This window comes from Lutjanus erythropterus, chromosome 17, assembly GCF_056507025.1.
Source record: "Lutjanus erythropterus isolate fLutEry1 chromosome 17, fLutEry1.hap2, whole genome shotgun sequence".
Taxonomy (NCBI): Eukaryota; Metazoa; Chordata; class Actinopteri; order Lutjaniformes; family Lutjanidae; genus Lutjanus; species Lutjanus erythropterus.
The window spans coordinates 28209031-28332657 of NC_139333.1; the positions used below are offsets into that span (position 1 = coordinate 28209031).

The window sequence follows — 123627 nt, forward strand, 5'->3', positions numbered from 1 at the left end:
TGACCCGGAGGGGACGGATGATTAGTTCTGATTCAAAAAGTCCCAAACTGATTCACTCTGCAGTTTCTCAGTTACGTCAGATTAATCCCACTGTTGCATAAACTTGAAAGCACCACTCAGACTTTTACTCATTTAACTCGTAACTGTTAGACAACTTATTTTTTTCAGTTCACGCATGGGTAGAGATGAAACGAAAAAATAACCGCAAAGATTATTGGGGTATTAAAGATCGGTATGACATCATTCATCTGAAAATCAAGATTAATCAGAGAATGTTTTTATTCCTAGACTGCACTAATATAAGATCCTGTACACTGAAAAACTGAATACTCAATTAATTGTAATAAGTTGTGAAAACTTAATTTACCGAAAATATTTGAGTTGGCTTAATCAATCATTTGAAATATAACTGTAATCAAAGAGTACTTGTAACGACCCCAAATATTTAAGATCTGATAAACTCCAACTAATGTTTTTTTCAGTATGAACTCAAAAAAATTGTGGCAACTGATTGCCTCAATTTTTTTTGAGAACTGCAAACTCAATAAGTAGAAGTGAAAACTTAAAATTTGCTCAGACGTTCTACCAACCCAAAATGTTGAGTGGGAGTAGAATCTTCCATCTTTTATGTTTATTAAACTCAAATTTCAATTAATATGAAATTATGTTTTTTTATACACTGTAAAAACAAAGTTTTACCAACTGCTGATTTTTTGTTGAGATGAGTTACTTTTCTTCTTTAGATAAATTTAAAGCTTTGAAACAAACTTAAAACACTGTATTTAAGAAAATATTGAATAAATGCATTGAAGTGAGAGTAAATGTTAAAATTTTAATATTTTCAATTAAAATTATTAAAATTTTCAGGCAATAAAAAAAGACATCAGGATCGCAGCTCACTGTGACCAATTCTTGAAAAATAAAGTTGTTTTAGTTTCTAAAACTCAAAGATTATCTAAAGAAGAAAAGTAAATGATCTCAACTAAAGATTATAGATCAGCAAAACTTTTTAAAGTTTATTTAAAAAATTTGATCTGGGCTCAAAACTGTATTGCATTGTGTTGCCTTGAAATTTTAAGTCAACTCAGCTATTTATTTATTTATTTTTGTTTACAGTGCACATAATATTCATTAATTTTAACTTATTGGAATGAGAAGGACGAATAAAAATTCTTGCTTTTGCAAGTTGCATTTACTAAAAATACTTGAGATGGCTTAATAGATCATTTTTATTTAAATATAATCAAATTGGACATTTAAATAACTCCACATATTTAAGCTCTCAAAACATTTAAGTCTATAACCTTAAAAACATTTGTGGCAATGATTGTCTCTTTTTTTTTTTTTTTTTTTTTTTGAGTACTGCAAATTTATTCAGGTTTACAGTGCAACAGATCTTGTAGGTAACTCAAATGAACTCCAAAGAGTTCAATAACTTGATGGTTATTCTGGGCACAGGCTCCATACGCTCTGTACAGTATGGATGGATGTAGAATGAAAGGAAGGCAGCTCTTCAGAGCCTCCACCTTGACGAAGTCTCCAAGGTCCCCCTCCTCCCTCTCCTCCTCCTCCTCACCTCCTCCTCTCCCTCCCCATGTGTTGTCACCACTCACTTACATCAAAGAGCAGCTGCAGGATCTCCATGACACTGGTTAGCATGGAGATGGCTGGTTCCCCTGGTGACGGCTCTGTGATGCTCAAGTGAAAGTCACCCTGTGGTACTGCGTTCACAGCGGTAGATTACCTCTGTTAAAGCAGCAGCGCATGCCTGCGGCGGTTTGGGTGGACTGTCCTTTAAACGTGCACTTGAACTGTTTCCATTCAAAGCCTCATTTCTGAATGTGACATGTAAATAAAGCATGAGATATTACGGCCTGCGTTCATTTATATTATGGTTAGAGTATTAAATGAAGGGTTAATATATAAGGTAGGTCAACTTTTTTTTCTTGTCCTTGAGCTCATGGTCATTTTTTTTTTCTATCAATGTGAATGAAGGAAATGGCTATATTTAATGCTGTTGTATGCTGTTGTGTTTTAGAGACTCGAGCCAGCTCATCAGAATCTTTTTACATGTTAGAGGTCTGATCTGATCCATCTCAGTGTTTTTTAGACTGGTGCAGGTATAAAGGCAATGTTCATTTAATGCTTCACACACACAGTGAGCTACATGTGTCACTGCCTTGTTAAAACTCACCAAGGAAATGTTGTTTGTGAGCTTCTCACTTTGGGAGGCAGAGAAGATGAAAATAAAAGTGTTTTGGAAGCTTAACTGTGTCTGAACATCATTTTGTGTAGAACGTAAAGAAGAACATTTACTTAGGCAACTGTAAAGATTAGGATTTTTAAAATGATGAGCATATAAAATACAGTGTTTTATTTCACAGTCAGTCTGTTTAAGATTGACTGCTTATATGTCTGTCTACAAGTTAGGACTCTGGGAGAGCACATATGTAGAACTGGGGAACATAGGACCCTTGGAACATATTAACTTTAGAACTTAGGATCCTACGAACACAGGACCTGGAGAACTTAAGACCATAAACATAGGACCTTGAGAAGTTAGGACCCTATGAACATAGGATGTTGGGAACTTAGGACCCTACAAACAGAGGACCTGGAGAACTTAAGACGCTATTAACATAGGACTTTGAGAAGTTAGGGCCCTACGAACATAGGACTTTGAGAAGTTAGGGCCCTATGAACACAGGACCTGGAGAACTTAGGACCCTACAAACACAGGATATTGAGAAGTTAGGACCATATGAACATAGAATGTTGGGAACTTAGGACCCTACAAACAGAGGACCTGGAAAACTTAAAACCCTACAAACATAGGACCTTTAGAAGTTAGGACCCTATAAACATAAGACCTTGAGAACTTAGGACCCTATGAACAGAGGACCTGGAGAACATCAGATCTTATGAACATAGGACTTTGAGAACTTAGGACCCTGGGAACTTAGGACCCTACAAACATCAGACCGTGGGAATTTAGGACCTTATGAACATAAAACCTTGAGAGCTTAGGACCTGGAGAACTTAGGACCCTATGTACATAGGACCTTGGGAAGTTAGAATCCTGGGAGAGCACATATGTAGAACTGAGGAACATAGGACCTTGGGAACTTGTCTCTAATTATACTCTGTCTAGTATTTTGATCATATATATTTAAATTAATTATTTCAATTTTAAATTTTTAGGAGGTTCTACAGCATCCGAATACTTGGCATGATTCCTAGAAATCCATGTTCAGTTTAAGGTGAAAACTCAATATATATACATATATATATATATAATATGTGTGTGTGTATGCAGAAATACACAAATACATATATCATGCACAAATATATCAAAAAGTATCTTGCTACAAATTACAAATACTTTCTCATTAAATGTATGAAAATAAAATACAAAATACTGGTATAACAAATGGATTTAATTACTGATAAATTACAAGTACTGCTAATCTCAAGTACAAGTACCTCAGCTTTATACTGTACCAGCGTACAGTACTTCAGTACTTGACAACCTCTACCACACCACTACCTGAAAAATTATTAAAACCTGAATGATTGCTGTCATAAACACATAAAATCGTATCGTATATATTGTTTAATTTGATAATTTTGTCGATTGTTAAACAGTTTTAACGTCTTTGAACGCCGCAGCAGGTGTAGCGTCCTTGAACGCGCCCTCGTTTCGTTATCACATCCGGGGAGTCTGGTGACGTCATGCAGGAAAGTACACATTCTCACGGTGCTGCATTGACCTGAAAACAAGCAGACTGAACACACCTGTACCGACAACAGCTCATGACACTGACATAGAATCACCAAGTAAGTGTCATAACGCGTCTTACCGACATCTCATCACCGAAACATTTATTAAAACGTCACCGAACGGCCGTCGAAGCCTTCATTTCCTAATACCAGAGAGCTAGCGACTGGCTCCGGCTATTTCCTGGAATGTATAGTCAGGGCTGCTGTTGATTGGCTACATTGTTGATATAGCGTTAGCTAGCTGTTAGCTATTGTAGGCAACGTAAAAAGAGTCATCTTTATATGTGTATTATTCATTTCTGCTACATTTAGTTAAGTATGTCTTGTGTTAGAATAGACGGGCCACGAAACGTCAGTTTGTCAAATATCGACATAATCTGACATTAGCTTGGCAGCTGATGGCCAGGATGTAGTCTGGTCCCTGTGCCTTATACTTCTGTTTGGGCAGGTAGAATCCAACAGAACGATCTGCTTGTGCCTTGAAAATAAATTCTATGTACATAGCTTTGTTGGTGTTTTGTTGCTGTCATGTTTAACGGTATTTCTACATTATTTTTTTGGTCCAGGTTGCGTTACGACAATGGAGAAACCTCCCTTCAGGCAGAACCAGAACTGCGGAGACTGGGAGCTGAAAGAGAGGCTGGGAATGGGCGGGTTTGCTCATGTTTACCTCTACCAACATCATGTGAGTTAAGAGTCACATAACCCTCATACTGCACACATGATGTGACACTAAACCTTATTTAGAAAGGAAGAAGCAGACAACCCCACTTCTTAGCCACTTCCTATTGGTATTAAAGGGATAGTTCACCCCAAAAATGAAATATTAGTCATTATCTACTCACCTTCATGCCAGTTGAAGGTTCAGTGTAGTTTAGTTCATGAAACACTGCTGGAGTTTCACAGTAAAACAGTATTGCAGAATCTCCCAAACAATGGAAGTGAATGGTGACCAGTTTTCAAATGTAAAAAAAAAAAACATATAAAAACATGAAATGCTCCATACTACTCGTTTGGTGTAATTCAAGTCTCCTAAAGCCCTGACATGTCATTCACTTGTGAGCGCACAACGTCCCACCACACGCACCCAGTTCAAATAGTGTGCACATGCACGTGAACGTGGCTCCAAGCCTAGGATCTACAGTGAAGATTTAGGCGATTAACGTTGTGTAAATGATGTCTTTCAGGTCAACTTGGCATAAATGGCAGCAAACAGACTGTAGCTGAAATTTTACCTTAAAGTGTGCATAGAATATGTCTCATTTTCAGAAAAAATACCAATCATTGGTGCGTAACCCTCTACCTGCACACCACAGTAACGCACATTAATTTTAATATCCTTAAATATTTATCATGGTAATGATCGCAAAAGCTCTATTGTCAGCGTGTGTGGTGGTATAATGCCCCACCTCTCCCTACCTGTTATATTGAGTTTTTCCTTTTCTCCTTCAATAATGGCAATTTTAACATAGAAATAGAATAATCCAGGCACCAATTAGTATTAAAGTATTGGCTCCAAAAGAAGAATAATTAAATTATTAAAACTTAATTTAGTCATTGTCCTCAGTGTTGCAGGACAGCAGAGAATAGCACTGTAACCATTTCCGCACAAATAACCGTCAATTTTAGATTTGTTTTCAAGTCCAGAAAAGTGTATGTGACTCCAGATCATTACTGAACCACAGTGGTGCTTCTGCCGTCTACTGAGTGGACAGACTGAACATGTTTAAACTGTCATATGTCAGTGAATAGTATCTTCAGTTCCCATAGTGCCAACCAGGCCTGGGAAGTAAAATGGTTACAGTTAAAACACCAATAAAATGTAATACAATAATTGTTTCACTTAAATGCATTTAATGCCATGAAAGTACATAAAAAGTATGCCCTGGCTCATCAACATCCTCTCATATAAATTTTGAATGGAGCGTACTGTCAGTGACACACAAACAGCCAATCATTTAACAGATTGTTTCTTCAGCTGCACCATTGAAATGTGACACAAAAGCAGAAACAGTATAGCATGACAAAAGTAATGCAGACAGTGAGGAAATAGTTAAAGGAAGTCCATAATAAAACATAATTAGGAAACGTGTTAGGTTGAAATAGTTGCTTCTCTGACAACAATTCTGCAGCCGGAGTGTCCTTTAAAATTTCAGCTCTGGGCCAGAATAACTGTTTTAGTTTCCCCATTTCACATTCATTAAAGTTCAAATTCAAGCAGAATGTTCGATAAATGAGTTGGTGTCTGTTTAAGAGTCGTAAGAAATCACTTTGTCATCCAGAGTTGCTCTTTGCAATGATTGCTCAGCATCATTCCTGTAAGGAGAAGCCAGATCCCGTTCCTTTAACGCAAAAATTTAATTGTCCATCTTCAGAGCCATCTTCTCGATCATTAGGACGCATTAGTGAAGAGCAAAGAGAAGGAAATACTGTCAGCGGTAGTTTTCTTATTCTGCCCAGTGAATGTGAAAAGCGTTGCCCTATGTCTGCAGCTGCCAGTGGATAATCACGAAACGCTTTTTTTGGAGTTTATTTATAAAGCACATTTAAAAACAACCAAAACTGACCAAAGTGCAGTACAGTAAATTAATGACAGTCAAGAAGTATAATACAACAAACAGTAAGATAGCAGCAGAGATAATACTAAACTATACTAAATACCACCCTGTGCACAAGTAAATAAATAGAGGAACACTTGAGAATATAAAAGATGAGAGAATAAAAGAGAGAATATGTTCTTAAGGACTCTCCAAAGCCTGAGAAAACATGTGGGTCTTATGGTTTGCCTTAAAAATGTCAACAGAAGGAGAACACTTAATTTAAAGTGTACAAAGAATGATATGTTAACTCACTCGATGCTCTGTGCAATGAGATGGAAGAAAATTGGTGCGTATTAGAGCTGCAACGATAAATCAAGTGTTAAGTTGATCGTTAACTATTTTGATTATTGATTAATTGCTTCGATTGTTTTTAAAGAAAAAAGTCAAAATTCTCTTAAATTAAATGTGGATATATTTCTGTTTCTTTACTCCTTTATGACAATAAACTGAATATCTTTGAGTTGTGGGTAAAACAAGACATGTTAGGACGTCATCTTAGGCTTTGGAAAACAGTTATTGACTTTTTTCACCCTTTTCTGCAACTATCAATCAATTAATTGAGAAAATAAACAACAAATTAATTGACTCTGAGAATTAGCTGCAGCCCTAGTGCATATATTGGTATTGACATGTGCAGCTAGCTAAAATGAGTTGGAAAATATCAGCATGTAGAAAATCAGCAGATATTTAATATTGTGCATCCTCAATTTTAAGAATAGCTTTATACTCAAGCAGTGGGCATTATTGATCACTTGACACAGAAACAGGACCCTCTGCTCAGATTTTGATGCTAAGCATCACTTTTCTTTTACCAATTACTGATAACATCTTATTTTCTTATATAACTGTTTCTCAGAGGGATGTTTGTCTCTTTCTGCTCTTTCAGCTGTCAGTCTAGTTGAGCCCTTGTACAGCGGTTTGTTCTCCATGTACAAAACATTATTTTTTTTTTATAAACCCTTCATACAAAATAACATCCATTTCTAAAGAGGACTTTGTACAACCTAGAAGCACAAAAGAGTTTTCAGAAATATAGAGTAGCACTCTCACCCATCTGACTGCACCACAGTGTGATTCCAAAACATGTGGGGGGGGGGCAGCGCCTCCAAACCCTCACACAAACAGCTATTTTTGGGTATGCTTTTATGTACTAATATAATAATGGATTTTCTGTTTGTCTTGTTTTGTAGGAAACAAATGAAAAACTAGCTGTGAAAATGTGCCGTCTGGAGCTCACACCAAGGAATAAGGACAGATGGAGCAGAGAAATCCAGATCATGAAAAAGTGACTATTTTTTTTTTTGCTTTTTCATCCAGTTCACACAGTTCATGTATATGATAAAATGATGCCACTTTTCACAGTTATTGTAAGTAATTAATTACCTAAAGGGAAGTGCAGACATTTAATCTGATGAAATCTGGCATCTGAAGTATTTTGCAGGCCTTGCAGGAGTGGATGACGGTGCAGAATCTGTGTCTGCATCATTAAATAATAATGTAGTTAAGTCTCCTCCTTCGCTCTCACTCAGGTTAAATCACATCAATGTTGTGACAGCCCGAGACGTCCCGGAAGAAATTATGCTCATAGCCTTAAACGATCTTCCACTGTTGGCCATGGAGTACTGCTCCAGGGGAGATCTGAGGAAGGTGAGCCTTGGAATATGTCCACAGTAAACCAGTTAAATGTAAAAATGCATCTGTTTTTTCTGTTTTGGTTTTCTATTCACACTAATGCTTGGTGCACAGTAGAGGATTTTCAAATCTTAGCTGATTTTGGAAACAGTCTAAACGATAGATTACCCAATTTTTAATATTTTAATCCTAAGAACACGTTGCCAGGGACTTGGATCTCACAGAAACTTTCGTGATCGGTTGCGACTTCAGCAAAAAAACAAACGTGCACCATCTGTCATCGTCAGCTGGTTGTACTTGTGTTTGCTATGTTTTGCTCTGGAAAAAAAAAGAAAAACCAGAAAACTGGATGAAGTCATGCCTGAGAGCACAGAATCAGCTTGGCTTATACATTTTGCAACGAGTGAGTTTTACACAAGATTGCAACATCCTGTTGGCGACACTTTCCTGTCAGCTTGCTCTCATTGCTTTTGTGGGTTTTCTTTCATACTACAGGATTACAAGTCACACATATAAAATACATGTTGGATATTTAGGATTTGAAGTTTGGGGACACTCTGATCCAGTCGCTAACATTAAGACTGTGTCTGTAAACATGTCAGGCTTTTTTGGGTAGATAATCCTCCCAGGATTGTTAGGAGAGACCCCAAATCTACACCATAATCTCTGCACTCCAAAAGCACCGTTTTTTCACCTGAAAGCGGTCTCCAGATTGGTTAAATGTTACACCACCCTCCTCACATTTTGGAGTAGATGATAAAAAAACATTTTGGGAAACGATGTGATTTTGTCAGACTTTGTGATTGTAAAATCGAGATTTGATCAAAGTTTTGGTGCAGCAGTGTAGGAAGGTAAAAGCTGCTGCTGGACTGTGTTGCTGGCTTTGATGCAGTTTTGCAGTTTATTAGCCAAAAAAAGAAAGAAGAGCGGATATCCCTTCTTTCTTATTCTTCAGGGTGTTTAAAGGGACAGTTCACCCTAAAATCAAAAGACATATTTCTCCTCTTATTTGTAGTGCTGTTTATCCATATATCTGATCCATCTGATGTGTCATATTTTAGACACTTAACTTCCTGCTTCCATTCCTTGTTAAATTTTTGTGGTGTTTTCATACTCCAACTCCTGTGTTTCTGGTTCTTCTCTAAGGATCGTGTTAGCAGTTTGAGTTGGCTTAGTAAACCCAGGCCTCAGTAGTCCTGACATATCAGTAGGTAGCTGGCATCGAGTGCTGTTCCCTGATTTTCCTTGAGTGCAGCGTATCAAGTGGTGTCACCATTCTGTCATGTGAAGGTAGATTTACTGCAGATCTGATAGAATTGTGTTTGTGTTGGTTACAGATGCTGAGCAAACCTGAAAACTGCTGCGGTTTGAAAGAGAGTGAAGTGCTTTCATTACTCAATGATGTTGGTATGTCCAGTTTTGTGCAGATTATTCATTCACATGTCTTTTAGAGCCTCTTATCATTCAGTTAAACAACTGTTTTCTGCTGTAGGATCTGGTATCCAGTACCTGCACGAGAACAAGATCATACACAGAGACCTTAAACCTGAAAACATAGTGCTGCAAGACATCAACGGAAAGGTGAGCCGCCACTTTGCGCTCTTGTGTGTGTTATGTTTGACTGTAATACTCTGCTTACATTGACTTGTACCTCTACAGCTGGTTCACAAGATCATTGACCTGGGCTACGCTAAAGATCTGGACCAGGGCAGTCTGTGCACCTCCTTCGTCGGCACGCTTCAGTACCTGGTGAGCACTAAAGCAAGCAAGCAAGCAAGGAATTATTCCTTTATCCTCAGATGTACCGAGCTCTATGTAATCTCCTAATAATATATTAAAATCCTGTAATCTTCTATCTGCTGTCATAAAATGATGAAATGTGAAAATGCTAAATAATTGTGTTGTTCTGTAACTGAAAAGAAAGTAAAAACTATATAATTGTTTGCTGTAAATTGAAAAATGGGGAAAAACTTCAGAGTCGATGGTATAATTGTATCAAACGCACCCTGTTCTTCTTCTCTGCAGGCGCCTGAGCTGTTTGAGAATAAGCCATACACTGTTACTGTGGACTACTGGAGCTTTGGCACAATGGTGTTTGAATGCAGTTGTGGCTTCCGTCCGTTCCTGCACAACCTTCAGCCTGTGCAGTGGTAAGTTCATCATGGCACGTTAAATTTTAACCAGGTTGTCGTTGTTTGCAGAATAAAAAAAGATATTGGAGCCTTTAATTAGCTCATAACTCAAAAACTTACCTGCAGTGGAGGTGCAGTGTAGGTCGAGACCTGAGGCAACAACTGGCAGTGAGGTGAAAGGAACAGGTGCACGCAGGTGTCCTGGACAAGTTAGCTTTTGTACTTTTGGCTGCTCACCAACTCAGTCAGCAGTTGTAGCGGCAGCAGAGGGTGTGACACATTTATGGTATTTAAAGCATTTAAGGTGCTTTAAAACCCTCAGCGTGAAATTGTGCGCTCCTTCTCTAGGTCATAACACAATCTGATATGAACACAGATCTAATACGCACATTTTTAGATTGACTGTGACGAACTCTCTGCAGAAACATAATCTAAGAATCTTCTCATTTTTCTTCCATATCAATATAATCTAGTGATAATTGTCTGTACAGCCATTGGCACACCACAAACAGGGACTGCTAAAAGCTAATTCAGCAAGCGTTTGAAGGTGCCAGTTTGGTGAAATCTAAACAAATCTAGGCTAAAAAGTGAACTGTCTCCATGTACATGTGTACACTGTATACTTTATGTTTAGATCCCACAAACCCCCCAAACAATAGAAACTGTAGTTCTAAAACATAGAGCAAGACAAAGAATAAAATTATGATTGACAACATTCATTAATATAAAGTTTTAATATATCATCATCTTGAAAACAGAGAGGCACAGAAGCATTTAGTCTTCAGCAGTGAAGAGCATTAAGAGCATATTCACACCCACACAGCTGTAGGATTTCTTCTGAAGTCAGATGAGTGTTGACAAATGTCACCACCTGATGTGTGCTCAGATCTCGAGAAGTCTTTCTTCATTTACACGAGATAAAACGTTTGGTGTGCAGTCAGACTACTGAAGTTAAATGTACCACAACGAACAGGCAGAATTTAAGACGCTGAAGCTGTATCACTTCTCACGATATTCCACATTGAATGGTCGATTACTTGGCTCAAATATGTATTGTCAGTTGTCAGTTTTCTTTTTTGACAATATGGGTGTAAACACAAGATTAATGCCCAATCAAAAGGCCCCAAATGAATGTCAAGAAGTTTTTTTTTAATAGATATTGCTTTTGTAAACACTATCCAATGGCTAAGTAATGCAGATTAAAATGTGAAAATAGCCAACTTTGCTGTCAGGTTCAGTGTAAAATTATGAATGACTTAAGTGTCAATCATATGCATCAGTGTTGATGGAAAAAAGATTAAGAGTACAGGCACACAATATCAAAGATAAACTGCACACTGCACAGACAGTTTTGCTGCCCTTCGCTTAGAAATGTGCACACAAGATGGAACAGATATAGACTCTGCGTCTCTTCAGTGTCACGTGAACGCTGCTGTCTCTCAAATGTGACGCTGATGTGACACTTGTGGTCTAGACGAGAGGTGAGCTGAGCAGCAAGATAAAGAGGGCAAGCAGGTGGAGCCAAATCTAAAAGTATTTTTGGTTTGATTTTTCAGCAAACTTATCTATGCCTGTGTGATCTGTGTAGAAAATCTTTTAAGTCTTGTAATGAAATGGTTTTAAGATGTAAAGCTATCTGACATTATCGTCTTGTCTCTTATCATCCACAGGGCCAGCAAAGTGAGGAATAAAGGTCCAAAAGACATCATGGCTGTAGAGGACCTGAATGGAGAAGTCAAGTTCTCCACCCACCTCCCGTACCCCAACAATCTGAGCAGGTTAGGACCCTGTGACTGCTGAAAATATATCATTTGAAACATTATTCATACAGGCTGTTGTCACAATTTTTTCTTCTTCCATGGGAGGGAAGTATCATCCTTGTTCATTGTTCTGTTCCCAGTATTTTGACAGCGTTTGGTTTCTCTCATTGAACGCATCTTTTAATTGCTGTTAAATAGGACACTGTTGGAGCCAATGGAGTCTCTGCTGCAGCTAATGCTGAAGTGGGATCCTGTCCAGAGAGGAGGCAAAGTCAACTCTGACACCAAGAAACCTCAGTGCTTTGAAGTGCTGGAGCAAATACTGAGTATGAAGGTGAGTTACTGGCAGACCCTTCAAAGTTTTGTCTTAAGATCCAGCCTTTTGTCACTGCTTTTGAGCCAGTTGTATTTGGATCAACCAGCATTTATATACTTATTTCTAAAATGCTGAGAAAGTGTTGATGGTTATCCTGTCACAGAGTTGTAGGATTTTGTTCTGATCTTCAGTGAACAATGGATAAAAAGTGAATCATTCCCGCTTTGTATTAACAGCTTTTCTCTGGTGTCTCTCTCCAGGTCGTCCACATCCTGAACATGACCACAGCTCAGGTTCATTCGTTCGAGTTGACTCCAGAGGAAAGTCTCCACAGTCTGCAGAAGCGCATTGAGGCCGAGACCAAGATTGAAGTGGTCAACCAGGAGCTGCTGCAGGAGACGGGAGTGTCACTGGATCCAAGGAAGCCCGCTGCACAGTGTGTCCTGGATGGAGTGGTGAGTTGACTCTTGTGCAGAGCTCCTGTGCAACAACATGTGGAAATAAATGAAAAAAAAAACAACTAAAAAGCCAGACTGACATTTACTCATCTTGTGACCTTTTGTTCCATCGCTCTCTCTTTTTCTCTTCTTTGCTTCCTCTGTCAGTGTCTTTTGTCTTCTCTTTCTTCTGCCATAATAATGATGATGCCTTTAAAAACAGGGTTTAGAAAGTGCTTTGATAGTGGCTGGGTATCATTTAAAAATTCATGATACCAGTACCCTTAAAGTGATACTGATACCAATGGTGTGTGACTTAGTGACATAAGGCGTTATGCACTTCTTTCGACCTGGCCACAAAAGGGGCGCAGACAGGGAATGATAAAGGTGCCATGCACCTTATTACGGGTCGGTGTAGCATTAAAATGATTTTAAAGCTATTATTTAAACCTAGAAAAGTTAAGTAATGTTGCTTTAAGATGTTGATCGTGTATTGGCAACGTCCCCAATCGGAGTCTTTGTTTTATTTTGTCATTACAGCCACTCTCTCTCTTGTCTCTCCTGGTTTTATTGCTAACATAACAAACAGCTTTTATGTTCGCATCTCCCACTGGAAAACCTTTGCAAAGACAGGAGTAGGTGTGAACAAGACTTGTCTCAGTGCTGACAAACTAAAATGATGCAAAAAAAAAAAAAAAAAAAAAGCTGTGTCTGCAGGTACTGTGATTCACTCACTGTATGTGCGTTGAGGGACTCTGAATCTCCTGACAGTGAAGTTATCTGCAGGCTGTGTAAGTGCTGGTTTTCTTCTCTCCTGTGTAGAGAGGCTGGGACAGCTACATCGTCTACCTGTTTGACAGGAGCATCACCACGTACTCTGGTCCCTTCAGTGCCAGACAGCTGCCTGATAAAGTCAACGCTATCGGTGAGTTTATTTTACGTTACACCTGCTAATTGTGAGACAGTGAAATGTTTGAATATATTTATCAGATCACAAGTTACACTCACTTTTTGAGAGTTTCCATCACGTTTCTTCCTGTGTCAGTGAGGATCGATGAACACCATCCTTAGTAACAAGTTACTCCACTAAAACTGCAGTATTTCCGATGTTCTCTGCTTCGTTTTAACATCACATTCTGCAGCTGTTATGGGTCTTGTTTTAACTTCACAGTGCAAGAGGCCAAGATACAGCTGCCTCTGGTTGTGTTGAAGAAGGTTTGGGGTGAAGCAGTGAGCTACATCTGCGGCCTGAAGGAGGACTACAGCCGGCTCTTCCAAGGACAGAGGGCTGCTATGTGAGTCACATGACGGGCGTCTGTAATCTGTATTTTTTTTTTTTACTACAAAACCATGGGGTATATTTGTATTCACCTGACAAAAGAATCAAGTATATCAATCAGTATTTTGTGTTTTTTCTCAGCACAAAAATATCTGTTTTAAAGCTGTTTACGAATGTTGATGTTGTAAACAAACCTTTAACAACATCAAAAAATTTAATAATTCAAATTTAGTTGCTGTTTAATGTTAGTTTGTTCATTAAAAGGCCTGTCAATCAATTTAAGACTGTTGGAAAGCCTTAATTTAAGAGTTTTGCTGGAAGGTAAGGCTGCCCTCTTGTTAAAGTTTGATGCTGATTGTGCCTTTAAAATGCCCCTCAACATGTCCTGTTTTTAAGCCCAGTGATGCCTCTAAATTAATATTAATATTATTATTATATTCTTCTTCTTTGTCATTTAAGTTTGGTAACTTGGTAGAGGAGTGATGCATTAAATTGGCGGATGAATTAGAAAAAGCACAGAAGATGCCATGGCTGCAAATTAAGGACATTTTCTGTGCTTGAAATCACTGAGGCAGAATCTTCTGAGGGTTTGTTTTTTGCTGGAGGGAAGGCAGCATATTTATGTGCATCCTATATGGACAGAAATAAGATCACAGATAGATTTGTATACAGGATATGTTAAGTTTACAGAATCGTGTCTCTTATAACACTAGAGTTTACATTTTCTTTCTTTAGGGTTTGAAAACTATTAAAAAGCGCTGAATGTAGTTTAATCAAAAAAGTCTTAAGGAGGTATTTAAAAAGTCTTAAATTTAATTTAAATTTCCTCTTGCCTGCAGAGGGCTGTGATGTGAGTAATAAAACACTTGGGTATCTGATCTGTGCTGCAGGAATCTGTTCAGTCCTGTGTTTTTGTGGCGTTTCAGACCTGCAGTAAACACTGTCACCACTGCAGCTGCAGCAGCTATAAAGCTCTTCGACTCATGATGTGCAAGTGTTGATTAGCAAAAAACTTACATGAACTTAAATTTATCATTTTCAGTTTGCCAATCCATCCATCCACTTTCTGCTGCCTGTCTGGATCCATCTCATGTTAATGTATTTGATTATATCATTAGGAATTCTTGTTACATACTGCTGGGAAGTAAGGCTGTGCAATATGACCAAAGTAACATAATTCAATATAGATTATTTTTATATCTAGATAACATACTGAAAATCAGCCCAGTTTTCCATCAGATACTAAACTTATGCTTAAATTTAATTGGTGGTCTCTGCAGAAACCCTTCTGTATAATTCCTCTGCAACTGTACATCAACATTTCGAGCTTTTGATTGAATATTGGGAGTAATATTTACTTGTCAGCTGTATTTTAATTACAGTAGAACCATTTTTATTGTACATAATGCCCAGCCAATCTCATGCAAGGTACTTTATTTGAATAGGTAATCCTGCAGGAGATAGACTGTTGCCTCTGCGGACCCTCCTGGCTCTAAAAGCTTTGTTTTTTGAATGATAATTTCCTCTCGCACTGTGGGCCTTGTCACTGTTACCTCCCACTGCATGCACAGCCATGTGTTTGATACACACCAGCTGCTACAGGTGCTTCTAACATCGCTTCACACCTGCAGATGCTAGGATTCGCTTGATGGGACACAGCGGAGAGATTAAACCTGTAGTGGTGCGTCCTCTTCCCTCCAAACCTTCGTAACTCTTAATCATCTCTTTCCTCTTCCTCCTCCAGGTTGAGTCTCCTGCGCTACAACACCAACCTTACCAGGTGTAAGAACAGCATGTTTGGCTTCTCTCAGCAGCTGAAGGCAAAGCTGGACTTCTTCAAGAGCAGCATCCAGTACGACCTGGAGAAATACAGCGATCAGATGCACTATGGCATATGTGAGTGTTTACCGGCAGCTGTTTGTTTTGATACTTGACCCTCTGAAGTAGAACGTTTGCATATGGGAACATTACATCTTATATTTATAGCACTGAGCAAGATGTTGTTTGTTTTGATGAGCTGTCCATGTTTGTCCGCAGCCTCTGAGAAGATGCTGAAAGCCTGGCAGGAGAACGAGGAGAGAGCTGCTGCGTTTGCACAGGTAATGAATGTTTCTTTAAAAAAAAGAAAATGATAAATTTCCACGCACTAAATCTATGCAGTATTTTGCTTTATTTTGTGCTTTCAGTCATTGTCAGAGTATAAATGTAGCTAACTGATGAATGATGAAGGTCTGATACACTGAAAGCTCAAAATATAAAGTAACACTGGTCTCATCAATGCTTCCATATATATTTAAAAGATAAAGATTCTTATGGTGGCAGTCATATGATGATTCCTGGTTTGTCCTGCAGGTGGCAGAGGTGAGCCATTTGGATGATGAGATCATGGCTCTGCACTCTGAAATAGTTGAGCTACAGAGGAGCCCGTATGCTCGACGCCAAGGAGACAAGATGGAGCAGCTGTGAGTGTTAATTAATGGAGTCTGACCTGCCAATATGTCTCATGTTTTGATTTGAAGGACAGAGGCGATGATGTGATACTTTCTGCAGTTGTGTTTGCTAAAGCTAAAGCCTGATGATTTGTAAACAAGCTGTGCATAATAATGTGATTTAATAATAATGCACAGCTATAATAATGTGTGACTGTCACCAGGTCCAAATTGCTCTTTGTTTTGAAATAGAAAGAACGAAAGGATTCTGCACAGTATCGATCACTTCTACTCACTTTATTAACAACGTAAACGTCTTCAGACCAAATCAGTGAATCATTCTGAGAAGTTTGCAGCACAGACAGACTGCAAGGATGTTTCAAAAAAAGTTCTCCATCTGGACTTGAACCAAGGATGCTGTGATTACATGGCGAGCGCCAGTTGGACACAGCCGACATGCATCTTCTCAGAAATATAACTAAATCTCAGGGCCTCAGAGATGCCATGTGGGGACTGTGATAACTAGGTTGAGTAAAAAGTGATGTTACCAGTATCCTTAAAGTGATACTGATATCAGAGGAGCACTTGGCTGCCAGCAAAACCATATAAATAGTCATGTTTTTCTAGATCTGGGAATAAAAAGGATCAGTTGCAGGTATTGTTTGATTGGAGAAGTTTCGATACTACTTGGTACTACGTTATTTCGATCGAAGTACTCGATATCGAGTACAGATACCAAGTCCTAGCAAAAACTAGCCTGTTTGTGTTTTCTCCTAAAAGTTTCTGATGCTGGTGGAGATTGTTGATAATGAAGACTTGAAGCAAGTTTTAAAAAATGTCTCAATTATCTTCAAAATACAAAGCCATCTCCACCACAAACCCCACCTTTCATCACATTAAATGACAAAGTAAAATGCATAAAATAGTCCCGTATTCAGTAATGTAGCAAAGCGGTCACTCATATCACAAAGTAAATGAAAGAATGTAAACCGAGTCACTATGGGAAATAAAATTAAAGCATGAAACAGCCTGATCTGTCTGTCCTAAGCAGCCATATTTAGCTGTTGGCCATAAATCTGAAGCCACATTAATTCACATCCATCAGGCTACCATGAAAAGTTTCCTCAGGTCAACTCTGATTTTTCATACTTTTTTTTTCTGTAAATCCTGGGAATTTTTGTTATATCATCCACTGGATTGAGCAGTGACTCTGGTATCACTTCCACAGTGGACGCCCAACAGTGTTTTAAACCTGCTGCGTCAGACACTAATCTGCTGTTTAAAAGACCACTGGTAGAGCCTCACAGCTCAGTCTGTTTAATATTTAAACCTGACTTTATTTATTTTATTGCAGAGAAGAAAAGGCCATTGAGCTCTACAAGCAACTGAAGATGAAATGCAAAAGTAAGAAACATTTTAATCAAGTCAGAGTATTGTATCACAATGGCTCTCAAACTAATTACTTGCTTATTCCTCAAATATCAAAGCAGAAATCAAATGAATATATGTTTTCAGTTAATCTGATGCTAATGTTTCAGCACCTGAGCCTGATGTGAGCAGCGACAGCTCTGAGATGGTGAAGGCCATCATTCAGACTGTCCAGAACCAAGACAAGGTCCTCAAAGACCTGTACACCCACCTCAGGTAAGAGTCCAACACCCCGCAAGGATGTTCTCTGTTTTATCCTGCTGGGAGTATCAGACCTGTGGGCTGAGTTCTATATTTAGTTTAAACTCTATATTTGGATTTCTGTCTTTCTTTAATATGAAAACACCACTGTTAGGTACTTCAAAGAGGCACAGTACTCAGACTGTATGTTAACGTCTGACCTGTTGTGACTCCTCCCAACAGTAAGATCCTGATCAGCAAACAGAAGATCATTGACTTGTTTCCACGAATAGAGAAAACTCTGGAGAGCATTAAGGATGCTGACAACACGGTGATGCAGATGCAGATCAAGAGACAGAGAGAGTTCTGGCATTTACTGAAGATCGCCTGTGTAAGTAGCTCTGCACTGTTTATTTATACTGGCTGTGTCAATACAAAAATCTCTGGCTCCACATTTGATCATTCTGCTGTAAAGGAAAAAAAAGCTCTGGCTTGTTTGTGTTTCTTTAAACCTATCAGAGCTGCCTTGGGCTGTGCTAAGGATGCAGCAAGCGTACCTGCAAAATTATGATGGAGGAAACTTGTTTTGGTGGAACGTTTGCACGTCAGGAGGCGAGCTCTGGCATTAAAATGACTACATCACTGCAAAAGAAAAGCTAACAGCTCTTAGCTTGTTTACATTCATGACAGAAACTTTGAAAACACAGAAAGTGGATGCTGCAATGTGGTCTGAAACAAGTCGTTTCAATCTCTCAAAATCTCCCAAATGATATAGTTCCTCCTTTTGTTGACTTTCGAGACGTGTTCCCAGGAGAATATTGTGTTTTTCTAGATACAGAGTTTTCCCAAACACCTGTTTGTTTCTTTTATTTAAATCTAGTTTAGTTCTTTCTAGTGCGAAGTATGATGTATTAGCGCTCAGGAATCACATTTTTAGAGCTGCAACTAATGATTATTTTCATAGTCGAATTGGTCCTGTATTTTCTCAATTAATCAATAATAGTTGTTTGTTTTACAATGTCAGAAAATTTTGTCAGTTTTTTTGTCAGTGTTTCCCAAAGCCCAGGATGACATCCTCAAACGTCTCAGTTTGCTCACAACCCAAATATATTCAGTTTACTGTCAGAGAGGAGCAAAGAAAGTAAAATTCACATTTAAGAAGCAGAAATCAGAGAATTTGGACATTTTTTCTTTATTCAAAAATGGCTCAGAATGATTGATCGTAGTATTTCCACACAGTTTTTTAGGGTACATATGTTATCAGTGAGGCCTCTGTATGCTTTGTTTTAATTCTCAGTACCAGCAGTAATCTGCTGTAATTTAATAAAACCATGTCACACGCTGTCCTAAGGCTGCAAATAATGATTGTTTTCATTATCTGCCTCTCTGCGGATTATTTTCTTGATGAACTGATTAAGCGTTTGGTTTACAGAATGTCACAAAATAATGAAAAATGTCAGTCACAATTATTTAAAGGCCGAGGCGATGCCTTCAGATTGTTTGTTTTGTCTGACCAGCAGTTTATAAAACATGAAAAGATTAAGTTTGCTGTCACATAAGGCAAAGCAAAGCCTCACAGTTTAGGTGCTAGAAGTTGGTGATATTTGATTATTACAGCTGTGCACTAACTGTCAGTCCTGTGGTACTTTCTGTCCTCTGCTATTCTAAATTACCAAGAGCACAGACAGTTGGAGGAGTGGCTGCCTGCATTCCTTTTGCAGAAGAAAGACAGATTGTTTGTTATTGCTGCACGCAGGAGTATGATCTCTCATTCTCCGTTTCTCCCCTGCAGGCTCAAAACTCATCGAGGAACTCGATAGCAGCCAGTCCCGAGTCCTCCAACCTGCTGCAAGTGTCTCAGTGGTCACAGTCGGCACAACCTGTCAGCTCCCCACATCCTCTAACATCCCTGCCCGGGCCAAATGACAGGTAACTGATTGATTCATTCATTCATTCAGAGCAATCATAAGTCACATGATTCCTCTGTCAGTGCCTTTTTTTTTTTTTTTGAAGGTATTTACCACCTTGGCCCTTTTCATGATTAACTGTGTGAAAACAAATCTCCACAAATTGATCTAATCTCAGTACAAACAGAGAACACAAAATGATTTCTTGCATAAATGTTAAGCCCGTTCAAGTCAATATTTAGTGGAAGCACTGTGACAGTCCAAATTCAATATTCACTCTCCTCCACTTGCTCTTTTTTTAGGGCATAAAATTAGCACCAGGCACCATCCAATTGCTGGTAAAAAAGTAAAATCAGTAAAGTGCCTTATAGTTGTGCTTCACTCACCAGCCAAAAAAAACAAAGGTAATCTATTGAGTGGCTGGTGGACAAAAAGGTAATTTTACATTCTTCCTGAGGGAAATATCTGGGTCTTCATCTGCTCAATGCTCCACTGTGTTCACCGTCCAGATGATAACTGTGTCTGTTCAGTGTTTGGTGCTGAGCAGGTCGTGTACAATGAGTTTTTAGTGATTTTTTTCAGTGGAAACAGTTGCCTGTTGTGCCTGTCAACTAAATTTACTGTAAAACTCAAACAATGCACTAAAAATTCACCATGACGCTCACTGGAGCTGTGGGAGTCTGTCAGTATTTTTTATTTTTGCTTGTTTCCTTGTTCATAAAATATGAAAAAAGTCACAGAGTTCAGCACTTCATCATTACTGTTTGACCTTTTTTATAACCCGAAGAAAGAAGAACATTATTACTTGTTCAGTGCTTTGTTGTATATTCCTTTGGGAAGAGCAGTTGACCCGATTGTGTTCATGTGTAAATACTTCTATACATGCTTTTGTAGGTCAGTGCGTTTCCTCCCCCAGTAAAATACTAAACACACAGTACATATGATAGAAGTCTGATGTGATTAAATTGTGGTTAACAATCTCTGTGTGTGTTTCCCCCCTCAGTGATGCTGCACCGCGGCTGCTGCAGGAGAACCAGAAGTACCTCAGTCAGCTGACCAGCCTGATGCAGGAGGCTGCAGACGAACAGACCAAAAGCATAGTGGTGAGTTCACTTGTTTGCAGTTGTCCTGGACCTTTGAAACCTGACCTTTGGTTATTGAAAAGTAAAAGCAGCCTTCAAAATACCTCTAAAGTCTTAAACCTTAATAGCAAGTTTACTAGTAAAAACACAGGAAAGTGGTCTGAATGTCAGATGTCTGCCAGTGTTAGAAATGTACAGAACTTCTAATGGCAGAGAGGTAAACAACACTTAATATTTATAGTTTTAATGACGAAAAATGTCTACTTCTGGTCAGTCTGCACTTTGACGAACAAAAGAATGAGCCTCAGTTGTTCCTACTTGAATATATGAGATTAATACAGATTTATTGAGTATCTCTCTCACGTCATACAGAATCAGCTAGGCACCAGATAACATGAGCAACTTCCAGTCATGTCGTATCTTAATGAATAAAACCAAAGCTGTTCGGATAAGGCCTGAGATATCTGTTGCTCCAGGCACCCAGAGTCTGCAGTGCCACGACTGAAGGACAGTGATTCCTGTATTATTTGCTGCCTGTTCAGTGCTTAATGCATTAAGATGAGCTAAAAGCCCTTTTTAAACAGAGATCCAGTAGTACTGCTGTTTAAAAAAAAAAAAATGCTGGCTTTGTTTTTTTTACACTGACCCAAACAATGCAGCTCCCTAACATACAGCGAGTGGGCGAACCTGAGCAGCAAGAGCATGGAAAATTGTCCAGATACACTACAAGGTTCACAGAGATGCTGCAGCAGTGCCACTTTTTCTCTTCATATCCTAACAGTGAATTTTAACAGAACAGTCTGTGTAGCTCTATACGTGTTGTTTTAGTCTGGTGTTTGGCTGCACTGTGTACAAGGAGTTCACAGTTTCAGGATTTAACCTGTTTTGCTGCACCCTGAGCACCGATCAGCTGAGCGGACAGAACGAACTAGATGTTATTATGCATTTTTTTAAGTAGTTAGTTGTCAGTTAGTGGCTGTTGGCTACTGAAAGCAGTTTGGTGACAGATCTTGAAGAAACTGACACAAGTGTCTGCAGCACTTGTTGCATCTGATCAGGTAGAGACAGGACGAACAGGAGGTGTCTTGTACAGCGATGATTCAGGGCTCATTACTGTGTCGCACACCTTTTAATGGACTAAATGGACAAAGTACACAGAGTAGGATACAACCACAGCAGTTTTCTCCCCGCTCTGGCGCGGATGCATGAGTCAGAAAGTAGCTACAGAAGTTTGATATCCAGTCCTGTTTGCTTCTGACTTATCCTTCATTACACACAGCAGTATGTCTCATGATTACCTTGATCTCGCTGAAGTTGGGAATGTGTCCTTCACCCGTTGCCTCCGCACTTGCAGAACGTGTAGAACGTGCATGCGTTTGGTATAAAAGCACTGAGGCAGCTGCTGATAAAAGACACAATAGTTTTGACATTAAAAAAGCCTGTACGCCCACGTTTTTGTTGGAATTTTCAACAAATGCGGCAGCCGAAAATACAAAGGCGAAGGGAAAACCCTGTACACATGCCTGGGCATACATGTTAATTACAGGGAGTGTTCGTAAAAGTCATTTTCATTAATTTCCCATCATCTTAAGTCCACCGTTTTTCAAACACATCTACCATATTCCTGACTTTGTGAGTCGCTTTCTCTCTGAGTTGTACTTGTTGAATTGTATTTCTCCGTGTAACTAAATCTGGAGGTGTGTGTTTTTTTTCTCCATCCTTTCATTATTTGCTTCAGTGCTGCGATTCTGAGGATTCTGAATAAATGATTTTCATCTTCACTGAGACCCTTTGGAGCTTTTCCAAGTATAACATGCTCTGCTTTTTTCTTTTTTTTAAAAGCCTAAGCCTTTGCATGAATTAAAAATATGTAAATACTTGGCATTACTTTCTCTGCAGTTCCTTCAGCACTGAGAGCTTGAACTTCTTTTACATTTAATAATAATTCCCATTACATTCTAACTTCTACTACTGTACATTTGTTACAAAAACTGAGCAGAATATCAGTAGTTAGAGTAATCTTACCGACCTGTGATCGGTCATCACAGGCTAGATTTTCTTTAGTCTGAAAACAGCCAAGAGGAGGAGCAGAAATCTGGTTCTCTCTCAGACCACTTGAACTACATTAAGCTTAAAGGTTATTATAGAACTTCTTTAATTCTCTTAATCCCTCGGTTTTCCCTCCCTCAAGGACCAAGACTGGAGCTGGACGAAATACGAGACTTTAACGACAAAATTAAAAAAGAGAAACGCGTGAGCGGTGTGTCGCATCCTCCATCCCTGCCTGTGCTCCGAGTAACACTAAAGACTGTAAGCTGTTGTTGTTCACGCAGCAGAGTGGCGTCACACGTTGTACAGTTGTACATGGACTCGGGATCGTCTCTCCTGATCTTCTTTGGAAAAAAAAAAAGAAAGAAAAAATGACGGAGCTCAGTGGTGTCTGTCCACTCCCATCGTCCCACATGGTGGAAAGTTTGATCAATGAATATTCTTGTTTTTATATGAGAAGACAACGAAGCTGTGTCACTCGACTTTTTTTTTTTCCCTTTTGCTGCACAGTATTTACCATAATCCATAAAAACTCATTTCTACTGTTATTGCAGAACTGTAGCACCAGATTTTTGGGGACGGGGGTTTGAGGTGGATTTATCACATGCGGGAGAGTATTGGACAGAAACATGGGAACCAGTTCAAACTTGTGACATACAAGGAAAACACAGGAAGCGGTCGGGGGTGGGGCGGGCGGGTCGAGGAGGAAATTACAATCAAACAAACAGCACTTTGATACTCCCATGTATCCTCTCTGTAAAGAGCTGCGTCGTTCCAGATGAAACGTTCCAGGCTGCCAAAACTGTCGCAGGATTTACAGTCAAGACAAGACGAGAAACTGTCACTCATGATCAATTTGATATATTTTACTATACACAGTCTGGGGTTTAGATTCTATGTAAATGTCAGTTTGATTTAAGTCTTTCTTTAATAATAAAGTGTTATATATCATAGGCAGGAGTCTTTTGTCATGATATATGTGACAGACGTGGCTGGCCATTATGTTTATACAATGTCTATACTGTACATCTGTCTTTTTAATTGTCTCCGAGATATAACGGTTGTCTCATTTGTGTGCACATAATATTTCACTGAATGGTTTGTGCCGCGTTCATGTCACGCAGAGCTGAAATGTTGAGTTTCCTTCCAAATTTAAGGTTTTCAACAAAATCTACAGCAAAAGAAAACGCAAATGGCCGCACGTTTCCATACACTTTTGTGAAGCAGAGGCGGGAACGAGTCGTTGTTTTGTAAGTGTTTGTCTTTGCAGTCACGTCCCAAGTCAAGACAGGCAAGTCCCAAGTGCTTAACTTTGAGTTTTGAGTCCTAAACGAGTCATTTTAACAGGCTCTTCATTGTGAAGCTTCAAATGTCGGCAAAGTTGGAAGTTGTTGCATCACTGTTTTTCTGTTAGTGTTACTGCTTTACAATAAGACTATTTGTAAATGGTTTATAATTAGTTAATTAGGTTGTTAACGTTTTATAAATCATTAACAGGTTATTACAACACATTAGATAAAAAAAGGCAACAGTGACTTGCTTATTAAATTTATTAAATAGCTTACTTCATCTTCTCCATCAGCAACATTTATATAAAAAAAATAAATCAAATTACAACATTCATGCACTAAGGCTTTGACAGTATGTTTTACCTTAACATTTTCAGCTTGCACTGTTTTACACGTCACAGTTATAGATGGCAGTGAGTCTTCACTCAATCGTGACTGGTTGTATCCTTTACAAGAAGGCTCCTGTTGTAAGTAACTCATTAGTAAGATTAATTAGCTGAAGCAGTAAGTCGATCTTGCCATGTATGAAGTCTGTGAGAACTTGTTTATCAGTGTTTACAACCTAATTAATAACCATTTATAAACCTCTTTTAAGGGTAGTCTAATTGTAAAGTGGTACTGAATTTGTTTGTCGTGTCCACCGAATAGTTTTCGTACACAAAGGAAATAATTAACAAAACGTTGTCACTCTCTCCTGCGTTTTGATTGGACGCTGTCGGATCGGTTCAAACGAAGTGGATCTGGTGAATTAAGTATAATGAACAGAGTCTACATTAGTTGATTCAGTAAATGAAGAGAAACGAATCGATTCATGGACGCTTTTTAAATAACAGACTTATTAATGTTCGGTTTTGGGAGAAGATATCAAGTAATTGTGAGTAAAGTCAGGAGTCTTTGGTGCTAAAAGTTCAAGTTGAGTTGTGAGACCTTTTTGATTTTTGTCAGGTCGAAGCTAAAGTCCAAACCTCTGCTCTGATGTCAATATAAAGAGTTGTGTGGTGCTACTTTTCCAACGAGGTGCCGTTAAACCATTGCAGAAGAAGAGTAGCAAACAAAATGATGTAATTTTAAAAGTTCCCAGTCAAACCTCAAGTGAATGAAAATCGTGTGGAAATCATAGTGGAAATATGACAGTTCAGTTTTTATTTAATCAGTCAATTTTGTGATTAAAATAAATGGGCAAGTCACTGTTTTCAGCCTAAATAGCCAACATTCAATGTGAAAATTTGCTTCATTTCTTTGTCTTTTATGACCATAAATTGAATATCTTTTAGTTTTGGACTGCTGCTTGGACAAAATGAGCTGTTTTTAGATGTTACCATGTGCTCTAAGAAAAGATTTCATAAGAATTCTGATGTTTGAGAAAAAGAATGAATCAGTTAATCAAGAAAATGATCAACAGGTTAATCACTAAAAAAGTTTTTCTGCTGCCCTAAATGTCATTTGGGGAGTTACAGTTAGAACCAGTTCCCATCCTTCATAATGAGCCAAAATCAGTTGTTGAAGGTAATTAAACCCTCGCTAGGGCTGCAAGTGACAAATATTTTCTTTGTCGATTATTTTCTTAATTAATTGATTGGTTGTTTGGTCAATAAATGGTGAAAAATGGCGAACACTGTTTCTGTTTTGTCCGCAACCTGAAGATATTAAGTTAGAAGCTGAAATCACATCCTTGCAGCTGTAACCGTCACACAACCAGTTCTGCAGTTATTTAACTATTTTGAGTGATCTGATGATGCACATTGACCTTGAATATTATTTTTTGTTGCCATTTACATTTTGGTGATTATCTTCTCGTGGTTTGTGTTATAAAATGTCAGAAAATATTGAATATTTCCAGAGCTCAAGGTGACATGTTCCCATTTCATTTTTACAACCAACAGTCTGAAATCTAAACATATACAACTTAAAATCATATAAAACAACAAAAAGCAACAAATCATCTGATTTAAGAAGCTGTGACCAGAGAACATTTTGTCTTTTTTGCTTGAAAAATCACTGAAACAGTCAGTTGCAGATTAGTTAACTGCTCCTTTCAGCTCTAGCTGTAAACATGGGATTGTTTGTCCTATACGACATGAACGTGGCATAAATGTGGAGATGTGACACCGCCTGGTTTCAATAAACCATCGTAGCACAGTTTGCATCTTTGACCATCGATCTGTAGTGAAACAAACGTGAATTATTTGATCTGAGTGCAGAGATGCTCACAAGAAACCAGGATAGTAAATGGTTGAATGTACTGCAGTTACACTGTTAGGTTGTAGCTGAATCGGGCCAGACAGAAATAAACCTTCTGAGTTGTATTTATGAAGTTGAAGTGCAATGGAAAAGATATTTGTTTTTGTATTTAAGTAACTCAGTTCTCTTTCCATTCAAGTATTTGTTTCCATCTGATGGTTTAAATTTGTCTCTGAATGTTTAATTTTTGGAGATTTCATTGTATAAAGATCAAATGTTTGCCTGGTAATGAAATAAAATGACTTTGGCATGATTCTAATGTTGATGACTCTGCTTTCATTATATTATATTTTATAGACTCATTGTGTGTTTTTTGTTAATGTAAAATCTTCATCTGAAAAGTAATCTGTAACTAAATCTGTCAGATAAATGTAGCTTAGAAATAGAACAATACTTCACTCTGAAATGTGGTGAAGTACAAATATAAAATAATATCATGTATCTCTGAGTTGTACTTAAGATCAATCAGCAGCAATACTACTTGTGTGAAGTGCTAATTAACAAATCTTAGCATGCTAGTGTGTTAAACATTAAACATGCTAAACAGAGACTGACCATTGTTCTGAAATAACCATAGTCCGAAAAAGTGTAGTTGGACTGAAAACAAACGGTCATCGCTCCGGAAGCCTGTTGGTCCATGAATACTCACTCCACTCCCTGTTAGTCCAGCGACTGCTGGCCCTGTCCATGGTGCTGAATCGGCGGGGATTTTGCCCCTAATAGGCTGAATCCCAAGTTGTTAAATGTGGGCTGATCAAAAATTCAGTCAGGGCTGAAGAAAGATAAAGATCGCCTATTAAGGGCAGTAGTTTACAGTCTTTCTTTTTTATTAGTTCGTAGCTATTAAGGTTGGGGTTATTTTTTGGAACAGTTTACCTTCAGAGCAATTGGAGTTCGTTTTTGGGGTAACAGACTGTAGGACAAGTGGGCTTTCAGTCCAGTGGAACATTTTTCAAACTATTTTGGGACTGTTTCAGGGTAACAGGCCATTGGAACAATGGCATGGCACCTGCTAAACATCAGCATGTTAGCATTTTCACTTTGGTGATGCCGATCTTAGCATTTACCTCACAGCATCATTGTGGAGGACAAAGGAATACAGTCCATGATTACTGATTAAGATTCAGCAGCATGCTGGCATCACTGGCAACTATTTACGTACACAACTGAACAAAATACACAACATAGGCTAAGTCGTTTTTAGTTGTTTTAATGTCAAAATGTTCCCCAATTTCCCAACAGTCCCTAAAAATATAATCTGAAAAATGTCACATTGGAATCAGACTGTTGTTCAACAGCCATTTATCCTCCAAAAAAGGCCCATTGCTCCAAACATACAAACTTCCCCTTTCAGTTGTTAGGGATAGGGGTTAAGGGTGAATGTGTTACCACAAGGAGAGTATGTAGTTTTGGAGCAATGGGTATTTGTTTTGAGGATAATGGGTTGTGGTAAAAATAGTCTTTCGGTCCAATTGAGGTTTTGGAATAATGGGCTGCAAATGTAATGATTTTCCCAAACTGACTCCTGCAGTCATTGTTCAGGATATAATATTAGAACCCAGAGAAGGAAAGTAGTCCCTGATCAGACAGTTAACTTTTATCATGCATGTCAATAAGTCAACTGTCCGTTTCACAGAATTAAAACACCTAAAATAACAGCTTGCACGTAACTTCAAGGGCTTGAATTGAGTCAAAGAGGAAAGTCCGCAAATGAAATCATGAGTTCCGGTTCCTCCTAAGTGTTTCATTGTTTTATAAAACGTCATAACAAATAAGGTCAGTGCAACTGCTGTGATGACACACCTGCTGTCACTTCTGTACTGGTTTTAGTCAAATTGGGACACAATGGAGGACAGGTTTTGTAAACAACAGATGCAGCTTGTCATTGTAAATTGATAAAAAGGGAAGGAGAAACTAGAAACAATGGCAATAATTTGACTCAACTATTCACCCAGAGTTGCTCAGCCTTCAAACTGAGTGATTAACCGTGAGTCACTGAGCTTTGCAGATTATCTCGGTCCCTTCTTCCGTCCCTCTCATGACCTGTCTTTTAAGTGTTTAATGGTTCACTTGAGGACTCACTTTCAGTCAGCTACATCTACATGTGTCAGGAAATGATCTGTCAGGGGTTTACAAGCATGCAAACCCATGCCAGATCACTTTAGCTTGCTTTTGGAGAGTTTTAGATTACTATCTCACTCTAACAGAAGAAATATTCAAAACTAATCAGTCATCAGTTGTACTCCGTTGTTTTGACGTCTAAAGTTATCACAGAGACTGAGGCTCAGTCATGGCCAGAAACCTTGAAGCGTGAACTGTAAATCATCAAGACAAGATTAAACATTAAAAGACCACACAAAGACCATTCTTTCACTGTAGTCCGTGTGGTTGGAAAGTCTTGTGGATTCTTCTGGAACTGGAATTTAAATCAGAACACAAACACAGATGGCTGCATGTTTGACTAAAACGCCCTGAGCCCTTTGAAGAGGGATGTCCTCATCGCATATCGTCTCCTGCAGAACGAGCCCGGTAACCCACTGATCGGAGCGCTCGACAAGCGGAGACAAAGATTAGCTGTATAACAAGCCACAGTCATTGTAAACTTTGTTGTTTTATGAGTGCCTTGGCTCGTGAATCATAGTGAATCAGTCTGTGTGAAACCAGACCCTCTCTCTGGCCTGCATTCCTCAACACTAAACTCCCCTGACTGAGCGCTGAGTTACACCAGTGCCTCAAATCTGATCTTTTTTTTAACCATTTATAGATTTATGCAGCTGGCCTTAAAGATTTGTATTTGATTAGCGTGAAAAAGGGATTTCTAAGCATAATTTTTCTTCATTAGTCCAAACAAAGAAGTCTTTCTGCTACAGTTTGCTGCAAGTAAAATCTTACTGCTGCAGCTACATTTAAAACAATAGAGCTCTTCCAGTTTGTATGTGTCCCTTTCCTGTTCCAACATGACAGTGTTGGCATGAACAAAGCCTGCTACACAAAGAAATGGCTTTCCAAGTTTGTTGTGAAAGAATGACTGGCCTGCACAGAGCTCTGACCCAGACCTCCAGGGAACACTGACTCTGAGCCAGATCTTAACATCAGTGTTGTACTTGTAACACACTGTTAACACAGGGCTGATATTTATATCACAGCTAAAGGTTGATGTGGCTAACGTGTTAGCAAACAGTTGCTCACACACTTGGTGGTACTGTTCTCCAGTAGATAGGTGGATAATTTATTGTTCGCTGATAAATAAGGAGATCATTTATTGTCCTGTGTTCGATTGTGCTCAGATAGATTTATAGGACGGAGAGTCACTGCTCAGTCAGTATGCCGTTCACCTTTATCCTCTTGGATCCGCTATCCTTTATTCCTACAGTTTTAAGTTCCCACGGTCCCATGTTACTAGGATCCTAATTTTTCCAATGTCCTATCTTTCAAGCATCTTAGGTTCCTAAATGACTATGTTCCTAGGGTCCTAAGTTCCCAAGGCCCTGTGTTCCTCAGCTTTACTTATGTGCTTTCCTAGGATTCTAAGTTCCCAAGATCCTATTTTCCCTTGTTCTACATATGCTCTCCCAGGATCCTAACTTCCCAGGGCCCTATGTACCTAGCGTCCTAAGTTACCAAGATCCTATGTTCATAGCATTCTATGTTCCCAAGGTCCTATGTTCTGAGGGTCCTAAGTTCCCAAGGTCCTTTGTTCCCTAGTTCTACATATGTGCTGTTCAAGATCCTAAGTTCCCAAGGCCCTATGTCCATAGCATCATAAATTCTCAAGGACCTATGTCCTGACAGCCCTAAGTTCCCAAGGTTCTGTTCCCAAGATCCTACATTCCCCAGTGCTAAATATGTGCATCTGTATCTCTCCTGGGATCCCAAGTTCCCAAGGTCCTATATATGTAGAGTCCTACGTTCCCAGGGCCCTATATGTTCCTAGTGTCCTAGGTTCCTAAGTTCCAGTGTCCCTAGGGTCAAGTTCCCAAGGTACTATGTTCCAAGGGTCCTAAGTTCTCAAGGTCCTGCTACAGACAGGGGATAACAGAGGGCACCGTTACTGTAGTGTGCATTTTTACAGATCAGAGATCTATATCTGTGGCCGGATGGAAGTAGAGTGAAGAAGTATTTTGGGGGGTGGCTGAGCGGTGTTACTGTGAGTGCTTTGCGTGTGGAAGCAGGGAGGGTGGAGGTGGAGAGACCGTGGACTTTAGAGGCACTGTGTGTGATTCTGAGAAGTTTTTTTCCTGTTGGTGACAGAGAGCATGATGACGTAACGTGGAAGCTCATTTCATTCTTTGCTTATTGCAGTTATTATAATATTCTCTGTTCAGAACATGTTATTTCATATTTGGTTCTATATTTTAGGCAGCCAGTGATACTAAAGAGGAGCAAAGATAACAGACGCAGATCCTCGCCTGTCTGGGTTGATTATTCGTCGATCTGTTGGTAATACCTCAGGGCTCCTGTAGGGGGATCATGCTCCTCTCCCTCGTGAAAAAAGAGGAATGAAGGCAAGAGCTGCATGTAGTTGTCTTTCTTCATCCGTTTCCCTTATTATTCCCCTGTATTTAAGGCGATTACCGCACAAAAAGCACTTTGAATTTATGAACACGTGTTTGTAAGTTTCTGCTGTTACTGTGGTTTTATATGGAGGAAGTTTAAGCTGTTCTTTTAACTCTATAAAAACTTAGTAGTTCATTCAAGCATAATACTAAGATAAAAAGGTTCAAAATGTTGAAGATTAGGAATGTATTTGGTTTAAAATGGAAAACCTGTGAACATGGGAAATCAAACAACCACCAGTCCAACATTAGCCAAGTAAAACAGATGTGAGATCTCTCTGTAGTCCCAGCTTGTCATGAAACTCTCCATCTCGCCTAATGCCAGATCATAAAGCCCCGTGAGGCAAATTCTCATTTGTGATTCTGAGCTGTACTTGACTTGAGTAATCATGGTCCATCACAAGTGAGGAATAGAAACAAAAAGGGAACCAACAAAGCAGCCAGATAACTAGTTCAGTGACTTAGTCATTTTCTTATGAATCATCTGGTGTTTTCCATGTTTCTCTGGAAGTTATAGAAAATATAGGGAGTAAAGGGAATATGACGCCAGTGAGAGGTGACTAAATATGCATTTCATTTGGTTGCTAATAATTTTGGATAATCTAAGTTAACCTAACATAATGTTATATGTTCACTGTTTTAATTGTTTGTCCAAATGTTCCTTCCTTTGTTTTGTGTGAATGCATGTTTAGATTAATAGGACCAACAGGAAACAGTTAAATGTACTTTGCTAAGTCTGTAATTCATACTTAAGACTTAAAGTAAACTGATAGAAACTTATTCTGGGCGACAGCTGGTGTTTTTACCCACACACCATCCTGGTCACTTGTATCACTTGGTCTGTGTGACTAACATTAGCGATTGTTCTGTGTTGCTAATGTTAATGGTTTGTCTGCGTAGCAAACATTAGCACTTTGTCTGTGTAGCTAACATTAGCAGTTGGTCTGCATAGGTAATGTTAATGGTTGGCTTGTGTAGCTACCATTAGCACTTGGCCTGTGTAGCAAGTGTTAGCAGTTGGTCTGAGTTGCTACTTTTAGCGGTTGATCTGTGTAGCTAATGTTAATGGTTGGTCTCTGTAGCTAACATTTGCAGTTAGCCTGTTTAGCTCATATTAGCAGTTGGTCTTTGTAGCTAACATTAGCAACTGGTGTGTGTAGCTAATGTTAGCTTTTGGTCTTTATAGGTAGTAAAGATTTCCACCTAGTGAACCTCTTTCCACTGCAGGTCATCATAACAAACTGACTAAGATTAGCTGGTATCATTCTTTATTTTAAAATGTATTTTAAAATTGTAATTGTTCTTCTTGCTTTTCTGTAACTGTAATGGAATACAGTTACCTTCTTTTGAATCCTAATTACAAGTAATCCATTACTCCCCAAGCCTGGTAATTACACAGCTCAACAAAATACATAACATTGACCTAGTCATTTTTAGACATTTAAATGTGTAAATGTTACATATTGTACCTTTAACAGCTCAGTTTAATGATCGGCCCTTATTGTGAATTCATTTCACACAGTTCTCAGTTTGTTTCCCACGATAACTCTGAGTCTGTGTTAAACTGGAAACCCATCCAGCTTTGTATCTGATCGTTTAAGAAGCCTTGACAGGAAACACAGATAATGGGAGCTCACGCTGGGAGTCTGAGCCCCACCGCACAGCTCTGACTCACTGCTGCTCCTCAGCCTGTTTCCTTAGGCCTCTCACTGGAGACCAATAAATATGGATTAACTGTTAACTGATGAAGACGCTGTTAGCTGGGAAAAACAATAGAAACACTCCTCAGGAGGTTAATAAAAATGTTATTCAAGACAAAAATGGCACAGAGACAGACGGACAGACTTCATAGACAAAATGGTAACTTTTAATCATTATGCAATTCACATAACAAATCCTTAAAGAGTAACACAGCAGATAAGAACTCCTCTCTCATGTTTTGCTTCACGCTGATTGCGTAACCTGCTGATGCAACGTTATTATCTTGTCATACTTTTGTAATAAAGTGCACTTTAGTTATTGCAACAAAAGGCCCTCTCATGGGAATTCATCTTACAACCGATCAGTCAGATGTGACAGATTTGTATTTTAAGACCAAAGGTGATATGCCACTAATTTATAATCTAAACTACAACGTATAAAACCCTGTTACTGTTGTCCTGGAAACATATCGGTGCAGTAACAAACAAACTTGTTTCTCCTGGAGGCTCTGTCATACATCCTCCCCCTGTAAAGATGTAAAGACTTAAAGCTGAACCACAGTAATAAAAACAAACTAGTCGTATGAAATGTGCAAAGCCTCCCATACTGTGTACCATTCATTGATTTTCAAGTACAGTGCAAAATGATACAACATTAACCTTGTAGAAGGCACAGACTGGCTTTGGACAGGTTAGGGACTGTAGGAAAAAAAAACATTTAGTCTTAGAAACAACTGCTACATCCTCCTCTCTAATATCACAAAATAACAACATCAAGTGTTTAATTGGTACGACTAGTTTAAGGGCCCTTACACACTAAATTTCCAGTTTGATTAAAAAAAAAAATTGGACAAACAAACAGCTGAACCTTGGTCTGAGCGTAAAGAGATAATCTTGGTCCAGGTCAAACTGTGTTTCTTGTGTGAAAACTTTTTTTTTTTTTTTTTTTGTGACAGTTTGGACTTGCGGACAAGTTGTCCTTTCCTAAACCCCGCCTCTTTTTGCTCTGTGCTCCAGTAACAGTTGAGTGAACTTGGTACGTGGCAGAACCTCGGTCAACTTTTCTGTTTACTTAGAAACGCTGTGTAGTTGGCTTGTCTATGCTAAAAAAAAAAAAATTGAGGATGGTTAAAAGATGCTCCCAGGGGATCTGTTAAATATACAGTCACATCAGAAGTTAGCTAATATTAACACAAGCTAACTAGCTTGCTAATGTTTGATGGAGATAGATAGTTAGATAGTTAGCTAGCATTTTGCAAAAAATGCTACAAAACTGAAAAAACTTCAAATTGAGTTTCAGCTTGTTGTTTATCTGTCCAGCTACAACTGTACTGTTTTGTTTCACTCTCATAGTGTTGTATTCATCTGCGGCGGGCTGCTGTTTTCTGAGACAAAGCTGTAAACAGCCACAGTTCACTACCTGCTCAGCACCAAACAACTATTCTTGTAACTATCAGCTGGAGGTCTCACTGTCTGGTTATCGTCTGGGGATTTCTAATAGGTGGAGACCAAAAACAGAGCTAAAAGAGAGTAATTATTGGAATCATCAGGAACACGACTGCTTTCTACATAAGCAGCTGTTTGCTAACACATAACTAATTAACTTAAATCAGTGCTGTCTTCTAAAGTGGCTAAAAAATCTGTTAGAAAAATTAGAATTTCTTAGCCAGCACCTGTGCAGCTCAACTGAATGCTGGACAAAAATATAAATACCCTAACCCTCGCTTTAGCAAAAAGAAAAGAAAAAACTTTTTTACTCTCTTTCCCCTGTAATAAGTTCAGTACAGTCCCTTGTTCAAATATTAAATAAATATTTAAGAAATACATTTTCATGTGAGCACCGTTTTGCTCACGTTTATAACAGTGCAATGAGAAAACTTTAGACCAACTTGTTACAAAAGAAGTTAGAAAGAAGTTTTTACAAACACAACAATGAAAACTGCAGCAGTTCATGGAGAGTTTTCACTTTTCCACATCAGCAGTGAAGCTGTTGGTCATCATAGACATTCTGAGTCGGTCACAAACGGCTTCTTTAAAGGCTTCGAGGAGAAACAGTAAACTTTTCCAAACTCTTTGGCTTCTTTGACTCACGCGTCTGATCCCCCCCCAGAAAAAGTCTTTCTATGTCTACGACTGACCGCAGGACGTCTTCTGCTTTGGTCAAACTTGATCTTTTAATGAGAGGTTCATGCGAGTCTGTGAAGTTGTGGCTTCGCTGGGGGCACAGGAGGAGTGCAGGGTTTGATCCTGGCAGCCGGAGGAGGGCTGGGCTTGACTGGAGGTACAGGAGGAGCACTCAGTTTGGCTGCCTGATACTGAAAAACAAAACAAGATGAATTTAAGACACATTTAAAATTTAAAAAGTGGTTTCTTTTACATCTAAAACTGGCTGTTTGCGTGGACCGTTTAAAATGTAGAGGAGTTTAATCTGCAACAGAAGATTGGCTGCAATTTTAAGATAAGACTTAAATGATCTCCTGAGGGGAAACTCATGTCACAGCAGCAGCAGTTTAAAAAGGCAGGAAACGGATAAGAACTATTTAAAAATGAATAAACAAACGGACCAAGGTGCCCTCAGGGTCCGATTTAAGACCTGCAAAAGGTTTCACCTTGAAAAGCATACAAGAAGAATGAAAAGGAGTTTAATCAAGTCTGGTCTTGATATCTGGTTTAGTCACTGGGAGCATAAAAGAGCAACAGCTCAGAGTCTTTTCAACGCCTTTTGAGGACCTATAATCATGAGATAACAAAAAAAAAAGAAAAAAGATGACGAAAAGACACATTTTCCCCCTGACCTGTGGGGTTGTTTATTCATCTAGATAGTTTTGGTGTGAGTTGCAGAGTTTTGGAGATATCAGCAGGAGATGTTTGTCTTTTCTCCAGTCTAATGGGACTAAATGGCACTCAGCTTGTGGTGTTCTAAGAGCCAAAAAATGCAGTTGAACAATTCTAAACCAGCGTCTCTTTCCACAAATCATGACCCAGTTACACAAAATAATCCACAGACCCTGTTGTGAGCAGCAGGAACTACTTCTCTCTAGTAGAAAGAAACTAGTTCCTACGTGAAACTGCTCACAACAAGGTCTGTGGTTTCAATTTTTAATTTTTTTTTCGGTGCTTGAAGCACCACAAGCCAAGTGCCAATGACATCTCATTATACTGGAGAGAAGTCAGACGTCTAAACAGCAGATATCAGCAAAAATCTAGATGGAGAAATAGAATTACAGGCCAGAGGGGAAAAAATATGTATTTTTGATTTGGGGCCAGGTTGCATTTTTCAACCTGGACTTTATGCTATGAAACAGGCTGCAGAATAATCCTTATGGACAACTGCAAAGCACCAAATACATCCACTGTAAGTGCTTGTTTAGCCACTGACAGAAACAAAGTAAAACTCATAATTATCTTGGTTCTTTTTTCCACTGTTCCAACAATCACCTCAACTCTGGTTTTGTTTAAATTAACTCTTATTTAACTGAGTTGCTCGCTGTTTTTTCTCACTGCTCCTCTAATATCCATGCTCCCTCTCTCTCTCCTCTCCTGATGTTTTCACATCTGTCTCTGAAATTCAAGCGTTTATTTCGACCAAACCAGAGTTGGTGATTGTTGGAACAATGGAAAGACAAACAAAGATGGTTTTGGTGAATTTTATTTTATTTAGTTTTAAATGATGTGTGTTTTACGACAATAACGTTGCTGTTCCTGTAAATGGAGTCTGGTTAGGTTGGCGAGCGCCAGACTGTCTGGTTCTAGTTAAACAAAAAGGTTCTTACTCTTTAAAAAAAAGAGATCCTGTCTGTAACGTTGTCAGACAACCTCAGTCTGTCAGACCCTTTAATTTGGTCAATTTAGTAATTGCCTCGTATAAGATTTAAGAAAACAAACACCTAATTATAGTAAATTTACAGTAGAATAAAAAACTCTTAGAACTTTACTGATAAATTTAACATATCTAAAGATGATTGGAATGATTTATGAAAACGCCGGACTAGGACGAACAAATACCAGAAAAAAATTGGGCTAAGTTGCAAAAAGAATAAATAAAACTTATTAAAAGAAAGAGATTAAGACATCATTCAAAGTACTATCAAATTGTGTCTCTTATGTAAAATAAACCTACATGTTTCTAAATAAGTGGACGTTGTAACTCTGTATGTTTGACCTTATGTAAAGTATGTGTTCATAATATGGAAACTGTGTGTGAAACAGGCGTCTATTTCACACAAGTTAGTCACTTGACCACTGTGGGTAATTAAAATGAACCCAGTTAGTCATACTGAAGTTATGATGTGTTACAGTGTGTGTATATATATAATGTATATATATATATAGTACACATAACATATGGGTATTTGTGGCTGAAACTAATCATTATTGTCATTAAAGATGATCAATCTATGTTTGTTAAACTTGTTGTTTGAACGTTGGTGTTAGCAGTAATGAAGTGTACTGAGATCAGTGAGAGCGGCTGCAGGTGTGACTCACCTGTGGTTTACTCAGAGGAGGTAAAGGTTTAGATGGAGGTTGAGGTTTTGTCTGTGGTGAAGAAGAAGAAAGTCAGTAAGACGTTTGTGTGTTTAAAGTGAAAAAGTCATATTCAGAGTTGAGTTTTTAAAGACCTGTGTGCTTCACAGACATGATGTTAAAGTGTTCAAGTCTGCTGATATATTTTTCTTCTCGTCAACAAATCTGATGAAAAGACCAAAATCAACAATGAACTGACAGAGAAGAGCCTGATATTTCTTCTTCTGCTGTTTCACAAAGCTCCATTGTTCTAAAACGCATCAATGAGCCACACTGTTGCACCGTCAGCACATGTTCCTACATTACCATGAATGAACACACACACTGTAGTTCATTTTAATTCAGTCCCACACACACCGTCCTGCTGCCTCAAACACTCACTAGAGCAACAAATGTGGGTAAATCCACCGCTGAAAACGGGCTGTACTAATGTTATTTTCTTACATTTGAGGCCTCTGTTGAGGTGACGTCTGTCGTCATATTTTATGAAGTTACCCCCCAAGAACAAAATCCTCAAATTAAATAAAGTTAATCATCCAGTTAGTTCTGTGATACGTTGTGGTTTTGGTGTTTTCATGGAATTAGTTGATAGTAAGAGAACTACAGAATGACACCAGCCTGGTCCTTTAAGCAGCTGTCTGTAACTTTCTGCATGTATTATTTAATCTGACTTTTGAACTTTAGCAGCCAACATGAGCAGCCAACTCTGAATGTGATCCTGAGTTTGCATAATGCATCAGATCACATTGCAAGTTTTTTTTTAGGCTTACCAGCTCAGTTTGTGAGGTCGGAGACACTGAAGACACTTTATTTGGTGGCTGGGAAGAAAAAAAAAAAAAAACAGTTAATCACTATAACAGCACTTTGCAGTGACACTGTAAATGCTGCTCATCTGTAACCCGCCTGCACGATGAACTTATACATCCAGACATGAATTTCCATGACTGATTTTCCGTTCAGTGGCTGCTGTGTGTACCTGTGGAGCAGGTCTGCTGGGAGACACACTGAACATCAGAGGGGTGCAGGGTTGTGTTGCTGTTGATTCCATGAAAGTTGGCTGACTGATCTGAGGTCTGTCTTTAACGCTCGACTCCTGGAACATGGGGTTCAGCTTGTCTGGAGCTGAGTGCACTTTCCTGTGAACGCGACATTTATTTAGCTGTGAAGTAAAAGACTGAAACAAAACAAAAAGAAAAAAAAACAGACGAGCTCAGCTGCACATGAGACACAAGAGACGTAAAGTCTACCTTTTAGAGGTGTAGTTGTCCATGTTGTCCCTCCTACAGCACATCAGTCCTGCGACCACCAGAGTGATCACCAGAAGGATGGAGAGGACCGAACACACAACCGGTATTATCACATTCTGATCTGCAGGCACAGACAGGAAGATCACACTCTGTTGTTATAATCCTCTATGCACACTGTTTATGTCATACTGTATGAAAGATACTAAGTATATTAAATATAACTCATAACATAAAAAACACTTAACTCAGCGGCGTGTTGCTGCCACCTTGACAGAAAAATATTTGCTCCGTTCTGAAAACTGCTTTGAGTCTGTGGATCTTCTTCTGTTATTACAACCAACTCATCATGTTATAACAACTAGTTTTAACATGACAGCCTGAATTTGTGTGATTAAAGAAGGTTTTGTGACATAACAGTAAAAATTATCTTATTAAAACGAGAAAATCGTTATGAGGAAGTCAGCATTTCTTGGGTCACGGTGGCAGCAACATGACAAACAATGAGAAGGTCAACATCGTACAACGCCTGAACAAAGGATGACAGCTGCGCAAAATCAAGAAGAAAAAGGGTGGTGTTTGTTTGATGCACCAGTACTGATGAATTTTCACTTTGTTGATCAATTTATGTCATAATTTGGAGGAAAAGGGGAACAGTCAAGCACCTTAGTAGGAAAATCACTGAAAATAAAGGTGTCACAAGTTTTTTGGTTTGTTCTGGTTAAAGACCGGTGCACACCCTGTTCTGAAGTATTTCACAACACCGTCCTGTTCTGAGTTTAAGTGTTTCTTCTTCCTCATTTATGTTTGTTTTTAGCTGTTTACTGTGAAGGCTGAATAGTTGCACAATCACTTGGCAAACTGTTTTCGATTTTATAATGTAGCAATTAGCTTCTTGTACAAAAGGTTCCCATGTGAAAGGCAAAGACTTGTGTGCCATTGTTTTATAAGATAACACACGGTGCAGTTTATATTAAATGTTAATTAAGATAAAAAGTCTAGAATAAAATTGAGTAGCACCAACAAGTATTAGTTTTTTAAGCTGATTAAATTATGATAGAACTTGTTGCACAATGATGTTGCACCAAACTTTAAACTCTAATTTAAAATGTGATCATTAACTTGAAACGTGTTCTTTAGGAGGTTTCTTTTAAAATGGCTGCATCTTCTATGAAACAAAGTTAAAGGAGAGTCAGAACCTCACTGAATTCAATGAAGTGTCTCTTCCTCTTTTTCCTTAATGTTCTGTTGTCTATTTTTAGATCTTCTGTTACCAAACCATTACCATATTGTTCCGTTATTTCAGCCGACAAGTTTTTCTCAAAGGAGGAGAACTTTGAGTTTTTCTGCTTTAATTTAGGTAAGTTATAACCTTCACACTGATTAAACTCTATTTTATTTTGTTTCACATCAATAAACTTGGATTTGCTAAATGAATAAGAATATTTTCAGGTTAAGTTAATCTTAGATTAAATTGATATTTGTTAGTGCAGCCCAGTCTAAATCTAATCAGAGTTTTAGGCTTTAACCTGACTTCAGTTTTCAGCTGTATCAGGAACAGTCGATCAGGTGAAAGCTGGAAACAGGAGCTCACTCATAATGAATCATTCATGTTTCTTTCTTACTGGAAGAATGATTCAGTGAGCAGGTGTGACCTGTTTTTTTCTGCTCTGCTCACTGAGAGATGACCTTCAGTTTAATATAAGACATAAGATTTTATATTCCGTAACCAAACCTGCTCAAAAACTTTGCAAACTTTCATGGATATAAAATCAATTCCAGTGAGGTGTTGTGTACCTTGAGGTAAATCTGCGTACTGGACGTCACAGTAAGGTGGAGCCCAACCAGGGTTACAGTGACACTCTTTCTTGTGATTACACACCTAAAGAAAAAATGAATTTAGACATGAGTCAAGCACTCCAACATGCACTTTGGTCCAGAAGAGTCTGATTAAAAACAGATAGATGAGATTTCAGAACTTAAAATAACTCTCTTACCCCATTGTTGTTGCATTTCTTGGCACAATCCACTCTTCCCCCGTAAACCGATACATCCACACATCTGTTGTCCAGACAAACCTGCGCACAAACGTTTGATTCTGAGCAAAAATGTCCGACAGAATTAACAAAACTTACGTAACGTGTCTCCCCACTGAAAGTTTTACCTTATTTGGTCCACATCTGGTCCCTTTTGGCACCATGTCGATGTTTCTGGTCTTATCGTCATCCACAGCGACTTTACATTCTGTCCCAAACACAGTGTAGGACGCCCGTTTACCTGTGATGGATTCACCGCCTCCTCCGCAGAAAATAGATCCACACCTAAGATTCCTACAAAAAAAACAGAAAGATAAATCAACGAATGCACAGACAGACATTGGGGTCGTGTTTATTTGGTTAATTCTGAGTGTCTTTCGGAGTATTTTGTGGTAACTTTAAAACAGAAACTAAGCTACAGCTTCAGTAGGAGGTTTAATATAAATGCTGATAAAACATACGCTGGTGAACAGGGGGTGTAGCCGAATTTAGTCCTCCCACAGTTGGCGCCTTCTTCGCCCCGTTTGTTCAGGTCAAAACAGATGTTTGATCCAACTCTGGTCCCTGAGGAAAGAAGATATTTATCATTAATATCTTAAACATGTGGAAGCCCTTTTATGCCAAGAGAAGAGAAAAGTGATGAAAAGTTAAACGCACAATATGTAAGTTCTGGTCTCTCACATTAAAATAATGACAAGTTTGATGACATCTGAGGAAACATGATCATGGGAGTTCTTTTCTTCATTGTTAAACAACCAAGACTTGCAGATGAAAATCAGACGTGACTGAATCAATAAAATTATTGATACATATAGACAGTATAACTCAGGAGAATCCAAAATAAGGACATCAGTGTCCTGGTCGATGCATATAAACAGAATTCAATCACATCTGATTCAAAACAAAAGTTTAGTCACATTCATGACTTCCTGTCTCATATCCTCTGTCATATCCGCCGTATCCTGTGATTTCCCAGAAGTTATAGAAACTAGCAGCTTGCAGGAAACGCGCCATTAAATAATGTATTTCTCTGTGTTTGCCTGTTTGGACCAGTTGGAAACATTTGGGATAATCTAAGCACAAAACTCAACAACACATATAGCAAATATCCAGTGTTTTCAGACATTTTAATGTGCAAATGTTATGTGATATAGCTCTAGATCTGTTGAAAGCGAAATAAAAATGGTGGCTTCAGCAGATTTGGATTACACCAGACGAGCTGTATGGAGGCATATTATGTTTTTTTTGTTTGTTTTTTTAACATTTGAAAACTGGTCACCATTCACTTCCATTGTTTGGGAGATTCAGTAACACTGTTTTCCTGTGAAACTCCAGCAGTAGATAATGACTGAATTTTCATTTTTGGGTGAACTATCCCTTCATTGTAGATCTGATCCACCATCCAGCACCTATTTTAGTGAGATATCTTTTGAAACTCTCACTTTCTTCTCCCTCTAGCGGAGCTAACCAATGACAGGCTGTTAACAGGTGAGGCAACAAAATCCAAAATGTAAAGTTTGTGCAGAAATACAGTTAATCTTTATGAATCATATGGATACCGAATTGACAAGAAGACGTCTTAAAGGGAGTTTGGCATAATATTTTTTCCTGTGCACACAGCTTTAGTTAACTCAGACTGGTAATATGCATATATATTAACATTTTGTCACCACTGAAGAAGAAAACTGCCTCACCTCCCCTTTTCTGACACTAATTTACACTCCTGCTTTCAACTACAAGTAGGTGCCCATGGATGTTGGGATATCATTGAAGTTGGGCATGTTAAATTAATCAAGTCTAGTATTTGTATATTATATTTATTATTTGTATTTTATTTATATAGCACCAAATCATCACAGAACCTGTTAGGACACTGAATCTGATTTCTGATACCTTCTTTGTTTAGAGGAACAGATTATATTCATGGTATTCATCTAATTCTCTGCAGTCCTTAATAATAAAAAGACAAACTATTAACAGTGTTATTTTCCGCCATGTGACACTGTAATGTACTGAAGCTGCTTGAAATAGACTGATACTGAAAGCTCTTTGAGTCTCAGCTTGTTTATTCAACAGATAAAGGGGAACACTGATGTAAATAGTGTCCTTGTTTTTATGTAAATGAGCGCAGTAACTGATGGCGGTGCGTTGGGCGTACCTGCTCCGAACAGCCTCCAGCAGTGCTGCTCGTACGTGGGACACTGGCCGTTGTAGCAGTATCCCTCTGTCTGGTCTTTGCAGGGTTTGCCGTTCATCTCGAAGCTGTCCTCGGGACAGTGCTCCGACAGTCCAGTGCAGTACTCGGGCAGGTCACAGCCGCCGGCCGCCGCTCTGCACACGCCTCCAGCCTGTTTGAACTGAGCGATAAAGTTCATTTCAGGTGATTTACTCAAGCACAAGGTAGCTAGACGGTGTATATAATTAGCTTATCTATTTATGTGGCATTTTATCTTCGCACCACCTGTCACTAGAGGAAGTCTGTGGTGTGTCACACAGAAACAGTATGATATCACCCTGTTTCCTGTTATTCCGATCTACGTTCAGATTATTATCAAACTGTTGCTGTGGGCTTGAAGAGGAACCTTTAATGCTCACAGTCATTAGCCAGCAACCACATGTGTCTCTCTGATTGTTATATTTAAACATCTGGACGAGTTCCCATGTGAAAGTGAAATTCATGATTCGTTTCAGTCTGGTTTTAGACAAGGACACAGTACAGAAACAGCAGTGATAAAAAAAATAATAATTAATGATCCCAGAGTGAGCGCAGAAAAATGTATCTGTTCCGACGCTTCTTGAATCAACTGCTACATTCGACACAGTCGGTCATAAGATTCTTTCAGACAGAATTAAAAATTGGATTGTCTTAAAGGTACATTTTTAAACTGGTTCAACACAAATCTCACGAGCAGAAAAGTAGTATAATAGTGTGTTTGGTGTTCCACAGGGTTCAATTCTCGGTCCTTTATTACTCTGTTTATATATATATTACCTAATTGTTGGTAAACTTGTTGGTGACCATGGTGTGAATTATAATTGTTATGCTGATCACACCCTGCTGTACTTATCTGTAATTAATCTGTAATGATGGCAAAACAGAGATTTTCATAATTGGTACAAGTGAACAAAGATAAAAGATTTTGGCACTACAGAACAAGCTGGAAGCAAAAAAAAAAACCTGGGTGTTATTCTATTCTATTAGTTCTTAATTGTGCAACCGAGCTCTGCTGTAATTTAAATCTGGATTTACTCATTTAAACCTAGTTTTGCTAAAGCTAATCCAGGTTTAATACGTCTCTGTTGGTACAACTCAGTCTTAGTCTTCCTAAGAATTCTGGTGGAAACTCACACAACAACTTTGGATTTTTATCTGACAAAGTTTAAGAGTTTAAAAGCGACACTAAATGCAGCTGGGTAAAAAGTACCTTGCAGTTGTCACAGCACTGTCCCTGAGCACACTGGGATCCTTCAGTCAGACGACAAGTTGAAGCATCACAACAAGGATTCTTACATTCCTAGAAAAGAACAACACAAAATCCTTTTCAGATGTGTGGATGAACTGCAGTGATTAAAGTTTTAAAGATTTACATAAGCAGCACCTTTTCCTAGAATCTCATCTCTGATGCAGGAGCACACAGGAAAACTATTTTTATTTCTGCGGCTGCTCTACCTTCCCTTTAAGTAGCTGTAACTTCTCACACAGGAAATCACACCAGTCAGCGAAAACAAAAAAACCTAAACTTCCTTCACCAGATGATGTATTTAAACTTTCAAAGGTCTCTGAAATGACTGATCTGATCCTCTCCTGAGAGTTTTACCTCCACGGTGCCACAGTCACACTCCTCTCCAGCGTCCAGCAGGCCGTTGCCGCAGCGTGGGACCATCGTGATCGTCTTCACTGAGCTCGACGGTCTGGACAGGCAGCTGGGCTGAGCGCGCTCCAGGAATTCAGTGAGCTGCTGCACGCTGCAGTCGCTGAAGAACTCTGGGAACGCTTGACTTGATGTCCTAAATAGGAGAAAAGAGATATCAGCTTTGTAAAAACTCAATAAACACCTGTTCATGTTGTGAGTCCAACTATAAAACTATAGCAACATGTGGCCAAACAGATGTGGACACCCAAACATTACATTTGTCACATTCTCCCACAATTAAGTCCTCTATTTTATTTTCTTACTTTTTTACAGATTTATTCTTTTTTATGTCACTTATATGAGTGGCTTATCCTAAACTGCGGACAGAGGGTGTCCACATACTTTTGGCCACATAATTTTGAATGTACAAGCTCAGCGTTGACGATGTTTAAGTTGTAATATCGAACACAGAACAATAAATATATTTCCAAACACACAAGACAAGAAATCCTCACAGTATTTGCAGGAACGTCCGTACCTGAGCTTATCTGCCATCACACAGTTCCCGCTGCTGTAAAATGGACCACACTCGCATCCTGCAGTATCGTGGGACAAACCAAAGTTATGTCCCATCTCGTGAGCGATGGTGGAGGCGAGGCCTGTCGGGTTGTCATGGTGATCCTGGGGGAGAAATTCAACAGAACGTATCGTAAAACACTCCCTTTATTTATCAGGTCATAATAGACTGATAAAAAACAAATAACTGTCATACCGGTGAGCTGACCTGCCCTTTTACTCACTGTCTGCACTCATTTTCTTGTTCTATGCTGTTTCTATTGTTGTGTCACATGTTGATGGTGCAACTGAACAACACACCTGTTTAATGATTGGCTGTGTGTGTCAGTCATAGCACACCACTCCATTATCAATGGATATTACAGGCTGTTTATGAGCCAGGGTATATTCTTTATGTGATTTAATGGCAGTTTGCAGTTTCTTATTACTGCTGATGAATATCAGTATCATTTCACTGCCCAGGATTAGTGTACGCTATATTTAGAATATTTTCACAGATTTACTGTTAGACAGCCTTCTCCAATGTGAAGCAGCCATTAAATAAGTCGAATATCGCTCTCTCCAAAGCCACCAGACTCCATTGGCAAAACCAGTCATTTTACCTCACAGAATACAGGGGTTGTTGGTCAATCACTGCCTCGATCAGTTAGTTTGTTTGTGTTACTGTGTGAATTTGGCATTTTAAAAAGTTAGTTTGGATTCATCAAAGTCACACAGTAACAAAAACAAATTAACCAATGAAGGCAACTGTAGACCAGAAACTCCATGTTCTGCAAGTTAAAATGATGTTTTTGCCAATGGACTCTGGTTGCTTTGTAGAGAGGAATATTTAGCTTGTGTAACAGCAATGTCTCATCAGAAAAGGCTGTCTGGTAAAGCAGTGAAAATATTCTAAATATAGCGTACACTTAAAATCTCTCCAAAGCAACCGGACTCCTTTGGCAAAACCACTAATTTTACCACGTTGCTGGTCTACCACTGCCTTGATCGGTTCATTATATAGTGTCAGAGAAGGCCGTCTGACATACACTGACTATGGATAAGTTCATCACACAATCCCATGTAAAATAACCCAAACTAACCCTTGAATGTCGTTAGAATTCATACCTGATTGACTCCACCTGAGTTTTCAGTACACATGGCGAACTTATTTGCCAGTCCGACTGTGTCTCCAACAAAATCTTTGCCCCTGTTGAGGGAAAAAGTCGGACATCAGGTCAAACTGGCAGCATCACAGTGTTCAACATCTGCACAGACATCTAAGACCGATCCTCACGTCACAAACTGGGCACAGTCGTGCTTCGTCCTCTGCAGGAGATCGGCCTGACGCCACAGGAGGAAGTTGTCCAGAGCTCTCTCTGAATTCATGTCAACGTCGATGTAGTCTTTGTTAGTCCAAATCTCCAAACCCACCAGCATGACCCGAATGTTCAGAGTTCGATAGAGCTGCAGGCAGAGGAGGAGGAGGAGGAGGAGGAGGAGGAGGAGGAGGAGGAGGAGGAGGAGGAGGAGGAGGAGGAGGAGAGTGAGCTGTCAGCTTTGGCAAACAGCTTCCAAAACATGAGCTTCAACAGGAAAATAAAATTTACCTTGTCAACGTGATTTATAGCTCCAAGAATACGGGATTTAGTCTCTCTTCCATATCGCTTATACTGGAGGAAGACAGGAGACCAACATGATCAGACTGATTTAGTGATGGAGACTAAAGTTTTAAAGGAATTAAAATGAGAGATTTACCTCAGTGTTATCCACCACCACAAACAGCTCGACAAACCTCTCTGGACCTGAGATGGGTTTAGGTTTCTGAAGGAGAAAAGACGCACGAAGCCAACCTTCATACTGATATTCTTATTTAAATCAACATAAAGAACATGTTGGTATGATGCATCTCTTAGCTCATCCTATATTTATAACAATAAAAGACGTATCAGTACAGATTTAAGCATTGTATTTTGCTCTAAATGATGCAATATTAACCTGAAAACTGAAACAAAGAAAAAAGAAAGAAAGGAGAGCGGAACAGAAACAAGAGCAGAAACAATAGTTATGTGTTCACACATATTTTCACACATTCTCATGCACATTCATACAAATACAAGTATAAACCTGCGTATTACATGAGACTCACGTGACCTACCCATGATCTGGACCTGAAGAAGCTGGCGTGCGGAGGGCCCTGGTCCCCGTCCCGGTCATACGGCGTGGTGTCGTTGGACGAGGAGCCGCAGCCGGACCTGCTGCTGACCTTCAGGTGCTCCTGTCTGTAAACTGCATGATCACCGTCATCGGACCGTCCCAGAGGTTCGATCAGGTAAACCTGCTGCCGGGCTCTGACGAAACCACTGCAAACACAGAAAACAAGAGGATCAACACTTCTCTTACAGACCTGTTAAAGTAAATGTGATTCAACTTACAAATGTAAGTAGTTTTGTTCTCTATGATCAGGCTGTAAACACAGGAGTGTTCTGGGTGCATTTCTTGGTTTGAAAAATAGGCCAGCTAAAAAGTTAGTTTGCTGAGTTAGTCTACTCATGATGGCTCAGCAGAGAAGCTCTTTTCTCCTCTTTTGAGAAAAACCTGTCCATCAATTTATCAACTGTAGGGACAGATAGAAAAGGTTTTGCTGAGGTTTAAATTTAATCTGTATCAATAATAGGCCAGTTTGAAAGTTTGGTGCGGCATGATTTAAAGTTAAACCAGATTTAATTTGCAGGAAAAGGAAAGAGAAGTGTAGTAAAAAGACTTATTAATCAAAAGCCCACAGTTTTTAATTTAACTGATTAAAATAATCAGTTGAAGGTATTAAAAGGCGTCAACCACATGTTGAAAATCTAACCGATTACTAAATATCATGAAGCAAGACATTTCACAAGTACAAGAGAAACTTTTACTGCAGGTAATGTAACTGGTAAATTACAAACAGGAAGTTTGAAGCTGCATTTTCTTACCTAATACCTGAACAGATCCCGACACTGACCGAAGAGTCCTTCATGCCTTCAATACGGCCGTGATAGAAACAGTGATCCTGCACACAAACAATACATTCATTACATTATAAAGACATCAGTGTGTTCACTCTGCTGGAGTTCGTTTACATTCTTCTCGTAGCTGTTTCTCACAAAGAGTTTCTTTGTTTTAACCTCCATGAAATTATGAATCACAGTTTAGGAATGTCAGATCTTTATCACTTAAACTCCATATGGTTCAGGTGAAATAAAGAGTTTCACAATATATATCACTTCTGTTTGTATATTAAGACAAAATATACAAAGGTGCAGATACAAAATGTAGCATTCATTTCTGTGTAACCTGCATGTATTTATTAGAATATTTGACATTAAATATTCATTTCTGTGTAGGAAAAACATCAAGCAGTAGAAACAAAACATGCTAATAGTTGGAAATAGTTTTTCAATGGAGAAAAATAAAATAAAATAAGAAAAACATTTTTTAAAAGTCCTCCCTGATACAGCCTCAAAAGATCTATAATAACTTTTAATTAATATAAAAATATGTAATATTTGTTCTTGTTTTTCAATATTACTGGAATGAATTGTATTTCAGGTGTTTTACTGTTACTGTCCACCTTCTGTACACTGTATAATTATCAAGTTAAAGTTTATTTGTCATTACAGCTGTAAAAAATGTCAAATACAACATAAAAGCATTAAGACATAAAACAAGATATTTACAGTAAATGTACCTGTAATAATACTTACACATGTGTACAGTGTGGTCAAGCGGTTAAATATTATGTACATGGTATATATATTTGTGTTTGTGTCAACACTTATTTTTGTATATTAAATGTCATAAAATAAGAGAAAACACCTGATTTCCCATCATTTTCAATCTATTCCCATCTTTTAAAATGTCATCTTTCCACGCTCAGCTTCAGTGTTAAAATATTCAAGTAGAATCTGACCTCATCTGGTGATGATGTCACCCGTTTTCCATCATCTGTATAGTGTGTTTCAGTGTAGCCTCTCCCAAGAAGATTCCTACAAAACAGACACGGAGAAATCTACAACACGAAGTTTCTTTTTCATACATTTCAATATCGAAACACAGTTGGAGTTGATTTGAAAGGCTGATTAAACAATTAAAAACAATATTTACCTGTTTTTTTCCAGGTGAATTGTGTGGTTCCTCCCTTCAACAGCTAGTTCGTACCGAATCGTATCAGGATACAACTGTTGAAAATTATCACAAAAACAATCACACACACAAAAAGAAACTATTGATAACTGTGACAATCAGACACATTTACAAGACTCTACATTTACTGTAATAAATAAATAAATTCATTAAAATAAATACATCTAAAAAGTTGGAACCAGCAAATGTTTGACATTTTTGCTAGAAAAGTGACTAACGATTAATTTATTATCAAAATATTTGGCAACAGCTTTGTTTTAAATCAACTAATCTATTAACTGACAAATTTACAGTTGTAAACGTTTTCAGGGTATAAAACAGGAACTACAGTAAATCCTGCATGAACAATAATTAATCAGTAATAAAACACACTTTTACTTTTGATATCTTACATTTTACAGTTCATTTTAGTGACAATACTTCTGTACTAGAGTGCAGGATTTTTATTTGTAATGGACTTTTTTTCATACACGATATGCGATGTTGCTACTTTTACTAAGAAATGAGATCTTAACAGGGTTTCTGCAGGTTTCAAAAACTTAAATTCAAGTCTTTTTAAGATATTTTTAAATCATTATGATACAATTTAAGAACTACTTCACATCTATACTGGAAAAAAAAAAGTGCATGGTTATAGTTTCCACGTTGGTTTTTGTTTTGTAGATCTCACAGCATGATCAGTTTTTCCCAAAAACAAATTTAAAAGCAAGACTAAAGTTAATGCAGCTTTATGAACATGTTAACTTCATAATTCAATCAACTTTTAGGATCTGTAAACTTATATTTAAGATATTTTAAGGTCTAAAATTCAGATTATTAGATTTGAGAGTTTTTAAAACTTTTTACAGACCTGCAGAAACCCTGTTGTACTTCTTCCAAACTGATCTTATTCCATGTTCTGTGTGCAGAATCATTATATGACTGTCAGGTCTGACAGGTGGGTGAGGTAGGTGCGCTTGGTGTACTCACCTGGTCGTCCTGAAGGCTCCTCTTCTGTCTCCCTGGAAGTCTCTGCGGTCTGACCACCTCATATTTGTCCACATGTGATAACATCCCAGAGCTCTGCACCACACAAACTATGCACACAAAACAAACAACACTTTACTATTATAATTATTATTATTATTAGTTGCATTTAAATTATTACAAATATGTGGAGACTGTGAAGTATCTACATGTGTTTACCACAGTTCAAGGAAGTCATGGACACTCCCTGATTAATTACTCTCTTTGTTTGAAAAGAAAAACGTTGACATAGCAACAAAAAATGCCTTAAGACATATTTAATATCATTATAAGAAGCAGACAGCACATTAAAAGCTTTTTATCCTGTTTTTCCAGTCAAACATCTTTTTTTTAAAAATTTGGTTTGTTAAAGGCAGTTTGTTATATTAAGTCAGGAAAATACTTTGCGCATATTAAAAGTGTTTTAATCCGGATCAGTTATAAGTATAAAGTGCAGTGTAAACGTACCGCATGTGAGCCACAGTGAGACGTTGGTCGCTCCCTTCATGGTGCAGCTCTGCTCGGACTCCGCCGCTCATCTGTTACCGTTAACCTTACTCCACCGTGAATCATCGGGGCCAGCTGTTCCGTTAAAGCTCCGCCTCCGGTTCACTCTTATCGCCGCCTCACATATTTACCGGAAACAAACGGTCAAGCGAACTACGGTTAGAAACACGCTTCCGGTGAAATGAAACCCGTCAAAATAAAATCACTCATTTGTAGTCTAATTTATGAGCCTTCACGTAGCAGTCGCTTATTTACCGGGAAAAAATCGAAACGTTAGTTTCCCTTGTTATCAAGCCGCGAGTTATATCTTTAAAATTATTTTAACGGGTTCACAGCGTCTTCTGTGTGTGTGAGATGATAAAATGTTTGACCGAGGACAAACCAACTTTGGCTACAATCGTGACTAGGTGGGAACCCCAGATCCGCGTAAGATCTCGCAAGAGTGATTATTTTAAACCAAACCTTGATCTTTCCCGTACCCTAATTAATTGGGGTTTTTTCCGCCATAGACCTATGAAGATCTAACTACAGTGAAATCACATTATTAAACACAATTAATGCATACAACACAAACAATAAAGAAACTAATACAAATCTCGCGAGTTTCCCAAACCTGGGGTTCTCGTATAGACTTGACCGTTTGGGACAGGTGTAACTCCCGCCGCGCCTTTCGTACCAGCGAAGAATTAAGTATTGATTGATTATCAGGCTGATTATTATCGCAAGTAACTGATTAATCACTCAGTCTTAACACGTAAAAAAAAAAAGAAAAGAAAAAGAAAGAAAGAAAGAAAGAAAACCGCTCATCATTCACAGCTTAAAGTTCAAATTTCAAAGTTCTTTTGTTAAACAAGTAATCCAAAACCAAAAGACTTTTCATTCGTTAACATGTGACAACAAACGACAAAAAATGACAACGAAAGGCACAAATCCTCATGTTTAAGAAGCTAAAACCAGCAAATGTTTTAGCTGAAAAAAATACAATTATCAAAGTAAATGACAATTATTGCAGGACGTTACTACAATTAATGTTATTACTGTCGAATTAAAGTAAATTAAATATTGATCATTATTTCGATCTTGTACAAATGCAAGGTTACACGCTTTTAATTTGAAGTCAGTCTCGGTAAATTTCCGGTGTGACTTTAGTTTTTCAGCTAACTTTGAACTGTTGCATTAAACTACAAACCAGCAAAAAGAAAAGTCAATTAAGTCACAAACCGACAAAAATGAACTAAAAATTACCACAAGGAATAAGAAAAAAAAAAAAGTCAAATAATAAATTCACTTATGTTTCATTTATCTCAAATAATTTAGTTACCAAACTTACCAGCAGCACAAGGATTGTTACACATCTGTTGTGAATAATATGTACTTATTTTGTAAACAGCAAGAACAAACTAACAGTCACACATGGAGTCAGTTCAGAGTCCAGGTTCATTCAGTAAAGTCTCATTTTAATGAATACAAACATACATTTTCATGGTACAGGTACAATAAGTTACCCATAAAGAGTGCCATTTTCAGTTTCAGAGCAGAATAAACATTGTTAGTTCCACATTTCTTCAAATGTACACTGAAAGGCAGCAAACATCAGACCATAACTCTGCATTTCATACAGTTCTTAATATATAATAATACTAATATACACTGAAGTATCAGTCGATATCTGTATGATAATTATCTGTGAGGTTAGCGTTGGAGCGATGGACAAACATGAGGACCAGATGTTTTTATTGCTGCTTGACGGTAAATACATACAAACACATGCTTACATGCTACGCTGCTGCTTTCTGACTCCGCTCGATGGCCATCCTCTCCAGACGCTCGGTGTAGAACCCGTTGAAATCCAGCCTGAGAAATTAATCATCAAAAAAAAAATCAAGATTATTTTCATCCAGATTAGATCTTTTTTATTTTGAATACAGTGCATTGATTTTTTTTGGCCACTTGAGGGCAGTAGAACAATCTTAACATCTGACATATTATCACTTTATTAACACTGTTATGCTGAATATGTCAGCAAGCAGTAGCCCATCTGCAGTCCTGTCATGGAAACTACTTTCTTCCATTCAGGCATTGAAATGGGAATGTAGAAAAAAATAGTAAAGGAGTATTCTGTAATAACTGTGTGCAAAAATGAGCACAGCAGCATCTTCATCGACAAGTCAATTATTGGGACACGCCTTCATAACTGCACGTCCATCAGACACAGAGCAACATCATCATGGAGTCACGTTTCTGTCCACCTGATGAATATAAGTCTCTACCAGCTCCTGAGAGAATAATCTGACTCTTCAGCTGCTACATGTTGAGTCCATCACATCGAGCAACTCCTTTCACATCACAGTCACTCGATGCATCATTAATATTAAATATTCATGCAGCTTTGCAGGATGATATCAGTGTTCCTGCATGTCGATTACCATGTAAACTACTTCACAATACTGACCAAGACTCTTCCAGGGAGCCACTGCTTTCTTTTGATTACAGTGCAGCATGAAAATTCAACGGAAACTCTTATCTGCAGAGTACACTCTTTCCAAATGCACTATGACATGACTTGTCTTCTGTAATAAATTATCTACAGTAACTCAATCCATCCTGCCTGATGTTCACACTGAGATGAACAGAAACCAGCAGTTGGAAGGTAAGAAAACTGAAAACACTGTTTTACTTTGGAACACAGTGTGAGTAACCAGGGATGTTAAGGATAAATCATCACTGACAGTAAGACAGCATGTGATCTGTCTTACTGTCTCACTGACAGTAAGACAGATCACATGCTTCTAAAACTGACAACTCATCTTCACTACCATGAGCACCAGCTGTGCAACACTACAACCTATTTTCAGGTGTCACATTGTGCAACATGTCACAAGGTAATCTTTTAATTTCAATGTGTAATATTCAATACTTCAGTATCATTCAGTGTGCAATATCAATATTTCACTCAAGTTATTTTTTTCATTCCAGTCTGCAATAATCAGTAATACCATCATTCAATGTGCAACATGAATATTCCCTCCTTGTAATGATGTAAATTCAACTGCAGTCTCCTTGTGTTGTATATACTGTTTCTATTTCTGTATTTTCTGTTTATAGTGTTCCTATTTTTGTTTTTATATTCCCTGTGTTTAAAATGTTCATATTTGTTGTATTTTCTCTTGATTATATATATTTTTTTCCACACTATTTATTGATGCATCTTTATATTTTTGTTGTCAACTTTGCTGCTGTAAAACTGTAAACAATGTCCCTGTTGTGGGACTAATAAAAGACTATCTTGTCTTGTCTTAGCTTAAATTTTAATTGATTAAAAATGTTTTTTTTAATCATATTAATTATTGATTAATCAACTGTTAGTGTTTTCAACTATTGCTTAACATGCACATGTATGCATGGGTCTAGTTTTTATTTTTAATATCTTTGCACAAAATTTCATCATTACGCCTCGCAGTGACCTCACATGTCATGACCCGCTGTTCTAAACAGCTAAACAAATTATTTTATCCAAATTATTTTTATAGTAAATTTTTATTCCATTCCATACATGGGTCATTTTTGATCCATGTGTCTAAACCTGATGTTGTAATACACAAAAAATAGATATTTTTGTCACAAGGTAAGGAAGTAAAATGAAAAAAATACTTTGTGTTAATCAAAAACAAATTATTTAATGAATATTTGGGATTGATTTCAAAAGATATACCAAAGAAACACTCACCAATACATGAAAAAAAACAGGAAATGAATACAGGTAATTTTAGACCCATGTTGTGCATTAGAAGAGGTTTGGAGAGCTCACGCATTGAAGGAAAATACACAAGATTTGCAACCGAGTAGTAACATGAAGTATTTTTGGATGTAAAAACATCTGTGTGGCTCAGGACTGACTGTGTTTTACCTGTAGATGATGCTGATCATGCTGTGCTCACAGTCGTTGGTGCTGTAGATGCTCAGCTTGTCCAGCAGGTCCAGCAGCAACATGCTGAAGTTAGTGTCAAACTTGCTGATGGTGGCTTCAAAGCCTGCGTCTGAGTGGACGGTGTCGGCGTACTCAGCCAAAAACTGATGCGGTGAAACAACAAATCGTACTTGAGACACGTTAAACCCAAACGCTGCAGAATTTTTGTACACCTTGTTGTTAAATAGTTGAAATATTTTCTGGCTTTGACGCAACACTTGATGACCTTTTCACATCTCAAAGTAAGAATGTGAACATGTCCTGCAGAACTCGGTCTACTTGTTCAGTGTTGAGTGTTAAAATACCTTCGTGGTCACCCTCTTCCTCTCCGCCTCCTCAGCGTGTTCATTTTGAGTGGGAGGACCGTCCATCGTCCCCTGCTCCAGAGACAGACGCTCTAACCTCATGCTCTGAGTGAACCGCTGCAACACACAAAGAAAAAACAAGCACATTAGTGCTAGAGCTGCAAAGATTGGTCAATTGATCAGTTAACTGTATCTGTTTTTTAAAGTTTTCTCGCACCCCTCAAAATCAAGAAGGCTTCACAAAAAACACTGGCGACCTCTAGTGGGCTTGGGACCTGCAGGTTGGGAACCAGTGCTTCAACAGATACAGACATGATGAGAACAAACCTGCATGCAGTTTGTGAACATGACGCAGACCGCCATGAGTTTGGAGAAGATCCTGAGCAGCTCGGGGTTGGTCAGCATGCAGTCCTTCAGGCAGTTGTCCAGGAAGCTCGTGTGGTGACAAAGCACGTCATCGATGTTCGACGCCTGCAGAAGAAGACGACGAGAGACGGTCAGCACAAAGACAGCGCAGGTTATCAGGGCAGGAGAGCTCAGTCACTCACTGTTTTCAGGTTGTTCTCCATGACGTGCCAGGTGGGCTCCATCACCTCAAACATCATGTAGTACTGGATGTTCTGCACAAAGTTCAGCATTCGCTGCCGGAGGGCGAACGCTGCTGCAAACCTGAGGACAGGTAGTTTGAACAGAGTGTGAGGAAGGGCAATAAATCAACATTATATTTATATCATGATATGACACTAGATATCATCTTAGATTTTTTTTTTAAGACCACTGTGAATGTAATTTAGGATCTATTTGATATCCATACTTGCAAGACAAGTGCATACACAGTTTGCATTAGTGTTCATTGTTTCAATGTTGATTTTGTTTTGTAGTTGTTAGAGCATGAGCACATAAAACACATTTTAAAACAAGACTGAATTTAAATCCAACTTCATAAAAGTAATTATAACCTGTGAAAGAAGACCTGTGAACATTATACTTAAGCCATTTTGAGGCTTAATTCAGATTTTAGACTTTTTAAAACCCACAGAAACCCTGTATTTGTCAGTACATCCACATGGTGATTATTAACCTACTGATGATAATTTATCAAAAACCTCACTGTATTAATAGTTTGTGAAAGAACCAAAAGTCATATCTACAATAGTGTTACGATCTCAATATTGAGGTATTGGTTAAAAATATTATTGCCCTCCCTTCTTTATAAACTGCCGGCTAGTTTACTCTACAGCAACACATCATATGTTTGCACTATTTGATAATTTACAGTATGTTTTCTTTAGAGAAAATATCTATATTGAGATATATGTTGCATATTGCGGCTAAAAATATCAAGATATTATTTCTAAGCTGTATCGCCCAGCCTTCGCATGAGGACATTTTTCATAAATTCAACAAGTTCTGGAGCAACTCACCATTTAGGAGAACGTAAAGAGTACTGCTTGAAATCTTTGTTGCTGATCCAAACGTTGCACAGCAGCCTCTCCACATGTTTGCAGTAAAACATGTGTCTGAACAACATCTGGTACCTCGTCAGGGCTTTCCTGGAAAAGGAAAAGTTTTTTTTTGTTTTTTTACTAAAAGTATCAGAAGACATACTTTATTATGTGTATTTGTAGGTAAATAAAATGTATTTAGAAATTACTTCTCAAAAGGAAACTGGCAGGCTAATAAAAGACAAGAACAATAACAAAATACAATCAAAGCAGAGGTAACTAAACAGAAGATGTTAGCTAAAAGTGATCAAAATTACAAAACAGAACCACAGAAATGCCACAAAATACCAAAAAATATAACATCAAAAATAAAATTATCCACACAAAAAATCTCGTCCTTCATTTTAACTGGCTATCATACGACTCACTGTAACTTTGCCTGGAAAAATGTAAAGATAAACTTGTTTCATCTGATTTTAATATCGAATCCGATCCAGATGCAGCCACTAATAACTACAGAAACAGCAAATCTTTTCTCTGATGGTCTCCTTAATTCCTGTAGTTCATACAGATTTCAGTGAGACTGTTTCCAGTTAAAAACTCCTCGCTGTGACTTTAAGAAAACCAAACAACATGAAATGATCTGTCAGCAGCGGAGCAGTACCTGTTGATGATGAGCGAGAGCGGCCATTTGACGATGTAATCGAAGGAGAAGGCCTCCAGCCCGCTGAGGGCCACGTCTGTCGGGTCCGCGTTGATGATGGCCTTCTCCTGTTTGGTCTCGATGGCGAGCACCCGCAGCAGCTGAGTGATGACATCATGAGGCATCAAGTCAATCTGCGGAAAGAAGAGAGGAAGTATTACGCACAGATCCACAATGTCATACATGTATTATTAATAATATTTAGTTTACTGGGGAGAGTACACAGATACGTAGTCTTATTTCCACCCACCTTGAGGTCATCTTTGAAGGGGTCGGTGTTGGCGGTGCTCATCCTCAGAGCGAGCTCCAGGAGGGCTTCTAGTCTGGGAGGAACGATGTCATCAACAGGCTTCTTCAGCTCCTCCTCCGTCAGGTCCATGAAGTGCACAAAGAAATCGCCTTTGTCCATCAGGAAGTAGTGCTTGATGGATCTAATGAAATCAACACAGATACATGTAGTTTTATAAATCACTAAATCTTCAGACTGTTAACAAACAAACCTTAAATCCACCTGTAAGAACAGCAGATGGGTGACAAAACTAAAGAAAAACTTGCAGTGCCAAATCCATTTCTGTTTATAAATCTCAAGTTAAGACACATCTTTTTAACCAAGCGTATTAACGTAGTTCTTTCTTGTTTTTCTGAAGTAAACTGTCCTTGAGTTACATGAAATGTTATTATTATAAATAAATAAATAGAGAAACATAACAGATGCAGATGCTTCCATACAGAACACGAGGGCTTTTGATCCCGTCTACGCACAATCTTCTCATCAGTATCTCATTGGCTGTTTAAACCTGGTATTAACATGTGACCACACTCTTAAAGCATTGTGTATGTAATGTGTCCTGGTCCACACTGAAGGCCCGTCCACTCAGCTAACGTCCTGTAAGTCCACACTAAACAGCTTTGTTTCCATTTGATTTACTATAATGCAAATGACGTGTGTGGGCTCTCCGATCTGCCAAGATAAGAACCAGATGTTCACACTGATTTCACCACTGATATAGTAAACATTATTTCCCCAGACTCCCTTAAAAATTGCACAACTCTGAGACTTTCTGAGTGAGAAGAAACTTAATAAACATTACAAAATGGCTACAGCAAATTCTTGGTAATTCATGCCGTCTTGTGACATTGACGCTGTTTCAACTGATTTCACCATTTATTAATGAAAAAAGACATTTGTTGATGTTAACTTTGCCAAACACAGTGAACTGTAACCAATGTAATCTTCTTTATCCTCTGCGGAGAAAGTCCACAGACTTAATCTTGATCATTGGGGCCTTCTTATTAATTTGTTAAAGTCAAGTTAATCAAGTTATTTGTGTGAAAAACTTTTTGTCCATTTGGCTTAGTATGTTGGCTACTAATTTTGAGCCGCTGGTTAAAAACACATTTGGTTTTGCAAACAGAGATAATGTAGGGTAGGGCCCTAAACTAGTCTGGGTATTTCTGCAATAACAATATTCTTGATGAAATGACAAAACACAGAAAAAATAGTTTGGTTTAGAACTTGCAACAGCAAAATGTGTTCTGCAAGACGTGAAATTAGTTTGTTGTGTTGCCCCTTTTAAGGTTCTTGCACTTCTTACATATTACAGTGAGCTCTGATCACAAGTGTTCACTTGATATGTACGTGGAGACATATTCTAATACCAGGTGTGAAAAGATAACCCAACGCATCTTAATTCCAGGTGTAAACATCCATCATTATAAAGGTCTTGAAAATCGGTTTACCTCAGGCGTGAAACCAGCTCCTTCTCCTCCATGAGGAAGTTCAACAGGACCTTGCTGGCGTAGTTGTAAGCTTTCTCTATCTGCTCCACATATGCCCTCTCCTTCAGGGTGTACAGCACCTCCCGAGCATCAGGGCACGTCACGTCGCGGCCGCACTCCCGCACCACGTTGAGGTATTTTCCTGCAGAAGAACAAGATTAAGGAATATGATCTTGTGTCTGAGAAATGCTCTTGTAAAGTTGTACATTTGTCTTAGTTTTCTTTACCTGTGCTTAATATTTTGTCAGCCATCTTCTGTAGATAGGAGGGAATCCGATGTTGAACGATGGTGTATCTCTGATCCCAGTATTTATCGTTATAGTCCTCCTGGATTTTCTCTTTCTGCAGCTCATGTTCCTCCACCATGAACTCACTGTGAGGACACAACAGGTATAAAATCAGGCTTAAACACAGCGCAGATACAGATACAGATACAGCGAGCGTGTTTTGTTATTCTGAGTCTGAACTGCACCTGTACGGATCCTTGATGATGCCTCTGTAGATCCACTTCTCCAGGATTTCAAAATAAGGGACGCTGGCAGCTTTAGTGAGGTAGAGACACAGCTCCTGAGCCTGGCTGTCACCGGTGTAGTTGAAGGTTCGATCGTGAAGGAGACTCAGTGTTGAACCACCCATACACTCTCCTTTGTCCACAGAGGACGCTGAGTAAATAGAAAAACAGAACAAAATATATGAAGCCTATTCAAACGGTTTAATTTTCTCTGAATGAAGAAAAATGATATATTAACATGTTTGTAGCAACTCTTTCTATAACATTAAAGAATCATCTGATCCAACAACACTTGTCATTAGTTTATCTTTTATTATTGAGCAACAGTGGTGGAAATGAACTTCATAAATTTATTCAAGTGCTGTATTTAAGCATATTTTATCTGTTTCTACTCACTGCATTTCAGTGTTGTACTTTTTACTCCACTACATTTATCTGACAGCTTTAGTTACTTTTCAGGCAAAGATTTTACATAAAAAACATATATAATAAATATAGAAAATGCGGCACATTGTTAAAGATTAAACCACTGGTTTCTGACTGTTCTGACTTGTTAAAAAAAGAGCATCAAGTTGGAGCATTTTGTAATATTTCAGACGTCGTTGTTGTTGTTAGTTGGTCACATTTTTCCTCCACATCTCTTACATGGTTTGAGTTAAACAACCATTTGCTCAAACAGGTACCATAGGCCTGACCCAAAACTTTGAAACTTTGAAGCTTGTACTGTTGCCATGGTGATCAGTGTCCAAATCAGGATGCCAAGGGGTTTCTTGGTTTTGTTTATTTAAGAGAGGAAAGAGACGTTGCTCATGCTTCACCAAAAAACTGATAAAAAGTGAGAAATGGAGCTCCTCTATGGAGTTAAATTAGTCTCAACAGCAGGTTCATGCATGTGATGTAAACGCAGAGAAAAACATCCTGGCGAGGAAACAAATCTGCTCGTGCACAAATGCATGAACGTCTCCCCTCTTGTCTCTCATTAGTCTCATAATTACAGTAATATCTAAACATATAAATAAATAAGTTTGAGGAAAACATGATCTACCTATTTGGCAGGTAAAATTATTCAAAATTTTCACACAAAAACAGGGAAGAAAAGATTTTTAGACATGATGAAAAAAATTGCACTCTACAAATGGAAGTATCAGCAACGATCTAATAATTTCAGATAGAATCATGTCAGCGGAGTCCAGAACATGATTCTCTGTAGAACTAGTACTTATTCTTTTGATATTTAAAGTACATTTAAATAATACTTCTATACTTTTACTGAGCAGGATTTTCAATGCAGGACTTTAATTTGGGACAGAGTATTTTAATCATGTGGTGTCTGTACTTCTACTTGAGTAAAGGATCTAATTACTGTAGGTCTTCCACCTGAAATACAGCAGCTACTTGTTGATGCTGAAATTCTCTCTGAACCTGGATCAGATCGCCCTCAAGTGGTTAAAATGAGCAGCTCGTACTCACAGGCAGCTTGTCCTAAATATGAAGACATGCAGCTCGTTACGTACGTGTGTCGGCAGTTTACATGTCGTTCTCATGTTTGAATATCGATCCCCAAGTCACAAGAACTGTCATTTATTTGTAATCTCAAAAAATGTATTCAATAAACCACTGATCTCCTGTCAGATCAGTCTATAAAAGTATTTTTGTCCACTCAGAGCAGGGAAATAGAGAAAAACTTTGGAAGGCCACAGCAAACATTCACCATACAGCTTCAGCTTCCACTCGTGCCAACAGTAAAAAAAATATATCTAACTGCGATTATTCTGACTGATAGTATAACTGCGATATGATTTGCAGTATTAGAGGTCATGATCATTTTTAAATCATTATGTTTGTTTTGATTGAACAACAAGTTAAAATCACTATGCTATGATTTTTTGCAGGAATCTGAACCAAATTAAGATGTTTTTTAAGTCTGTGGAATTAATTAATTAATTAATTAATTAATAACTGGTATTATTGTGTAAAGCTTGTTTCAATTTCATGTGTCCTGTTTCCCAGCTTACAGTGCCATGTGATTTATCTGATGTCTTGTACTGTCAAGAAGGATAACGCTACGATAACAACGATAACAAAAAAAAAACAAAAAGAAAAACAAAAAAGCCAAACTCATGAAACTTGGACTCTTACCAATGGAGGCGAGTATCTCCATGGTCCTCATGGTGGGCTGGATGTAGAACCAGAGCTTCTGCAGGGACAGCAGGCCCTGCCGCTGGAGGTGCTCCAGCTGAGTGACCAGGATCAGGTACTCCTTCATCAGAGTCCTCATCGCCGCTGTCAGCGCGTGGTTCACCTGACCGTACTCAAAGGATGACTTCTCCTCAATGAAGCTGAAGGACAAACATAAAACCAATGTCTGATAATGTTTCCTCTGGATCAAATGAGCTTAAATGTTTTGATTCAACTCGACATTGTTACACGCTCACCGTGTTATAGTGGAGTAATACGACGCCACTGGTAATATTCTGTTAACCAGCTCTTTGACAGACATGTCCAGCGTTGAATCGATGATGAAGGAGCGGTTCTGTCTCCCCAGGACAGGCTGAGCTGTGATGTCTCGTCCGTCAACTCCAACCAGGACAAAGAGCAGATCCTCCACCAGAGCTTGTTCCTGTGCAGCCAGAGGCATCGTACCTGACCGCAGATAACGCTGTTACAAACACTACCAGCAACAACAAACACTTATTGCAGTGAACAATTCCTGCAAGATTGTAAGAAATGGAATAATTTTATTTACCCAGCTGATGCCCCAGTATGAAATCAGTAGCAGAAATGAGTTTGAAACTAGCTCACCGATGGCCACAGCTGGATCTCCAGGAGGGGTGGGGCTTGTGATGAAGTCTCCGAGGAGAGCAGGACGGTCGTACACCCAGTTAGGAAACACGGGGTTGGGCTGGGTGGGGTTCTTCTTGTTGTGTTTGTCCCTCAGCATCTTCCGTGTGACTTCAGCAGGCTGCAGGAAAAAAAAATGACAAAAACAGACCAATCAATGAAAAAAGCAGCAGCAGATACAAGACGAAACGCAATAAATTAGAACTAGTTTGTACAACGCGTTAATAGACCAAAGATCAAAAGTGAATAATCATATCATACAGAGGGGCCAAAAAATAAAATCAAAAAAACTGTTCAGATAAAAGGTTAATGGTGCACATTTTCAGATTTTCAGTCTTCCCTGTGAGGAATTCATTGTGCTGCATCCAGTTGTTCAAATGAAACAAGACAGAAAAAGTTACAAAAAAGAAGGAAAAGAGCTGAGAGACGTTCAAACCCTGGTTTTTCTCTTTTCTGCAAAGCTAGCCAATAACTAATGGCTTGGAACTGTAACTAGTTAGAATGTAATTAAAGATATCGACAAACTGTAAACACTAATTGATCACTGGTAACATTAACAATCACTTGATAATTGATTAATCATTATCATCCCTAATGTAAACAAGTTTTGACAAGTTGAAATGTAATTTCTACATGTGAAAATATTTATTTTAACCTGTCAAAAAAAAAAAAAAAAATTATACATGTCAAAATAACATTCTGACCTCCTGAAATGTCATTTCCACTATTGAAAACTAAATCACTACTAGTCACTTGTACTGATTAATTTAAAATATAGAATTTACATTTACAGCCTCTCACTGCTCTCATAAGCTTCATGAATCATCGTGGGACTTCAGCGTTGGTAATCAGAGCTCTTGGGGTATTATCAAAATCACCAAATCTGCCAAGAAAAATAAATCTCATCCAAATTCCTCCAGGTCTTCTGAAATAAATCATCCTACAGTTTGAAGCTGACCTTCAGATCTACTGTCTCTGAGTAAGAAATGCTCACCAGAGGAGCGTTGGAGCTGGCCGTCACGTTGCCGAGCTTCTTTCTCAGCTCGTCCAGTTCCTGCATGGACATCTTGGAGGTGGTCTGAGGCAGACTGTAACTGGTGGTCGTGGTTGACGTCGTGTTCGCTGACGACTCTGACCTCTCTTTGGCGTTCTGCTGCAGAGCCTGAAGCGTCTACGAAAATATCAACACAAAAGCTGTGAGACAGTTTGATAAGAAGAACTACTAAATTTCAATAAGGCTTTTAATCTATTGGCATTAAACATGAGAGAAACCTATGGGTCCTTCTTCAAATATCTTCAAAAACCTTATGATTGTATTCCAGTCTTCTATTTATATCAGTAACATTACCTGTTTTTCTATGTGTATAGTACATTTTCTGTTAACACTACTGCGTTTGATAAGAGATGAAAGATGAAAAAGTTCAAAACTATGAAATCAGTTAATTAAATTAATTAACTGGATTTCAAAATAACAAAAAAACAAAAACATAATCAGGTGCTTGTAAACTTCGTATTACCTCTTTATCCTCACAGAGCTTGGAGAGCAGATACACGAGAGGGTCGAGGTTTCGAACATTTTTGGACTTGAGCTCCTCATACTTCCTCAAGAAGTCCTCTGGGGTTTTAGAGAACTCTGCTAATTTGACCTGAAAATGATAAAACAGACGTTATCAGCAGAATATACACCCATAACAAGGGGTCATAATAATATGCTGTTGTCACCTGATTTAAACCCTGTAACTGTTGTAATCCCTAAAAATTCGGACTTTTTAGGGGTGCCATAATAAGCACAGAGAAAAGCACATCTGCATAAAAATCCAAACCATCCCTTTTGAGCGTTCCTAAGTGTGTGTGTGTGTGTGTGTGGTCCTGACCTTGGCACTGTGAGCAGAGACTGTGGTTGTGACATAGGGCGTCCTGTGTTTCTGCAGCAGGTCTATGTAGCCCTCGGCTCCATCGCCTCCTCGAACATGAAGCAGGCTGAGCAGCTCGTTCACGTCGTGGTGGATCCTGAACTCGCTCATGGCTCAGGCTGCTGAACTGACAAGACACTTTGGTTAAGAAGAGGTTTTCAAAAGTGGACGCTACCAATATTAAAAGTAGGTATCGGTCATTTACTAATTTCAAAACAATTAACAATATTCAGCCCTACAGTGAACTCTTTAGAGTAAGATTTAATGTGGACAGCAATGTTTGTACATTTTGTCAGATAATGAATCCTGGGAACATCTTTTATCCACCTGTAATATTATGAACTTTTTGTGGAAAAGAATAGATGAGTGTTTGGTAACAAGGAATATTTGTCTTTGAATATGATATTGTGAAGTTTGGTGTTTTAATTCAAAGCAATTTGTGACAAAAAGGGAATACAATAAAACGTTTAGACAAACGACAGTTTTCACTATTTTCTGACATTTTACGCACCACACAACTGATTAATTAATTGAGAAAAAACTCCAGAACCTCTTGAAGTTAATTTAATTACTGATAATTTGTTTTTTCTTTTCTTTAAATATACTGTAAACATTTATTATTTTTGTTTATTTGGTTTTATGTTGAGTGTTTTCACATATGTTGCTTAGATGTACTGTCAGATGTGTGTAAAGTGATACTGCCTGTTTGTTATTTGAAGATGCTGGAAAAAAGGTTAAAAGCACTTTGATAATGAGAAAAAAATAAATACGTATCAAAGGAAGAGACGAGCAGAATAGCTTAGCCTCATTACAGCAACATCAGTGCTACTGCCTCAAACTGAAACCCAGAGTGTATATGCAATAATTCAGACTAATCTAGACATCTTCTTTAACGAGCTTCTAATGATGCTGAGCTAACAGTTAACGTTATTTCATGCTAGCTTGCTAACTAGCTTGACAGCCAGAGTCGGGTAAAATGAACTAGCTTGTAGGATGAGGATGCTACCAGCGTAGCTAGCTTATCCCGAATAAAACATATCGTTCGTCAAACAGTTTAAACATCGTGACTCGTTCATTATAAACCTTATTACAGGTATAACTCAAGTCTCAGCACTGTACCTGTCAGTCGTGTGCAGCTACAAAACAACAGCAAACACCGAGCAGGTAACAAACGCGCCCACAGCCAGTTAAATTCTTCTTCTTCTCTTCCTGTCATGGACGCAGTCATGGCGCCACACTGACCCCCACTGGTGAGACAGGACGCTGCAACTTTATTTATTGGTGGAGTTCCGTCATTCCCAAAGACTGGGCCGAGGACCACAGGTGGGTCACAGGAGATTGAATTTGTGTCGCCAACTAAATAAAAGACTACAGATCAAATTCAGCAAATGTGTTTACTGATGAGAGGAAAAAATGACAGCCTGTTAATTCTGTCTCATTTATGAAGCAGGTTAAAATCTCCTATATATTTATCCTGATGAAAGGAAATAAAAAATAATAAGGTAGCCTGTTAATTCAGCCTAAATTAGATTCATTTCTCATTTATGAAGTATTTAAAATGTGTTTGATTTTAATAAAATGTGTCAAGATAAGACAAGGTGATATAGAAATGGCAGTAAAAATGGTCTGGGATGTTTATTTATGCACAGTTTAACTCACCTGAAGATTTTTTTTTAGCACTTTTCAAGCTTAAGCACATAGTGCTTTCCAGGGCCTAGATAGATAGGCCTATGTTTTGAACACTGGAAACAAATCTAATCTTTGAATAACCATCACTTAATAATATTCCTAATATCTTCCCTGTGATTCCCTTAAACAGGAAACAGGAAAACATTGTGAGCATTTTGACCAGTGACCACACAAAAACATGTCTACACTGTTGAAATAATCAATAATAAACATTTAAGAGTAAAACAAAGAATATCAATATTTCACACATTCATTTCATTGATTATCTTTAGAGTACAGGCCTCAAGAAACTAGATCTACTGGATCTTGTAGTAATTTCAAAGAATTATGTCACATCACTACAGACAGGGTACATGAGGCTGACATCTAGTGGTCACAGCAGGACAATACAGCTCTCAGTCCTGACAACAAATGCACAAAGTAGCCCACAAATAGAACCTGATCATGGGGAACTTCTGTGGAGGTAAAACAATGTTTGCTAACACCAGTTAGTGGAAGTGAATGTGAATTATTTAGCAGCAATCTGAAGGACTTATCACAACTTGTCTGTGTGATTTGGATAAACCCGTGTTACAAAACTTTTCTTTTTATCTCAGAGCGAAGAGAGGCAGATGGTCAGCGAGTCTTTGTGTTTTTTTAAGTTTTCCCCTCAGAGGAGCCTGCAGACTTAGCTGGCATCCAGAGAACTCATTACCGTGATGTGAAGTGCTTTTGTACAGTCGACACTGATCTGAATCTACTGTCACAGTCAGCTACCAAATACTTGAGTCACAGCGAGTCACAGTCCATCAGTCTGAAGCTGCTTCAAAGAGCAGCTCGTTACGGCGGGACGGTACAAACGACACGTTGGGGTTTTTACGGCCAATTACGTAGAGGGGAGCAGTGACTTCCTGGAGTCTTGTCACAATGTTGCTTTTACGCCTCAGCTTTGAACAGATTAAACTAATGAGATATAACGTGTTATTTAATGAGAATTACAGGTGCTGGTTTTGTTACCTTTGGACAGAGACAGGCTAGCTGTTCCCAAGTCTTTATGCTAAACTACGCTATATATTGCTGATTCCTACTTAAAATTGAACATAGCCTATTGATTTTGTTTAATCAATAACTGATCCAGGCTTGTTTTGTGTGAGCGAGGCAGCAGCCTTCCAGTGGGAGAAAACGGAGGAAGGTTACAGCAGCAGTTCATTGATGCCAAAAATGAAACATTTGTGTGTCATAATGAGATGCATCAATACAGTAGTGCTGCACTGATTCTTTACAGGCTGTCTGAATCGGTGTGATTGCATCTTACACATCAAAGCTCAATGCATCAGATACATGAGTGAATTGACACACCCCTAACAGTCATAGTAGGGTAACCAGGTGTCCCACTTTATGTGGTACTGCTTACTTGTCCCACATCCCACATACTGAGACCATGTCCCACATTTTGATCGGCTCTAGTTTTCAAAAATCAAACCACTGCAGGACAGAAGCTTTTCCAAAATCTTTTATCTTTTATCCAGAGATGGCTGTGTTTGATGTCAAAGTCAGGTGCAGGTTAATCTGTCTTTGATTTCCTGTGTCCAATGGGAGAAACTGTGAGTCACCATCTATTGTTTTATAGATTTTAGACACTCTCCCTTTCCCAAAAGGGTCTAATTCCAGTTTAGCCTCTATTGCATTTTTAGGTTGTAAGAAGGGAAAAGGGGAGTGTTTCTTAGCAAAACTGGGCAACTGAAAATTCTGACTACTTTTCAGCATGACCCACATTGTCCCACACAAACATACTCATTGTCCCACTTTTGTTTTCACTGAGATCTGGTTGCTCTAGACAAGAGCAGTACTGAACCTCTTATCTAACTTTATGCAAGAAAATGAATGTCCCAAAACATCAAACTAATCTTTTTTTTTCCGATAGAGAAAGACCTGCCAGCTTTAAGCCTTCATCTCCTCTGTCTGTAATCTGCATTGAAAGACTGAAATATCCTGCAGTCCCTGAAGTGTCCCCTGCAGGTAAACAGACTGTTGACTGACCACATGAGGATTTAAAGGGTGTGTAAAGGGGGATTTTCGGCCTGAGAAGGATCCCACGGCAGCACCTGGCCCATAGCGAACTCCCACCACGGGACAAATCCAATCATCTTCAGCCACACAGCTCGTGGCAGCTGTTGTACTGGGAACGTCTCCAAAAGGAGACGGAGGAGGAAAAAGAAAGCAACAGAATGAAAGAAAGAAAGAGGGCACAAAGAGTCCCATCTTGCCAACACGTCACAGCCTCAACATTCCCAAACAGATCTGACCGTCAGTAATTCCACTGCTGTTTTCCGGAGCTGAATGGTTTCTCGACTGGGTGTAAAAGTTGGCACCCGGTGTGTGATAGTGAGAGGCCACAGGCAGGCCAGTGAAAGAGCAGTGACACAAGGGTGCACTGTTTAGTCCCCCAGGCCTCCACTGGTTTATGTGCCAACACTCGACCTTTGTGTGCAGACGGACCACGCTGATCTGTTACTGTACCTTCTGTTCAGTCTGGACGTCTCTCACACACACAATCACTGCATGTTTTAAATTAAATAAACAATAAACACATTCATATATATATGGACTTTATTTCCTCTTTAGTCGCTTTAAAGTTGTTAAAATCTTATTCTGCTCTTCACTGCAGCTTTAGGACTGAAAATTTAAATACAGGACACCTGAAAATATTTTAAATGTCTTGTTGTCAGAGACGGCCTCATATTCTGAACTCAAGTAGAAGTACAGATACTGTGTAAAAAATATTATTCTTTACTAAAGTAAAAGTGAAAAAGTACAGGCTCTGAAAAGTATTCAGAGTATAAAAGTAAAAAGTCGTCCACTGAAGGACATTTCTACTGTTTCTGTGCAAACCATTTCTCCCTCCGTCTGTTTCGTCTCGTTACGTCTTTTACATTGTTTTTGTCTTATGTCTTTTTTGCTTTGTCATGTCTTATTCACCATTTTTGTCCTGTTACGGCCTTTACGTTTTTTTGGTGCTGTTATGTCTTTTACATCATTTTGTGTCTTTTACTTTTTGTCATTTCATGTCTTTTACATTGTTCTTTGTTTTGTCCTGTCTTTTACATCTTTTTTTGTCCCGTTACATCTTTTCCCCATCTTTTTTCTTCTGTTATGTCTTATACACATTTATTTTGTCTTGTTTCGTCTTTTTTGTCTTGTCCTGTCTTTTATATAATTTTTGTTCTGTTACATCTTTTCCATCACTTTTGTCCTGTCCTCACTTCTGTTATCTTTTTTGTCTCATGTCGTTTTTGTCTTGTTAAACCTTTTGGCATCTTTTTTTTTTACATGTTACATTTGTTTTTGTCTTGTTGTGTGTTAATAAACAATTCATGGTTATTTAGTTCAACAGATAAAAGTTTTACAAGGAATCAAAAGGGATTTTTTTTCAAGTACAAATGCGATAAAGTGCTGAGGAACAGCCCAGCAATTTCACAAAGAAACATTTTTTACATAATACGAAAAGACAAAATCAGTTTTTAAAGTGCACGATATTAAAGTTTTGTATTAAAATGTCCAGTATTCTCCAGATAAAGATGCTGAGATTTGTCTAGGTTCTCCTCCTGGCGTTCAGTGAGTATTTCTCCGGTGATGTTGCTGATGATAACAGTCTGTTGTGTTATAATGGCACATCTGGTTTTCAGTTTTGTGTTCACAATCCCATGTTCCCCTCATGTGTCATCAGTTAGGCCAGTTTAAGTTCTGTTGCAGTCGTGTTTCACTGTACTTCGAGTTTTGTTTCTGTTCTGTTGTTTTAAGGCCCACTTTACTTATTAATCCCTTTGTTCCATCCTGCGTCCTGCGTCTTCCTGCTTGGTCCCTTACAGACTATTTTAGGATTTTTCTTCCCACATGCAGTTGAAATCTATAAATAGCATCAGAAATGTATTTGCAGTCAATATCAAAATGAATCCATTTCAGATGTGGTCCTCTGAAGAAGAAGAAGAAGATTCAGACTCATAAGTATGAAATGTGTTTCACTTTGAGCCCATATATCATTTGTGTTACCTTAAAGTTACAGTATATAGATACAAGATATATGTTGTTTCCACCACATGTTGACATGCTACAGGGATTTTCTCCCATTCAGACACCAGACTACTGATGAGGACCAGTTCTGGTCTACAGTCGGTGATCCAGTTCATCCCAGAGGTCTCGGATGAGGTTGAGGTCAGAGCTCCGTTCGGGCCAGTTCTTCCACAACAACTGGAAAACCCATTTGTTCATGAAGCTTGCTTTGTGCACGAGGAAACACTCAAATCATTTAAATGTACTGAGTGTAAAAACAGCTGGAAACAGCCAACAAACTGACCATCCAGGTGTAGGTGAATGTAGAATGAAAGCCTCTGTATTTTAACGTAGGTCATAACGGTGGTCGGCTACCTGCCGAGCCTAAAACTTTCTACATTGTTATATGAACGGTGTAGAAAGTTTGAGAAACACTGGATCAATACATTTATATGTAATCATCATTATTGTTGCAGCTGGAAATGGTGAAGCTAATTTTAAATACTTTATGTCCAGCTGTGTAGCCTAATCTATAATCACATATAATGCTGTTATATTAGTTATATGTTTCATTAATATGAGTCTATAAAGTAACTATACGGCCTAAAGATATCAGTCATCTTCAAAAATACGCCTCAGTTCTTTAATATAGTGTTTTTTGTCATGGATATGTGACACGTCAAATGAGTACTGGTACCACTTAGTCCACAAACAAATTGTATGATGAGAACTGTTCTTTATGGAGGTTCTTCAGCATGAAAGATGTTCCCCACCAACATTAGACAGATAAAAATCAGATATTCCCCGAGAAAGTCACTAAAACTAAACTTGATGAATTGCATGTAAATTTTGTTCTGGCGGTTCTTTTTTGTTAATTTTATTTAATTATTTGGTTCAGTCAGTATTATTTCTTGTTCCATGTGTATTGAATGTTATCAACTCATTGTGATTTTAAAATAATGTCTTTTTATTGTTCTTGTGTGTGAACCTCAGGAAGACTAGCAACCACTCTGTGGGTCACCATGTGCTTAATGCATACTTTTACTTTAAATGTTTGAATGCTATTACTTTACTTTTACTTTCATTTTGAATGCAGGGTCTTTACTTCCTCCTCTCTAGTTAAAACATAAACATGTGATAAATTAGCATGTTGTAAAACTGTTATTATCTGTACATTTAAAGATGTTTTAAATTTAAAGTGTGTGGTGCATTGAGACTTTAAAAAAAAGTCAAACAAACGTTGTGTTTGCAGAGTTTGCATTTGCAGTTCTTTGTCGACATGAGTGCAGACGGACTGAGGAGCAGACAGGTTGCATTTCAGGACAGACAGTGGTCTCTCCGCTCCGCAGCGCCCCCCTCCGGCCTGCAGCTGCACCGCGAGGAGGAGAAGAAGCTGTATGTGTGTGTGTATGTGTGTGTGATCCCGGTGAGCGACTGCCGCTGAAGAGACAACACCGCTGTCTGCACTCAGGTAAGAAAAACCCGACATATTTCTAATATCTGACGGTTATAACCTCTGTGCAGCCGCGCCGAAACGTCCCGGCGAGCGGCCGAAACGCTGCGTCGTTGTTCTCCATCGGCATTCGTCTTGTCACTTAATATTTTTTTTTGCATGAGGTGGGAGAGGTTGGGCCTCTGTGCGTTCACACGTATAGATATACTCATAATGCACATGAACGAAATTCATTTTTCTTGCATCGAACGCGCGCACAGATCCTCCTGCAGCGCGTTTTTATGCGCTTTAAAATCAGACTTTTTTCATTGTGTACGATCGATCCTTCGTGTAGAATAAAAACACAGAAACGTGTTTTTGTTGCAGCCATCCCGGAGGAGCAGTCACCTCCCCACAAACACCAGCATAAATGCATGTTTTCTCCTCATTCCCGGCAGAGAAAAACCCAACAAACATGTCTCCATCATCCTCCGGAGCAGGTCCTGCTCTCCCCTCACAGAGATTGTCCTTGCGCGCTGTAACAAAACTAATCCGCCAGAATATTTATAATCTCATTATTAAAGGCTCCCAGGGGACAACAATGCAATGTTATTTCTCTGATTTTACTCCTATCCTGCTGCTCAACACTTCTTTTCTTTGTGTCTGATTTGCGCGCAGGGTGATTTTGTGGCTTCTTCACGTTGCTTTTCTCCCTCCCGTTATTCTGGATCTTTCGCTTCTTTCTTGCATCTGAGGGCCTAAATGGTTTCTAGCATCGCTGTACGTGCAGGACCACAAACCCGGACTCCTTTATTTCTCCAATCTAACGTGAATTCCTGCATCCAGAGCAAAAACAACCCTCCCTGCGTGATGCATTTGCGCTCATTTACACGCGTTTCCACTGTGTGTTCATATTCGTGCATTATTTAGAGAGCAGATTCTGTGGGGAATCGGGATGATGCGGCGCCTGTGCGCAAATGCCAAGCCCATTTTTCATGTGATCACCAGCGTTGAGTGTCCGCACCGCTGTCACACGGCCCGAGCAGTGAACCAGGCTGCTTATCTGACACATATGGGCTCCTCGGTAATCCGCCCGGGGTCAGTGGACACGATCTGATCCACTGTAGGTGCATGGAAAGCCTTTCCAAAGCATGAACCTCTCTTCAAATCGCATGAAAACAATAGGGCTTAATGCGCTGTTTGCGTGACAGTGATGATGATAAAACCTGCAGGATGATGGATTTGTTTGAATTGTGTCTTTCTTCGCCTCCGACACACCTCTTTCCCATCATCCTCGTGGGAGTTCTGAGGAGCTCAGCCTCACTCCGGCGCGTTACACTGATGGTGAAGGAGGGAACCGGGCATGTTGTGGTCTGTGCGCGCAGCTGGAAGCCATTCCGAGCGGCCAGATGATCGTGAAAGGAATGAAAGACATCTCAGTGTCATTTTGTTCATGTTTGGATAGACGCAGACAGCCCTCTGCAAGTTTCTGCAGCGATTTGGCACCAGGCCTACTGGAGAAATGTTGCTGGTATGCACACAAGGCTGACATGATGGACTCCTCCCTTCCAAAGAACTGCTGAAACTGTAGTTCAAATTAAAGGATGCGTTCAAGAGTTTCTCAAATTTATCGTAACACAGTACTCAGATGTCAACAAGACTTGCTGTGATCAGTTCTCCTGTCCACGAATGTCTTCAGGCCTTTTATGGAAGCCATGTTGTTTATTCAAAATTTGTTTTTATAGATGGCGCCCATTCAGTCCAATGAGAGCTGCTCGCCTGGTGCATAACCCAAAAACATTTTGTAGCCTGCAGGTTTACTTCCTGGTTATACCGCCCACTGAATGTGCACAATAGTGTTTCTCCCCTTCTCTCCGCCCGTGAGTTCCCACCCGGCCTGTAGACTTCACATTGTGGAGGTGTCACAGGTTTTTAAAATTGCTTGAGGAATTTAACAAATATAAAACCTCCATGGATCAAACATTCAAAATAGAAAGAGTCATAACTGGCCTTATTTGTTGTTCAAGGTGTCCTGTCAGTTTTATCGATGTTTCTTTAATAATTGTGGCCTAAATGCTTTTTGGGCTGTTGGGGAATTTTTTGCTGCAACACTGTGAGTGACCACTGGAAAAATTGGTGGCAGGCGGAGCGGCTGACCCTCATATACTAAACATCATCATCATAGAGGCCTTATTTCTCACTGTTCCCCCTAGTTCCGCTCTAATGTACTGTGATTGGCTAGTGCTCGTTGCCCTGACGATGCATCGTTGCCAGAAAACCTTTATAACATTGTGAAAGAACCTATTTTAACCATAAACATGATCTTTTCCTCAACAAAGTAGTTTTTGTGCTTAAACTTGACCAAGTAGCACCACAACATCCATGCTAGATTTCTCCCAACTGCTAATACCTAGACTTGTGCTCACAGCCAATCAGAGCACAATAATAGTAGCCAATCACAGTATAGTTTGGCAGGAAAGGGTGGTTGTGGAGAAAAAAATAAAACACTGTAAACTATAATATAAAGAAGGCACAACAACACGTCTTCACTCCCTCTGACGACTCAAAAATGAAGCCAAAATATCACAGATATGAGCGCTGCCATCTCGCTTGCTTTATTTGACGTCTACTTTGATGTTTTATTTTACTGAGCAGTCATGTCGTCCATCTGGTCAGCGGTCACGATTTGACAGAAGCAGCAAATCCAGGAGCGAGTCGATGAGTTGCTGCTAGCTCAGACACGTCTGTAATAACTGTAGGACAGAGAGGATCAAGCTAATGCACACTTAAGCTAGGCTAACTGCTAGCAGGACTAAGTTATCACATTTTCTTCCCCTTTATAGCTAAATTTAGCTAAGTCTGACTTATTTATGTTGTATAAACTCATCTGAGCATCAAAGTGATATGTCAGTTGCAGGTTTGAAAAAGTCTAGAAATTAGCTTTAGCTAAAGCTAGCTGTGGGTGCGCTGTGTTAGCCTTACTAGCTGGAGTACAGCCACTGCAGTTTGGTTCTGTAGTTCTTGCAAGTTTTAAATGATGTATTTTTCTGAAATTACACATTTCAGTGGCAGTATAACTTTGATATTGTAAAACAAAAACAGACCAGATACACAGGCCTCTGTTTGAAGGCCTTTTTAGTGCATTTTGGCTTCATGGAGCACATTTACTAGAGAACAAACAGATTTTTAATTAACATTGTCATCTGGAATTGATCTAATCTGTTTCCCGTGATGTTTGTCATATTAACCAGCGACAGCAACAGTCAGCTGAAAATTAAAAGCTGCTACTTGTAGATTTTCCATTTCTCTTTGCCAATAAAAAAGAGTGAGAAAGAAGGTTTGGATAAAAGATGTTAGTGTCGGACCTTCCTGGTATTTTGCCAGAAAAAACGTATCCCTTAATTGTCAGTTTTGAACCATAGGTCACGTATTAGTTGTCTGTTTTTTAGATAAATCTTCCAGTTTTTAGTTTCAGTATCTTTGGGTCAAATATCGGTCTGTATCTTCCAAAAAGTTGAAGGAAAGTTGAAGAGATAACAATGGAAATAGGTCAAAGACTTTAAACATTCAGTCCATAATAAAGTCTGATAATTGAATTTTAGAAATATTCTCAAATGTTGTCAATAAACCAAACCAATTCACAATAATTCCTCAAACAGTTGGAGGGGAATCCAAACCTACAACATCGCCAAGTTTGAACAAAGATGCAGATTCATCCTCAAAGACGCAGGTTCACTGAAACAGTTCCTCCTCTGAAACTGAGTTGTCAACTTCAAACGTCAGATATTATGAAATGAAAGCACGCTGCGGCGCTCCATTCAGCAGAGACCGAGGCCTGAGTCGCCCCGCGCGGGCTCCGGTCCAAAGGTGACCACATTCATCCAACCAGCCTCATTTTGGAAGGAGCTGTGTGACGAGCTTAGGCTGGCAGAACCAACAACATCACCGAAATTACTTCCCTGCAGTCGAGTCTTTACATAAGTCACTCAGACTGACTGCGTTTGATTTTGATTTAGATCTGCTCCAGAGCTGAAACAATTAGCCGATTAATCCCTCAGTCAGGTGTCTTTTTTTTAAGCATAAATGACAAATATTCTCTGGTTGCAGCGTCTCAAATGTGAAGATTTGCTGCATTTCTCTGTTTGTTCGAATTAAAACCAAATATATTTGGATTTAGAACAACAAAGGAAGCAATATGAAGAGGTTTGGGGATTTATAGTCTCTGTTATCCATTACCAATTCAATTAATTGAGAAATGCAGCCACAATCTTTTCTTTTGGCGTCTTCTTTGGGCAAAAATTCTCTGATTTCAGCTTCTCAAATGTGAATATTTTCTGTTTTTTACTCCTCTCTGACAGTAAATTGAATATCTTCGTGTTGTGGACAGAACAAGACATTTGAGGACGTCATCTCCGGTGATAAAAGCAGTCATTAGTTGCAGCTTTAGTGCACAATAACAAAAAGACAAGATGAACTCGAGAGTAATAATCTCTGCCGGAAGAAGCTGCTCAGACGTGTTTCCGATTGCGGCATCGTCTCGTTAAAGAGAAGAAGAAGAAATGCCACCACGGGCTTTAAACTGCATTCCTGTGTGCGGTTAATTGGCACCATGCTGATGGAGGACTTTGGTTAACTGCAGCAGTGTCACAGTGTGTGTTTGTGTGTGTGTGTGTGGCGGATCCGGGTCTTGTGTACACATTGAAACATGCAGCAGCTGTCTGCACCATGACAACACAAGAAGAAATCCTCACATTTTGAATTCCTCACTGAAAGAGATCAACGTCAAAAATCTCACGTTGTGTCGCTTTCTTGTCTGCGCGCTGGAAGCGTCTGCAAGAGGAGCTTCGATTATGTAACAGATATCTTGTTTTAAGAGGCTTTAAAGTGGCAGGACGGCGTGTGGAAAGGTGGCAGGGTGTGGTGACATCCTGGAGGAATGAAAACAAAGGTGGAAAATGTGACTTCTGGGGCACCAGAGCTGCTGAACATGTGTGTGTGCAGCTGCCAGGAGATGCCGAGCAGGAGACCACGTGCAGGCCGGCCCATGCAAGACGTGTCCCCCCCCCGTCAGTGCTTACTGAAGGAGGGCAAAATGGGAACGGGCTCCACCTTCAGCCCTTCCACTGCAGGGCCGGGCGCACATTAGAAAGGTAGAGCCGGTCTGCGGCCGCCGGAGGCTGAGCGCAGAGAGAGAGGGAACGATGAGGAAAGTAGGTCAGAGATACAGAAGCAATCAAGCATGAGAGCAGCATCCTCGTCTCTCAGCTGAGCTACAAGCAGCGCTGGTGAGGACGAGACACGGCATCAGACAAACGCCTTTGTTTTTTGGGGTTTGGTCTGCTTTAGCACGTAAACGATTAGATGATGAAGCAATTAGTCAAATTGCATAAAATGAATCTGCGATTTTAAGTCAAAAATGTGAAATATTCTCAGCTTCCAGCTTCTTAAAGGAAAAGATTTGCTGCTTTTCTCTGTTTTATGTCAATTCAAATGGAAAATCTTTGTTTTTTTGACTGCTGACCAGAAAAAAACAAGCATTTTGAAGACGTCAACTTGACATCTTTGCACAATTTTTTGACATTTGAAGCAGCACATTTTGGGTTTGGTCTGTTTTAGCACAGAAACGATTAGATGATGAAGCAATTAGTCAAATGACATCAAATGAATCGGCGATTTTGAGTCATTTATCAAGCAAACATGCTAAATATTCTTTGCTTCCAGCTTCTCCACTGCAATGATTTTCTGCTTTACTCTGTTTTATGTGAATTAAAACAGAAAATCTTTGTTTTTTTGACTGATTATCAGAAAAGACAAGCATTTTGACGACATCAGCTTGACCTTTTTGCACATTTTTTTTGCATTCGACATCCAACCCCCCATGAAGAAAACATTTTTAAGGTTTCAGGCTGGAGCTGAAACCATCAGTCGATTCATTGATCGATCGAGGGCTGCAACTAATGATTATAGATGACACTTTCAGATGTTTTTCTAACAACTGAATTATTTAACCAAGCAAAAACGGCAAATATTCTCTTTCTTCTGCTTCTGAGATGTGAGGATTTCTCTCTTTTCTCTTTTCACTCATCTTATACGAGAATTAACTGAATATCTTCCAGTTTGTCTGACAAACAGGATGAGACACGGCATCAGACAAACGCCTTTGTGTTTGGGTTTGGTCTGTTTTAGAACGGAAACGATTAGATGATGAAGCAGTTAGTCAAATGATTCGATGATTGGGACTTATCAAGCAAAAGGGTAAAATATTCTCTGCTTCCAGCTTCTCAAATGTGAGGATTTGCTGCTTTTCCTCTGTTTCATGTCAATTTAAAATGGAATATCTTTGTATTGTTTGACCGCCAGTAAGACAAAACAAGCATTTTGAAGATGTCAACACAAGCTTTCTGCACTATATTTTGACATTTAACATCCAAACCCCCCTGAGGACAACATAATTTTTAAGGTTTCAGTCGTGTTCTCTGCTGTGCATCGGAGCTGAAACCATTTGTTTCTGGATTCATTGATTGATTGAGGGCTGCAAGCAACGATTATAGATGACATTTTCAGATGTCTTGTTTTGTCCGTCTGAAACCCAAAGATGACACAGACCAAAAGGCAGCAAGTCCTCTCAATTTCAGAAGGTTTAACTGGAGATAATTTTACATTTTTTGCTGGGTTAAAGGTGCAGTTTGTCATATTTAGGGAGATTCTATGGCAGAATATTGCAGAGATGGAATACAATACTCATAAAGATGAAAGTAAAGTTGATTTCTCTGACTCAGTCAGGGGAATTCCACTGATTTCATGCATGAATATCAGTTGTTTAGTCAGGGAGGAAACTGTGGTTTAGTATAGCCTGTTACTCTGCAGGAGGTTTGTCAAGTCTGAGATAATAAGCAGTTATCTCGGTTTGGGGTTGAGTCAACAAATATTAAAGGAGAAACCTGCTCTCTAAACTGGAGGTTTGGTGCTTGAAAGGTGTGGCCAGTAACCAGGCATTAAAGGGATAGTTCTGATTATTTGTAGTGGGGATGTATGAGATAGTCAGTGTATAGATGGTGGTTGACCCAGTTTGGAGAAGCAGCAGGAGTACTGGTGTAGGAAGCTAAATAATATAATACTGTGGACAGGGTCAGCAGAAAACCTCAGTTTCACCACTTTACTTTGCTGTTAGACAGCCTTTCTGTCGCTTTTCTGGTAGGAAACCCTGGTTGTTTAAACTAAATATTGATTTCTCCAAATCAACCAAACTCCTTTGACAAAAACAGTAATTTTATCTTGCAGAATATGGGAATTGCTGGTCTACTGCTTCACTTGGTTAGCTCATTTGTGTTATTTTTTGACTTTGGTGTTTTGAGGAGTTAGTTCAGATTCACTAAAGTCACATCAACACACAAACGAACCAACAGATCGAGGCAGCAGTAGACCAACAGTTCCCATGTCCTGTGAGGTAAAATCACAGATTTTGCCAATGGAGTTTGGTTGGCTTGGAGGAAGTGATATTTGGCTTTTAACAGCCACAAGGGAAAATGCTGTCTGCAGGTAAAGACATGAAAACAGTCTAAATATAGTGTACACTTAAACAGATATAGACTTTTTAGGTGTCTAAGTTGTGTTGCTGCTGACAGCAGGACAATGCTTTGCCTCCTACACCAGCTCTCTAATTTACTAACTATGGAAAGTACCTCATGTGACCTCACTTCAGATAATCCAAATTATCCCTTTAAAGGTCTGACAAAAAGATGCTATTAGATGCAAAGTGTTTTTGGAGCTTGACCCACATTAAGGACTGAAAATCAGGCTGTCCCAGCCTGTGGTGCTTCAGTTTTGACCCTTTACAAAAAAATCTGTCTGTTTTAAAACAGTTGCAAAGGGGTTTTCCTACAGATTTTATACAGATTATAGTTTAATGCCCTTCACAGTCCACTGAGAGGTTTTGACACACAAACAGTCCCAAACCCAAAGATATTTAATTTAAGACAGAAAAGAGGCAAAGAAAGAGAATTTTGGACATTTCTTAAAAAATTATTGTTGGATTTCCATCTGAATGCTTAATCCAGAGCTGAAACAATTGTTTGATCAAATCTGATAATCATTTTTTAAAGTTTCAGTGTCTCTGCTGTTTATTGAAGTTCAAACCATGAGCCGATTCACTGATTGATCAAGGGCTACAACTAGGAGCTGATAGACTTTAGATGACATTTCCAGATGTCCTGTTTTGTCCAACAGTCGTCTCATTTCAGAAGGGCGTCTCCCTCTAATATTTGCCATTTTTGCATGGTAAAATAAACCAGTTATTAAGATTATTATCTGAAATGAGAGGACTGTTGGACAGAACAAGACATCTGGAAATGTCATCTGTAAGTGTTAGCTGCAGCCCTCAACTGATCAGTGAATCGACTGATGACTGCTGAGAAAAACACTGAAACCTTAAAAAAAACTGTCCTCAGGGGGATTTGGAGGTTAAAAAAAACAGTACAGATGTCAAAGATTTTCTATTTAAATTGACATAAAAACAGAGAAGAGCAGCACATTTTCAAATTGAGAAGCTGGAAGCAGAGAATATTCAGCATTTTTTGCTTAATAAATGACTCAAAGTCATCGATGCAAACAGACCAAACCCAAAAATGTGCTGTCTCGGGAGGATTTGGAAGTTAAATATCAAAAAATAGTTGATGTTGAGATCTTCAGAATGCTTGTTGACATGAAACAGAGAAAAGAAGCAAATCCTCTCATCAGAGAAGCTGGAAACGGAGAATATTCAGCATGTTTGCTTGATAAATTACCTGAAATTGTTGCTTCATTTTTGCCTGAAAATTAAACCCAAACTATTCCTTTAATGCCTGGTAACTGGCCACACCTTTCAAACACCAAACCTCCAGTTTGGAGAGCAGGTTTTTCCTTAAATGTTTGTCGACTCAAGCCCAAACCGAGATAACTGCTCATTATTTCACACACTCCTGTTTCCTCCCTGAGAACAGAGCTGATATTTACGAGTAAACTCAGGAGCTTCCCTCCAGAGAAATCAACATTTTCTCTGGTGCATCCCCCTCTGAACGTGGAGTAAAACACCACGTCAGGCCGCCCGCCTCGCTGCATGCTCGCTGCTCCTGGAGCTGTGTCAACAACCCTGTTGACCGAGCTCCTTGCAGAGCCGTCTTAGCGGTTTGCTCTGGAGGCTGGGGCCTGTGCCAAGACTACATTTTCACACGCCCCTGAGAGGAACAAGCTGCATCAGCAGACCTTTGAGCCTTTTCCCCCTCATGAAGCTGCAACAAAGAGCGCTGTCACGTCCCCTTTCTGCAGCAGGTGAATTTGTGTGTGTGTTTTTGCCCCAGAGCAAATCATCAGGAGGGTCCACTGCTGTCTGGAGCCCCGGACACAATGAGTGACAAACGGGTGAAAATAAAAGGCTCTGGTGTTTACACCTGTCTAAGCACGGCGCAGACTAATGAACAACCCTCTGTACACACGATTATCAGCTGAAGGATCCAGTTCCTCTAATCGGCCGTCAGTTTGTTTGCTCTCTAACCGTCTGAGCTCCCGGATGCAGAGTGAACGGCTTCTCAGAGGGATTGTCTTTGTTGGCGAGGGTGCAGCTTCTTTCTTGTTGTTTGGATTCTGTCATGTGTAATGCTACAATGGCAGTTTTGTCCCTCAGCTGTGTGTGTGAGCTGCTATTCATCGGCCTCTCTATGGGACACACAGACATCACTGCCTCATTTAGAATATCTCCTTTTTTAAATGCAGTTTTTTTTAAAGGACAAGTCTGGTGTTCTTCTGTATTTCTCTTACTCTCAACAAATCCCTGCAAAAGACTACAACCAACAATGCATTACTGTCTGACTCCCCTGTCTGTCTGTCTGTCTGTGGCTCTCTCTGGCCTTTGAATCGCTGCCTGTATCTGCGATTATTTCAGCGAATCAGATAGTTCTGCTCTTGTGCTCGCTGGCGGCTCTTTGCACCGTTTGGAAAACCCAACAGAGCCAATCAGGGCTTTGTGGGGAGGATTAAGAATGGGGACGTTATGTTCCTGCACCAGCGCCAGAAAAATGACGAAAGACAAGGCCACGAAAATGGCGGCAAGCGTTGAGGAGATCGATGCAGATGTACAGGTTGTTGTAAGTGAAGAAACAATCCTTAAGATTGTTTTTTTCTTCGATAACGACTACTAACAACGGCTGCTGACAATGACGGCATTTGCTGCTAATTTGTTAGAGCAAAATAACAAACGCTACAAAATAGAGATTTATGGAATGTGCTTCCAATTATTTTGCTAAATCCAAAGTTAATTGCTTTGTAAATCAGCCCATTATCACGAGAAAATAAAACAGAATTTCCTCGTTTCTTTATCCGAGATCAGGAGGGACAACGTGTTCACAGCTGTAGAAGCTGATTAAAGCTCAATCAAACTGGTCGTTTCTTTTCTTACAACAAATGGCAAAAGTTCATAAAAAAGTTCATATGGTTTCCTTTAAAACTCCCAAACCAGAGTAGTGTGTGTGTGTGTTGTGGGTGCAGAATCTTATGTCTTGAGAAATCGGCCTCATCAGGGTCTCCACAGGTCCTTAAAAAGTCTCAAAAAGTCTCACATCCAATAATCAGAAATGTCTTAAAAAGACAAAGACAAGTTAATATAAGTTACACATTTGCATTAACTTCAGGCTTAAATGTATTGGGAAAAATTCGTATGACTGTCTGATCTGTGTGGTCCTGTTCAATTAAAAGTTGTAATCCTGTGACTCAGATTTTCCTTCATATTCTTCATATGTTTATGCCTGTATGGATGTGAAATCGGCCTTATATTGCATCCATCATGTACTTCAAAAAGTCTTAAATTAGACTTGAACGCTGCTTGTTTTTTCAAGATAATGAGATAAATTAACTCATTATCATAAGAAAATTAGCTTTGTTATCTTCATAACTGCATTAAAAAATGATTGCAAGGATGTCTGTTTTCAGCTTTCATAAAATCAGCCAACATCGCCTTCGATCCATCTGTTCAAGCTGAAGAGGTAAAAGCTTAAAAATGAGTTACAAATATACAGTTTCATCCTTACAAAATGCTCAGTAATGTTCTAAAACAGCTGGTTACTGGAGTTGTCAGCAAATGTTACTAAAACAGGAGGCGACTGTGCATTTGTTGCGGACTATTTTCTGTGGCGGATTAATCACATTTAGCGCTCAAGTGAGTATTTGGGGCAGGAGGACAGTTTCTATTTTTAAATCTTTTTTTCTATCTTTGGAGTATTAAGTCAAACTAAAGTAAATTAAATAAAATAAAATTGATAAAACTGCGTACCAAATCATTGCTAATTTAGCCAAATCACTGGCTAATGCATAAACACAAAAACATGGCAGAGGTTGTTGTGATATTCTACTGTATCTTTCTTTAATTTATGTTAAAGATCAATACTTTATACCTCTGATATGTCATGTGATTGACTGTGATACCTACGAACGATCAGTTCATTATTGGTTTTGGTCTTTTCAGGGGATTTTTTTTTACACTAGAAAAATGTAAAATATCTCCAGACTTCTCCTTAATTTACAAACGTAAACTTCTTTCCTGAGGCGACTTGTTTTAACTTGCCGTCTTTTTACAGTGTTTTTTAGGCGTCATCTGGTTGCCACTTTCTCCAGTTCATGCCATCAGTGTGTGTGTGTGTGTGTGTGTGTTGAATGTGGGACGCTGTTTAAACATCCAAGGTCAGGAGATATGAAGGTGCACAGAGGGAAGGTCACATAGCTGAGCTGAGTGTGCCTCTGAAGCGGGATTTATAGGGTGGAGTTACCACGGCAACAGCTGAGGCGTCGCTGCCCATAAAGAGACAATTACATCAAGTGCTGTCACATCACTGCAAGTACTGGGATCCTTTACTTAAAGGGAAAATTCAACACTTTTTATTTGGATGTCCAGTCAATTGAAGCAGTAAATTCCTCAGCGTTGTTTTATTGTTATACTGAGAAAGTTGCTGCAAAATCTGTCGTTATTCCTGCACCGGTGATGTCACAGTGATGTATTTGGTTTTAAAGGGATAGTTTGGATTATTAGATGTGGGGTTGTATGAGGTTCAGTGCCTTACCAAGAGTAGATGTGTCCCAGTTTGGAGAAGCAGAGAGAGGCAGCAGCGTGGAAGCTGTGGACAGGATCAGCAACAAAAGGCATTTTAACCACCTAAAAAAAGGTCAAATTAAAAAACAACATATTAGTTTAAGTGTACACTATATTACTTTATTACTTTGCTGTCAGACAGACTTTTCTGATGGGAAACTGCCAAATATCACTCTCTCTCCAAACCAACCAAACTCCATAGACAAAATCAGTATTTTAACTTCACAGAGCAGTGGGGTTGTTTGCTCACTACTGCTTCAGTGTGTTAGTTACTGGTGTTATTGTGCAACTTCTGTGAATCTAAAATTACCTTTTAAGACACAGAAGTCACACAACAACACTAACAGACTAACAGATTGAGGCAGCAGGGAGACCAGTTCCTCGCAGGATAAAATGACTGATTTTGCCTACAAAGTTTGGTTGGTTTGGATAAACCAATATTTGGCTTTTATCGGTGGTTTTCAGCCTTTTCAAGTTTAAAAAAGTGCCTGGATTTTAGATAAAGTGCTTGAAACTGGTTGAAACTGTAGTCGCATTATATTCATAATAAATTGCTACCCCACTGAATAGTTTGCTTTTTAGAGATGTATGCAAATTTATAAATTACCACGGCTGTAAGGTGCTGAAAAAGCTTGAAAATGCATCATAAAATTTCTTGAAAAGTGTTTGAATTCAGGTTTGTAAAAAGTGTAGGAACCATGTTTTATTCCCCACAACCTGGTCTAAATATAATATTGATTTTTTTTTAGGTGGCTAAAATATGTTGTGCTGCTGACCCTGTCCACAGCACTACATCACTTAGCTTCCTTACACAGATACTCCTGCTGCTTCTCCAAACTGTGAGCGTGCTGACTGGCACTTGTAGGTAAAACACAGACTATCAATAAACACCTCTTACAACCCCACTTCAAAAAATCCAAACTATCCCTTTAAGGAAGAACTACAAGCTATTTCAACTTGGATTTCCGATCTCCTGCAGAGGGCATGCAGATGAGTATTTCTGTCACCTAACGCACTTAAAAAGTGCCAGATTTCTTATTTAAGTCATGCTTAAACTTTTTTGTTTATATAAAATCTTAATCTCTAAAGTAACAAGTAACTAAATCTATCAAATAAATGTAATAGTTGAGTAATGCGTACAATATTTCCCTCCATAAAGTAGAAGTATGAGTTACATGTAATGGAAATAACTCAAGTAAAGTTTAAATCCACTTAGTTACTTTCCAGCACTGAAAAAAACATTTATGGCAGCTTTACTTAAACTTCTCGCATTTAATCAGAGCTGATTCATTTCCGTTCCTATATAATATTGACCAATGATCATTTGTAATATTATAAACTGTCTTTGTGTCACTGCAGGCTTTCAGCAGGACCTCTGAGAGATTAAACTGAGTCGTGCCAAAGTGGGCATGAAGGCGAAAATAAAGATCAGACGCCGATAAATCTGCATCACTACACAAACACGGAAAGAGCAGTTTGGATGCCGACACTGATTACGCCATAAGCTTCATTTGTGTGTGTATGTGTGTGTGAGGGCAGTGGGGAAAAAAAATATGATTCAAAGTGAAAACTGCTGATGTAACCAGAGGCTTGGCTTTAATCTGACATGTAATCCTCTTTTTATGAGATTTGACGCAATTCACATCTCCGTGGTTGAAGGAGCGTGTCAGGACTGTCAGGTTTATGTCCTGCGGTGCAGTGATATTAGCATCTTAATGACCTGTTCTGCGATGAAACGTGGCGGTGCATGAAACACAAGTGCTGCACTTGTTCAGAGGTGGTTGTTTAGGAAGTGCAACTCATCAGGACGGCGTGCACATGGGCAGAAGGGACTATTTTTATCTTGTCAGGCTGTAACCTGAAGCACCGACCCCACGTCAGGATGTATAAATAACTGGTTTTCACAGACACAGTGTCTGTTTACATTTCACGGTGACGGACGGGGCTCAAAGTGTCTATGAAGTACGCCATCATTAGATTTAATCCTTAAATGCATGAAATGTTAGAGAGTATTGACAGAGGTTATGTGACACCTCCCGGACTGTCCTGATCTGCGTTTATTGAACTTTTTGCAGCCCGACCTGCGACTGGCAATGGACTACGTGAACAACACCTCCAACAGCTACAGCTCTGGAGACACCGTGAGCTCCTCCTTAGCTAACATGACCATCAACAACCAGCACCACCAGGAGAACGGCGTCCAGTCGGGACACAGAAGCCCCGGAGATGCCACAATGAAAGGTCAGACTTGAGAAACCAGCACAGACAACAAAGAGATGCTTCCTCAGATAATGTGATCATCAGGTTAAATGGTGACATTAACGTACAGAATAAGCTGGTGTTTTTATTATTGTTTGGCTGTCTCATCAAGACGTCCTGCCACGATTCAAAAATAGCTCCAGAATGGAAGTTGTGCCAGTATCCAGGATGTTCTTCATTCCTTCCAGAGTATTCTAGCTATGTGTTCAGGTACTCTGCATAAGAGTACGTGCATTCAGCAGCTTTATGCATCTTAAAAACTCAAAATAAGTCAGCCAAGTCTAAAAATAGTAAGTCAACGTTGACTTTTGGTTTCACAAACCCTGAGTCTCCAGGGTGAAAGTCTTGTATTTGACCCATTGACCCACTATGGCCTCCTCCAAACTTGGGCTTTGTTGCTCTTAATACTCCGTCAAGAGACATTCTGGCAGAATCCCTGAAGGTAAACTTCTCTCAGCTCGGATAAAGACCTTTGCTTCTTTCGAACACCACGGGCTTAAAACGCTGATACAGGAATATCATTTTTATTTATTTGTATAAAGACAAGTATGTCGCATGATCCAATGCCACATACCGCAGCATTTATAGCCTGAAGGGGCCTTCCCATGGTGAGAAATTTGTCCTGCGAGCTCGGGCACAGAGAGGCAAAGCAGAGCGTCATACATCCCGTCTGCAGCTAAGCTTTAGCACTGGATTTTGCTGGGTTCATAAACTGTCTGTTGACATTTCGTCTCCTAGTGAGATTCTGGTGTTTTTAATGTTATGTCATAGAGTTTGGGGAACTCCGAAACACTTTTCCTCCATCACTCTTGGCCATGTCTAGAACGTAACCCTTGATTTGCAAAAGTCTTGCGTGATTGGTGCATTTTAATTCTTCATTTTGTAGAATATCTGGTGAGATCGTGAGATCTGTCGCAGGTGAAGACTGGGCCATTAATGAAAGACGAAATGCCACTGTGTGCCTGTCCATCTCATAACCACATTGCAGTTTTTGGTGTCCGACTGGGACCATTTTTGGCCAGAGACACAATGTCACCGTCTGATTTATGTTTGCTGCAAAGGTATCACGTGATGATGTTATAATATTATTCCAGAAGTCCAGTTGTAGTAACAGAATGATGAATCTGAAGGTTTATCAGATGCAAAAACAGTCAACTCTGCAGCATTCATGTTACAAATCCATCTATCTGATTGCACGTATCTGATGGCCAACGCTGCACCTCGCCAGGTGACGTCACATCACGCTTTAGCAAAAAAATTGCCAAGTTGACGCCTGCGTTTTTTTTTTCCCAGGAGGCTCCTGCGTTGACATTCCCGCTGAGTTTTTTCACACGGTGCCGTAGTCTGTGTGAAGAAGGTGACATAATCCAGATGACATCACTCATTATCTTCTTATCATTATGTCACGGGTCACACAGACAATACAGAGACTCACACTCTGCAGCACTTGGATGAGTTTCTCAGTCAGCGAGCTATTAAAAACCCAAGTTACATAATATTTTAGGTTCCAACCAATAAACATGTATTGTTAGGCTTATGAACAGTTTCCAAGGCTACAACAGATTGACTAACTGATATTGACAAGACTCCCTCTCTTACATAAATTACAGCCTGAAGAAAACAAACAACAACATGCCTGTCCATGTCGCATTCAAGATGATTAATATATAGATAAAATATTAATAAGGTCAATCAATATTAAACACCCATGAAAATAAACAGAACCTACAAATAGCATTTGTTTTTCATTGTATATGTTTACATTTTTCATAAGATATATACATTACAATATATAAATCTAACTTTATCAATATTTTTATTAAAATAATCAATTTGGAGAACAGAATTTTCTAGAATGAAAGAAAAGGAAAACACATTTTCTTTATTAAAAGAATTAGGCAACACTTCATTTGAAAGGGTGTGCATTACACTGTCATAACCACGTCATGACACTTGTCATAAACATGAAGTTTTAATGAATGCTTATGACTGCTGTCATGAAGTGTCATTCAGTTAATTATTTCATTTTTAATGCAAAGTTGACATTGTTTGAGATGTTTTTGACTTGACATGAACCAAGACATCATAACCACTGTCCATGACTTTATTGTCTTGGTTAATGTCAAGTTGCCATGACAAAGACTTTATTGGTTTCATTAATGTCAGGTTGTCATAACAAAGACACTGTCTTGATTAATGTCAGGTTGTCATAACAAAGACAACATTGGCTTTAGCAGTGTCAAGTAGTCATAGCAGACATTTTTGTCTTGATTAATGTCATGCTGTCATAACAAACACATCTCAATGTCATATTTACATTAAAAAATCCATAATTGACCAAATGATATGTAATTCATAAGGACTCCTTCATGTTCATGACATGGTTATGACAGTGCAATGACACTCTTATGCACACCCCTTCAAATAAGGCACTTCCTAAAATTAATATTATTATATATAATTAAATTCATTGAGGATAACGTCAGTAATTTTGAGTAAAATACAGACTTTGCTCACAGATGTGTGGGCAGATGTCTAAGTCACATGAGGTCCCCTGGTGATACGGGCCCCATGTGAGTCGGGCCTCTGTAAACAAATTAACTCCTCCTGGTAAAGATCCATAACTGGATGCTGTCATATAAACAGATAATGAATGATAATACAATATAATGGAGTAGTATTGTATATAATAGCTACATCATAGTGTGTTATAAAGCATCCACTGCTTAATAATAATCATGTGGTCCAGCTGACTGTGGGGCCCCTCAGGGTTAAAGGTCACATCAAGTCGATCTGCCTTCATATGAGAGCTTTAATCCCAGAATATATTCTCAAATGATTCCAGAGCGCAGGATTTATATTTCCATGTACAGTTTCCTAAAAGTCACTGTATAAATCTGCGTCGATTCGGGGCTGAGGCCGAGCCCCGCAGTTTCTACTGTGCTTTGTTTTAATCCCGCTTTACATAATGGATAGAAGACATGGTTGACTGACCCTGAGTGCCTGACTGCAGCTGCACTGCGCTCTGTAATCCAGGCATCTGGGTCAGACCCCTTCAGAACGAGCCCTGTCTCCATCCTGTGTCACTGTACGCGACCGATTCAGCTCATAAACAATCAGGCTTTTAATGCTGCACAGAAAACATCGACCTTTCAAAGGCCTGAAAGGGCGACTAATGTCAGAAATGGAAGATCTGGTTGTCGTGTTTGTCAGCTGCAGAGTTTTTCCAGACGGATTGTCCAGCGTGTCGCTAATAATCAGTTTCAGTTTCTTCCCTCTTATCCCAATCAACCATATGACCAATTAGTACGTAGCCTAGCTTTCCCCAGTTTACAGCCCTCACTAGTGCGGCCGTTCTCCCTGTTTCCACTTCCCATCATGTCGTGTGCAAACAGGAAGCAGCACGCAGGGTCAGGCTCGTCTGCAGCAGAGATAAACAGCACATACATCAACGGTGAAACACAGAGTGAGTATGTCATCGATCTGTTTGAGTAGAAGACGTAGTCGAGTAGAAACTGTGACTTAGGAAAGTGTAGAGTTTGTAGTCCAGAGTTAGTTAGTTGTGTGGTTGGTTTAATGCAGAACAGTTAATTGTGTTAGTCATAGTTTGGTTGGACAGTTTGGTTATGGAGTCCTGTCCGAACATCTGTAAAATAATTATTGTCTTAAATTTTGTGCTTAAAAGTCCCATTCATTTCCCCAATAGGACAATACTAAAATGGCTATAATTATGTTGCTCATACAGAGAATTATCAGCTGAAACTGCAGCTCCTTTCACTTTTACAGAGTTTTACAGTGAGTTTTAGTTCATTATTTATCTGTCTGACCACAGTTTTATTGTTTTGGAAAAGGAAAAGCTGTAAAAACCCACTGTTCAGTATGTGTTTAGCAAACCAGACAGCAGGCAGACAGTTAGAAACCGGCATGAAACTGTTGAATCATCAGTAACACCTGTATCAGTAACCTGTAACCTCAGAAGAATTTTTATTTCAAGTGGCAAAGAAAAACAATAATGGCTGAATTTTATTCTCATTTTTGTCGTTTACCGTGGCATCAAATTAGATATCGAGAATCGTTGAAATTCACTGGCATTTGTATCAAGTACTAAATTCACTGGTGACGTCCCTAGAAGTTCTTAAAAACTCAGACTACTGCTTTGTTACTTGACCCACCCGCCTAAAAACCACAGTGTTTTCTAAAAAGTCGACCTGAACCCACCTGACCCACTGGTCAACCCCTGTATCATTACTAGCTAACGTTACTTGTCAGTATGATTACTGACGTTATCTCGACAGCCACAACTGACATTCCTACATTGCGTCCCTGACTTGCGCTTGTTCCCAATGTGAAAAGTTTTGTGTCTCTTGAACCTCCGTTCTGCAGTGGGGAGTCTTTTCTCTCTATTTGTCCTGTTCTTATCACGGACATGTCTGAGCTCACCGCGACCCTTTCGACTCGCTCGTGGACTCTGGCCTCTTTTATCGAGCTGCGATGTTTAGTTCACAGCTTATAAGAAATGGTGTTTGTCAAAGGCAGCAAAAAACAAATGCAGAATGAACAACGATATCAGACCATGGTTCAAAAATAACAGTCCTTATTTAAACATATAAAAGCTCTGCTGCAAGGATGCATATGTAGAATATGTACATGTGTCAATAGATTAGATATATATCTTTTGAAAAATGAATACTCTCATAGAAATAATGCAGTGCATGTTAAAGTAAACAACTCCGACCTTAAAAATGTTCAGTCTCCATAAACAGTTCAGTCAAATTCTCTTCATGTGGTGAGTGTTGAAGCGACAAATCCAATCAGCCGTAACTGAAACCAGATGTGATGGTGTGACAGGCTCTGCGATGATTGTAGCTGCTCCATCATAAATAATGTCGTTGTCAACATAAAATATTTTGTATGGGATTTTCTGTCACTGTGATATTGTGCAATAGCTTGAATATTGTGTTTAATTTATTTTTTTCTAGTGAAATGAACAATGGGAGCCTCTGAGTTTCTTGTGCATGTTCTTGTGGTTTCGTCCTGCGGGGTGGACGTTTGTCTCCTGCTGAGGTTTTAACCGTTTTAATTCTGCTCCACAGCTCGCGTGAACCTTGATTGTGGTTGATTTGAACAGTTATGTCCGCGTTTGTCGAGCTTGACCCGCGGTTTACCTTTGATTCACAGAGGACGGTGCAGCAGTGAGCGAGAACGGGCTGAAATCTGTGTCTGAGCCGTCTCAGCCAGAGAGCAGCCGCGGTGATGTCGAGGTGCAGCCTCCTGGTACGCCCGCCTGCACTCCTCATGTCATGACGCCTGAACACCAAAGACCTTATTAACGCAACTTAACCCTCATTTAGCATGTTTCAGTTTGTGTGCAGATTATCTGTTCATTTCTCCTCTTTTATAAATAACTTTCTTTTGTTTCATATATATATATATATATATATATATTTGGAGTTATGTTCTTCTTAGTTTGTTGTGTTCTTCTACCTCCCAACATTAACTCATCTTGGTTTAAATTTGGGGTTTTCTTCCTGTGCACTCGTGTGTTTAAACCTGCTAATTTGTCTGATATTTATAGGCTGCTGGTGACATGTAGCTCTGCTGTCACCACAAAGAGCAATAACAGCTTATTATCCTCCAACACTCTGAGAGATTAAGGCTCTAAAGGGTTCTTCTTGAAGGGGTGAGGTTCTAGGCCAAGATTCTGAAGAACCATTTTTCTTTAAGTAAGGGTTTAAGTTTAGTAAAACTAAAGGTTACATTAAGGACCCTTTTCATCCAAAGAAGCATTTTTAGAGGAAAGTTCTTCAAAGATTGTTGAACTCTTTTGTCAAGGGTTCTTTGTACCATACCCATATCTTAGGTGTGTTCTAGAGAAAACCCCTGCAAGCTAAAACAGTTCTCAGTGAAACCCCCTGGATGGGTTCTAGATAAAACCCTTGAATATGGACAACGGAAGGGTTCTTGGTGAAACCTCCTGGATGGGTTCAAGATAAAACCCTTGGAATATTAAAGGGTTTGTGATAAAACTCCCTGGGTGGGTTCTCGAGAAAACACCTGCAATCTAAAAGGGTTCTCAGTGAAACCCCTTGGATGGGTTCTAGGTAAAACATTTCAAATATAAAAGGGTTCCTGGTGAAACCCTTGGATAGGTTCTAGTTAAAACTCTTGTAATATAAAACAGTTCTTGGTGAAACCCTCCTGGGTGGGTTCTAGATAAAACCCTTGGAATATAAAAGATTCTCAGTGAAACCCAATAGGTGAATTCTAGATAAAAACTCTGTAGAACCTCCTGAGTGGGTTCTTGTTAGCACCCTTAGAAGCTTGAAAGACCCTCCAGAGAGAGTTTTGGGTAGAACCATTACACCATGGAAGGGTTCTCTGTAGAACATCTCATAGGGGGTTTGTGTAAAACCCTCCACAGATGGTTCTAAGTATACCTCATTGCAAAGGTACCAAGTTGAACCTTTTCAAAAGGTTCCATCAGGAAACAAAAAAGGGCCCTCTTATGGGAAGAGGCCAATGAACTCTCTATGGTTCTAGTGAGCACCTTTATTCCTCAGAGTGTAGCCTCAGCTCTTCTTCGTTGGTGTCTCAGTTCTCTGATTCACAGGGAGAATAAAGCCTCAGTGTGTCTGTTAGAATCAGCCACAGTAGCTCGTCTTCAGTCGGGGTCAAACATGCTTTGATCATAAACACAGTGACAGATCGTCTAGGACGTGGAGGTGGAGTCGAGGGTCGCCAGGTTGAAAAACCTCCTTGATCTGTTAAACAGCTCCTGAGAGCGCAAACATGAAAAATACCACAGCTGACCCGCCGCTGCAGACACGAGGTCAGGAGGTGTCGATTTAGCCGAGTAAACCTGAGGAAACTGTCAGATTAGGGTTAAATTTAGGGTTGAACATCTCCTGTTTCCTGACTGACTTGACGTCCATTTATCCCACAGCAGAGACGTTTGCAGAGACGTCTGCAGAAACGTCTGCAGAGACAGGCGCCGCTGAAGCTGCTGAAACAGAGAGCACCTCACGTGAGGACGAGGGGCAGCTGGGTACGCCTCTGGTCTTTGAGCGCTTCACTCTCTACAGCTGCTTGTGCCTTCAGTTGTTTTCTCAGCATCTTTAAAAGATTAGTTCTACATGCTGGGAAATACACTTGTCTGCTTTCTTGCCAAGAGTTAGATGAGAAGATAAATACCACTCACATGTCTGTGTGGTACATGTGAAGCTACAGCCAGCAGCTGGTTATCTTAGCTTAGCATAAGGACTGGAAACAAGGGGAAACCAAAAATCCACCTACCAAAACCTCTAAGCTCAGTAATACTGGGCAATAACACATTACTTTCCTCAGCAACAATTGTTTTCCCAATCAGAAAACATCTAAAACCCCCCAAAAGACTAAAGTAACACTAAAAAAAGCAGAAATTCTCATGTAAGAGAACCTTGAACCATCAAACATTTTGTGAAATGATTAATCGACTGTCAAAATAATGATCTTGGTTACTGTCTCTGGAGTTTTATATCAGTTTGACTTGTCTTCTGTGCTTCTTCTGTCCACTGGTGTGGACATGTTAGCTTAACAACTTGAGGGCTGCTGGAGGGGGGAGGCAGTTCACTTTTGCAAAAAGAGCAAAAAAGCAACTCCTTATTGTTGTCTTATGTAGCTACATGTGTTGTGTTTCTAGCTGGTTAGCTAATGTTACCTACTGGTAAACTGACATTCAGGAGTACTATGTGCAGGCACTAAGGCTAATGCTAAGCTAGCTGTTAATGGTCACTAAACAGTCTACCTCCAAACTACAGGCTGGCTGTTTGTTAAACCATATCTTCTAAGTTACCTGTTAAATACAGAATATGTGATGAGGAATTGTTTGAAGGTGCCTTGGATGGAGTTGTGCCTAAGTAAGCTAACAAGTAAAGCTATCATAATTAGCATGCCGTGTGGCGTTTTTATCCATATAATAACAAAGTGTTAAAATGAGTGGAAAAATTCACATGAACGCCCCCTCAAGTCAGAACGACAACTCATAAAGTTGGACAAGTTGTAGAGTTGGTGTCTGTTGTCACTTGTGCAGCATCATGGCAGACAAAACTAAATGTTTGGCTCATAACTTTTTCTTAATTCAAATACTCCATGTCAGTTTTTATTTGTTGAGTGAACTGGATTAATTAGAACAATTATTTATTAGCATTAAACCTGATAAGAGTGACACACCTTTAATAACGGATTACATTCAGATTCAGCATGTAACAAACCCTAACCTACTCTTTAGTAACATCCAATGTTTTTTTTCCACATGCGACTTAAAAGCTCATGAATTTTGAAAATAATGAATTCCCAGCTCAGAAAATGGGACCATCCAAGGAGCACATGAATGCACCATATTTCTTCTAACTCCCTGATGTCTTGTTGAGGTTGCTAGGCAGCCAAGAAATAGTCTGGCAAATAACTCCTCCATAAAACCACGACTTGTTGTTTATTACACTTCAGTTTATGGATTAAACAAGATATAACATGCTAACTGTAGAACTTTGTCTTAGCTAGCTGTATCCCCCTGGCCTCCAGTCTTTGTGCTAAGCTAAGCTAACATGCTGATGATTGTAGCTTCATACTGAATACTGGTTTCACAGTATGAAAACTGCCGGTTATCATAGGGTCATTGTAACTTTTTTTTTTTTTTAAATTGGTTATCGTACCATGAAAACATCCTACATGAGACTTGTATCTAACTTGCTGCAAGAAAGCAAATAAGTGTATTTCCCAAAATGTCGATTTATTCCTTTTTAATTTTATGACCGAAGCGGCCTTTTGCTCTTGTGTTTGTCCTAAATGTAAACTGAAGCTTACTATCTTTTCCTTTCAGCATCATTATTGGAGTTTAATTGGTGGTTTATTCTGTTGCTTGGTTCTTTTTTCTTTACGCTTGCTCTGACGGTTAATACTCTGCTCCTTTCAGAGCTGCAGCCTGATCATAAGCAGACTCAAACATGTCCTTTTTTTAAACAAAAAAGATGGTTACATCCTGGCTATTTCTGAGTGAAGGGTATGGCCAAAACCACAGGCAGATTTAAGACTCCTGTGATCTGTTGAACAGATGCACCGCTCCCAGTGGTGGGGAACGCCAGAATAATGTTAAAAACAGCTGAAGTACCACATGGAGCACCAGCTTCGGTGTGGTACTGCTGCACCATGTCAGACTTACAGAAAAACTGTGATCGCTCTGTGCGTCTGCATATTGTTTTTGAATGATATATTTAACAGTTACTTGCTGTGGGCTTTCTGCATTAACTGAGGACGTGTTGCGTGTGGGCTTTGTATTGATTTTTTTTTGCAGAGAGTGAGTGCATCAATCAGTTATAAATGACAGGAAGTCATTACTGATCATGCTCTAATGTCTTTTCCATCCGTCTCCTCATGTCCAACCAGCAGCAGGAGGAGCAGCCCCAACAGGTAGGCTCTTTATGTTTTATTGATCGCACTTAGACTGAATTTATTTACTGCAAGACATGAATATAGTTTAGATAACTACAGGTGGACAACATGAAACCGGGGGGGACGAAACTGTTCTCTGTTTTTATAATATGCTGTACTGACAGATTCCTATATTGCTGCTACCTTATTATACAGTCTGGAGTGTGACACCTGAATAAAAGGGACTTTTACAGGGTTTAATCAAAACTAATTAATAAATAAACCATTTAAAAGGCTTAAAATGGTTAGGGTTCTTTGGTTGTTTAATTACATTTGCTGTTCAATTCTGTGTTAATAAACTCAGAGTAAAAACATATATAACACATAATAAGATAATTAATATTACCACTTAATAATTCTTTAAATGATGAGTTGATGATTTTTCAAAACTAATTTATGAATTTGTCACACTTTAAAACATACAAATCCACCACATTCAGCTCACATAACTTATGTGCATTTCATGTTTGCAGAAAGTAAAACCTAGAGTAATAACTGTGGCAATGAAATAATAAAAATAGGAAATAATAACAGGAAGATGCATATTTCATGACATAATAGGTGTTGCTTAAAGTTTCCATGTCATGATCGCTTTAACCTACACAGCAGCAACTCAAGCTGTGATTGGTCAGACTCCCTCAATTTTGTGATTCCATTTTAAATCTCAATTATTAATTCCTAATTTGAAGTTTGTAATGTGTAAGGTTGACATATTTATCAATGTACAAAAAAAGGTTGTAATTAAGTGTGCATTTTATGCTACACACAAAACAAACTATTATTATTTATGAGTTTATTCATGCATCATTAAAAAATGCTAAAAAAAAAAACCATTCCAATATAGAATGTGTTTTTATAATATATAACTTCCATCCATCCATCTTCAACTGCTCATCTGAAGTAGGGTCGCGGAGGTATCAGTTCCAGCAGGGAACCCCAGACTTCCCGTTCCCCAGCTACATTAACCAGCTCTGACTGGGGGATCCCGAGGTGTTCCCAGGCCAGGGTGGAGATATAATCCCTCCACCTGGTCCTCGGTCTTGCCTGGAACACCTCCCTAGAGAGGTGACCAGGTGTCGTCCTTACAAGATGCCCGAACCACCTCAACTGGCTCCTTTCTATGCAAAGGAGTTCCTCACAGATGACTGAGCTTCTCCCCCTTCTCCTGAGGGAGATACCAGCCATAATAATAATAATAATAATAATAATATAACTTAAAACCATTTTTATTATACGCTGTAAAAGTTCTTGCGGTGTCACACTTCAGACTCTACAATGTCAATCTTTAATCGTTTGTTTTATTACTGCATAAAAAGTTCAATGGTGGGTCAAAAGTCTTTTAGTGGGGGGGTACATTATTTTAGAGTTTCAGGGAGACTTTCTATCATAATTTAATCACTTTTTTATGGTGGTCTGTTGTTCATTGTGTTCACTGGAATGCATCATCTGTTGTTTGTCACCCCAGTGTGATGCATTACTGTCCATTTCCATCTCATTTTACTTTCATGTGAACTCAGATTGTTGTTTTTTGTTTTTCCACCACTGATCACGTCTCTTGCATCTTCACCTTTTATAGCTCTCTCGGTTTATTTTTTTCTGGTTAATGAAGCAGTCTTTTTTTTCCTTGTGGACATCACTACTTCTTTAATTATCTTTTCTTTGTTTCAATGGGGAGATGGAAAACGAGTGCTGTGAATGTCATCATTAATCTGCTTTCCAAACAAATTAGCAAAGCCCGGTTCTGGAGTCCGCAGTGAGTTTGCGTTTGACGGATCAAAGCCTGCTGAAGACGAGGCTGCTGGCGAGGGCGTTGACTTCACGGGAGCTTCCCGCTCCCCGGACGCCGGAAACGAGGCGGCGGGAGAGTGTGGGAAGAGGCTGAGTGACTCTTTATGGGCCTCCGAAGACCTCAGCTGCAGGTCGGAGATAAGACGGGACGTGCAGGCCAGCAGGGGGAGCCCTGAGTGGACCGGAGCTGCGGACGCTCAGAGGGCGATCAGCCTGGACGCCTCCGAGTGCCTGAGTGAAATGAGCAGCCTGTCTTTGGTGCGCAGCACAGCTTTGGAAGACCTGACGTCCATCGGAGACAGAAGCTCGTGGGTCAGTGAAGGAGAGGAGCAAACAAAAGATGGAGCGGCTTCAAAGTCGTCTGGAAGCAGCTCAGAAACACAACAGCCCCCTTATTCCCCAAATCTGTCACAGCCTATCTTTGATTCTCATCGTTCAGAGGATCTGCATAGCAGTAGGAACATTTCCGAGAAGGATAGCCCTTTTACCGAAATGCCATCTGGCACGGCGGCTGAAAACAGCAGCGGTGACTCATCGTTACATAGGCCCGGCCATTCAAAGCCTGACATTTCTCATGACTCAGACACGAGGGGCGGTGTGGCTCAGACCACCGGTACCGCCGAGCCCCAGAAAACTCCCCCCCCAACCCAACCAGCCAGAAAGTCTTTGGTGCCGGTCGCTGTGTTCAAAGGTCTGTTTGCTGTCATGTTCACCAGTTCAGAGTCCTCTTCAGTTTAAACTCCTCCTTCCACTTCTTTCATTTACAAACGCAGCTTCTACTCTGTGTTATGCGGCACTCTCCATATGGACGTTAAGGAGAAGCTTGTTGTCCTCCCTCCCCACTTTATAGCTTTTTGTTTCATCTCTCCATCTCTGCTCACTCTGCCGGTCATGCAGCCCCGAACTTAAAAAAAAAAAAAGCCACTTTTTGTTTCCCACCATGAGCACTTTGTGTCACCGTGCATGCTGCATACTCACTGAGATATTTGATTTGCCATGAGAATGTGTTTAGGCACACACCTGGAAGTCTTAATTCACTCGGGTGGATTTAAAAGAGGAATTATAAGATATTAAACTTTAAAAAGAAGTGGGTCAGAAAGTTTTAAATCCTGATTTTCTCTCTTATGTCTACAGCTCAAGCGAAGATGGATAACGGCTCTGCAGAAAAGGTATGTGACTACGGCTGCTATTAAAGGTTTGTCACCCGTTAAAGGGACAATTCTGCTTTAATACAACTTGGAACATATTTTTTGTGGCTTCGTCCATCTTTTCCATCAGTTATTATTGAAACTGCTGCATTGCTGAGGTCTGGGAATGTCGGAGGAAGAGTCAGATGATCAGACAGGTTGTAAATAAATCTCCAGGTTTGACAAAATTATTTGGAAGAGATGGTGAAGGCAAAAGGTAAATTATTACCTGACTGATATAAACATCCATCACAGTTTACTGTGACAGATGGATTGTTGGACCGCTCGTGTTCGGGGACTTTTATAGCAGTGGTTCCCAAACTTTTTTTTAGCATGCCCCAGTTTCAGAAGCCAAAAAAAGTTTGTGCCCCCCCACCCCAAACTTTTTTATCTACTGGAACTGATAAAAAAAAAAAGATCTCCAAGTTGAGTTTTGGTGAATTAAGGTCAGTAGGATAGAATCAGCTCATAGATCATATCCATTCAACTTTTTTAGTCACTCTTTTTCACTCAGAGGGCCACTAAAGGGGCCATCTGAGGGGCTGGGGGAGGGCACAGTTTTACAGCATCACTTGATTAAAAATAGCTTACATATAGACAAACTTTATTAGATACATAAATACATAAAAACAGGGCCTATGTTGAAAAAAAGCAGTTAACCTATAAAGATTTTGATAACAATGTTGTAATGCACACGGCCATTAGAGATCCTTTTCAGGTGAACACAATCACTGGTTACTGTTGTATTTTCAAACGAGTGATGCTCTAAAAGTCTCAAAACACGAGCGGTCAAAAGATCAGACAGGTTGTCAACAAGCCAGCAGTTTAGCCAGATTATATAAACCACAATTTAGAGGCAAAGCTTCAAATGAGAACAATAATCCTGCATTTAGACCCCAAAATAGGTTAAAAGAAAATAGGGCCCATTATAAAAACATACTGGAGTTACCCTCTGGGGAGGACATTAGGGTGGATGGTCGTGTCTGCACAGAAGAAAGTGCTGTTTGTTTTCTGTTTCCTCTCAATTAACCAGTTCCTCCTATTAATGTTGGTTCATTATAACAATGACTGCAATCTTTCTCCAACCTTAAACCTGCAAGTTTTTTTTGGCTGCTTAGTGGTCAAGACTCAGGCTCTTTTTGCTCTGTTTTTGGTCTCCACCATCTCCTGAGGGAACTATCTGTTTCTTTAGCTGCTAAATGCTGCACTATAATCACCAGCTAGTCTTTAACTGTGTCTGTCTACTGTTGGGTGACACTTAACATTTGGTTTTTAGAACTTTTTAGCTGGAAATGACGTGGATGAGAGCAGCCCTGGACAGGAAAACCAAAATAATGAGCTGATTTACTGATTAAAGAAAGTAGCTTCTGTGTCTGTATTAACCGGAGTGTAGATGTAGCCATGAATCACATGAATCATTTTGCAGCAGCATTTAGCTCTGGGACGCGTTTCCTCCTCCTTATTTTTGTGGTGTCACTGTGATCTCAGCAATGACGAGCGCAAACTTTTAAAACTAACAGAAAAAACGACCAAGATTATGAAAATAATCCCCAAGTTGTAATGAACCGGAATAACCCTTTAACATTACATTTGTGAAATATGATCATTCTTTTCCATCATTTTTCATTTGTTGAATCATTCCTGTTTTATGTTCACTGTCATTAGAACTTTTGTTTTTTCATTCGTTTTTCCTCCTCATGAAAAAGACTCAAACTGCCACCACACCAACATCCTCCCTTAAAAGACCATCCATAGTCACCAAGGGCAACAAAACAAACGCCTCCTCCCGAAACGGCCACAGCTCCATCCCCATTAAAACCGGCAGCACCGGGCCCAGGCGGCCCGGAGTACAGGTACAGGTACAGGTGTCTGAACGCAGCTCAGAGTTTAGACCTGAGCTGCGTTCAGGATGGATGGATGTTTTCCTGGACCCTCCTGACTGAGGATACAGAGGAGGTTGTTCAGTCAGTTTGAATGCACCCAAACCTGCACTGATTTATTTTTTTATGAGTTACCATAAACATTAACCAAACCCTCGTCCATTCATCATTTGCTCGACCACATCAGAATAAGTTGTACAAAATGTATGTGATTTCTGATTAAAGACCTGCTGTGGACTTTAATGGATAACTTCTGTATTTTTCAACCCGGATCCTATCTTTTCCTTTTTTAAAACTTGTTTGTGTTTACAATTATTGGGTTGCACCAACAAAGATTAATTGAGTTTATGAGTAATTCTAATAAGAGTTTAACAAAATTATGTTTAAAATGAGCTTTTTTTAAATTTAAAACAAAGCAGAGCTCTGTGGCACAATTACAAACTGATGTCAGTTTAGTTAATCCTTGTTTATTGATTTAAACCAAAATATAAGGATGTAACCATATGGAGATGTTAGCTACAAAGTTAGCTAAAAAGTTGCATTGTTTGCTAGCTAACATTAGTTAAAAAGTTAACAAAATGTTCCATTGTTTCCAAGTTAACATTGGCTAAGTAGTAAAAAAAAACCCAACAACTTCATATTGTTTCGTAGATAACATTAGCAAAAAAGTTAACAAAACGTTATATTGTTTGCTCACTAATATTGGCTAAAAAATGAACTGTATGTTAGCAGATGTTAGCTAAAAAGTAACCAAAATGTGACATTATTTTAGAGCCAGTTTAAAAGTTTGTTAGTCTAGAATCTAGAGAAGCTCTACTTTCTCATTGTTTGAGAAAAACTTGTTGGCCAAATTAATGGAGCACGTTGATTAGTCCATCTCAAAAAGGCAGCCATTTTGAAAGACAAACTTTCTCAAGTGTATGTTTTAAGTTCCTGGATGACAGTTTAAATTGGACTTTAAAGTTTTGGTGCAGACACTTAGACACAAACACAGTGGAAATTAGGATCTAGGTTGAAAAATAGTTTCCCTTTAAGTTGAATAAAAGCAGCTCTCTGAGATAACTATAATAATAATAATAATAGTAACTTTTCAGTTGTGTTGTTGATTTTCAGGGTCCGGGTGCAAAGTCTCAGACCCCTGGAGCCAAAACTGGAGCCAGAACTCAACCAGGTACAGAAAGAGGATTCTACAACTTAGTTATTCTATCCAATCTTTAACCTTTTTAAATTTTGGTTTATGTCATTTTATAAGGACTATGGTTTAAGGATTTCTTATGATGTGTCATTTTTTGTGATACAGCTAGTGCCAAGAAACCTCCCACTCCAAAAAATGAAAAAGGTAAAAAGAAGAAAAGAAAAGAAAAAGCACGAATCATTAGAGATTAATTTGTAGTCTCGCACAGCCACCACGCCACAGTCTGATCTGGACCGATCTGGATCAAACTTGGCCAGCTTCTAGCCGACAGAGCTCCTTGTCTGATTTTATTTTATGATTTATTATTATTTCCTCATTATTTTCCTTTTATCCATGACTGTTGACCTTCAAACCTCTGACTCGCTGCTTCTCTAATTACTTAAGATGCCCAAAGTGGACAGAGCAGCCCCGGTACTCCCAAATCTCCCTCTAGCCAAGCTCTTTCTGCAAAGGCGGCAGCTGAGGCCAACAAAGTGAAGAAGGTGGCGGTGGTGCGTTCCACGCCCAAATCCCCGGGCTCACTGAAGAGCCGCCCACCGGCGCCTCTGGCCGCAGCGGCGCCCATGCCCGACCTGAAGAACGTCAGGTCCAAGATCGGCTCCACAGACAACATCAAGCACCAGCCTGGAGGCGGAAAGGTACCCTGACTCTGACTCCAGCCGTCACACTGACGACACATCACGCTGCGCGCGGTTCACATCCAATTAAACAGTTAACATCGTCTGAGACTGAGCTGCTTTGGAGGCAGAAATAATCTGATTGGAGGTTTGAAGCTCAGTAGGCTGATCCAGAAGTCTGGACACACAATCGTATTTCCCGTCCTACGGCACGCAGTGTTTCCCTGATGAGGAGCACTAATACTTAACTATTTAAAGGACCAGTCTGTAGGATTTAGTGGCAGAAAAAAAGGGCGAAAAAAAAGAGCCAGTGTTTGTTTTTTCTGTCCTGGTCTACTGCAGAAACATGGTGGTGCAACATGGCAGCTGTTGTGCAAGAAGACACACACCCGCCACTCATATTCAGGAAACGAAAACACAACAATAACACCCTAATGAAAACAAAATTATGAATATTATATTCTAATTCCTGCCAAAATATCCCCATAAATCTTAAAGACAAGACATTTAAAGTCAGAATGAAATTTAAAATGTCTTTTAGATCACATACTCGTGTTATTTGGTGCACTGTATTTAAGTTTCTTTAAGTTTTTATGGCATAAAAACTTGAATAAATAAATACAAAAACTACATTTACTTGCCTTTTTATATCATAATCCAATCATGGCGCTTCACATTATGACACAGACACTTTTCAACATTCAAATCAAATTCTTACCAACGTTTCTGCCTGCCAATCCTGTTTTACTGACAAGTTGAATGTACACTTAAAGGTGCCTATTAAGGTCTGAGATGTTTTGACAGAATTTCCTTCATCCTAATTTGCAAAGATTTTTAAAATGTTTTAAATCCTACATTTTTTACAACCAAGTTTGCGAGGCTGCAGTCTTCTTCTGCACAACACTTGCATGTTACTGCCACCAGCAGTCAGGTCAGCAGGAAATGCGCAAAACTGGCAGTAGGAATTTGTACTGTGTCCAAAAAAAAAATACTCAGACCGACTCTTTAAAAAAGCACAGCACTTCGAGCGGTGAAAAAGGAAGCGAAACTTTATTTTTATAGCATTTTTCATTCGAGATGGACGCACAACGTGCTGCACAAAGCGCAGCAACAAGAACCATGTAGACAACGTAAATTTAAAACATGAGTTAAAAACTATAAGAACACTGAATTAAAAAATTCCACAGGTCAGGTCCATCAGATCTTAGCCTTATTTTATTAATTTTGATGAAAGATGTTAGAAACACAAATATTCAGACTCTATTAGTCAGAAAAATGAAGACAAATAGTTATCATCCAGACTGTTGGAAGCATCCATCACAGTTGAAAGGCCGACTTCCCTGTTCAAACTTTGATTTACTGTGCTTGTAGTTTTATCCTGTGTAGTGACAGATTATTACCGACATATTTTGGTTTTAGTTTAAAGTGTTAGACAAACTGGATAAATTGTTGGCTTCTTAACAGTCTGACTGTCTGTTTGTGTTTCTCCGTTTGTGTTCTCAGATCTCAGCAAAGTCTGCGGTGAGTACACACCGTCAACACAACTGAAAAAGATGTCTGAAACTATGAAAATAAAATGTAAAAATAATGAAACAAAACAACAATTTTTCTGTGACATATCCTGCCCATGTCTGCCCCGGTGTAGCAGAAATATGGCCGATACCAACTGGGAAAGCCAACTTGCGTAACTTCTCTCCTAATATTATCGTCACCTCTCTTAACCTTTTGAATCTGTCTGGTTCAGACTAGATTATATTTTTGTCTGTCCTATATCATATATAGTATATTATATATAGCATAGAGCCATAAACTCTTGATGTGACTTTGCATGGAGAAAAGACAGACCAATAATAGCTTGCTTTACCGGGGTGCTCTCATACCATCAGCTGCTTCATCATGAAGGATGTGCCAGAGATCGACTTCTGGGAACAAGAATGTAAATGCAAACAAATGTCTGAAGCAGTGTGTGTGACGCTGATTAGAAAAAAAGACAAAAAAAAAGAAGAGAAATCAGCTGTGAGCTTTCCTCAGTTTCACACTTCCTCATCGCAGCACCAACAGTGGTGATATTTATAGGATAATTATCATATTTGCACAGTAATTTTGCCATCTGTATGATCAGTAATGCCAAAAATCTCATTATGTATGATAATTTGATTGTGCTGCGTCCCACAAGTTGCACAATTGCTGCCTTCCAGTGCTGTTGGAAAGTAAAAACTCACATCTGCAACACAGAGGAAAGAAACAACAAATTGGACAGTAGCCAAGATCTAAATGTCACAGTAACTTATAAACTGCATGTTTTTTTTTTTCTTCAATAGGCCTCCTTTGTTGTTTGCTGTTGTTTTGAGTCATATTTGTGACCATACATATTCAGAGTCGGACATTATGGCGCGTCCCTGAACACAACAAGCCCTGCAGCCAGCACAAGTTATCTAAAATTACGCGTCCTCAAAATATAATTGGCTAATAATTTTAAGCCTCTGGTATGATGCTTTAACATTTCCCATCATGCAACACTGAGCACCAACAACATCATTCCTCTTTCACTTCACTTTGTTTGCAGCTGAAGAGCGCTCTGTGCTCCTATTGGTCAACAAGACCGCGCTCGTCATTCTGTCAGGACACCAGTGCAAACATCAGTTTCTGCATCTAATAGTCATTTTCGTTCACCGCATCGTCTGTTGGGTCAGACTGTTATCAGGCTGATATTGTGTCATCTGAACCCGCAGTTTGTAAAAAAAAAAATTTTTTAAAGGCTCCGCCCACTACAATTTGAATCAGCCAATCTACTTTTTTAAATGATTATTTCTGCTTCCAGAGCAGCCAAACCTCTCAGAAATGTTTGTGGAACTAAAAACTCCAAAATCTGACTTTTGATGTTTTGACTGCTGTCTGATCTACAGAACAAACTGTGTCAGTGTACTCTGTGTGTGCGTGTGTGCGTGCGTGTGCGTGCGTGTGCGTGCGTGTGCGTGCGTGCCTATTTGTGCTGTGGTTGACAAGTGTGTGTGTGAGGTCAATTTTAGCATTAAAAGAGCTGCAGGTCTTTGTTCTAATTGTGTGCAGGCTGCAGTCACGTGTCAGATGCTTCACCGCTGAGGTTTAGAGGATGTTGAGTTGTGATATTTATGGAACAAAAGAAATAATTAAAGTCGCAGAGTCTTTATCTGACTGATGATTAAATGGCAGCTCGAACAGAAACAGAGGAGATAGTGAGCATAAAAACATTACAGCTGTTTTGCAGACAGATGTGTTTTTTTTTCCCTGAATGATTCCCCCCTTCCTTTCTCACATGATCTCGCCTCCACCTGCATGCGGTTGGTCACACACAGCAACACGAGTTAACAGCTGTCTCTGAATCAGTCTGTTTCTTTCAGGCTTCACAGCTCATGTGTCAAACCATCGTCTACACTCAAACTCTAAAAGCTGACGTTTTCGTTTTTCCAGGTACAAGTCCTTGAACAGAAGGTGGACTATAGTAAAGTGCAGTCTAAGTGTGGCTCCAAAGACAATATGAAACATGTACCCGGTGGCGGCAATGTGAGTAACTGAGGGATGAACTCAACACCCGACTCTTGAGTATCTCTGCAGTTATGATCATCGAAACCAACTTTTGGTAAAATGTTAAAATACATGATCAGAAGATGGACTACAATCTGCTCAACAATCACTAATAAGACATTAAAATAAATACGTAGCTTTTTTTTTTTTAAAGTTCTTTCACTAAAAAGCTCAAGGTGCATTTAACCAAAAGCCCACTGCTTTAAAGGGATAGTTCAAGTTTTTTGAAGTGTGGTTGCATGAAGAACTTATCCATGGTCAGTGTTTTACATACAATAGATGGCGGTCGACGTGCCTTCAGTTTGGAGAAGCAGCAGGAGTACTGGTGCAGGAAGTTAAGTGTTGCTGTCAAACAAACCTTTCTGATGAGAGATTGCCGTTACACAAGAAAGGCAACCAAACTCCACTGGCAAAAGCAGCACACTGAAAAATCTCCCGTTCAAGATGTTTATTGGCGTGACATTTCAAGCTACAGGCTCTTCCTAAGACTGCAGTCTGAATGTCTTGATCGGGAGCTTTTTTGTGCTCAGATTTTTTCCTTCTCTATTCAGGTTTTTTTGTGATCCAACACCCAACTCAGAGGTCTCAGGGATGTACGTGTCTTTTTAACATTGTTTCTGGTGATTTCTAACTCCTTAAAACACCAAAATTAAACAAAAACAAACTAACCAATGGAAGCAGCGTCAACTCGTGTTTTGCAAGGTAAAATGTTTTTGCAACAGGAGTCTGGTTGCTTTGGAGAGAGCATAGTGTGTACACTATATCAAGAATATTTTCACAGCTTTGCTTTGTGGTCAAACAGCCTTTTCTAATGGGAAACCACTGTTATATAAGCCAAATGTCACTCTCTCCAAAGCAACCAAATTCCATTAGCAAAGTCACCAATTTTACCTCGCAAAACACAAGAGTTGCCAGCCTACCACTCCCTCAATGTGTTTTTTTTTTTGCATTGTTGTGTGATTTCTGTGTTTGGATTCACCAAAGTCACACAATAACACAAACAAACTCAGCAACTCCTGTGATCTGCAAGATAAAATTACTGTTTTGCCAATGGAGTCTGGTGTCTTTACAGAGAGTGATATCTGGCTTATATAATGGCGGTTTCCTGCCAGAAAAGGCTCTCTGACAGCAAGGTAAAGTGGTGAAAATATTATAAATGGTTCTCCAACCTGGGGGCGTGTCAACCGCCATCCACTGTAAGTAATACACAGACTATAGATACGTACCTCATACAACCCTACTTCAAAAAACCTGAACTATCCCTTCAATGCATTAAAGTTGTCATCTGTAAGATTTTATTAGTTATTATATATTTGATCATTTGTTTGTGGTGAAGTACAGGAAAAGACTCATAATACTTATTTACATAGTAACTTCTAGGATCTCACCAACAATAACTGATCCAGAGCATCATAGGCGTCTTATTTTTAACATTATTTATTTCTTCATGCACTAAAATCAATAGAATATCCCCCAGTAGTGTCACATGTTGTTTCCTCGGGCATTTTAACATTTTTGCAGCTGGAACAACACACCTGACAAAGTTATGGATGACAGCTTTAATGAAATGAGTCAAATTATTTGTAGTCTTCATCCCTTCATCATCTTATCCCCTCCTATTTGGGCTGATCCTCTCCTGTGGCTTTTGTCACTGTAATTTCTGACAAAACCATATTTTTCTTCTCGCACTGCAGGTCCAAATTCTGGACAAGAAGCTGGACTTGACTAACGTCCAATCTCGTTGTGGTTCTAAAGACAACATAAAGCACACGCCTGGTGGAGGCAAGGTGAGGAAACTGGACGATGACACAGGTTGTGTTTGAATGAATAATTCTCAAAATCTGTTGGGTTTTTTGTTTATTTTTTTTCTGAGCTTATAAATAATTTTAAGGCAAGACACTACAGTTGAAAAGGGTAAATTTTAACTTCCCCAGGTGATTACTTACATACTTTCTGTATTTGAAGCTTTCTAAAATATGAAATATGAAATATGCTCTAATTTGCAAAACTTCCCAGTAGAGATGCACCCGAATCTGTATACATTACTCTTAAAAAAAATGTCAGTGGTTATTCAGACCGTCAGGGGGGAACTGAGAAATACACACAAATCTATTGTTCTGTAATTTTTTCCCATGCATGCTGTATCTTAGTCAGCACTCCTCTGGCAGCAGCACAGCATCTCTCCGTCTTCCCTTGAACTGTACATCTCAGGCAGCAGACTGAATTTTATTATGCTTATAGGGTAAAATGTCAAATTATGTGCTAATTCACAGAAGTTCCAGTCCCAAATCCAAAGACATTATTTAGGGAAGAACAAATAATGTGATGGAAACAGATTTCTTCTATCCAAAGTTGCTCATTATTATTCTGAAAAATTCTCTGTGATTATCCTGACATTGTTAAAAAGGGCTGCATCGACTTTAATTAATCACTGATTCAATACACAAAGAATATTCCCTTCAACTGAAGAATGTTTATATATTCTTGTGTATCTTTACTGTGGAGTTTTTATTTCCAAAGCAAGACAGAATCTTTTGATTTGAAAAACTTTTTTTTTCCAGTTTCTGATTTTCCAACATCTCCTAGTTAAAGGTGAGGTGACAGCAAGCTTTAGCCAGTTCAAAAAACTTCATTTAGCTGAAATAAAAAGAGACAGATATATTAGATATTTTATAATTAATTATATGTCAATTAAAATGCACTAAAATAAATATCTAAATTTGTATTTTTAGTGTTTTTCTGAGTTAAAACATGTTATGGAAGCAAAACAGACCAAAATCTCAAAACTGTAGTGTCTTGCCAAAATTTGGTACGGCCTGATTCTCTGTGGTACAAACATCTCTTCAGTGGTATTTTTTACTTGCTGTCATCACAGTTTGAAGGTGTCACTCCTCACCTGCAGCCTGGCTGCTCTCAGTCACCCCCCCCCCCCCCCCCCCCTTCACTCCCCGTCAATCTAAAAGCTGACGTTTTCGTTTTTCCAGGTACAAGTCCTTGAACAGAAGGTGGACTATAGTAAAGTGCAGTCTAAGTGTGGCTCCAAAGACAATATGAAACATGTACCCGGTGGAGGCAATGTGAGTAACTGAGGGATGAACTCAACACCAGACTCTTGAGTATCTCTGCAGTTATGATCATCGAAACAAACTTTTGGTAAAAAACAAATAAATAAACAAAGTGTTCTCTGATTTGTGCTCTCCATGTTAAAAATACATGATCAGAGGATGGACTAAAATCTGCTCAACAATCACTAATAAATAAATAATTGGCTTTTTTAAAAAAGTTCTAGCACTAAAAGCTCAAGGTGCATTTAACCAAAAGCCCACTTCTTTGAAGGGTTACTAGTGTGGAAAGATAAGCGATGTACTTCTGTGGACAGAGTCAGCAGCAAAACACCTAAAAAATCAACATCAATTTGTGTATATGCTATATTTAGAATATAATTATATATAATAGCTAAATATCTGTCTCTGCAAAGCATCCAAAACAAACTCCATAGGTGAGATCAGCATTTTATCTGCTATCATTTCTGCTCTTTGCAGCAACACAGTGTGTTTTTAAAAGGAAGGAAACAACTTAATGTGTTGCATTTAATGCCAAATTTACAAGAAGGCATAACTGATAAAGACTTTGCAGTAGCTATTTTGCTTCCCCCCTCTGTATGCAAATAAACATGTTTGCAAAATGCGCTGTTGTTTTTAACCAGAGGCATGCTGGGACAAACGGACATGATGTGTTCTTTTTTTCAACAATGTAAGACAATTAATGTAGAACATTTGCTGAATTTACAAGAAGACACAAATAATTAACAATTTTCACAGACAGCATTTCATAAAGTTTATAAAGTTTCTCCTCATTCAACAGCTCTCAAAATAGCACAATTTTTCAATGGAGTCTGGCTCACAAAGCCCAAACGTGTCCCAGGACACATATGCATTCACACTGATGAAAGAATGTGTCCACAGACCACCTCTGACCAGCTCGGATCTCGTCTCGAGTGCATTCAAACCTGTACTAAGAGCTGTCCACGTGTGATCAGATCACTCAGGACACATGCTAATACCACGTCTCAACAGTGTCCTCAATATGTCTTGGTGCGTTCACACCTGTAGTTAAAGCTGTCCACTTGTCATCACACTGAGCAGAGATGTTAGTAAAGAGTGTAAACAGAACCACAGTAAGATAAAATCAAACACGTATGTGGACATACTGATGTGTCTTATCACCAGGAGAGTCTTGAGTATCTCTGCAGTTTTGATCATGACAGAAATCCTTGTTAAAAATAAATCAAACAGTCCTTCCCCCGTCCTCTTTAATCAGCCATGTTCCCTGGTTAGATCTCTCTCCCCCGAGCCTCGAACTCGACCCTCCAAGATCTAATTTCCTCTCCTGCAGTGGTCCTCATTTGCAGCTTGGCTGCTGTTGCTTCCTCCAGGATAACCATCTTCTTTTCCCCACATATCGACTTTCCAGGTACAAATTCTTGATAAGAAGTTGGACTTAAGCAATGTGCAGTCCCGATGTGGCTCCAAAGATAATATAAAACATGTACCCGGTGGTGGCAACGTGAGTAGATCTGGGATGTCAGCCCCATGGCAAAAAACCCCCTTCTTGTTGCTTCAACAGAGGAGCAGGAAGTCAGAGTGCACGAAAACCTCCCGTCTGTGTGAAACCTGAAGCTCCCGACACTCTGTTAACACCTCCTATTAACAGTTTTATCATTCACCTTATACACAGTCATGAGCATTTCATACTGACAACTAGAACAACACTAAACTGTAGAGACACTTCACTTTATCTATAGTTTCATTTGTGCATGTACTCAGTCTCAGACTATAATTAGTGACAGTGGTGGAAGAAATAGTTAAGATACTTATATTTAAATAAAAGTACTAATACCACACTGTTAAAATACTCCACTACAAGTAAAAGTCTTATAACAAGCAAGATAACAAGCACTCCTTTCTGTGTGATAATGGCTTAATTATTTCATTATAGTATTAAAGCAGAACTTGTTCACTTAATTATTTTGTTATGTTAATATAACAGAGCTTGTTTTCTTGAGATAACAGAGCTCTTTCTCGTGATAATTCTAGTTTTATTTTATATTATAATATTACATTATCTTGAGATTGTTTTCTCATGATAACTGGTCAATTATTTCATTATCTCAATATAGCAAAGCTCCCCCATGATAATGGGTTAACAGCTTGTTTTCTAGTGATAATTGGTTAATTATTTAGTTATCTAAAGATAACCAAGCTTGTTTTCTTGAGATAACAGATTAATTATTTTGTTATCTTGAGATGACAGAACTATTTCTGGTGATAACTGGTCAATTATTTCATTTTCTTGAGAACTCTTAATTATTACTTGCAATAATGAGTTATTTCTTTATGTCAAGATGACAGAGCTCATCTTTCATGACAACGGGTTTGATTTATCTTGTTATCTCAAGAAAAGTGTCCTTTTGTTTTCATTTTTGGTCATGACAAGGCAAGTTTGTTATGCCATATTTCCCAAACTTTGGGAATTTCCCCATATGGGATCAGTTAAGTACATCTATCTGTCTGTCTGTCTGTTACAACTTAAAAGCTCATGAACACACTGAGGTCAGAAGAGCGACAAACGAGGAGCATGTGAACACAACATAAATCCACCAGTTTATCATCAGTTTATCAAATCACATTAAAAACCACAGACGTGGTTTTCATTTTACAGGAAGGAAATTAAAAACTGTAATCTAAGTTGCCTGATATTAACTGAAGCTGCTGAACAAGTGTAGTGGAGTAAAAAGAATATTTTCTTCTGAGATGTAGATGGAGTAGAAATATGAAGCTGCATGAAATGAAAATACTCAAGTAAAGTACAAATACTTTCAATGTGTACAGTACTTAGTTACACCACTGATTAGTGATGGTTTATTGCTCTCAGTGCTTCTACTGTCACAGCTAACAGTGTTATGTAATGCTCATGGTCTAAAGTAAGCCTGATAACTGTTCAATCTCTGTGATCAATGTCCAAACTGGCCCCTAAAACAACCTGCATGAACCCTGTGTGTGGGTGTTTTTACTCAAACTGATCCTCAGTGCCTCGAGCTGCAAGATCTGAAATCGTTTTTACGAACAGAAAACCTATAAAAAGAACATTTTAATTCTCCCGTGTGGTGGAGTGAGCTAATTGTGTGATAAAAGAGGAGAAGGAGTCTCTCTACAAAGCAACAAAGGGTCTCTGTCCTCGTCCTCTCCACCAAACTGTGCCTGTTGTGGCGAGCGCTAAGATGACCTCAGCCGAGAGACTGAGCGCTTTGTGTCGAGACACAATCGGTCATGACAGGAGAGCCCGAGATGAGGTCACTGTGACGGGAAATATGGCTTTTATCTGCAGTCAGCCTGAGCAGCGCAGGTCAAAGGACGCAGAATATGATCGAGTAAACCTTTAAACATCACATTTGATCATTTTGAAGTGGGATTTTATGAGGTATTTATCCATAGTCAGTGCATTAACTACAGTAAATGGCGACTGAAACACTTGAAGTTTGGAGAAGCAGCAGGAGTACAGGTGAAGGAAGCTAAGAGATGTACTGCTGTGGACAGGGTCAGCAGCATAACAGATTTAAGTGAATCAATATCAGTTTAAGTGCACATTATATAGATATATATTTTTTAATTTTCTTTCACTACTTTATCATGCTGTCAAACGGTCTCTTATGATGGGAAATCAGTGTTATATAAGCCAAATATTACTCTCTCCAAACCAACCAAACTCCATTGACAAAAACAATAATTTTACCTTGCAGAACACAGGAGTCGTTGGTCTATCACTGCCTCGATTGGTTGATTTGTTTGTATTATTGTGTGACTTTGGTGAATCTGAGCTTACCTTTGAAGATGCCGAAATCATAAAATAGCACAAAGAAACTAACCAAATCAAGGCAGTGATAGATCATCACCTCCTGTGTTTTAATTTTACCCCTGCAAGATAAAATTGCTGTTTTTGTCAATGGAGTTTGGTTGGTTTGGAGAGAGTGATACCTGGCTCATATAATAGTGATTTCATGTCAGAAAAGTGTGTCTGACGGTAAAGTGGTAAATATAGTGTCACTTAAAGATTTTTAAAAGGGCTAAAATATGACAATGCACAGTACATTTCTTATATTCCTACACCAGTACTGCTGCTGCTTCTCCAAACTGGGTTTGAGTCAACAGCCATCAACTGTAGGCAATACACAGACTATTGATAAGTACCTCACACAGGTACAAGCCCACTTCAAAAAACCCAAACTGTCCCTTTAAAGTGCTACTAAAGTTTGCAGCGGTCACGGCTGATAGGACGAGGCTTTGACATCTAACCCCGTGTCTTCCCGTGTTTTATTGATCTGCGTTTCCTTCCTGGTAACAGTCGTAGAGGACTAAACTAACAGTCTCCAGGATCAGTTTGTCTGTAGTTGCATGCAAACCGAGTTTAGAGTCATGGAGCGTGTTTTACTCTGAACTAAAACTTGTGTTTTTCTGCTCTGCTCTTGTCGCCTTCACAGGTTCAAATTGTGCACAAAAAGATCGATCTGAGCAACGTGACATCTAAATGTGGATCGAAAGACAACATTCGCCATAAACCAGGTACATTTGTATTTGTAATGTCTTACAAGACCAAAAAGTTTTTAAAAAGTTGTTTAAACTGGCTCCAACTCCAGCAGCTACGACAATTAAATGCTTTTTACACATTGATGCATCATCATTAATAATCAGACACTGTTATAATAATATAACAGACGCAGGAAGGAATTTTTTCTGAAGAACAAGAACTTTTACTTTGGATACTTTAAGTACATTTAGCTGAAAATGCTTCTGTACTTTTACTGGAGTACTGGAGTGCTTTTACACTATTAAATGTTCTCAAAACAACACCTACCATAAACCAACATCTTGCATCCTACATCCCACACAGGAGGGGACGTTCTGAGGACATTGCATAACGTTCTTTAAAAGTTTTTTAAGGTGACAAATGTCCTGAACCTTCACAGAACATTTTGGCTCTGAAAACACTGCAGTTTCTTATTTGACTTTAGGAGGATGTTAAACAAATCAGACGTGAACAGAATGTTCACATATGGGTCTACAACGGTCATATGATAATATTATATGGCATGATTTGGGGGGAACGTTCTAACAATCCTTGAAGAACTCTTTCTTCTAAAAAGAAAGAACCCTTAGTTTTACAAAGAACCCTTAACAAACCTGAAAATTTTGTCCCCTTATAATAACGTCCCCTTTCCATTTAAAGAACTGCACATCCTGCCTGCCGGGGAACATGCAGGGAACGTTTTGACGTTATAAATAACGTCATCATGTTCTATGTTCATCTTTTCAGGAGGTGGAAACATCGAGATCAAAAATGAGAAGATCGAGTTTAAAGTCCAGTCTAAGATTGGCTCTCTGGACAACATCGGCCACGTTCCTGGAGGTGGACAGAAAAAGGTGAACACATCACAGCCAGACTCCATGTTAAAAACACCGCATTAACCCTTTACTATTAGTGTGTTGTTCCCCTCTGTCGATCTCTCATGTTCTGCTGATTGCGTGGCCAATGCTTCATCTGACCTGCAGTCGCACCTGAACGCAGCGTGAGCAGCAGATCCTTTACAAAGATGTTTGTTTCCCAAGTTTCTCATCTCAAAAATAAAAACAACCAGATCATTCTGACAGAAACACCCAAAACTTTCAACTTCAAAGATTTTATTTCCACTAAAAATTATTTTTTTATGCTTTTTAGTCAAAATGAGGCCTTCAGGCTGCTCTGAGTCATTTTCAATTAGTTCACAGCAAATAAATTTTTACATGCAGCAGGAAGTTCTTCACAGCATTTGTCTTTGCCCTGGATGTCGCCTCTCAGGCCACACAGGCTGATAAGGAAGCCTGCAGGCAAGACTCAGGGCTGAAATGAGCCTTGCCTCATGGTCACATGTGTTCTGCGGGTTTAAGGCCACTTGGATGTGCTGTCAAATTCTCCGAAAAGACATTTGAGATGACTCATGTTAGTGAAATAAACATTCAGTTTATGGACAACAGCTCTGGGGGACATTCCTGCAGACGACACACCAACTGACCTCAAAACTAATGACATCAGTGGCATCGTGTTGTGTAAAAAAAAGTCACATTTTTTTGTCTTTGTGCATCCTGGTCCAGCTCTGTTTTAAGTCTTATTATCTCCTGTATTTTGTCGTTACTTTCTGTTGCCGTCAGAGCTGCTCAGGGACACAGATGAATTTCAGTGTAGACTGACAATAAAGTTATATGGTGGCCAAGAAGGGCAAAAACATACTGCAACTTAAGAGAACACATGCAAACAGACAAAACACAAACAGAAGAAGAAAACTGCTTTGTTAATTTGTCAGAATTCTCCAAATCCATGATTTGATTTCCCTTTAATTTTAAGATAACAAGTCAATTTTTTATTTAAACATTTTTTAGCACTGACTGCTCTGCCTTTGTTAAAATATCTTGAGTCTCGACTTTTAAAGATCAACAGATCTTTGTTTTTGTTTTTTTGACGGCCGTCATTTTCAAATGCTTCCTCTGCTGTGTTTTCCTTCAAACGCGCCAAACGCTGCAAGTAGGCGTCATTTTTTAATAAGAAAAAGTCAAAATTCTCTGATTTCAGCTGCAAATATTTTCTGGTTTCTTTACTCGTAAACTGAATATTTTTGAGTTGTGGATAAAACAAGAGAAAGTAACCAAGTTACATTACTTTAATATTGTGATACTTGGATTATTGGTTACTAACTACATTTCTTAATAAGTAACTGTATCAGAATATATTTTTAGAGTAACAGACACTATTTATATAACAAACCGCAGTGATAAGCGTGTCCAGTCTGTGTTCAGCAGTATTTAGCGTCCTCTGGAAACATTCTCGCGTGTTTTCAAAATGCTGTGCAGGAATAGTCAAACTGATAAAGATGTTTTCTTGATTTGTTCGTGTGTTTCATGTGTTTTTAATGAGTTGCAGTGTGTTTGACCTTGCTGGCCACCGTACTTTTACTATGAGCACCTGTGCAGTAATCCTGCTGTTTAATCAGCATCTTTATATGCCACACCTGTCAGGTGGAGGGATTATCTTCAGATAAGGAGAAGTGCTCACTGACTGGGATTTAAACTAAGTTGTCAACAGAGTTTGAGAGAGATAAACCTCTTTTGTGCACAGAAGAAATCAGAGATCTTTCACTTTAACTTGTGAGAAACAGGAGCAAAAAATATTCTATAAACTAAAATAAAAATGTGAAATATTTTGTTGAGTGTAGAGAAATGCAGCAAATATAAATCAAAATTAAATTAAAAACTATATATTTTTTTAATTTGGTGGTTCAGAAATGTCCCCCAAATCATTTCATTTAACCAAATTTCTCTCCAAAATCTGAAAAAAAAACTTTTCGGGAGCGGCATCTTGATCATTGCAGCGTTTTCCGGCTCAGCTGGCAGACTGTTTCTAACCCACAAAGCAGCACACAATAAAAGTTTAGTCATCAACACTGATGAAAACAAAAACAGACACTTTGAGCCAAAAAAAAAAAGTAGCTTTGAGTCATTCCTCTCCATCCTGTCCTCCTGAGAACGTCAGCGCTTTTCTGCTTCTTTTGTTCAAGTTTCCATCTTCATCCAGCTGATTTCATTTTCATCATTATTGATTTATTGATTGTTTTTATCTTATGTTTCAGTTTTTGTTGTTTCATATATTGTTGTGTTGCATTTTGATTTTCTGTTGATCCCATCACGTTTATTTTCGTTGCATGCCGTGTCATTTCCCTCGCTGGGGCTCGTCTGTAGAGGGAGAAGGGGAAGGAAGGAGAGGGGAGTACCTCAGACAGCCCCTCCATCCCCTCCCCCGCTGTCACCCCCCCTCAGTCACCTCAGACTGTCCCTTCAGCACCCATCACACCCATCCTGACGAACCCCCTCATAAAGATTGAGGACTCCTGTAAGTACTCACCAGCTGTGTGTGGTGTGCAGCAAGTTTTTTTTTAGCAGGTTTCAACATGCAAAACAATAAACATCATTTTCTGTGATATTTCATATCATCGCATCACTTCAGAACCCTGAGCACTGATCTGCTGCACGTTTCCACCAGATGTGGAACCAGTCTGCAGGGATTCACTCTCATTGTGGTGTTTTCTACGGAGCCCCTCTGGTGACATTGGATGAAAAAAAAAAAATAATGCGTGGCCACGTATTAGTATCTCGTGGCCACGAGATAGTAATGCGTGGCCACACATTACTATCTCGTGGCCACGAGATAATAACGCGTGGCCACAAGATAGTTAATGCGCGGCCACGAGATAATTAATGCGTGGTCGCGAGATAGTTAATGCGTGGTCACGAGATAGTTATTGTAGTCATCCCATGCAGACTGTTGGTTTTATCATGGACAAGTTTGATTTAATTTCATTTTATTTTAATATAGGAATGAATTACAATGACATACTTCAGTCACTTGTGGCAAGGCATGGAGTAATTCTTAGCGAGAGACTCGGAGCCCCTATGGTGACATTGGATGAAAAAAAAAAATAATGCGTGGCCACGCATTACTATCTCGTGGCCACGAGATAATAATGCGTGGCCACGAGATAGTAATGCGTGGCCACGCATTATTTTTTTTCATCCAATGTCACCAGAGGGGCTCCGTAGTTTTCAGACCAAACAGTTCCAGGAACTCTTTGAAAAGGAACTACACACCTTCAGGGACTTCTGTTTGCATTCATACTGCCAATAGCAACCGTAAAGGGATAGTTCGCCCAAAAATGAATCCGTCATTATTTAGTCACGCTCAGGCCAGGTTGGATTTATTTTGTAAGTCTGCAAAACGTGGACTCGCGTCTGGACCAGTCGCTGTGCACGTTCGTCATTCAAAGTTCCCCTTATGCTGGAGGAGTAAAAACCACCTGACCTGCATGTTAAATACAGAAAACTAGAATTTGGTGCAGAATTGTCCTCTAACTACCAACTGGTAAAGGCCAGAAGCTGTGGGCTGACTGTTTATCAGCTGGTTTGTGTTTTTTAAACATTTGTTTGAGAATATACAAACTTTAAAGGTAAAATGTGCATTTTCCTTAAAAAAAAAAAGAAGAAAAAAGACTCATATAAACATGATCCCTGTCATTCAGCACTTATGGCCCAGTAGAAGTGTGTGATGGTGATGTCTGTATCTGCAGAGATCCTGCAGCTCTCTGTCTGTATTTTCTTATTTTTTTTTTTCTCATCATTTTGCTGCTCGGGATGTTTTCACCAACCCACAACAGCTCCTGACTCTGCCTTCGAGGGACAGTTCACCCAGAATCAAAAAATGTGTTTTTTCCTCCGGCCTGTAGTGATGTTAATCCGTCTGGATGGTTTTCGTTGGAGTTGCAGAGTTTTGGAGGTATCGGCTGCAGAGATGTCTGCCCTCTCTTCAACATAATGGAACCAAACGGCACACGACTTGTGACGCTCAAAGCACCAAAGGAATAAAGTCTCAAACCTCAGCTGCGATCATGACCCAGGTACTCGAAGACGAAGATGAAGGTGAACATACTTTTTCAAATAAATTTTTGCCATTTGATCCCGTTATATTAGAGAGAAGGCAGACATCTCTGCGGCTGATATATCCAAAACTCTGCAACTCACACCAAAAAAAAATCTAGAAGAATAAACAGCACTACAGACACATGCATATCTTTCTGGGGTGAACTGCCCCTTTAAGAACTTTTTTTTCTAACTTTAACTAGGGCTTTTACTGCATGTTGCATATTTCTAGGGATGTACCGATACCGATACCAGCATCGGGTATCGGTCGGATACTGTCCTCACGTCTTCGTACTTGTACTCATTAAAAATACTCCGATACCCCACACCTGATACTACGTCACAAAAAGTAGCCGCTCGATACAAAAAAAACATCTAAAGAAGCGTCATGATGACGCAGAGTTCATGGTGTTTGCTAATGCTTACCTTCTTTTTTTGAACGCGTCATCATCATCAGAGACTCGCTGTCCTCAACGTCCTCCATTAATGACCGCAGAGACTTCGGAAACTGTCCGTAAAACTCCATGTAAGTCCATGTAAAAGTGAAATAAACACGCAGAGTCCAGCTGTAGACCGCAGACAGCCGCTGTCCAATCCGTCCTGACGGCTGGAAACTGGTTCAATGTCTCGAAGACGAAGAAAAAACACCGCGGCCTTCAGTCTGTAACCCGCTTTTCTTCGTAATAAGCTGCTATAACTTCTCTTTGTGTATTTATTCTTCATCAAAACGTCCTGACAGCTCAGGACACAACTTCACTGTTTGAGGCTCACAGCAGGGTCAACAAAACTGATGCACACGTGGTACAACACTCATACCTGTCCCCCCTAAACAATGACAGGTAGGAACTAATTAACTCTCAGACAACAGAGACATGAAGAAGACACTTAAATACTACACATGTAAATGTGTGCTTAAAATATTAGTTAACATTCTGTAAATGATAATGAAATAATTATCATATATAACACCATTTATATTAAGAAAATTAATTCTGCAAGTCCATAATAATGTTGTGAAATTATACTGAAATATATCACATACACAGTAAACTGCAGCTTGATAAGGAACACAAAATCAGTAAAGAAACAACAAATATGATGTGTACAGTAACCATGGTTACACTTGTAGCAGGAAACAGCAACAATGATTTGTTACATTTAGAAAGTGAACACCTAATGAAAATAAAACATGTTTTAAATTTATTGTAAGAACTTTAATGGCATTATTAAGTACTTTTACTTGTACTTGGTCTGAAAAAAAAAGTGATATCCGTGCATCCCTACATATTTCTTTTTCATGACTTGCAATTTTTAAATTATAACAAATTTACTGTATATCACTACAGATTCAAACTAAACACTTTTTGGCATAATAACATCTGCAAACCAGAGATGCTAACAAAAGTTTAAGTTAATCTTTATTCAGAATTGCTTGATTTTTTTCTGTAGTGCCTGTGCCAGATCAAATCTGGGGCCAGTTAATATATATATTCCCTTTTAGAGCGACTTTACTCATGCAGAAAAACTGGGAGGAACAAGATAAGATGAACTTTATTGTTCCCATGCACGGGAAGTTCAGCAGCTGAAGACAGGTGTAAAAATAGATGTAGAAAAAGAGTAAGTCATAAATAAAAATATATATGAAATAGACATTCTTATAGACAAATAAAAACAATAATACTAATCAAAACCAAAAAAAATCCTTCTCATATCTCCAGCCCCTTCCTGCAAATATTATAAAATTTAACTCTTTAATATTTAATGAGAGCTAATTGGATAATTGCACAGGATTTAATCAAGTTAATTCCACCATAAAGCTACGAATGACCACAGATGACAGAGTGAATCTGATCCAACATTAAATGCATCGTTCAGCTCACTCGTGTCCACCAGAGGACGCTCTACATCACTTTAATGACTGAGGGAGCATCATGAGTGACCTCCTCTCTGTGATCTCCCTGCAGATTGAGAGCCACAAACTGAGCTTCCGCGAGACGGCCAAGGCCCGCACTGACCACGGCGCCGAGATCGTCTCTTTGGAAGACTCCCCCCACCAGCTCAGCACCGTGTCCTCCTCCGGCAGCATCAACATGGCCGACTCTCCGCAGCTCTCCACACTGGCCGACCAGGTGTCTGCCTCCCTGGCCAAACAAGGCTTGTGAATGCACCCTTCCTCCTCCTCCTCCTCCTCTTCCTCCACCTCAACCACACGACCACGTAGAGGAGTTGTGATGCCTTCCTCATTATTTTCACAGGACTTTTTTAGCTACCCATCACTGTCTACCCCTCACTAACCTTTGAAACTGTTCTCGAGAAACAAAAAAAAAAACAGATTAACAAGTAGGCCAAAATGTATTTATAATTTCTCTCTGTGGTCTTTGATCTCTTTTATTTGCTCTTTCTACCTTTTGTAATCTCCCTTTAAGAGTTAAAGAACCCCAGCAGAGCAAAATTCTCCCTGTGAATCTGAGGAATTATCTTATCGTCATGCATATCCTGGTAAATCTGACGTCATTTAACACTTGGTTTCCTGTCACATTGACTGTGAACCCTTTAGGAAGTTTTTAATGTCCCCTTCGATGGGTGTCCCCCCTGTTTTTCTTTTTTTTTTGGATAAAACTACACTTGTAAAACGGAGGGAGATGCAGACTGTTAGGTGCTGGTTCGTGCTACAGCAGAAGGAGCAGTTACAGGGTATGTTTGGTGAGGAGGGGGGTGTCAGAGGTTAGAAGAAGAAAAGTAGCAGAAAAAAAAATGCTTTCAGACCTCACTGCTGTCTTTGCTTTGTGTAGTCCCAACATGTGCTGCACCTCCAAGCTACTGTAGGTCACAGACGAGGTGTAACCTGGATTTAAAAAAAAAAAAGAAAAGAAACCGAACGGCTAGAGTAGAAACTTTGGTTTGTGTTGGGCACAGTTTTATAATCGTATTCTGTGGATATATGACATGTATTTGATATGAAGAAACATTTGTATTGTGCCTGCTACTGTCAGTGTTATTATTTTTCTTTTGTTACTGCTCTATTGTAAATGCGCTAAAGCTTGACGTAAAGTACGAGGAGGAAAATTAACCTTAAAGTGTAACTTTCATGGCCAAATTATGACGAGGAAGGTGAGTTCATCGTTGATTACAGTATTTAAACTGCTATATGCACATAAAAGGTAGGTAGAATAATGTTCATCGCAATTATCGAAACATATACAACAACTGACCATTCCTAAGTCCCGCCTTTTTTTTTTTGCTCTGTGCTCCAATCACAGCCTGGTGTCTCCTTTCCCATTTCCTGTACTGAGATCTGCTCTGTGCTCGGCTCGTCTGTGCTGAAAAGAAAACAAACTTTGAAGATGTTAAAAGACGTTGCTGGGCGACCTGTAAAAGCTACATTTAGTCACAAATTAAGTTAGCTAATGTTAGCAAAACTCTTGCTAACTAGCCAGCCAACTACTACTACTGCAGATCAGCTAGCTAGTTGGCATTTTGCAACGGTGCAGCCTGCTAGCTAACTAGATTGCTAATGACTGATGTCAGTTGGCTCAGGTTTTCCTAACATTAGCTATCAGATCTAACTACCTAAAAAAAAATGGGAGTACTCAGCCAATCAGAGTGAGTAGGATGGGTCATGACTTCACTCATCTGGGGGAAAAAGTAGAAACTTGGCGAGGGCCCCAGCGGATGTCAACGTCGCTCAACTGTTATTGGAGCACACGTAAAGAGGCGGGGCTTAGGAAGGGTCGATTCTTAAAGCGAGACTACGTAACTTCTGCTAAACAGGCCACTACGAGTATAGATTATGACATAACGCTAAATGCTAAACTACTAGTTGTCATTTAGCTGCAATGCTAAGCTAGTAAGAGTAGCACAAGTATAGAGGAGTCATAAGCTAAAGTAAACAAACTGACTCAGTAACTTTATATATTTACATTAGCTAAAAGTAGCCACCATAAGCTACAGGTCAGACCAGACCGAACTAGACTGCAGCAACAAAACCCTTGAGTGTATTAAACCACACAAAGTTGTGTTTCACTGCTCATGATCTCAACTTTTAATATGTAAGAAGAAAATTGTGTTTCTTCTCTTAAACGTTGCATAGTCTCACTTTAAAGGTTGACAAAAACTAGTATTTTAAACTTTACTCAACCAGAATGAATATGACTGATGGATGATGATGATGATGATGATGATGATGATGGATGGGTTGATTGGGCCAAGTTGAGGTGAAGGATTTGGAAAGAGAAAACTGTACAGCAATGAGTCCATTCGCTTGGGCAGTTAATCATTCTTACATCTGTTTCTGTATCTGAGCTCTGAACTGTAGAAACACAGGAGTCATCAGAGGGGGACAGACTCACAGCTGGATGGTTTTATTTTTTACTGACAAAATACTAGAGCAAAAACAACACCACGTGGCCAAAAGTGTGTGGACGCCTGAATGTTACACCTGTTCGTAAATCTGACGCTCTAACAGCCTGCACTGGTGAAGTTTCTGATTTTGGAGCCTGGCTGCAGGGATTTGCTCCGACTCAGCCACATCTGATGTTGTGCGTTCAGGTCCAGCTCGGTCAGTCACAGTCCGGTTTGTCCCAAAGGTGTTGGATGGGGTTCTGCGCAGACCAGTCAAGTTCTGCCACACCAAACTGAGAAAACTGGTCCCTGTGTGGGGGTGCTGTCATGTTGAAACAGAGAAGAAACAAACGCAAACTGTAGCAAACTATTGTGCAAAACAGTTTCCAGCAGAGGTCGGATCAAGTCATTTTTTTGCAAGTCACAAGTCTTTGTACACAAGGATTTTGCTTTCCTGTCATATTAATCCGTGGTGGGGGGTCTCAACCCTGTAAGTGGGACCCACAGTAAAATATTTCACGCTGTAGCTTTAAGATTTCCTTAATTAGAACTGAGAAGCCTCACCGAAACCATGAAACACAACCCCCAAACAACCAAAGGTACATAAAAATATAGTAAATTTGCAGGGCTGTCCGCATACTTTTGGCCATGTTCTGTGTTTCAAATCAAGGCCACAGATAAGAAAGAAAACTGAGGGGAGTTATTATTAAGAATCCTCTATTTTAAAGTGAAATAAAATCAACCAGCTGCAAATTAATTCCATGTTTCCTCAGTTTTCTAACAAGAACACGTTCCCTTCTGGAAATATTCTCCGTTCATGTGCTCAAAAACATCCTGATGTTGATCCAAATATTCCTGGTGATTCATCACTATTACTCACAGTAATATACGTGAAACAACTTCTTTCTTGCATGCACCTCATGTAAGAGACAGCCGTCTGCTTGTTGCCTCCCTTTCACTAAGTGGTCTCTTTGTATATCCTGTTTGTATTACGCTCTCCAGACGAGGAAGGATATACTGATCTAGGACTAATAAAAATAAGTGGTTATAAAGGATGAAAATGTCCCACACTTTGCTCCCAGCACATAGGACTTAAGGGTGTGCTTGCAACATTATCTGCATGCTAAATTCTTGGTTCTTTTACTCAAATAGACCACATTCGTCTCAGTGTGCGGGACAGACGTGACGCTGAGGGAGAGGAGACGAGGACAGATGAGTGTGCGGTAGAGTTTGCGTGCTTTGGTGGGTCCTCTCCACATATGTTTGTTACCACTGGAGCGGTCGGAGAGGCCTGTGCAGTAACAAAACTCATCACCTGTTTTTGGTTACTTCTGACGCTGTACAGTTGTG

General features: G+C 39.2%; 4 protein-coding genes across 7 annotated transcripts; 2 read left to right on the forward strand and 2 right to left on the reverse strand.

Annotated features, from left to right (window-relative positions):
* The first annotated feature begins 3714 nt into the window (after nt 1-3714).
* On the forward strand, nt 3715-26794 carry LOC146312394 (inhibitor of nuclear factor kappa-B kinase subunit alpha-like). Its single transcript, XM_084740260.1, has 22 exons — nt 3715-3837; nt 4347-4465; nt 7571-7665; nt 7910-8027; nt 9350-9419; nt 9505-9593; nt 9672-9761; nt 10038-10162; nt 11815-11922; nt 12103-12238; nt 12481-12675; nt 13480-13582; nt 13829-13952; nt 15681-15832; nt 15974-16035; nt 16289-16398; nt 17720-17769; nt 17904-18009; nt 18217-18364; nt 19766-19902; nt 20884-20983; nt 23154-26794. Exons 2-22 carry the CDS (start codon nt 4361-4363, stop codon nt 23217-23219), a joined length of 2289 nt encoding a protein of 762 aa, XP_084596386.1. The 5' UTR covers nt 3715-3837; nt 4347-4360; the 3' UTR covers nt 23220-26794.
* A 7243-nt stretch (nt 26795-34037) lies between these two features.
* adam8b (ADAM metallopeptidase domain 8b) lies at nt 34038-50814 on the reverse strand. Its single transcript, XM_084740055.1, has 23 exons — nt 50663-50814; nt 50159-50265; nt 49151-49224; nt 48957-49032; nt 47980-48056; nt 47169-47373; nt 46769-46834; nt 46621-46683; nt 46308-46477; nt 46139-46220; nt 44994-45136; nt 44420-44609; nt 44027-44116; nt 42760-42958; nt 41063-41165; nt 40730-40895; nt 40563-40643; nt 40363-40447; nt 38569-38689; nt 38298-38457; nt 38092-38139; nt 37283-37333; nt 34038-35112 (listed from the first exon to the last, which is right to left on the reverse strand). Exons 1-23 carry the CDS (start codon nt 50700-50702, stop codon nt 34984-34986), a joined length of 2526 nt encoding a protein of 841 aa, XP_084596181.1. The 5' UTR covers nt 50703-50814; the 3' UTR covers nt 34038-34983.
* Nucleotides 50815-52137: 1323 nt separating this feature from the next.
* Nucleotides 52138-65411, reverse strand: tubgcp2 (tubulin gamma complex component 2). 2 transcript variants are annotated; one of them, XM_084740053.1, is made up of 18 exons: nt 65285-65411; nt 64127-64287; nt 63770-63898; nt 63247-63423; nt 62214-62373; nt 61847-62054; nt 61551-61750; nt 59373-59562; nt 59128-59273; nt 58862-59042; nt 57372-57552; nt 57083-57255; nt 56398-56526; nt 55522-55642; nt 55301-55444; nt 54974-55090; nt 54609-54772; nt 52138-52555 (listed from the first exon to the last, which is right to left on the reverse strand). In XM_084740053.1, exons 2-18 carry the CDS (start codon nt 64274-64276, stop codon nt 52480-52482), a joined length of 2646 nt encoding a protein of 881 aa, XP_084596179.1. In that variant the 5' UTR covers nt 64277-64287; nt 65285-65411; the 3' UTR covers nt 52138-52479. The 2 variants fall into 2 exon arrangements, with proteins under 2 accessions (XP_084596179.1, XP_084596180.1); XM_084740054.1 differs by having other exon boundaries at nt 64127-64292; nt 65285-65377.
* Nucleotides 65412-71235: 5824 nt separating this feature from the next.
* LOC146312397 (uncharacterized) lies at nt 71236-121006 on the forward strand. 3 transcript variants are annotated; one of them, XM_084741678.1, is made up of 16 exons: nt 71236-71354; nt 85503-85668; nt 90865-90960; nt 92630-92731; nt 95107-95130; nt 98074-98108; nt 99833-99979; nt 101120-101177; nt 101307-101345; nt 101586-101839; nt 105269-105361; nt 107077-107169; nt 109856-109948; nt 112920-113001; nt 113753-113859; nt 119901-121006. In XM_084741678.1, the coding sequence occupies exons 2-16, from the start codon at nt 85521-85523 to the stop codon at nt 120096-120098; spliced, it is 1569 nt and encodes a 522-aa protein (XP_084597804.1). In that variant the 5' UTR covers nt 71236-71354; nt 85503-85520; the 3' UTR covers nt 120099-121006. The 3 variants fall into 3 exon arrangements, with proteins under 3 accessions (XP_084597804.1, XP_084597802.1, XP_084597803.1); XM_084741676.1 differs by lacking the exons at nt 71236-71354; nt 85503-85668; nt 90865-90960; nt 92630-92731; nt 95107-95130 and adding exons at nt 96746-97630; nt 103322-103339; XM_084741677.1 differs by lacking the exons at nt 71236-71354; nt 85503-85668; nt 90865-90960; nt 92630-92731; nt 95107-95130 and adding an exon at nt 96752-97630.
* Nucleotides 121007-123627: the final 2621 nt, after the last annotated feature.

Bases quoted from the DNA above. Each gene is read 5' to 3' on its own strand.
- LOC146312394 (XM_084740260.1), top strand. From the start codon at position 4,361: ATGGAGAAACCTCCCTTCAGGCAGAACCAGAACTGCGGAGACTGGGAG. The intron at 10,163-11,814 runs GTAAGTTCATCA...TATCATCCACAG, and splicing joins AACCTTCAGCCTGTGCAGTG to GGCCAGCAAAGTGAGGAATA. The intron at 12,676-13,479 runs GTGAGTTGACTC...TCTCCTGTGTAG, and splicing joins AGTGTGTCCTGGATGGAGTG to AGAGGCTGGGACAGCTACAT.
- tubgcp2 (XM_084740053.1), bottom strand. From the start codon at position 64,276: ATGAGCGAGTTCAGGATCCACCACGACGTGAACGAGCTGCTCAGCCTG. The intron at 63,899-64,126 runs GTCAGGACCACA...TATCATTTTCAG, and splicing joins TCTCTGCTCACAGTGCCAAG to GTCAAATTAGCAGAGTTCTC. The intron at 55,091-55,300 runs GTTTGTTCTCAT...TGTGTGTTGCAG, and splicing joins TGTTCACAAACTGCATGCAG to CGGTTCACTCAGAGCATGAG.
- adam8b (XM_084740055.1), bottom strand. From the start codon at position 50,702: ATGAAGGGAGCGACCAACGTCTCACTGTGGCTCACATGCG. The intron at 44,117-44,419 runs GTAAAACTCTCA...GTTCTTTTCTAG, and splicing joins GTGACTGTGGCACCGTGGAG to GAATGTAAGAATCCTTGTTG. The intron at 40,448-40,562 runs GTAAGAGAGTTA...TTTTTTCTTTAG, and splicing joins AGAAATGCAACAACAATGGG to GTGTGTAATCACAAGAAAGA.
- LOC146312397 (XM_084741676.1), top strand. From the start codon at position 96,847: ATGTCATCATTAATCTGCTTTCCAAACAAATTAGCAAAGCCCGGTTCT. The intron at 97,631-98,073 runs GTCTGTTTGCTG...TTATGTCTACAG, and splicing joins GCCGGTCGCTGTGTTCAAAG to CTCAAGCGAAGATGGATAAC. The intron at 109,949-112,919 runs GTGAGTAGATCT...TCGCCTTCACAG, and splicing joins ATGTACCCGGTGGTGGCAAC to GTTCAAATTGTGCACAAAAA.